The sequence below is a fragment of the Diceros bicornis genome, chromosome 1 (genome assembly GCF_020826845.1).
Source record: "Diceros bicornis minor isolate mBicDic1 chromosome 1, mDicBic1.mat.cur, whole genome shotgun sequence".
Taxonomy (NCBI): domain Eukaryota; kingdom Metazoa; phylum Chordata; class Mammalia; order Perissodactyla; family Rhinocerotidae; genus Diceros; species Diceros bicornis.
Window position 1 is genome coordinate 68,667,895 of NC_080740.1, and position 144,179 is coordinate 68,812,073.

The 144,179-nt window shown below is 43.4% G+C and overlaps 1 protein-coding gene across 2 annotated transcripts; it reads right to left on the minus strand.

Moving 5' to 3' along the window:
• Window positions 1-17,398: 17,398 nt before the first annotated feature.
• On the minus strand, window positions 17,399-91,090 carry GLRA1 (glycine receptor alpha 1). 2 transcript variants are annotated; one of them, XM_058544741.1, is made up of 9 exons: window positions 91,035-91,090; window positions 59,186-59,313; window positions 53,663-53,730; window positions 37,552-37,775; window positions 34,724-34,806; window positions 33,420-33,557; window positions 31,079-31,293; window positions 23,608-23,754; window positions 17,399-17,689 (listed from the first exon to the last, which is right to left on the minus strand). In XM_058544741.1, the coding sequence occupies exons 1-9, from the start codon at window positions 91,088-91,090 to the stop codon at window positions 17,399-17,401; spliced, it is 1,350 nt and encodes a 449-aa protein (XP_058400724.1). The 2 variants fall into 2 exon arrangements, with proteins under 2 accessions (XP_058400724.1, XP_058400675.1); XM_058544692.1 differs by having other exon boundaries at window positions 17,399-17,713.
• Between the last annotated feature and the right edge of the window lie 53,089 nt (window positions 91,091-144,179).

Below are 144,179 nucleotides of genomic sequence, written 5' to 3' on the forward strand. Positions count from 1 at the left end.
CTTTTTTTTTGATTTGCAGACTATATGGTAACACATAATAATGACTTGTTCTTAGATTATTTTCTTATCTGGTTTGGTAATATATTTAGTACAACCTTGAAATCTGGATGTGAATAATATTTTTATTATAGCATAATCCAGGTGAGTTTATAGCAGTTGTGTTTTGTGCTTATGACTGCCATCCTCTGATACTTTTTCTTCATCCCTTTTTTGAAAACTCTTGTAGAGTTTAATCATTTAGTGGAAAACGTGGCACTTTATAGAAAGCAATTTTTTAGTATCTGTATGGAAATAATTTGTAGACCATTGTTTATACTGAGTGGCTTATTACTTTTAAGTAAATGGTTGTGTTTGTCAAATCTACTGATCTAAAGATATCTTTTATATTAAAGTTTTATTTTTGTGCTTCTTAAAAGAATCTCTGCAGGACCTGCATACAAGTGAGAGGATTGTTGACCTTTTAGTTTAACAGTTTTGAACCTTGTGAAAGAATCAAATGGGGTTCTAGCTAACTGCTCAATATACCAAAAAATGGGCAGTGGACGATTAGAGGATGTCTTCCACAAATGTTTTAGAAACCTTAAAGTATGTGTTAGAAACTTAGCAATGTCTTGTGTGGAATGAGGTTGTGGGTTAAAGTTGCTGATCAGGTAATGGCCGTGTGGCACTAGATGATTAAGGATTTCCGGTTTTAAGCTAGTAGTAACTTTGGGGATTTGTGTGTGTTTACTGTGATATTTAGGTTCTGGGGACCATAGATAGGCTTGTGAACTCTTACTAGACTATATCAAAGGAGAAATGGTGGCCTATGTGAGAGAAAACTTTTATTTACATTCTTTTTAGTGCATATGTATCTAGCTCAGGATAATGCTAAAATTAGACTGCTTTGCTCATGCTTGCATGAAACAGCCTTTCATAATGGTCTGAATGAGTAAAAAGTTGATTAGAGGTAGCCTGAATCCCTTAACCAGTGTTGGTTTTGATTATGCTTATGTACTGGCTTAGAATCAAGGTTGTTTGCTTTTTGATTATATGACTGGTTTTGAAAACCTTGAACAGTCTCCCCTCTTCCAGTTTCCACTTGAACTTGGTAGCTTTTTTTAGTTCCCTGTGAGAGGAAAATAGTATTGGAAATCATTTCTACTGTTACTTCCATAAACCACGTGACCTGGCCAATTACAGAAATCCATACATGTTTAGTAGTTGGACATGTGGCCGGTGTCACGGATTCCTAAGGGACTTGCATCCAGCCAATGTGTCTTAGCTTTTTAAAACAATAAATGAAGGGATGTTTACCAAAAATTCACTATTAAATTCAACAAGCATTTATTTTTCAGAAACCCGTTTATGGGAAGCTTGCCTGTATTTTTGGTAGTAATTAGAGGGACAATTATATCTTGTTTAATCTGGATATAAACAGTTTTAATTATTGCTGTAATTAACCACTTTTGTTACTGATACTCTCCCCAAGCTTTGATGTCACTTGTTCAACTTTGGATTTTGTTTAAATACTTAAACACTTTTAAGAAGAGTGTATATATACTAATTTGGCCCTTTTAAACAAAGACTTTATAGCAAGAAGCTCACATGAGGAAGTAGGGGAGAAGAAACCGACTTTAAGGATTCACCTCACTTGATTAGATTATGTAGAACACATGTTAAAAATAAATTCATATAGGTAGATGTTAGATTTTGAAGAAATGAGGAATGAAGGTGGAACTTTGCTGATGGGATAGGAATTATTTGTGATTTATATGCGAAAATCATAATTTTAAGTGAGAAACATCAGAATATTTCCTTAAAGTTTTTCTTCCCATTCTGATTATTACCATAAGAGACAGGAGAGACTCCTAGAATTCTTTGAATCATAGAATGTTAGTGCTGGAAAGGACTAAGGTGATTTGTACAACCCCTTCATTTTTCAAAAAATACATGGCTCAGAGAATTAATTATTAGCACAGAGCCCCAAATTGGCTCATAGAAGTAACATGGAGCGCCTTCAAGTCTGCCCTAGGTTTGCTGTAGCAAGCCAGAGCTGTTAAAGGTCAGGATGTGAGGAGAAAAGGGAAGGAGCCATATTTCATATGCTTATCCAGTTGCTTCTATAGCTCAGTTTTCATACCCTGGTTTTCTCTTTTCCTTAGAACTTGCTCAATGCCCAGTTCTACCAGGGCCTCTAGTCTAAGGACATTAACTTGTGCTCCCCTCAGGGATGGGTTTACTACTAGCTGTCTGAAAGCTATTGGGTATCCTAATGTTTTAATAGCTGAAACTCAGCTGTAATTTTCTCCTAAATCCTTCAGCATTTTGCATTCTGTACATTGTGGTGCTTTTCCCACCTTGTATTGTTATAACTGTAAGCTCCTAAGGGGCAGCAATTTGGTCTTAGGCATGTATCCTGTTCAGTGCCTGACAGTGCCATGTATGTATTAGGGTCCTAATCTTCCTTTCCAGTGATTTCTCCCATTCTTCCTGGAAGTGATGCTCCAGCCATGCTGAACTACTACTTACTTATGGTTCCTCTAATAAGCCAGGCAGTGCCTTCTCTCTTCCTTCAAGATAGACTTGCATCTGCATCCACCCTGCCCAGTCTCTTGCCATCGAAGTCATTTTTGTCAAGACCTGGTTCAAGAGCTATTTTTTTTTCCCCTAAGAGAGACAAGATTTACACCAGGATTGGGGAGCCTCTTTTTGAGGGGTTGATCTGGCCAGAATTTGAAGTGAACAAATTCAGTCTTATCTACTTCCCTTCCACATTGTCCCTCCTGTTTGGATTCTGTACCAACCTTCATTTTTTAAAATATGTGTTCCTAGAGCATGTTATACCTTTCTCCTAGCTCATAACTTGCCCCTTCCACCTTGAATTAGAATGACCTGTATGTTTTACTACCTTATTAGACTTACTAGATTTACTACCTTATAAGCTCTCTGAGGACAAGGACTGGGAGTTAATCCCTGTATTCCCCTAGAAGGTACAGTGACCTATACGAAAGAGTCCTTAAATGATGACCACGGAGTTGAAGAACTTAAAATATGTTTCTGTTTTCATTCTCACAAAGGAGGCATGCCTAGAGATAAGACCTAATTCAATAAATTTTAGGCACTATGGCATTTCATAGTGGAGGGGATCGTTGGGAAATTTTGAGGGGTGGGCAGAGGAGGGAGGAAGTCACTGGTCTTTTTGAGGTACTTCCATCCCTGGTCTGGGTGATTAGCCGTTTCCTTCTCGTTGTGCTCAGTATATCTTGGGCACTTAGTTTCTATGTGGAAGAATTTTATGTGCCAATTTTCATTTCTTTTCACAGACCTACTCCATTGTTCTTTCAGTTCATGTCATCACCCATACCACAAGTCTAAGCCGTCTGCTTCCCCTTTTCCTACTCCCCACATCCAGTCTCCAGCTAAGTCCTGTCAGTTCTACCTCAACAGTCAGTCTTTCACATCTCTTTCCTCCTCACCTTCATAATTTCAGTGGCCTCTCAGCTTCCTTTACCTCTTCTTACTCTCAGCCTACTTTATACACAATATTAGATCCATCTTACTGAAACATAGCTCTGACCATGTATCCCACGTGTGTGTTCTCTCTCCCCTACTAGACTGTAAGCTCCTTAGGGGCAGGATCTGTGTCTGAGTCATCCTTGTATCTCCCATAGCACCTATCAATAAATATTTCTTGAACAAACAACATAAAGCCTTGTCTTAAGTGAAATGATGTTTTCCAGATTATATGTAGGTTTCTTTCTGGAGTAATTGCAAGACTTCAAAAGTTCTCTCATATAAAAAGTTGGTTAAATACTAATAACTAAGTTAACCACAGAGAAAATTTCAGAAAACTTTAATTTTTTTCCATTGGAATAAGCATGGATATGTGTATGCGGATGGTTCAGTAAATATATTTTTATATACATGTATCACAGAAATTTTACATTCCATCTTCAAACTGCAGAAATAGATTTTTTTTTTTTTTTACAAGCCAAAAAATAACTGCCATAACTTTTATGACTTCATGCAGAAAAGAGGGAAGAGTAAGGGGCAAAAGGGAATTAGTTGTTCAAGGTTAGGTTGAGTCCAGTAAGAAGTAAAAATGTTACATTAAGGAAGCGATTGCTTAACACGCTGCTTAAGGTGATAGCCAAACAAATCCTTAACTGCAGCATTAAGGCCATACCAAGTTTATACATATATACAAAGAAATTTCTGTATAAAAGACATACTGTCATGTTTTCTTCTGGGAAAGGATGAGGAGCTTTGTGAGTAATTCTGACCTGATTTTCTAGGCCAATTAATTGTTTAAGATGTCCCCAGGCTACTTCGTAGAAATCTCTACTTTGTTAGCTGTCAGTTACTGCTATGTGGGCTTGTGACTTTTGTAGTCTCTTATGTGGAAGTATGAATCATCTTGAACCTCTTCCATCATGGGTGATCAAGCACTTTGTAGCTTAACTAACTCACACAGCATATTTACATCTCCTCCCAAAAGTACTGAAGTCACAGAATTGTAACTTGCCTTGTCTTAGCTATAACAGACTCCACAGCCAGTGCTAGCATTGTGACCTAAAGAATTACATGATGCTCTTATGTTCTTAGGGGTTAAAATAATTTTTGAATAGTTAACAGTGTAATGAACCAAAGTGTGAGGTTTCAGGTAACATCCCTTGGAGCCGTTGGACCCCCTGTGTGTCATGACACATTTAAGTTGGCACCTATATTTTTGGAAAAAAGAAAATGTAAAATCACTTGCAGAATTATAACATGGAATTTGCTCTTCTGCCTCAACGTCAAGTCAGGCAACTTTTAAGACAGAGGGTAGGTCTTTTGTGCAATTATCTGAGTGAAGTGGGGAAAATGTAAAGGGCAAATCCTTTGCAGTTATGCAGAAGTCATTTGCTTTGGCAAGGTTTTCTTGGGACTTGAGATTGCACACTCTGGTTTTATTGGCAGAAACTGGCCCATCTTAGTGGATGAATCTTGAGTAAAAAAAAATAAAAAATGGAAAGTTACTAAGTCTACAATAAATTATGTGAATAAAAGACCCCTTTCCCCAGTGACTGACTTTGAGCCTTTATTTGATAATGTTATAAATGTTGTAATTCCCGGTGACTGAGCCTTTATTTGATAGTTATAGTTCATTTTGGAAATCTAATACTACTTTTTCATTAATGTCTTAGCTATGAATTGGATATCACTAGTAGGCCTGTTCATCCCCAGTTCCCTATGGGCCAGTTTCCACGTATGGGTCCAGCCTGTTCAGAACAACTATGGCTGCAAGGTAATTCTGTCTCCTCCCATGGATTCCCTGGGCAGGTCAAGTTTGAGAATGAGGTCTCTGGAAATGGTGTGTCCTGGGGGAGAGGACTAAATTGTGATTTGGAAGCACTTTAGTCTATTTGAACACTTAGAAAGTGAGTAATCACTGTCCGTTCGAATCACGCACCAACCACCCTTCAACCAAAATGACGCGTTATTTACATTGCAGTAATTTGCATCAGTTCTAGAGAAAGTGATTTTAGCCAACAGGTCAGTTATCACGCTGATCCAGATAGTGAGACATGGACATCCTTTGGCGGCCTTACCTAGAGGGCTTAAAAGTATTAAGGGAATTGTCTTAGTCACTTTGTGGTTCACTTGGTACATTTCAAGTCTAATAACAGCAATTGAATTGCGTCCAGTTTTTCAAACATTTGGAAGCCGCTGAGGTCCCTGCTATGTTTGTCTTGACAGTAGCACTTGGCTGTTGAGCTTTTTCTTTTTTTTGAGAGCGTTGCACTATTGTTTTGTCTAATATGCACAAGACTCACATTGGGTAGTCATTTTATCTATGTCCAATATACGAAGTAGCAAGATGCACCCCTTTGGGATTTAATTCACTCATCTCATTTTAACTACTGTTAGTGCTGAAAATATTATAATAGATTAAGTTTTGGAAGATTGAACCATTAAAATATGAAAGTATGAATTTTAAGTGCTCTGAAGTACATTGTGGGAACATCCAATTTTTTAGCTTCTTACTATTCAGGCTAAATGGTGTGTTGAACATGGTATATCTTTAAATGAGGTAGAAATATATCTAATGTGGAAAAAACTGAGTTGAGCAAACTACTTATTTGATATGTAAGCACCACTTTTAAAAAGATTTGGGGCAATCTTTCATTTACTAGAGTAGGTGATACTAACCTCTTTCCTCCCAATATTCTTTCTAAAGAATTTACCTAACAAAGGTAAATTGTTCTGAAAGAAACTATTCTTTTTATGTAAAAAGAATTTTTACATAAAAGAAATGTAAAACTATTCTTTTTACATTTCTTCCACTAGCAATGTCTTGATTAAAAATCGGTTGCATTTTGTGTTTATTTTTTCTATTCATGTTTGGCTTTTTTCCCCCTCTATATCCTTTTTTCTTTATGGACATGATTTCATGTTTTGAATAGAGAGGTGCTCTCTAGGTTGGAAGAAGTCATTTCAGATGCAGCTGAGAATAAAAAGGACATTCTAGACTGCTGTTCTTCCAGGTCAGCTCTGTTTAATATTTCAGATCAAGAAAAGGTAATAGTATTTGGACCTTAAGTGCTTCTTTAGAAATAACTGCATTATACTAAGTTGTGGCTTGATATTTAACAAAAGACATACCTCTACAAGTAACTTTTTCAGAATTACTGTAGAAGAGTGAGCTCAGTAGAACCATGACTGCACCGTACCTCTATTACCCCCATTCCAGTGCCTGCCTAGCACAAAGTAAACACTTAATACTTGTGGGGATGAATTGATGCCCTTGGAGATGTGAATTTCTAGTGGGTACTATATCTACTTCTGAGATGAAGGAAAAGGTAAGTTCCCCCAAAATAAGTACAAGAGAATGTGAATTAGGTTGGAAATGTCAGCTAATGGAAAGGAGGTAGAATGAACTGCTCTGCCCTTGAAAGAATACCCTATTGGTCTGTCTTTGAGAACTGCCGTACTCAGTAACTGAGTCCTGACCCTATTCTGCATTAAGGTTTTTAATGAAGCACTCCAGATCTGTTTCCAAACATGCCTACCATTCATTACACTTTAGCCAAATGGATAATCAGTATACCTTGTATGTACCCCTTGATTTTTACCACCATGTTTTTACTCATATTGTTCCCTCTGCTGGAATACTCTTACCTCATCTATCGAAATCTCATCTGTTCTTTCAGGTACTACTGCTCAGATGGCCCGTAAGCCTTGAAACGTTCCATGATTTATTTTCTACCCGCTCCATGGCACCCTCCTTTCTCTGTTACATATTTCCTACATTCCACATTAGTAATTATTTTGGTACTTCTTTTATCCCCTCCTATATTGTGAGAAAAGAGGCCGTGTTTTATTCTGATGCCCTGCTTTCATGGTACACTGCCTTGCCATAATGGGTTTAATAAATAGCAGGTGGCTGGATGACAGGCAGGTGCAGGGAGATTAAACACAAAGCTGACAGAAAAACTGGAAAGAATATATATATATTCTAGTCCTGGCTAGGACACCAATAACTTTTGAGACCCTCTTCCCTGAGCTTCCACTTCTAACTCAAAACTTGAAAGGCTAAGCTGCTTTCTGCAGGCTGAGACACTTTGGAAAAGCATCCAAAGGCGAGTACATACCGGTTACCTGGAGACCCACTGCACCTGACTTGAGGTCAAGTAGGGTCCATGCAGAGTCCCGCTTTCCTCAGCAGCACCCAGGGCTACACAGAAGGAGCTGGCCCTCAGAGCAGTAGCTGAGACATTCCTGATGTCACTTCTGTAGCTCATGATCCTGTTATGCCAAAGGCCAAGCTTCTGGATGCAGCTCAAGAGACATAGGTGAGGCCGCATGGGTCCTGGGAAATGCAGTAAGCAGAGGCCTTGTCCCATAAACTGGTCTGGCTAGTTTGTACCCATCAAGTTACCTAGGGCATTCTTAAGTCAGGAACAAAAGGACTTGGAGATAAGCAGCATCTGCTACTTAAAAGAATTTTTTTATGTCCATACGTTTTCCTGTAATTACATTCTCCCATTTCATTTCCAGAGCCTGGATGGGGGTAAAGCTCCTTTGCCGGGAGCATTGGTCAGGCTGCCACTTTTAATACTTGTTTCAATGGTATCTCGTTTGAAGAGGTGCTCCCTCTTTATTTGGACACTTGCTTGGGGGAAGTGGTTACCTGTGTGGGTGAGACTGCAATTATATAAATTCAAATAGTAAACTGCTGTGGAAAATAACCTTTTATTTAGAGTCTGAGCTCCCATGTCCCATCCTCCAAGAGACCCTGAAGTGTCCCTGAGAGATAGCTTCTTTTTGAATTCTGTCTCTGCCTCCTCTGTTTGCCGCATATTTTCTTGGGTTAGTTATTCACATCCATATCACGTCTCACTTCACTGAATTGTAAGTTCTGTAGTCAGGACAGTGCTTATCTTTGGTTCCTGTGTCTTGCAATGCTTGTATTAGGTTCTTAGTCTTAGTTGAGTGAATGTTTTAAAGGAATTCTAGACTTAGGAAAGACTTCCAGAAAAGGTTTAGTCTTGACCCTGATTCCAGCCAAATCCAAGACATTCCAAGATCTCGCACACAGGACTACAAACAAGGAGTGGGTTCTCGCTACCCTCCAAATGCCGTGTATTCCTGCCCTGCCGCTTACTCATTTTCCTCTCTTTCGCAATTCTGTAGCCAGAAAAGGGCCCATATCAACTCCAAATCCTTCATGCACCAAAAACTGGATTACTGGGCTCTCAACCTTTTAAAGTGGGCTGATTTAAATTTTTTATGATTTTTAAATTTTTTATGACCAAGTTCTGAGAATAGGAAGGCCAGGGATTGTCTTGTTTTGTTCTTGATCAACAAGATGTTTGATTTCCAGTCTAGTACAAGATAGTATTTAACAGATTATAGGAGATTAAATTTTTGTGTATTGGAGTGTACCTAGGCAAAACGGTCTGTATTTTTTATCAGCAGTTATAAGATTAAGTTAAAATCAACTAATAAACTGCTTTTTAATGACCAAGGAAACTACCACATCAATTACTTGATTTTATACCTATTTGGGAAGATAGGGCATTTTACAGGAGGGTGACTAAGGTTACAGGGAGTGAAATGACTTGTTGAAGGTCAAAAACAGGTAAGTGGAAACGGTAAACATATATCATGCCTATTTCCAAAACTTAGCTTCCCATTGTCTGTATAATCATGTCCAAACTTTGGCAAGGCTTTGACTTGGGCTAGTAAAATACTTTCTGAGCCTACGTTTCCTCATCTATAAAATGAGAAATAAGATCAGAGCCATTGTGGGAATTAAATTACATAATTTAAAGAAACTGACAATACAGTATGTGCTCAATAGCAATATTGTGATATTCAGGGTTTATTCACAATTGTTACTAGTATATATGTGAGTGACAACTATTTGCAGAGCTTAATATGCCTTCTATATAGTTGGTACTCAGATGATATCTTTGGGAAAAAGGGATATAGCTGCTTGATGAATTGGGCCTGGAATTTAGGTCTCACAGTGTGTATACAGGCTCTCAGGCAAGTATGGAGTAATTCACCAGGGAGAGGATCCTGGGGGCTGGTCATGAAATGTCATTGAATCGGCTCGCTGCTGTGTAGGGCAGGTAGATTTGGGCTTTTGGGAACTGGCCTCAATTCTGAAAAGCTCTTTGATGACCTCTTCTGGCAAACAGAGGAAGAAGTAATAAGAATTTCAGAGAGAGAGAATAATGAGAATGCTTTACAGTTTACAATAACTCCACCCAGTGGGGGGGTGGAGTTAACATTTATTATGTCATTTTATCTAGACAATGGACTTGTGATGTGGGTATTATCCTCCAATACGTAAAGAAACCGAGGGTCAGAGAGGTAATGGTGTCGCTCAAGGTCTCGTGCCTACGGTAGTTGCTCTCAGCCTTCTAACGTAAAGCTAGTGTCCTTTCCACTGCACCACGGAAAGGAAAACCACGAATGGTTTAGGAAGAAAGTGGAGACGATGAGATGAGTGGGACCACCTTAGAGCCTGGGGGAAGTCCTCTTGTTTTTTTCTGCAACTAAAAGACAACTGGAGAAGTAGCATTTAAAAAAAAATTACCACTGGGAAAACCCTTCAAGCTCAACTAATTGAATACTCCTGTTTTACAGATGGGAAAACTGAGGCTCTGAGGAAACTGGGGAAAATGTGAAAGAGTTTTACAGTGACTATATTAATTACCTAGGTTATACAATTACTGTTTCATTATATTTTATCACATATCTATCCATTCTGGAGGTCTTTTTTAATGTCCCTGATTCGAATCCTTCAGGGGCAAAGAAGGAAGTGGCTTTATGATGATGGGAGGCAAGGGTGGGAAACAGTTTACAATATGGTTTCCATTTTATTATGGGAAATCTAAAATTGTTTTTTTTTTAAAGTCTATATTTTTAACCTTGGGAACAAGAAAAAAGTTACAGTCTGGGATATTCTCATTAATTCCAGGGCCAGATAAAGGGAGAGTGAAGATCATTTGTCATAATGTCACCCTATAAACATTTTGAAGAGATTCCATTGATATAAAGCATAAATACATCCCTGTTGGGAAAGACAGGAGCAGTGTTTTCTGATTATAAGGAGTGTTTGTTGGAGCCACAGGAGTGTGGAAGCAGTTTCAGGAACATCGTTGCCAGGGTGAGATTTTGTTCTTGGATTGGGGGCTGGAGAGAGCTGGCTCAACTCCAGCCACACCTGCTCTAATACTTTTTGTTTTCATGGGGATAGCCTGGCTAATGGTATGAATTTAGATGAACCTCCCCAGTGGACTGGCGCAGTCCCACTTTTTCTGCCTGTAACTGCAGCTAGGGTAACGGACAAACGGGAAATATTTTTAAATCTTGATGAAAGTTTCTTGTTACGATTAACTTGTGTGTGCGTGGAAAACAGGCTGGGAGGGGACTTGGAGTCATTGCAGTATTTCCCGAGGGGCATTTCACAAGTTCTGCTCTGATGCATTTATCTTTAATTCTTCCAGAGGTTCTGGCAGAGAGAATTCAAACAATTGCCCTGGGAAATGGGTTACAGCCTTCACAGGACATACATGCTAAAGCACCAGAGTGGAATGTTGTCCTGATGTGTGATGGGATTCTCAGGTGAGAAGCCAGTCTTAGAGGCGAGTCCATCAGTGACTTTCATGGCAAAAAAATTAAGACCATAATTTCCTTGAGGGCCAAGACTCTCCTCCTTCTTAACCCCTCCCTACATGCCCACTGGAAGGCCTGGGATGGGGTTCCAAGCCTGGCACTGAAGTAGAGAAACAATAAAACTTTTTACAACATGCGGTATACCCTTTCTTCTTTTCTTCAACCCATCAAAGTATCCAGAGTTTGGCTTTGAAAAATCTCCCTCACCTCCCTTTTTTTATAGGAGAATGAGCAGGCCAAGAAAGGTGAAGTAGCTTACCTACGTTTCCATGGTGAGCCTGAGGCAGACCCAGAACAAGGACCCACTTCCTATTGACCTCTGTCCACTTCAGAAGGCAGTGTGTTTAAATAGGATACTGGGTTTCTGAAGTTGCATAAGAAAACAGTTGAATCTGGAGAAAGGCAGGCCCAAAACAAGGCAGTGCAGGGAATTGTGAAGCAAAGTGAGGGTGGGAATGGGAGACCCATTATCCTTGGAATCTGTATGCAGCCAGCAAACATCTTTCATCTTCAGATTAGTTAGCTGGTACTACTCTGTAGCTGGTTAATGGCCTTATGTAGAATATAATTTGCATCACTGGGCTCTCTGAAGGGTATATTTTTGGCTTGCAATTCTCAATGCTCTGATTTCTCGACCCATTGTTCAATGGAAATTTTCCAGAGCAGTGAAATTTAAAAATGCATAGGCAAGAGAAGGAATAGAAATCATAGCCTTACAACAAATAAGACAGGAACTACTACGTCTTTTCTAGTCCCCCCACCCCCTCAGAAATAAATCAGCATCTTCTGGCAGAGTTTGGTTTCACAAAATGAGATGCACAAACTGAAGAAACAGAGGAAATGCTGACAGAGGAGGAGGCAGTGAGAGGAGGCAAGGGAGAGCAAAAGAGGGAGAAGTAATGGTCTGGACGCAAGCTGAAGAAGCCTTGATCCAAAAAATTATTGGGCAATAATTTCTACTTTGGAACTCATTTTGCTGTTCCAAAGAATGATAAAGCACCTTAATTATTGCTTTAAATAATCACATGGCTCCATCAAAACAGCATGAAATAGCACCCACGTATGAGCAAACGTATCTCCTGCCATTGCTGTCTTTACAGTTTGAGAAATCCTTAAGGAAGCAACAGGATAATGATTTGGTAGAGGCATCATCTAGTCTGGGCCCTCAAGATTCTAGATTACTCAGACCTGGGAGAGGTGTCTGCAGGATGCCCTGTCCTTGACATCCTAAGATCCTCAGCCAGGACAGTCCGAAAAGTCATTGCTTTCATTCTCTTAACATTGGGCTGAGGAGGGGAGGGCAGCATTTCAGCATTTTTAAAAGTTCTTTATTTCTACAGGGATTTCAACCTATCCATGGATGTTGTTCCTATCCAGTGGGATTTCAGGATACTGTGAGACCAAATCCTTTCCAACATGTGCATTTCCTTACCCGAATACAACTAGTTAAGAGCAAGCCAGCTCAATCAAAACGAGGCATATTTCTCTTTCCTTTGGTCAGTATAAGCTCCTTTTCCTGGCTTCGGAGAGCTGTGGGAAAATAGGACTGTTCTTAATTCAAATTTCTTGAGTTGGTGTCTGAGAGAAGGGGCTTATTAGTTGAGGGAAAAGAGCTAAACTATGTTTTAAAAACATGCTTCTGCTTGCCTGTTTAGAGAATTTTTGATCTGGCTGGTTCATGAATTAAAGATGCTTTACATCAGAGAGTAGAGGTCCATTCACCCTTTCTCAACAGACCTCACTAGCCCCTCAGAGTGCAAGCTTTCTAGTCGACCTGAGAAACACAGCCCACAGAGAGAACCCGATCTTGCCCGCCTCTTCAGATTTGGCGTGCAGGGCGGGTAGAGTGTGCAGAAGCTGCTCATTGAATAAATATGATAGCTTTGAGAGTGGTATTCATCATCCCTGGGCTGGGCTGCCAGCCAGACTGGGAAATAGCTGCAAATCTCAGATCTCGACCCCAGTCCTAAAGCTGATACAGATTGTACCACCACCAAGGCCCTTGCTTGCCAGCTTCTTCTACTAAGGAGGCAGTTACTGCAGACATGATGATAACTCAACTCCCTTCAATTTCAGTGTACTGTGATTAACTAGGGAATCCAATTTTCACAAAAGCCTGACTGTTATCAGTGTTGGTACCAGCTCGGTTGGGGTACCAACCTACTCTGCAATCTAATATCACGCAGCCTCACAAAACATCATCTCTTTTTTATGGTGCTCATAAAAATGCATACTTTGAAGGAAAGGAACCACCTCCTGTCCTATTTATTTTCTTCCCAGTATGAAAAAAATAGCCTATGAAAAATATTGTTGAGCTTCTTAGAGGGACACGTTTCTTATTTACTGACAGCTTAGAGGAAGAAATAATTTGGATCAAATGACCTTTTGTCTTGCTAGATTTGAACTAAAAATAGAGTTAAATTCAAGGTATTACACACACACACCCATTTTTTTCTTTATAGTCACACCTGTCCTTGGTTACTCCCTATATAGCCTTAGCTAAGAATGGACTCTGGAATATTTGAAAGGACCAGAGGGTGGCAGAGCTGAGCCATTTATTTTGGCTGCTCTTGAAACAAATGAGATACTTTGTAAACTAATAAGTGAGAAGTTATTGGTATTATTATCTGTCTGCTTTATTGATATCTCCTAAATTTGGCTCCTGGGAAGGGCTGCAGTTTTGGAGGCAGGTGAGTTCACCAACTCCTCTGTGCCAGTATCCAGTTCTCCTCCATGCATAAATACTGGTTTGTACACACAAAGGGTTTGAAAACCAGTAAACCTCTCATTACACCTAACTCAGTTTTCCTCCTCTCATAGCACTAGGCATGTGTAGTCCCAAGGCATGATACCCCTGTGCTCAGACTGAAGAGGAAATTAAGAAAGTATTGCCCTGTTTGTTGGAGCTACCTAAAAAAAAATTGGCCTAAATTATTTGCTTTGATTTTCTGTAATGATGAAATCCTTATAATTTGTTGCTAAATCCTTACTACAGTACGCATTAATGATAATATCTTCTCCTTGAGCACGCTCCATTCCTAGTTCATGATAGTATTTTTGAGTGTATAATGATTGAAGTCCTTTCCCCACCACTGTTCACTTTTGATAAAGTGGAGCAAAAGGAAAAACGAGTCTGCAAATTTTTCAAAGACGAAAAGCAAGGAGAACTGTGTGGGTCCATGTATGTGTGCAGATATATGTGCCCGTCCACTGGAGGGTCCAGAAATCAAAGTGACGTTTAACTTTTCATTGTGTGAACCTCCTATATAGAACAGTGAGCTAGGAGGGAGTTTAGAGATCATCTATGCCACTCTCCTTGTTGTGTATTTAGAGAAACTACAGCTTAGTCATTTTGCCCCAGGTCACCCCACATATTAGTGCAGGACTAAAATTCAGATTCTTCTTTTCATTGCTACAATGCATCTGCTCACATTTATTTTCCACCAAGGATACCAAGTTTGGAATAGTCTGAGAGAAGATTTCAGTGACATTCTCCCTCTGTCTCAAAGAGATGATTCTATTGTCTGTTGGATACTGTCAACTAGACCTGGCAGCTCCCAGTGGGCCCACAAGTTGAATATTGTGGCAGAAGTTCAAGGACCCAGCAGAGGTTGGGCACATGGCCCAGTGATTTCTCTGTCTCGGAGAGATTCCAGATACCTCACACGAGGAGCCCAGTTTGAACTCTGCAGATTTTGCTATGGTGTGGAGGCAGAATGTCTTAGAACAATCAGTACTGTCTTGAGTCCCTGATAGAGGCCTTGCGCCTTTGTTGCCTGATTCATGCAGACTTCAGACATTCTAAATTTAGTCCGGTAATGAGTAAAGCAGAGAGAAGGGCTTCTTTAATTTTTTTAAATTAAAAAATGATTTTCCCTTTAAATAAAGTGAATAAAGTGCTAGTAAAAGGGGCTAATAGCCTCTCAGGGACTCATGCACCACTTTAGAACTGAGGGTTTTCCTCCCTTAAATAAAGTGAATACAGTGCTGATGAAAGGTGCTGATAGCAGTTCAAAGACTGGTGGTCTAGTCTTGAACGGGTGGTAATTGTTCAAGTCCCTCTATTAACTTTTCCTCCTTTAGACACATGTTTATGGTGGGGAAAAGGATGGTCTTAGATGAGAGACTCCTACCCACTTGGCTCCCATCCCTCAATGCTTCTTAGAGAAAAAGCTTCCAGGTTCTAACCCCATCATCCAAGTTGAGCATACAGTTCAGCTTTCTGGTCTACACAGGCCAAGAGAAAGGAAGGCAATGACTCATTGACCTTGGAACCTGGATGTAAACAGCTTTGTCATCCAAGCCTCAAAGCCAAATCCTTTTTTGGCTGCATAGTGCGTTTTCTGTAAGTCACTCGGGATCCTTGTCTGGGCCTGCTTTTTTGGGGCTATATAGGCATTAGCTATGGTGCCACGGCGGGTGGGGAGAAATTTCCCTAGGGGAAGGTGCTTTAGGGAGGAGTTAGGCTCCCAGTGTCTCATCTCTGTCCTGCCCTGAGTTGGGGATACTCTAAAGATACAAGTGTAACCCCAAGCTACAGTACAAACTGGTGGTCAGCTGTGTCTCACCATCTACCTACTTCTTTGATCCAAAGCCAAGACACTCAAGTGCAAAGAAAGAAATTAACCCCAGTATTCTGGTCACGGGCCAAAGCAGGAAGAATGCCACAAATGATGGCACCATCACTTCAGGCCCAGTGGTGCTGGCAGAGCAGACAGAGGGGTGGAGACAGCACCCCTCTAATTCCACCATCACGGCCCAGCTTGCAGACCTCCCATCTGTAAACACCCGTGTCCTTCAGCAAGATCCCCCACCCCTCACAATTCATTTCCTAGTCTCTCTCCTTTTTTCTGGAGTGCCCTGGCTATCCTAGGATGGCTCTGGCACATCAGTTAGAAGGAAGGAGAAATATTTGTCTAACTTTCCTACATGTTAAAGCTAAACAAAGCACCAAAAGGAAAACAAAAAAAGACTTATAAAAATATAATAGGGTCATCCCCCCAACCTTCCCACATTATTTGTGGTATATGAAATGTCAAAATATAATGAACAGACTCTCTAAACATTACTGTCTCTCTCCACCCGTATAAATCTAAGCTGCAGCAGCCTCAGTACTGCCTCTTCACCTCTTAAAATTTCACTCTGTACAACTACTATATAATAAATCTATTTCATCCCGTGGACCCCACCTTCCCAAACATACACCCGCTTGCAATTCCAAAGAGACTCTCCAAAAAAATAGACATTTGAAAAAAGTGCATCTGTTTCCACTTAGTCTATCTGCATATTATTTCTTGAGATTATTACTTTTTTTTTTACCCATAAAAAAGATTGCATATTGGCGATATAATGAGAAAACCATGGCAGCCAGTTCTGGGTGGTGCTGGAGGGAGGGTAAGTGGGGTGGATGTTGGAGCACAGAAGCCAGAGGGCTCAGAGAAGGGCAGGTGTGGTCCTTAGCCTTGAGACATGAGGACTGAGGTGGAGTTATCTTGATTCTCAATCCTTGGACCTCTGCATTGTCCCGTCTCTTTAGTCACTCCCTTCTCTTCTCTCCACCTTTCCCCATTTCCACTACCCATGCTCACGCCACACAACCATCTGGAAGCAGAGGCAGAATGGCTTTTTGGCGTGTGTCCACCTGGGCCAGTTTGAAGATAGGCATGGCGTTTGGAGGAGCATGATGTGGGACACACACCAGAGCAAGCTTATTTGTGACTGTTTCCACTCTGGGAAAAATTGTCCATCACTTCTGTGACTTTAAAAATTTAAGCAGTTACTAGGCTGATAGGTTAAGAAACAAATCTTTTGTTCTTGTGGTTTTGCATTAATAGTAAGCATGAATATATATCATATATTACATTGCTTTCCTTCTGCTCTGGGGCAGACTGCACTCTCCTTCCAAATAGGAAAACTGCACAGCCCATGGACTCAAATTTCTGAAAGCTGTTATTTCCCCACTCCCCACCTCCACCCCATAACCCTCCCCTTCCTCCCAGCCCCTCAGTTCCTGTATTAGAAAAGCCCCTCCCGCCCCCCCTCCCACCAGCCCACCCGAGGTTAAATAGATAGTGCCACATTCTAAGATTCATGCATCACTGCATTTTGCTGTTGCACATGTTGCAGAGAAAGAGAGAGTTGTGTATGTGTCCCCTCCCTCTCTGCCCCTTTTCTTCCTTAGGCTCTCAGATTCCTGTGCTATTGCCACTCTGCCCTCTCCCAGCCTCCCCCCATCCCAGACCCGTCACTGATTGTGGACATCCTCCCTGCGGACAATCTTGTAGATGATCCAGTAGAACATGTTGAAGATGAGGAAGGCCATGGGGAAGCCGATGCGGGATAGTTTGTCGATCTTCTTGGCCCTCTGGATGAAGAGTTTTCGCATCTCCTCCGGGGACTTCGATGGTGCAGGAGGGGGGTTGGTGGTGGTGGTGTTATTGGCGCCCTTGACCGAGATGCCATCCTTGGCCTGCAGACAGGCTGGGCCCATCCCATAGGCAGAGAAGTTGAAGCGGCCCTCTCCGGCCTCATCCTCCTGGAATAGATTCAACATGGGGCTCTACTTAAAATAAGACAGGGGCTGGGCACCCTCCCTGCAAGGCACTCCCCTGGGGGCCAGGCCATGCCCATCTGGTTCCGCCTGCCTCCCGGACTGCACCATTCCTGGTTTCCGAAGGCTTTTTGGCTGGCTGGGGAGTTATGCCTTATAGAGGGGCGCCACTTGCATGCTGAAACAGATGCAGACCAGGGGATAGAATGTGGCATACAATTTGGAGACCTGTGTTCAAGTCTCAGCTCTGTCACTTGCTGCCTGTATGACCTTAGGCAAGTCCTTTCCTTTTGTGAGTCTCAGGGTTTCTTAATTTCATTTTTTCCTATAGATGGGGGTATGATTCACCCCATTACCTCAAAAGGTTCTTTTGACCATCAGAGGTTATAGATGAGCAGATGCTCCGAATACTGTTTTGTTAGAAATCCAGGGGACAATTTGGAGAGATCCCCTGCTTTGCCTCTGTTGCCTCCTTGCCCTCTTCTCCCACCCCATTCCCGAATTAATGTCTTCTGTGTGTGGGTTGGGGGGAAGGGACAAATGGCCTGGGAGGCAGCAAGAGCTGTGGGCCTCACCTCCGTTTTGCAACCCAGGGAAGCCACAGCTTCTTCCTACCTCCATGTTCCCATATCCCTGGCAGTTGTGACCTCAAACAAAGCTCTGGATTTTTATCAAGTTATCGTTGAAGGTCCTTCATCGTTTGGCTCCAACTCACCTTTATAGATTTTTCCCTTCCCCCACCACAAGCTTTGCACACGTGCCAGTTTTGTTGCACTTTCTCAATCATCCCTTGTACGTTCCCACCTCCCTGCCTTAGGCTCACTGCCAAAATGCCTGCTGCCCTCATCCTTCTCATTTCTGCCTTTCCCAGCTCATGGTGATCCTGCCCTGAGCTGATTCATGGAGATGCTATTGTCTGCTCTCAGCGTGCCCAGCTTTGTTACTTTCCACGTGAGCTCTGGGTGGCACTGAGAGTCTCAGTTGAGCTGTTGATTCAGTGTGTGGCGCTGGGGAAGTCTGATCAGCTCACATTGCCATCTTAGAGAGTGAGAGCTTTTGGAGCAGGAACTCCATCTTCTGCTTGTTCCTCTGCAGGACAGGGCCAACAGAGAACAAGAAACGCACTATAGGAGCCACAGGTGCCTCTCCAGCCTACTCTTGCCATCCTAGGTTGGGCCACCATTTCTGACGACTTCCAACCTAGTCTCCCTACTGCCTGCTGTCTGCCCTCCCCCCCGCCTCCAGCCTATCTGGGTTGTCATAACACAGATCTTATCGGTCATCTTTCGCTTAGAACTTTTTAATAGGCTGCCACAGACTCCATGATAATTAAAATCCTTACATGGTAAACAAGGCCTTAGATGACCTGGACCCTGTCTGCCTCTCCATTCTCGTCTTGGGCCATTCTCTATCTGGCATTCTATGCTCCAGTCATCCTGAAACGTTTTCACCTATTCCAAAGTGCCACGTTCCTTCTCAACTCTGGGCCTCTGTTCAAGTTGTTCTCTGCCTGGAACACACTCCTAACCCCACCTGTGCTGCCAACTCCTTCCTTTCACTGAACCAAGTCTTACTCAGGAGACTTCCCTGAGCCCAAGGATAGGCTGAGTGTCCCCGCTATGTGCTCCATAAGCTCCCTGCACATCTCTCCCTCTTTTTTTTTAAGCTCTTATCGCATCGTATTCCTTGGTTATGTCTGTGTCTCTCCTTAGAATATAAGTTCCATGAAGGCAGAGGCAAAGTCTGTCATGTTCATTGCACCTTCAACACTGAGCATATGAACATAGTTCCTGGGCATAAGCTCAAAGCTCAGTAAGTATTTGTTGAATAAGTAATTTGGTGCTTCCCCTTGCATAACCAGAGCCTAGTGAAAAAACATTTTCAAGCACCCTACCCTGCAGCAAAGGCAGATTTATATTGATAAGCAACAGAGTCAGACCCAGCCCCCTTCCAGGCACAGGTCCAGTAATTTGGCCAGCTTCCCCCAACTCCTCTCCTTGGCCCTGGCACAGACCCTCCATACTCATAGACAAATATTTACTGAGCGCCTATTCGCCAGGCTCTGTGGCGCATCCTCTTTCCCCCACTTCTGCAATGAGGGTGTTGGACCAGATTCAATCATCTGCCAAAGATTTCTCGAGCATTTATCATACGTCTCAAATCGTCCTGGTAGTAGGAATACAACCCCATTTAAATAAATTCTTTAAAAAAAGGAAGCGGGGACTGGTGAAGAAATACAAGTAAATTTTTAACTTTCTATATAACTTTGGGTGAATTATTCTCTGCCTTCCTCATCTGTTAAACATGGGAGTGGGAGGGACAGAGGTGTGGACTAGAGGTCCCATCTGGTTAGATGATTATCTATTCCACATTGTAGCCAGGAGGAAGGCAATTCCCTAGAAGTGATGGGACAAAGTCTTGCTATTCCTATCCTGCCCAGCAGGTGGCAGGAAATGAATGCCCAGCTGCATCTGGAGTGGCTTGGGGATGGGGCGGAAGCAATCTGGTAGTGTTCTCTGGAACCCAGGGAGATTGGTAGCATGCCTGCCATTGGGCTCACAGAGGTTTCCTAATAATCTGACTAATGAGCCTGGCCAGGGAGTTCGAGGGCCAGATGCTTTCTGCCCAACAAATGAGGTAACGTGGGAGGATGGTGGGAGTTGGGGAGCCTAGTGTAGCTCACAGGCTCTGAGAAACGCGGCCATGTAGCTAGTTCCTCTTCACTCACCATCTGGGGCTTAAAATTCCCTCTGCAAACTTCCTGCTAAAGGGAGATTTCTGCAGCCCAAGCTTGTACAACGCCATGCACAAGCCACATCCAGAGGGACTTACTCCAAAGGAAGCTCTTTACAGTGAGCCCAATTCTGTGTCCTTGTAGTTTCTGACATTTGGGCCAAGTCTAGAGCCCTTAGGAACAAGGTCACACTAATTCAAATGCACAGCAGAGCCAGGCAGGAGAAATGTGAGTGATGAGGTGAGCCAGGGCTGAAAAAGTTCTCCAGTTAGAAGGGACTGTGGTAAACTGGAGAATGCATTCTCTACCTAAAGGCAGCTGTCTGGTGCACCAATACCACGTGGGATGTGAACCCAATGGGACCTGATGCTGCGATTTTTGGAATGAAGCTAGAAGTGTGATTTTTAAATGCTGGCACCTTATTCCAGACTTTTAAGACACTACTGGTGAAATTAAGGACATTTGCAGGTCGAATTTGAGCTTCTGGCTACTAGTTTTTGCCCTCTGCTTTGGGATAAATCTCAGTTCTTATTTAAGATCTAATAAATGTAGGACTATTTTTATCTGCTTCAGGGTGGAAACATTGATGAACAGATAAGCAACTGATGGTGTACGGTCAGTGTTTTGAGAAAAGCCATGGGTCCTCAGGCACCTCCCCTGCCTTTGCCATCAGTGCCTCCATGATCCTGGTGACTGGCTCCTCCTCGCTGTCGTCGTTTTGCACAGGAGGAGCGGATGGGATGCTCTCTAGAGCTCTTCCAGCACTAACATGCTGTGACACAGCGAGGAGGGAACTGAGCAAGAGAATCTGATCAAATCCGGCTAGTTGCTTTATTCACACTTTACCTGGCCAGAAAGCTCTTGTTTTCCTCTAGTGTGTAAAACTGGTAGGGATTTGGTGAGCATGGAGGCAGCCTATAGTCCCATATCTGGGGGCTCCATTCACATTTTAGTCTATGCAAATAGAGCCCCCTGGAGTTGTGCAGTGCACAGTCTAGCGGCCTGGTGCTAGTCAAATATTTTAGACATAGTCTTCCCAAATAAATGTCTTTTTGATGACTGTATTAACCTTCTTTTAGCAGAGGGAAATGCTAAAGCAGCTAGCCCATGGGAAAAAAAGGAAAAGTAAAAAATAAATCCCAGAGATAGTTGTGTTTGGTCAGATCCTTGCTTAGGTTATTTTAAGAGTCAGAGGCTAGGTATCCAACGGACAGTAATGGAAGGACAAAAACTAGGGGCCTTTCAAGAAGTTCTGTCTGGCTTGCTGCACCCAAGATACTTTCCTCTTCCAATGCAGGTTTAGAAGGAGGTTATGTCTTAACTCCCATGGACATCTTCTGTCTTGGAATGTCTGCCTTCTGCCTATGGTAAACTGCTAGAAGTTAATTGAAGCAGATTGCTGATGTTTAAGAAACGTACTGATGAAATCTGTGCCTATGTAATCATTTTAATCCCTGGCACTTGTGTGGCAGGAACAAAACTTAAAGCTACTTTGGCATCTGATTTAATCCTCACCACAGTCCTCTATTATGCCTGCTTAGTCCATTTTATAGATGCAGAAACTGGGCCCAGAAAGAGTCTAGCCTGAAGTAACATACCAAACAGTGCTCAAGAGGCAGAATCCTTTGACACAGCACATTGTAGCTGGGCAGACAGCTAGTTTAAGTAGGTCAACCTAAAGCTTGTAGGGCCTTGGTGTGTGGCAGGTGTGTGGTGTGGCTCGACAGATCATAGTGCATGGGGTCTTAGTTGCCCTAATCTGTCACTGGAAAAACTCCTGGGTAGGCTCTCTGCTTGAAAGGCCACCTCCTTGTTCATTAGCTTGTTTATCCTTTTGTCCATTTGTTCAACAAATGCCTATTGCATGTTCACTATATGTCAGGCTTTGTGTTAGGCACCAGGGCTACACCACTGAGCAAAAATAGACATAGTCTCTGCCCTCATATAGCTTATAATTCAGTGGAAGAGATGACCATAAAACAATCACATCACTGAATGTATAATTATAAATCAAGATAAATATTCAGAAGGAAAGAAATCGAGTTTAATTAGAACATGGCCTTTGCTAGCACACACATCATCTTAGTGCAAATTAGAAAAATGGCACCCCCCCCCCCAGGCATATGAATTGGAATCCCTTCCTCTGGCTGATACAGTCCACACTAGGGAAGACTTAGAGAAGAATGCCTCTTTGGCTAGGGGCCCTTGTAGGATACAACCTGCATAGCCATACTTGACAGCCTTGCATAAGAACTTCAATACAGGACCTAGACCTTGACTAGGGTATCAGGGAAAGATACGTCAGTGATACCTGGAAAACGAATGCTTGGTTAATACCAGGCATAGTGCTCTGGAAGAGCGACCCAGGAGGTGAGAACAAGGTATCTGAAGTCCTCTGTGTATGTTTGAGGAACTGGGAAGAAAGTTAGAGAGCAAAGGAGAAAGTGATGTGAAGATGAGGCTGGAGAGAGAAGTGTAGTCTCTGATCTCCAGGAGAAAGGTCTCCTGGGGAAGTAGTTATGGACCAGGGTGTGGAGCCAGTTTGCTCCCACAGGCTGCACACTCCCTAATGGCATTTGCTGGTTGGAACACAGCTTCTGAATTAACAGAGGGTTGGTGACTTTTCTGAGAGGGACTGCCAAATGTTCCTTTATTCAATCCCTCATAAAGTGGGAGAATCCACTCTGGGGGCGGGGGGTCTTGCTTGATACCCCTTTTTGGAGGTAGGAAGCAAAAGCCTGGAACCTGGACATTCTACTCAAAGATCTCATGTTTTGTGGTATAGTTCCCTTCTGGAACCAAGCCTATTGAAATAATGCAGGCTTGCAGAAAACACCGATAAACCTCTCTCAGTCTGCCATGCTTTGGGTTTATAGCTAGTTATTATCTTGGCCCCGTCAGCATTTGCTCCATCAGTTCTGTCTTCAGGTGTAACCTGATAATTTCTATAGTGTTATTGCGGTTGGAAAACTGACTGCCTATAGACCCAATCAGGGCATTGTTTACAGGAGGGGACATTGGGACTTCTAGGGCTTTGATCCCTATTTTGTGCCAGCCTTACCCACTGAGAAGGATGGTCCAGTCAAACAAGTATCACAAGACAAGGCTCCCTGGAACTCTTGCATTTACCACCAGCTGCCCCTCCTTAGGCAGTGACCCAGAGGCCTACCTTGTGATGTCTTCGCTTCCTCCTGAATCGGAGCAGCTCTTTGTGTTGCCGAGACACAAAGTTGACAGCGGCATACTCCAGCAGGGCTGAGAACACGAAGAGTAGGCACACTGCCATCCAAATGTCAATGGCTTTCACATAGGACACCTGGAGTGGGTAGGGGGTGGGGGAAGAGCACAGAGAGGTGAGGGCAGAGGAGAATGAGGTATTGAGCATGGTGGGATGTTTTCTGCTCCTCAGTAACTTCCCCTGTCACCTACTGCTGCCCCCTCCTCAGCTGGGATATTAGGGTGGAGTGTGCAGAGGAAAGCAGAAGAGAAATGCATCAAGAAGACTGGACAGACTATAGGGGGAAAAGAACACGGTACCTAGAAAAGTACTAACAAGAGGACGATGGTGTATCTCGCGTTACCATTGAGTGGAACAGAATGTGTGTTTAGTCTAAGGGCGATAGGAACAGAATGTTCCACCTAGCATTAAAAGCAAATGGAAGATGTCAGCAAAAATGGCAGAGTAAGATCTTCGAAAACTCTCCTCCATAAAAGCAATGAGAAGACCAGCAAAAATGGTCAGCATCAACTTTTTAAGAATTCTGTTAATTAACGAAAGGCTAACAGCAATAAATTTGAGCACTCATTTAAGAAAAGCAGCTGAATTCAGTAAGAATGGCAAGCTTTGTGGTATTTAAAAAGAACAGCCTTATTGAGATATAATTCACACACTACACAATTCACACATTTAAAGTGTACAATTCAGTGCTTTTTTTTTTTTTTTTTTTGCCGAGGAAGACTGGCCCTGAGCTAACATCCGTGCCCATCTTCCTCTACTTTATATGGGACACTGCCACATCATGGCTTGACATGTGGTGGTGCGTCAGTGCGTGCCCGGGATCTGAAACCAGGAACCCCGGGCTGCTGAAGTGCAGTGCGTGCACTTAACCACTTGCGCCACCAGGCAGGACCAATTCAGTGGTTTTTATACATTCACAGATGTGTGCAACCAACGTCCCAGTCAATTTTAGAGTGTTTTCATCACCTTTAAAAGAAAGTGTACCTTTTAGCCATGATCCCCCTATTTCCCCAATTCCCCCACCCCAGTCCTAAGCAACCAGTAATCTACTTTCTGTCTCTATAGATGTCCCTGTTCTAGGCATTTCATATGATGGAATCATACAGTATGTGGCCTTTTTTGACTGCCTTGTTTCACTTAGGATGTTTTCAAGATTCATCTATATTGTAGCATGTATCACTATTTTATTCTTTTTTATGGCCAAATAATATGATACTGTATGGATGTACCACATTTTGTTGATCCATTCGGCAGTTGATGGACATTTGAGTTGTTTCTATCTTTTGGCTACTATGAATAATGCTGCTATGAACATCTCTGCACAAGTTTTTATGTAGACATATGTTTTCATTTTTCTTGGGGCTTTGTGGTGTTTTAACTTGCCCTATTCCCGTCCTCCCATCCCTGGCTCCATGCTAGCCTTGAAAACCAATAGCCTGCAAGCACAGTGAAAACCAGGATCCTGGCAATCACTGGATAGGGCAGAATAGAGTTGGATCTTCTTTAAAGCCCCATTCCCAGAGAATTGTCATTATTTGACCTGCCTTGTGATTCACTGAAAGACCCCACTCACCAGGCTGGCTTTATTTGACCTGACTAGGAGTTGGCCCAGTATGAACAGTCTTTTCCCTGGGGGCATTTCTTGAGCATCATGTAGCAAATGTTGAACATCATGTCAGCCTGAGGCAAACAATAGGTTGATCAAAAAGCTTAAAAGGAAAAGCTAGGAAATGAGATGCTCATGGGGGGCTTTAGAAAGCTCTGACATATTCCTAGAAATCTATCTGCATGCTTAGGCCTCTATGCATGCCCAGGAAAGACCTGAGAAGGCCCTTAGCTCTCAACTCTAGCTAACCTTGATGCACTGAGCAGGCAGGAAGTGAAGACTAAGGCAAAGTTGTAAACTGCCTGGCTGAGTGTTGAAGATGTGTCCTAATACACACACAGAGCTCCTAGGCAAAGGCTGAGAGATTTATAGGTTCCAGGCAGCTAAGGAAATCTCTGTCCAATTTTTAGCTAACCACCAAGCTAACTGAGCAGAGTCTTCAGTGGTTCCACACAAGGAAGAACAGACATTACAGAATTACTTCAGAAAAGTTGCTAAACAAACAAACAACACAGCAACAACAACAACAAATCCTGAGGAGGGAGGAGAATCTTATTTCCAGAGATGCCACATTATGTTATGTAAAACGTGCATTTTTCAACAAAAATTATAAGATATGCAAAGAAATAAGAGAGTATGGCCCTGCAATGGACTGAATGTTTGTGTCTCCCCCCAATTCATATGTTGAAATCCTAATCCCAATGTGATAATATTTGGAGGTGGGGCTACTGGGAAGTCATTATATCTTGAGAGTAGAACCCTCATGAGTGGGATTAGTGCCTTTATAAGAAGAGGGCAGAGAGCTAGCTAGCTCTCTTTCCACCATGTGTGGATACAATAATAAGATGACAGTTTGCAACTGGAAGAGGGTCCTTGTTGGAACCTGACTCTGCTGCCACCCTGAACTTAGACTTCCAGCCTCCAGCACTGTGAAAAATAAATTTCAGTTGATTATAAGCCACACAGTCTATTGTACTTTGTTAAAGCTGCCTGAATTGACTAAGAAAAAAAAGCAGCCAAAAGAAGTTGACCCTGAGGAAGCCCAGATGTTGAACTTAACAGATAAAGACTCTAAATCAGTTGTTTTAAATATATTCAAAGAACTAAAGGAAACCATGTCTAAACAACTAAAGAAAAGTATGAGAACAAAGTCTTACTAAATAGAGCATGAGATAGAAATTATAAAAAAGAACCAACTAGAAATTCTGGAGTTCAAAAGTAAAATAACTGAACTGAATATCACGAGAGAGGATCAATAGCACATTTGAGCAGACAGAAGAAAGAATCAGTGAACCTGAAGAAGAATCAGTGAACTTGAGATTATTCTGTCTGAGGAACAAAATAAAGAAAAATAAACAGAGACTCAGAGACCTGTGGGGAACCATCAAGTGCACTAACATATGTTTAGTGGGTGTCCCTGAAGGAGAGGAGAGAGAGAAAGAGGCAGAAAGAATATCTGAAGAAATAATGGCCAAAATTTTCCCAAATTTGATGAAAAACACTAATGTACACATCTAAGAGGCTCAATGAATTCCAAGCAAGATAAACTTAAAGGGATCCACACCTAGATACACCATAAACAAACTGGCAGAAGCCAAAGACAAAGAGAGAAAAAGTAGCAGGAGAGAAGCAATTCGTCATGTACAAGGGATCCTCAATAAGATGAACAGCTGATTTCTCATTAAAAACCATAGGCAGTGGGATGAAATTAAAGATGACCCAAATAAATGGGAAGACATCCTGTATTCACGGATTGAAAGACTTAATATTGTTAAGATGGCAGTACTCCCCAAATTCATCTATAGACTCAATGCATTTTTAATCAAAATTCCTTTTTTTGTTGTTGTTACAGAAATTGATGAGCTGATCTTAAAATTCATATTCATGTTCATATGGAAATGCATGGGACCCAGAATTCCCAAATCTTTAAAAAGAACAAAGTTGGAGGACTCACACTTCCCAATTTCAAAACTTACTACAAAGCTATGGTAATCAACAGTGTGGTATTGGCATAAGGATAAACATATAGATCAATGGACTAGAATTGAGAGTCCAGAAATAAACCTATACATCTATGGCCAATTGAGTTTTGACAAGGATGTAAATTCAGTGGAGGGAAAGAATAGTTTTCTCATCAAGTGGTGGTGGGACAACTGGATATCCACAAACAAAAGAATGATATCCCTCCCTCCTACCATGTGCAAAAATAAATCAAAAACATAACTTTAGAGCTAAACTATAAAACTCTTAGAAAAAAACGTAGGAGAAATCTTCATGACCTTGGATCAGGCATTAGTTTCTTAAATATCATACCAAATCACAAGTAACAAAAGAAAAAATAGATAAATTTGACTTCATCAAAATTAAAAACTTTTGTGTATAAAGGACACTATCAATCTGGTGAAGAGACAGCCCATAGAATGGGAGAAAATGTTTGCAAATCATATGTCTGATAAAAGTTTAAAATCCGTAATACACAAAGAACTATTATAACTCAACAATGAAAAGACAAATACCCCAATTAAAAAGTGGGCAAAAGATTTGAATAGACATTTCTCCAGAGAAGACATAGAAATGGCCAATAAGAACAACAAAAGAATGCTCAACATCATTAGTCGCTAGGAAAATGTAAATCAAAACCGCAGTGAGATACCACTTCACACCCACTAAGATATCTGTAATTGAAAAGAAGGTGATAACAAGTGTTGGTGAGGATGTGGAGAAATTGGAACCCTGATGGGATTATAAAATGGTGTAGTCACTTTGGAAAATAGTTTGTCAGTTCCTCAAAAAGTTAAACGTGTAGTACATATGACTCAGCAATTTCACTCCTAGGTATGTGTCTTTGAGAGTGGAAAACATATGTCCACACAAAAACTTGTACACAGATGTTTATAGCAGCATTATTTGTAATAGCCAAAAAGTGGAAATAACCCAAATGTCCATCAACTGATTAATAGATAAACAAAATGTGATATATCCATACAATGGAATATTATTCAGCCACAAAACGGAATGAAGTACTGATACATTCTACAACATGGAAGAACCTTGAAAACATTATGCTAAATGAAAGAAGCTAGTCAAAAGTACACATATTGTATGATTTCATTTATATGAGGTGTCCAGAATAGGAAAATGCATAGAGTAGAAAGTAGATTAGTGGTTTCCAAAGGGTGGTGAGAGTGGGGAACGAGGAGTGATTGTTAATGAGTATGGGGTTTCTTTTTGGGGTGATGAAAAGGTTCTGGAATGAGATAGTGGTGAGAGGGTACAACGTTGTGAATATATTGAATGCCACTGAATTTTATGCTTTAAAAAAAGTGGATGGGGAAGAATGTGAGGTTGAGTGTTAATAGCAAACAGAGCCAAGTCTAATGTTAACAATGAGTGGAGCAGAGTGTTGGGTCTAGTGTAACTTATAAGTGAGGGGAATGTGGCATCAGCTATTAGTAGAGAGTGGAGCAGAATGTTGTCTAATGTAAGAAAAAGGAAGCAGAGCATTCTGTCTGCTGTTACAACTGAAAAGAGCAGAATGTGTTGTCAGGTGTTAATAGTAAACAGAGAAACTGGTTTCAAGCATTTATAGTGAATGTAGCAGAATCAAAGCCTAGTGTTAGTGCAAAGGGCAGATTGCTGCGTTTCGTTGTAAGGATGACTAGAGGAGAGAGTGATGTCTAGTGTTGATGGCAATGAAGTAGGATGACATGTTTCACATTAAAAGTTAATGGAACAATGCCATGAAAAACTAAAAACAGTGGGGAAAATATTCTATATTAAAAGAGCAATCATATGCAATACGAATCTTTTTTGGGTCCTTGATTGGATCCCTCACTATGTTCATTGATGACATTCTTTTTTGGACAATCGGGACAATTTAAATAAGGGTTCTATATTAGATGATATTGTGGAATTATTTCTGATTCAATAATAATTATTGATATATAATATATATCGATATAATTGATATACAATATAATAATTACTATTGAATTAATGTTAATTTTTTAGATGTGATAATATCATTGTGGTCCTTATTTTTTATTTAGAGATGAATTGTCATGATGTCTGTAACCTTCAAATGGTTCAGCAAAAATTGCATCTAACTACCTTCCTACCTACCTATCTATATATATAGAGAGAGACAAGGTAAATATGGCAAAATGGTAACAATTGGAATCCAGGTGAAAGGCTTTAGGGTGTTCATTGTAGATTCTTTCAAGTTTTCTGTATCAAAACAGAATGTTAAGTCCAGCATTAATTGGAAATGGTGCAGAATGTTGCATTTAACATAAGGCTGAAGGGAGCAGAGTATGGTGTCTGGCATTAATAGTAGAGCGGAATGTTGTGTCTAGTGTTGGGTAAATAAAGCAGAATGTGGCTCCAACAACAGTTGTGAATGTAGTAGGCTGCAGTACCTAGCATTACGGGAGAGTCAAGCAGAACGAGGCATCAAGCATTTGTAGTCAAGGGACCAGAATGTTGCACCTCAAGTCTGGGTGAATGGAGGAGTATGTGGTGTCTGGAGTTAATAGTTAATGAAGCAGAACATCATGTCTAGTGTAAAAAGTGAATTAAGCAGAATGAGAGGTCTAGTGTTAACAGTGAAAGGAACAGAATGTTGCGTTTATTTTAAGGGTGACTGGAGGAGAAGTAGTGTCTGGTGTCGGTAATGAATGAAGTGGAATGCTGTGTCTGGTGTTGGAAGAATGGAACAGAATGTTGTCTCTAGCATAGAGAGAATGGAGCAGAGTGTGTACCTGGCATTAATAGTGAATGGAATGAAATGCTGTGTCTGGTGTTAACGGTGAATGGAGTGGAATATGGTTCAAGAGCTAAGAGTGAAGGTACAAGAATGTGGTGTGTAACATCAGAATTGTAAGAATTGGATTGACGAATGTGCAGAAAAGTGTTAACATAGCAGGCATGAGGCTACCATCTTACAAAGGACCTGTTTGCAAGGCTGGCCTTGGGTTGACATCTGGGAACTTGGGTTTTGGGAGTGTTCCCACCTTCCCTAACCAATCAGGGTGCCTCACTGTGTCTAGACCGTGCAGACAGTACGGTTTATGCTGAACACCTGCTCTCCTTCTGGGAGTCTGGAATTTTGGTATCTACCAGGCATGACCTATTGGTTTCATGACCAGCACCCAAAAACAACATTGTGTATTGAGTCTTAAATGAATCTCAAAACAATTTGTTTTTCTCTGTCTCTCTGGGCAGAAACATCACACACTTGTGGCTGCCTTTTTGTTGCTGTGGTGAGTGTGCTCTGTGTGGTCCCTCGTGGGATGAAGAGAGCAAGAAAGCTAGTAAATGGATTCCTCCAGACTCTGTGTCTTTTCCCCTTGTAGTCTAGCTGTGTATCCTTAATACATCACTGTAAGAAATCTTAGCTATGAGTACAACGATACGCTGTGAGTAACATAAAATCTCTGAATGTGGGGGTAGTCTTGGAGACCCCCAACACAAAGTATCTACTATTAATGGTGAGAGGAGCAGAATGTTGTACTTAACACTCCAAGTGAATGGAGGAGGAGGTGGTGTTGAGTGTTGATAGTAAATGAAGAAGAATGTGTGTCTAACATTGCAGCAAAATGTGGTGTCTGGCAACTGTATAGAACATAATGTTAAGTCTGGCAGAAAGGTTTGGTGGATCAGAATGGTGGATCCTGCCAAGTGTAGTAAAGAAATAGTGACTAATTCCTTGTGCTCCTATTATGTGAGGCAGGGTAGGGAGATGAGTGTCTGCCTTATCTGTCCAGGTGTTCTGTGCTCTTGGGCAGTAGGGCTTACCTTGGGCAGGGATGCTCGGGAGCCAGAGCTCTGGGTGGTCATGGTGAGCACGGTGGTGATGCCCAGGGCCACACGGGCTGGAGCAGCATCCATATTGATCCAGAAGGAAATCCATGAGAGGATGACAATGAGCAGGCTGGGAATGTACATCTGGATCAGGTAGTAGCCCATCTGTCGCTCCAGGTGGAAGCGGGCCTCGATGCAGGTGAATTTACCTGCAAGAGATTATAGTGAGAAGGCAAAGTAGCCTAGTGGATAGGAACAAGGCTTAGAGTTCAGAGCAACCTCGGCTGGTGTAAGGCTGGTTCAGCCTTACACTAGCCGTGTCCTTAGGGAAGTGTTTGATCTCTCTGTGTTCAGTTTTCTCATCTATGGTAAACTGGGGATAATGATGATGATGATGATAATAATACCTACTTCATATGGTTGCTGTGATGATAACATGAGATGATGCCTATATAGAACTTAGCACAGTCCTCATACATCATTAATGCTCAGGAATGTCAGTTGCCATCATCCTCATCATCACTATTTTATTGCTAAGAGTGGGCCTAAGTGGACCATTCTTTATCCTTCTGCCAGTTATCTTCCCAAAGTATGAGTTGATCCTGTTACTTCCTCTTGTAAAACCTTTCTTTCCTTCCTTCTCTCCTCACACAGGAAAGTCCCCGTTACCTACAGGGAAGAGTTCACGCTCTTGAGTCTGCCCTTCACCACTGAGCTCTAGCCTGTTCTTCCATCTCATCTCTCTTCTTTCTTCACCCTAATCATGATCCCCTCCGCTCCATCCCTTGCCTGGAGCATGTTTTGTGCTTCTGCACTTTTGAACTTTTGATTCAGCTAATCCCTCTGCCTGGAATGCCCTGTTCCTCCCCACAACCAGCCAAAGAAACCCTCCTCTCCTCCCTGCCAGTTTAAATGTGGAGTCTCCTCCAGGCACAAGGCCTCTTTTTTTCCTGTCTTCCTTCAGTTCTGTTCACACAATCATCAGAGCCTTTAAGGCATCATACAATGAGTGTGTAGGCAAGTCAGTCTCTCTCTCTTTCTCTCTGTCCTCTGCACTAGGCTCTGGGCAGCTTGTCCCCTCCCTATCTGTGTATCCCTTGAACTGGGACAGGGCCAGTCCCCTGGTGGGATCTCAGCTGCAGTCCATGGAAGCACAGTAGCTAGGGGATTTCCTAGAGCTGCCTGGACTGTACGCTCCATGTGGACAGGGCCTTGCCAGTCTTTTCTCCTTGTATCCACGGGGCCTAGTACATAACTCAGCTCTCACGTAATTGTGAATGGTGTAGCGCAAATGAGATAATAGATGAGAAAATGCTGTGTAAACACTAAAGTTCTGTGGTATGGGAGAGTCAGCTGTGATTATTTGATTCATGGGGAGTCGTTGCTCTCCTGGCTGCTAAGGGAGTACCATTATCGCTCTGAGTCTCAGCTTGCCCAGGGATGAAGAGAGTATCTTGGGAGGTTCTAAACCATCTCCGAGGTCACCCAGAGAGGGGCAGTTGTCCTAAACAGACGAGACTTCAGGCTGCCTGCTCTTTCTCTGGGCCTTCTACTTGCACCAGAGCCCACAGTGGTTTCTCTCAATCCCCCTCCTTCACCTCCTCTTCTCTTTGGCCCCTGTCATCAGCCTATTTTGTGCCTCCACTCTACTCAGCTGGGTTCAGACAGAAGCCTCCTAGCTAGCCCTCCAGCTGGCATATTAACTGTCTTCTACAGTGCTTCCAGGAGCTCCTTCCCAGCCTCAGATAGGGCATGCAAAGCCAGTCTTGATCTGGCCCCAGTTCATCCTGTATTCAGTCTTCCAACAAAGGCCACGCTAGGCATGGCAGATAGAGAGCTGAGCCAGTCGTGGTTTCCCTGCTCTCTTGTATCTCATGGTCTAGAGAACCCTTTACAACTTCACTGTTTACTAATCTTCAGTGCTTCCTCTAGCTCCCTCCTGCTGAGGTTTAATGTGCGCATTCTCTGTACTTTTGCTCTGTGAGAAATGCTAGTTCCTCTGTGAGAGACACTCTTCCCTTCTGCCTTAGGAATAGGACCCATTTTGAGATGGGCATACTGCTATCTGAAGTAAAGACTGTATCTCCCAGCTTCCCTTGTAATGAGGTGTGGCCTAAGCTTAAGTTACTTGCCCCAGCATGTACAGGAAGAAAGTGTCAGAGACACTTTTTGGTTTCAAGGACTATTCTCTTAACCACTAGGTAATAAATACACAGCTATGTCCATCAGGGGTACCTCATAAGATCTATTGTGTCAATGATTGAATGAATGTTTGAAATGACCTCTGGCCCTGGTTGGGAGGTGGGATCTGAGGGGGGTTGCCCCTTGAACCTACCTGTGTTGTAATGCTTGGTGCAGTATCTCAAGTCCTTCTCCTCCTTCAAGATAAACTGGGGCAGAGTTAGTCCATCTGCCACCTGCACAGCTCCCTGCTCCTGCCACTCAAAGATGAGGTCATTCATGGTATATCCAACTGGGATGGGATCAGAAGAAGGAGCAGTCACCACCCAGAAGCACTTATTTGAAGCATGTCAGGGTTGGTTAGGGTCAGAGACAGAGAGCCATCAGGCACTCGATGGAACTCATGAGACTGTGTTGCTTCCCCCCCTGCCCCCAAAGGAGGTTGAGACTGGGTTAATTGTTTACGTCTACCCCACAGCCCTTCCACCTCTCCCAGCATCCTACCTTAGCTTGTCCTGTTGCCCCCACCCTTACCCCCGTGGTCAAATTCAGTTGACTTCTGCTCTTTGTGCCTGCACACCATCCTCCCAAGCTCCCTCTTGCTCACAGCAGATTTTCCTCTGGGGAATGACTCTGGTGTGCCGTCACGTGGGACTATCATTTGGGGGCCAAGATGTGAGATGGTGACTTTACTAGGCCAATCAGACTTTCTGCCCTTGGACTTTGACTCTTGAGTGAAGTGACAAAAGGTTCGGAGTTGACTGGTGCTGATTCCCCTCAGACGGGGGGCTCCAAGGGGAGGGTCCATTAGTTCCTGCTGTCTAAATGCTCTCCCCTGGTGCCCGTACTTTAGCTTCTCCTTCAAGTCCATAAGAAACCCCTATGTCCTTCCACTTAATTCCGTTTTTTAAATTAGTCAGATTGGTTTTTGTGTTTGCAATCAAAGAAGTCAGCTACTCCACCAGTTAAATGCTGGTTCCCTGTGATCTCCTCCAAGACCCTCTCTCTTTCCCAATCAGAAGGCACTCTTCCTGCAATTAGGCCACAGCGTTTTGTACTTCTAGCAACACACTTACAACTTGCTGCCCTGGGTTAGAGTTGTTTGGGCAGCCAGTTGTCTATCTCCCCTGCTGGAGTGAGCATCCCAGTGAGTTCAAGGACCATGACTTATTCAAGCTATTTCTCCCCCATTCCTGGAGAGCGTGTTCACAGTGGACATGGAACAGTGCCTCTTAGTAGAATGCTGCTGGCTCCAAAGCTGGGCCTCAGTCAGACAATGTAAGGGAAGTTATATTTCTAGTGGATTTTCAAAGAGCAAAGCCCCTTATTTGGTATTTTGGGCTATTAGCGTAATCTCCTGGGGTCCAGCGGTTGGGAGCAGCTGTGTGGGAATTTCTGCCTGTCCTGTGGGTAAAGGGGAGCCTGATTCTTTCTAGAGGCCTCACTCAAGGGACTCACAGCTTTCCAGTTGCATGATGCACGTCTGGACGTCCATGGGGAAATTCTTCAAGTCCATGGGGCAGGCCAGTGTCAGAGTGATTCTGGGAAGAAAAGGGAGTTGAATGATGCTGGATCCACAGACCAGGGAAGCTGTGCCTCCATTCTAGTTAGTACCAGAAAATCAGTTATCTAGGAGAGGTCAAAGAGGTCAGGGAACTAGTGTTTACTGAGTAAGTATATGTATGTTTCCACATTCCAGATGTGGAAGTGGATGCTCAGAGAGACAACCTAGGGTGTCTAAAATCACACAGTCAGTGGACTTCTGAGTTTCTTTAGAGTCTGTCTGTCTTCTAGGGACCTGTCTTTGGCAAGTTGCCCAAAGGCCTGGAGGCTGGGGGCCACCCCCATTCCCTACTCTTCTGCAGAGCCCTCAGGTAGGGGCAGAGCCTGAATTGTAAGTTGAGCAGCACCAGGCCTCAGGCACCTCCAGGTGCACCTGCAGCAGGTGTTGCTAATATTCTTGGCTGCCTCCTTTCGTACACTGGGCTCATCAAAAGTTATTCCAAAGAGGCCCCCTGCCTTCCGGGTGTTCAAACACAGCTGGCTCACACCTGTGGGCTCATGCTGGGGTCAGTCGGGAAGTGGGGGGTCCCCCAGGCTTCTGGGATAGCTGTTTGTTTTGGGTTGTTCAACTCTTGCAGAGGCTGCAACCTCCGAACCGGAGGGAGTCCCCTTAACAGAATCCCAGGTCTGCAGTTCAGGCTAGAGTACAAGGTTTCAGCTTGAAAGGCTTTGCCAACATCTGAGCGCCTGCTGCAGGGAACGGAGAAGAAAGGCTCTCGGAGCCCAAAGAGCCTTAGACCATCAGGCCAGCTCCCCCATTTGACGGGTGAGAAAACTGGGGTAGAGGATAGGTAGGGACACGTGTAAGGGCACACAGCAAGCTGACGGCTCTGCCAGGATTCAGAACCATGTCTCCTCGCCTTTGGATTCCGAGCTCAAGTGTTGGCTGGCAGGCTTTCTAGCACTGCTCTCCTGAAAAACACCTAGTTGGTGGTGGTCTAGTGGCGCTTGGCTGCTGGCCCCTTGGCTGCACATGGTGAGGCACACAGCCCTATATGAACTTCTGCCCTCCAGCTCACACCCCCAGCTGTGGATGGGGTCCCTTTAAGCCCAAGGTAGAAGCAAGAGGGGGGAAAGGGAAGGGAGAGGGAGGGGAAGACGAGGGAAAAGAAATGGGTGGGAGGAGGGGGAGAGTGAAGGGAAAGTGAATGCCGTTGAATTTCTGAAGATAAAAGCTCCAAAGTGGGGCAGCTGTCACACTGGGTTAATTTCCTGAAGTTGAGTGACCTTGGGAACATCACTTTCTGCTGATTTATCCTTCTGTCATGCTGCACTGGGGCTTAGCTTCCCGGAGATATGAAACCAGCCTGGCAGCAGCAAAATCGAAGCAGGGTGACCCCTCTAGTCAGCCAGGGCCTGGTGGCCATCCTGAGCCAGTCACCCTTCAGTCTGGATGTGCACTGGGCGGGTGAGCTCTGGGGTGAGGAAGGCCACATCAGCCTCTTGTTTCTCCCAGCTTGCGCCTCCTTTCCTTTCTGAGTTTCCTAAATCCCCTCTCCCTTCAGGAGACACTCTGTCTCATCTGAGAATTAGGATCTGTGCAGCCTCTACTACGGGACTGGACATTTAAAGCTCATTCCCCTGAGGAACTGGAGGGGCAGGGGGAGTCATTTAGGACTAGTGCCCCTTTTAAGGTCTTTGAAATAAAAACATATTCATTCATTCATCAAATATTTGAGTGCCTATTGAATGCCACGCACTATTCTTGTGTGCTCTGAGTGGGCATCAGATCCACACTAACAGATCAGACTCTAGGCTCTGCTACTGACTAGCTGTGGAAATTTTGGCAAATGACTTAAACTTTCAGATCCTCACTTGTCTAATCTGCAAAATGGGCATAATCAAAACTACTTCATGGGTTGTTTGGAGGTACGCAGCCTAATAAGTAAATTCTCAGTGCATGGTACATAGGTAAGAATAACATGGCTAGTGATCATTTTCTCCATGCCTTGGAGGAGGAGATTGGGAATTAGGTGGGCAGGGCTGGCAGGAGACCCTGCAAGTTTGCCCCTCACCAGTATTTGCAGGATATCTCCCAGCTGGGGAAGGGGTCCCAGCTTCCTAGACTCAATGCAAGGTAGAGAGGATAGAAAGGGTTTATAGAAGGGATTTATAGACGGTTTGTAGAAGGATGGAGCAGCCCTGGCTTGTACCTGTGAACATCGCTGTCCCCCTGGCAGGCCCATTTATGTTGAAGTTGGTGTGATTTTTCAGGCTTTGTGTTTTTCCCCTGGTATTTTGTTTTTCCCTTGCAGTAAGAACATTTAACATGAGCTCTACCCACTTAACAAATGTTTAAGTGTATAATACAGTGTTTTTAACTATAGGCACCACGTTGTAAGGCAGTTCTCTAGAATGTATTCACCTTGTGTAGCTGAAAGCTCCTGCTATGGATCCCTGTCTTTGACTACTCAATATTCTTTTCCTATCTTGTCTTATTGAAATGCTGGGTGAGCTTAGGGGCCTAATTTAACTCCACTTTCTCTGGGATGCGTCCTCAGTTTCCCTGGTTATAATGAACCACTTGCTCCTAGGACTTGCCATGGTATTTTATTCTTTCTTACTGAGAGTAAGTTACAGAGCTGGCTCTGCCTATTCTGCAAAGATGTTGGGTTGCCAGGGCCCGTTCACCTCTATTTGGCCCCTTCTTAGTGTCTGCTCCCAGAAAGCAATGGGGCAAGGCGTGTTCTGAGGATGGAGGGACTAACCTGTCCGGAACTCACCTGATGCTGTAGAGGACGTTCCCGTTCCGGGAGATCCTCAGCAGTTTGTTGTCTGTGGTGATCTCGTGGAAGTGGGCCCCCTTCTCGTTGGCGAAGAACAGGTCAGGTTTCCAGATGGAATCCAACATGGATGGGTCCAGGTCCAGAGAGTCATCAGGGTATTCATTGTAGGCCAGCCGTGGGTCGTTCCACTGCTGCCGCAGGAAGATGTTGACCCTATAGTCCTACAGCCAGGAGACAAGGGGGTGGAGTCAGGTCAGGCCCTAGGATGCCAACTCTTGGAGGACCCAGGTGCTTTGGGCCAGTGCTCCCTAAAGCCTCTTCTGGATGATGTTATTAGAGTGTAGTTGCATCTTACCTGGGGGTCAGAAGTAAAGTCTGTGCTTCAGGCAAAAACCACGGGAATCAAAATTACCCCTGAAAATCCTCTAAATGCCCCATTAAGTATATTCAACTCTGAACTGAGATTATTTAAATGTTATTCTTTCTTTTGAGAAATTTAAAAAATAAAGTTCAGACTGATGTAATAAACACCTGTTTTCATCCTGTTAACATTTTGTCATGTTTGCTTCATTTTTTTAGATGAAAGAAATAATACATTACAGATAAAGTTGAAGTCCCCCTTTTATCATCCCCCCCTCAGTGCAGTGATTCACATGCACACTAAGGTCTGAGAGTCATTCTTCTAGGTAGATTGAAGGAACAAAAGGAAAGACTAAAAGCTCAGCATTCAAACTATTCTACCTAAAGAGAACAGTTAATTTCTGAGCAGTAGAGGAAGGATGGGTAGAAGAGTTCTAGAGTGTCCCTGCTGTCCTCAGGTCTACACCACTCTGTTTTAATACTAGCCTTCTGTAACCTTCTATAACATGTGTGATTTGTTTGTTTGGGGAGGATTAATAGATGTCATGGAGTCACATCTTACTAGGTTCGAACTCAGTGCTAAGTTAAATGCCTCTCTGATCTGACTGCAGGGTAGTTCTCGACTGAAAAAAAATTCACAGATCAAATCAATTAGGGGAATGTTCCACTAAACCAAACGCAACAGATTTCTTCATTGCAGAACTTCTGAGAGTACTTAATATGCTAATGAATTGTGTGTGTCTCCAAGAGGAGAATAGACTATGCAACATTTCCTTGATTTATTTGGCCATAGAACTCTTTTATTTTGTGCATGGTGCTTGTCTTCCGCAGAACGTAGGTTAGGAATTGCTGTCCTAGTCAAAACTCCCTCCCCCCACCATCTTTTTTTCCAGGTGGAGAAACTGAAGTCCAGCAAGAATTGAGGCTGGCCCAGTGTCACTCTGAAAGGGCAGGGCAGAGCTGCTTCTGGTACTCAAGACACCTGCCTCCTAGCTCAGGGTTTGTTCAGTGAGTCCTAGAGGAACTGAAAGAGTCCATTTAGTTCCCATTCACAGCCTGAGAAGCAATTAGTGGTATAGGTAGGTCTCTATGGCAGGAAGCTGGGTCATGAAGTTAAGGAATATTTCCATTAAGAAAAGTTTTTAATTTTTTTAGAGAGGCAATGTAAACCTGGGGCCCATGAATATTATGACACTGCCAGTAGAATTTGGAATCTATTTGTGTTTTCCCAGGAAGAAAGGCATAGCTCTCCATGTTGGATTCCCAAAAGGGTCTATATTTCCCTAAAAGATTACTAACCTCAGTTCTAGTTCAACTTTAAATGCTCTTCTTCAAGGAATAATCTCCACACTTGAGCACCTGCTGCTGCTCTTTCCCCGAAGGTGCTGGATAAATGAGGTCACGCTATATTTTCTTCTGGGATGCTCTTCTAAATCCTAATCACTCTTGATCTGTCATCAGCAGGGGTGAGCTAAAACAAACAACCCTCCTCCCCACCTCACCCTCACCCCTGCTGGTTTTTCCCGCAGCACATGCCTCCTTTTGTTGCTTACAGAAATATCAATGGCTTCATAAAATGTGTCAAGGTATTTTAGGGGATTGTTCTATAATTTAATTGAAGCCTTTCCCTCTAGCCCCATAGAAAATGACATTTGGTCTCGTAATCTTGTGTCTTATAAGTCCCGTGGTGGAGGGAGAACTTGAAGCCAGACCTGGACTTGATTCTTTGTTTCTCCTGCTGACAGTAACGGACAGCTCCCAATCTGGCTCTATCTGATCAGGAGGTTAGAAACAATCTCTCCTTCTCCCTTGGATTTTACATGAAGTGTGTGTGTGTGTGTGTGTGTGTGTGCGTGTGTGAGCACGATGAGGCACTGGGCAAGTCACATGAGAGTAAACAGGCTATGAATGGTTGGGCAGAAAAACCCTTCAGCCCCAAACCCCAGCTGCACTTTTGATGTTCTTGCCAGTGACATGTCAAGCCTGTTTATGTGGCTGGAAGGAAGAAAAGGAAGTGGCATTTCTTAAAACGGTCTGTTAGGCACCAGGCGTTGTTCTAGATACTGTCACATGCATTTAATCGTCACAAAATCTCTGTAAGCTAGACATTCAGATTCTCATAGTGAGGGAAAGGAGCCCGAGGTTTGGAAGTTTGAGAAACTTCTCCAAGGCCGAGAGCTAGTAAGTGGCAGAGCTGGGATCTGAGTCCACACCAGCCTAACCCTGGCGAGCCCTTGCTCATCACGTCCCATGGGTGTGAATGGCAGCTCTGTGCCAGGATCTTTTTCTCTCATCCTCACTGCCTAGGTGAATTCTGCCTGCTCAGCTTAAGCCTTATCTCCTGCAGGAGGCTTGATGCCTCCAGGCTTCCCTAATCACTTCCTTTTCTGATCTGCTAGCAAAGTGGAATCACCAGAAACATAATTTAGCACTTCCTCACTGTGTGTGTCTTATCTCCTCAACTTGATTGGCAGCAATTTGAGAGGATGAACTTGACCTACTATTTCCCCTACACCCACCTACCCACCCAGTTGATGAACCAGTGAGCTACCCAGGACCCAGGAGGAGGAGGCAAAGCTAGAAAAAGTTGGAGCAGGAAGAGCTTTCTTCATTTTATAGCTGGGGAGACTGAGACTCAGAGAAGAAAGGCATTTTCTAAGGTCACGTAGCAGTTCAGTAAAGACCTGGAATTAAAACCTGGATTTGTTTCTCTGGGAAGGAAGTCGGGCTAGATGGACTCTGAGAACCTTTCCAAATCTAATAGCTAATTGTTATTAGTTTACTTTTTCAACAACATTTAACTGAAGCATCGACTAAGTGCCGGGCACTGTTCTAGGCACTGGAGAATCCGCTGAGAACGAGAAAGACATATTTATGCAGTCACAGAGCCTACAGTGTAATGTTGACACCACATGTGATAAGGGCTCCGATGGGGATTAAGTAAAAGGTCTATAGAGATATAGAAGACAGGCTCCCCGTCTCGACTTGGGGTGGTGGTCAGGGAAGGCTCCAGAAAGACATGATATTTAAGGTGAGACCAAATGCGGTTGAGCTAAAGAGAAGAAGCATTTTGGGCATTTGGAACTGCACATGCCTAGAGACAAAGCAAGAGTGCAGCACTTGGAAAAGAATATCGAGTAAACGAGCCAGGGGAGGAGTGGGAGGAGGCTGGCACGGCCCTGTGAGCCATCCTGAGGAATTCAGACTTCATCCTGAGAGTACCGTGGAGCTTTCCAAGAGTGTTAAGTAGGGAGGATATTATTACATTTGTATTTTAAAAATATTTTATTTTTTCTTATTACAAATGTAAAAGCAGGTTGATTGTAAAAAATATAAATGGACATCATCTAAAAGAAGAAAAACAAAATAAAAACCGCAGGGCCTCATTATGAAATCACCAATGAAAACTGAGAGCAAGAGACCTGGGGAGTGTGTCTCGGTGTCCTCGGGCAGCTCGACTCCTTCTCCCGGCATCTTCCAAGCCCCTCGGCAGCTGCTACCAAACAAGTTGCTGCCATTGATTCTCCTCCCTGGTTGGTAAACAGCAGTGGGAAGTGCAGTTCGGAAGAGATCAATGTAATTGGTGTAACAGGCTGAAAGCTAAATGCTGTTTTGCCTGCTTAGCCCTGTACTCACAATGGTCGGTGTTCAACGTGCTGGAGGTCCATGTTCAGGTTCAGGGGCCAGAGGAGCAACATGTGAATTCCCCACCGTAGAACCTCAGGTTCCACTCCGGAAGTTGGTTTCTAGCTCTCCCACTTTCAAGGGTGGCCCTTCTAGGTCTGAGGTGGGAAGGATTTCCAGAGCTCCAGCTCAGTGGTCTTTAGCATCAATCAGCTCACCCATCCTGCCTCTGAGATTGCCTGATGGTGTGATTTCTGGTAACTGGGCAACTGCCTTGCTCATAAGACCAAGGTAGAGTGTTAACTCGTTGGTTCATTCAACAAACATTTATTGGCATGCTCTTCCTGTGTGCCACCTGCAGTTGGATATGCCCCCCAACCCTACCCCCTCTGTATCTAGTTTCAGATTCTAACCTCTCCCAGTAAACTCCTTAAACGCAGTATTGTGGTGAAATAGGAAGCATGAAGTGTTTTAATAGGTAAGAGCCAATTGCCTGTGTGTGTGCTGATGAGAAGGGAATGTGGAGGAAAAGATGTGTGCCCAGTGCAGTCTGAACTAAGACACATTGCCTAAGAAGTGGACAGAGAGCCAGATGTTTATACCTTCCTAAGTCTCAGCATTCCAGCTCTCAAATACATGTCTCTTCTCTAAACTCAGTTCAACTCTATACACATTAATAGGCCCAGTGGGAAAACAATGAGAGTGGAGGTACAAGGTCTTGTTTTCTACCCTCACCAAGCTCAAATTATCTAGCAAGCAAGAGAAGATAGGGACACAAATACTGGAAGTGATAAAGGTCATAAGAGGTTCTAACAAATTGCTATTGGATATTGCTCTTGGGTCCTCAACACTAATTCCAGCCAGGTTGGGTGAATCTGGAAAAGATTTTGGAGAGAAGGTGGCATTTAAAATGGCCCCTGCCAGTTCATTCCGTCCTCCTGAAGTTAGCATCTCTAGATCTGATAATGTTCTGAGATGTGAACAGTATCTGGTTTCAGCTGCAAAGGAGGCTGGTGATGTGTGTGGAGGAGGGACAGAGATGAGAATAGGTTAGAGCAGGGCAGGACATGAGGACTAGGGGTGCAGCCTTGGTGTATTTAGGATTACGATGTGTAGAGTTGGGAGTCAAAGAAATCTCATTTAGAACGAATAGCACAAGCAAAAGTGTGTAGACAGGGGTGTTCAAACAGTTTAGTTTAGCTTAACTGTTAGTAATAAAAGTCCCCCTTATTAGGGACCTACTATGTACCAGATATTGTGCTAAGAATGCCACACACTACAGCTAATTTTATCTTTAAAACAATCCTGTGACACAGGAATTTTCAGTCTAATTTTATAGATGAAGAAGGCTCAGGGAAGTTACATAATTTGTCCAAATTTGCACAGTTAGTAAACAGTAGGGTTGGAATTCAAGTCTAGTTTTTCTGATCATATCAAGTTCATGCTGTCAACCACTCTCCTGTGAACAGGCTATAAAATGGATTGATTTGAGGCTGTGGATATCCTTGACTGACAAACCAGAGTGTTTGGATTTTATTCTGTAGCCAGTTGGGCACCGTGGAAGACTTAAGCAGGGAAGCAATACCACAATTTGACTTCAGGAAGATCAGTATGGCGGGAACGACCATGAGATATTGGAAGTAAGAGAATCAGGCCCAGGGAGAGCTGTGATGAGGCCGTTGTGACAGTCCAGTTGAGAGGTAAGGAGGATCTAAACTAAGATAGTAGGAACGCAGAGTGGGGGTAGATGAGAGAATCATAGTTCTTTGTCATCATCATCTTCTTCTTTATCATCAAATATTATAGCTAGAAAGAACTTTGGAGACTTCTGTCTCAACTCCTTCATTTTACACATGGCCCAGAGAGGGAAAGGAACTTTCCCAGGGCCATACAGCAATTCTATGACTAATTGGAACTTGCATGCAGAAATCTTGACCTCTATCCCACTTCTTTTCCAATCCACTTGTACACCTTTGAGGGCAGCCCCAGGGCTAGCAGGAGGAGAACCAAGTTGAATCTGCCATCCGGCAGTCTCTGCTCTCCCTGGAGAAGCTTTAATGTAAATTCAGCTCTGACAGGGTTTGGGATTAAGATGCGTGAGAGCTGGACCAGTCTGCTGAAAGCCAGGGGCCAGAGTGGAGGACGCCCAGGCTTGCTTTATGAGTTGCTGCTTCCTCTCCCACCTGCTGCCCTTCCTCTCGAGCACTTTCCCAGACCTCTGAGAAGCACTGTGGAACCAGAGTCATAGGTGTTGCCTCCAAATGTGAGCTAAGTCAGCCCCAGTCTCCTTACAGTCCTGTGAGAGTGTGGACCTGGCTTAGCTGGCACGCGTAGAGTTTACTAAATCCTAGCTGAGTGCCAGGTACTGTGCTATGAGCTTTAATAAACTATCTCTCCAAATTCTCACAGTGACACCATTTTACAGAGAAACTGAGGCCTGGGGGTGTTAAGTGCTTTGTCTAAAGTTAGTGACAGAGCAGAGACTCAAATCCATGACTGATGAGTCCAAAGTCCTAGGCTTTAAGTAGTACACCATACTGGCTCCTTTTATTAGTAAGGTCTTATACTTATCTGCTGCTTTTTACTTTTCAAAGCACCCTCACATTCGTTTTTGTTCTATGAAGTTTGGCACGGAAGAGAAGGTTCTTATCCCCATTGGACAGATGTGGAAACTAAAGCCCTCAAGTCCCAAATTCCCACCACTATTTACTGATAGATCCAGAATTGATAATAACGATGCAAATAATACTAAGAGATTGAGACTATACCACGTGCAAGGAACAATGCTAAGAGCTTTATGTGTGTTATTTTATCTTCACAGTAATCCTGTGATATAGGTTCTATTATCACTCCCATTTTACAGTTAGGTAAATCAAGGCACAGAGGTTAAAGTACTCCTTCTGACATCACACAGCTAGTAAGAGGCAAAGCTGGGATTTGAACCCAAGATGTTAATGCTAGAGCCCAGGAATTTAACCATTAGACTATGCTACCCAGGATCTCCCAGAATTGCACTGAGTGACAGTTTTATGACACCTCAGACACTGCCTCTGGCTGCTGTTGTGTACCTGTAGGTTTATAGAAACTCACAATTAGCAGGAAGTATTAAACAGGGCAAAGGGCAAAAACCTTCTGCCCCAGGTCCAGCAGTCCATTAGCGATCCCACCTCATTCCTGATTTGACCCTTGCATTGCCCCATTGTCTGCTCTACGCTCAAGTCCAGTGCTGGCTGACTCCTCAGATCCTGACCCATTGCATCCTTGGCTCCAGACGCCTGCTCCGTGCCTTGAACCTCTCCTGAGTCGCCACCCTCCCTGGTGCATTCTCCTTTGGATCTCACACAATCAGAGCTACACTTGTTGTAAAGAACTGTAGAAGGTTTGGACCAGTGGAGCTGAGCATCTTTGTTTGTCTTTAGGGCATCACTAAAGCTCAGCATGAGTTTAATAATTACATAAAAATGCTAATAGCAGCTACTTTTATTGGATGTCTAACATTTGCTAGAACTTTATATGCATCGTATCTCTAAACCTTTCATCAACCTAGCACACTTGTGTTATTATACTCATTTTACAGGGGAGGGAACTGGAATTCAGCGAGGTTACACAGAGGTGAAGTGTCTTGCCCAAGGTCCCACAGCTAGTAGGTGCTAGAGCAGGGACATGAATCTAGGACTGTCTGGCTCCTCATGTCACAGTTTTTTGACAATTGCATGCTGCCTCTCTATCCCCCCCCTTTTTTTTAAACCAAGTTCCTAGATGGGTAGGTGAAAGAAATATAGTAGATATGGTACACCGGGGCCCCACTGAGCCCATGTGACAGCTTGGCTCATACATATCCTTATAGTCAGTATCAGGTGGAGAACTTGGGGTTGGGATATTAAACAGTGAGGTGGATTCATAACTGGTTGTCAAAGGGTGCAAAGTGAAGGGTGGATGTTAATCTGGAAAGAGGACAGTGTTGGCAGTACAGGGCACCCACAGCGAAACCCGGCACTAACAAACTTGGAAATAAGGTTGCTCTCTGAGAGTTAAACTAACAGCAGAGATGAATATGCAGTAGAGAAGTTTGGCTAGGCCCAGCATCAATGACAATGATCCATGTATAATCTCAATGATTTAGGACAGGCATGTGCTTGTAATTTAATGAGTGGAACTCTAATTTATTGTATTGTGTCTTGTTTAGAGAACTACTTTATAAACACATGGGAGACATTCGTTCAGCAGTATAAGAAAGGGCAGTGTGAGGAGCAGGAATCTGGCAGTTAGTAATCTAGCATCATCGGGAGGATAGGGTCACACTGTCTGAGAGAACACCAACGTTTTTTTTGTTGCTGGAAAGAGGGTTTCTGTGTGGTGAGGCGAGGATGGTTTCTTAGACCTCTCTCTGGCCTGGATGAAATTTCCATCAAGGCTGTCTAGCTTCTTTTCCTCCAGTTCCAGATATGTCAAAAGCAACTTTGATCAGCTTCCCTGGCATGTGGAGAGTGGCAAGGGAGCGCTTTTGTGGAGGACAAGAGCATTCCTATTATGATGTTGGAAAGCCCCATCATAAATTAAAATAACTTGGCAGTCTTATTTACCCACTTTAGTCTTTTGTGAGTTTGACTGTCCTGAGTCAGCCTTCCTGAATCTGATCTGACGAAGAGCCAACTCTGGGCTGTCATAAATCCATGATTGGGATACCTCCCTTGGTGGTGTATTGGGAGAGAGTCATCCAGCAGATGATACCAAGACTGCCTATCACCCTGTTTTCTGTCTGTAACAGACTCTAATGGCACTTCTGAGGGCTCTCTCCTTGGCCTTCTCTTAGTCTTCAGTTTGCCGAGGCTTTATGGAGTGTTGAGCCATATCTAACTGCATGACATTTAATAGACTTTCTCTTGGATCCCCCAAACCCAAGAGTATAAAAAGTGACCTAGCATTAGCTGTGTAGAAAGACAAAGTGTAATGGAAAAAGCAACAACAAAAAAGGATCTCATCCACAATAGCAACGAACCCCACAAAATATCTAGGAATTAAACCTAACAAGAAATGTGTGACTCATATATATTAAAAAAACCCCACAACTCTAAAACTTTACTGGAAGCCATAAAAGAATGCCTGTAGAAATGGAGAGACATACCATGTTTATAAAATATTGTAAAGATGTGAATTCTTCCCAAATTAATCTGTAAACTCAAATGCGATCACTATCAAAATCTGAGGCGATTTTTATAGGCCTCAACAAGGTGATTCTAAAGTTCATATAGAAGAGAAAATGGGCCGGAAGGGTCAAGAAAGCCTTATAAAAGAAGAACAACAAAGGACTTTCTCCACCAAACATAGAACTGTAATGTTAAGCCATAGTACAGTCATGCGCTGCGTAACGATGTTTCTGTCAATGGTGGACCGCATATACGGCGGTGGTCCCCTAAGATTAGTACAATGCAGCCTAGGTGTGCAGTAGGCGATACCATCTAGGTTTGTGTAAGTGCACGCTATGATGTTTGCACAAAGACGAAATTGCCTAACAACGCATTTCCCAGAATGTATCCCCATCATTGACTCATGACTGTAATTAAAACATTGTGGTATTGGTGCAGAAACAGAGCAATGAAACCATAAACTGAGACTAGAAACAGACCTAGGTATATGTGAGGATTTAGTTTATGAAAGAGATAGCATTTCAAATTGGTGGAGAAATAATGGCTACTTAAGAATGATGCAGGAAAAATTATTGTCTAATCAGAGAAAAATAGAGTTAAACCACCACTAAACACTTAACAGAAAACTAAACTCCAAATGGATTAAGGAGGTACATGTAAAAAAAAGAAACCTATAATATTATTCAAAATGCCCAACAAACATAGGCAAAGATGCTCAAATTCACTAGGAATCTGAAGAGAAAATTAAAAATGACAATGAAGTGTAATTTAAAAAATCCCATTTGGTAAAATAAAAAAGCGTGATACTATCTTGGTTGGTGAGGACAAAGAGAAATGAACACTGTTGTGGGGACAGTAAATTATTGAAGCTTCTCTGGAAGTGAGCTGGGCAAAAATATCTGTCAAAATAATAAAAAAGTCCATGTCCTTTGATAAATTCCACTTCTGGAATATGTCCTAAGGAAATGCACAAAGAGTTATGTAAAGAATGTTCATTATGGCATTGTATGTAATGGTGAAAAGCCACATTAGTCTAATGGTCTATCAGGAGAAGAGTGGCTAAAAACCATGAAATGATGGTATGTCCAGACAATGGAATTCTACAGGCAGGCCATAAAGTCTGGAAACATAGATTAAAATCATTTAGTCATATATTGAATGTAATAATAATAAATGACATTATGTTTCCAAATTTGGTGGTGTGTAGAGAGTGAAGAATGAGGTAGACTTATGTGTAGTGATGTGGAGAGATTCCAAGACATGGTGGGAGTGAAAAAAGCAAATTGTATTCCACTACCCTATTTCTACAAAGATGTGCATATGTACATAAATGTATGTACAGTCAAGGAGAGGAGACCAGTAGGATGTACGTTAAATTGTTCATCTGCATTTCTATTTCTCTCTCTCTGTTTCCTTTTCCCTTGGACTTAGTACATAAGCTTGTTTTCATCTATTCTTCATATACTTAAAAAAAGGTTCCAGAGTTTTGCTGTCCATCAGTGTACTGTGGCTAGGCTGTCACCAATCACCAGGGGTCCTGGCCACAGCGTGCTCGTCTCTGTGCCAGGCTAGCCTGACCCTTGGCAACAGACGCTGGAGCTCATGTCCTAATAATGGAAATACTGGGATTCATGCCCAAAGGATGTCAATACACACATGCAGACACACACACTCACATGCACGCAAGCACACATGTACACACACATATATTCTCTCTCTCACCTTTGTTTACACATAGTTCCACATGAATTCCAGCTATATACATGTCCCCCCATGTGCACACTCACATGTACCTCTGCACACACATGTAGACATACTCATGCTCGTGTGTTATTACATATTTAAATACTCTTTCATGTATTCACATGTACTTGTACATACATTCCCATGCACAGGCATATACACACATAGAAGTATGCTGACTCAAATGCTGGTGCATACTTAAATATGTGCTTGTATATTCACAAATATCCACACACAGTTACATAAATGAAAATAATATGCTGCGTGTACATTCACTCTTAAATTCTTTCACGTATTTTTACATAGATCCATACACACAGATACATGCATGTTCACACTTATACATATTCACATGCACGTTTATAACCACGGAAATACACATACTTATATTCATACCCGTACATGGTCATGCACATTTCTCTTTGAGGTTAAGCGTCTAAATATATTCAGACCAGCATACACAGATACACAGGTCTGTGTGTACATTTGCACAGACACACAATCCCACAATATGCACATGTGTATACACACTACATAGACACATAGATGCTGCAGTGCACACTTATGCATACTCGTAAGCACACATGTGCAGACAAATGGTTCCCTGTAGGTTCTAGCTCCAGATCTTTCTCTTGTAGACTGCCAGAGGGGCTGCTCTGGATCAGGACCCTCTTCCGTCGTCTCCCTCATCCGTGCCTATTCCAACTTCTACTTTCGTCCTGGTGCATAGACTCAAAGAGAGTCCTGGGAAAGGTCGGGTGAAGGAGAGGCAGCCTCAGCCCTCCCCTCGTCGGGAGTGGAGAGAGACCCCATGTTGCGTTGCTGGCTGCCTCCCCCTGCTCTTGGGTCTGTTAGCTCCGGTGAGTAAAGCCAGGCCCTGGGAAGCAGACAGTCAGGCCCAGGGACTCCAGCTGTTTATGGAGCTGCTATGCACCCCTGCTGCTCCTGGAGAACGAACACAGCCTGGAAAGTTTCTGACGCTGAGACCATGTCCATATTACTGTGGACCCACGGTGCACAACCAGCTCTTGGTGTGGTTGGTGAGGCAGAGCCCTGGGCCGGAAGTCTGGGGGCCTGGGCATGTCTGTTCAATGAAGTCCCCTTTCAGCTCTAACTCCCTATGACCAAAGGAAACACGCAGGGACTGGGTAATCCGAAATGTCCAGGAGTTACATGTTTATAGTTGGCTCAGGAGAACATGGGCTTTGGGGTGAGACAGATCTGAGTTCAAATCCCACGCCTGCCACTCATTAGCTGTGTGTCTTTATGTAAGTGACCTAACCTTTGTGGTCCTCAGTTTCCTTATCTGTGCAATGGGGATGTTTCCTACCTCATGGGGTTGTTGTGAGTCTAAATGAGATGATATATGTGGAAGTCCTCTGCACACTGCCTGACACACTATAGCATTTAATACATGATTTTTGCTCTTGTTATTAAATTAACACGAGTCCAGTCTTGCTCTCCAAGCATATTTTGAGTGACAAGGGTAGAGGTTTGAAAGGGAAAGCTGTCCAAAGGGTTTAGTTAGTGGGGTGTAGGGGAGAAAGAAGCTGAAGGGAGGGGAACCCTTGGCTGCTGCAAAGAGTAGTGGACCTGGGTCTCTGTCACACCCATTCCAGGCTGTGTGACATTGCTCAAGTGATGTCACCCTCTAGCCATCAGAGTCCCTCTCTGTAAAATAAAGGACAGACTTAGACAATTTCTTAAGGTTTTTTCTAGCTCTGAGGTTTTAGTTTATTTTCCCCTAAGTCATCAGCAAAGCAAATTAAACACATATAGATAATTAAGAACCCAGTGGAAAAAAAATCACAGTACTATGGAATGTGCAAACTGGAAAATGGCGACTCCTACTTTGGATTCACTTTAATTAATAAGGAGAAAACTACGTCCCCTGTGGGCCATTCCCAAGGAAGCACATCATTGCCAATCCTTCATTCCCTGTCTCAAGATTCTTTATCTCCACCCCAGGGGCTGTCTCCTCGGGGCTCCCCTTGCTGTTTGTCTCCATTATCACTATTTACCATTTCCCTCTGAGGTGTGCTGAGCCTGGCATGGCAGGAGGTTGGATTTCCACTTTTGATAGTGCTTGGGTTGTTGCTTAATTGTGCTTTGTGGATCCGTGGTCCCCTAATTTCCCGAGTACGTGCTCTGCGGTGTTATGACAGTGTGGTGCAGAACAAACGCTTGTCTAAGGGTTATGAGCATTGGATCTTAATCCCTGCTCAGTCACTAACTAGGACTACGTCTGGGATGTCACGTCTTCAGATCTCACTTCTCTCCGCTGTAAAATGGGGAACATAGTGTCTGCCATGTCTGCTTAATAGAGTGGTTGTCAGACCAAGTGTCTGGGGAAGGAATCAAGTGAGAGCATGAGTGTGAAAATGTGTTGTAAATTGTAAGTGGCATTTAATAATAATAGCTGCCATTCACTGTGTGTGTCCTTTGTGTCAGGCACTGTGCCTAGCACTTTCTATGCCTTACTTCTTAATCCTCACAACAGGCCACAAGGTGGACGCTCTTGGTGCCCCCATTCTACAAATGAGGAAGCTGACTTAGACAGGCTCCCGCACCCAAGGTCACAGAGCTGAGCCTCAAATTTTGTCTGGGGGTGGAAGACTGTGTCCTAATTGCTACGCTGTCTCTGTAGAAAGCAAAATGCAGTAGGAGCTAAGTCTGGGATGATACAGGAGACATGGGGAAAGGAGAAACTAAGGCTCAGAGCAGTCTAGGGATTGCTCAGGATCACAAGGCTAATCAGTGAGAGCTTTGGGGCTTCAGTGTCCAGAGTCTCTACCGTCATCATTGTCATCGTCGTCATCATCATCATCATTGTCATCACTGAAAACATTTAGAGCATTTATACAGCATTTACTGGGATAAACACTTTCCTGCACATAATTTCCACCCATAGTAACTTGATGAAGTCAGTATGTTAATCACCACCGGCATTGTACAGATGAGGAAACTGAAGCTTAAAGACATGAAGCAAATCAGCTCCGCACATGGAGTGAGTGAGCACAGGTCTATGTGACTCCAGAGCCTGGGCTTTCAATGACCACACAAAATAAGGGCTGTTCTTTCAGGAATCTGTATCAAGGAAATATATCTCTGTGTGGTCATTATAGGGAAATAAGTTGGAGTGGGGGTAGAGTGCAGTATGTACACCTGTCCTCAAAAAACTAAGTGCTTTATGTAACTGGGTGGTCTCTGTCTTGGTTTGGTAACTATTTACCATTTTGGAAGAAGAGCGGACGTGTGAACACTCACCACACAAAGACTATGAATAACGCAACTGCCAACGCACCTCTGATTTGGGAGGGAGAAGAAGAGAAGCAGAGGGCCTCATTAGGAGCTCTTATAAGACATCCATTCAAAGTGTGGAAAAACATGGCTTCTTGACCTGGATCCCAGTGAAAGCAGCCATGTTTGTTCCTAGTTGACAGGTGGGATCATCTTCATTTGGAGACAAGAGGCTTATTAGTTTTAGGGAGTTTGATCAGTTGTCCTTTGGATGTGGCCAGGGTCTGCTTGACCGTATCAAGACAGGCTTCTTTGCAAAAGGACAGATTTTGGACCATTTGCTCCATAACCCACAGAGCTCAGTGATTTTTGCCAGCCTGGGATGGAAAGGTTAGATCTAATCTCCATAAATGTTTAGAACCAAATAATGGTTTGAATTGACAGACAATATATCTGATTTGGTTTATTTATTTAAAGTTATTGAGTACCTGTTATTAAATCACTATGCTAGCTGCTGAGGTTACCACAGGAAATGTGACAAGATTCTGGCCCGCAAACAACTTGCATTATAGCGAGAAGAGGGACAAATAAGGAGACTGAGTGTAAGTGGTAAGGGCTATTATGGGAATTGTAAAATGTGTCATGAGAACGGGTAGCAGGGACGCATCCTAGTCTTGGGTCAAGCACACACATGAACTCACACTCATGTACACACGTGTTAGAGTGTGAAGTCTTCCTACGGAGGTAATTCTAAGCAGAGACTTAAAGTGAGAATAGGGTTGGCAAGGGAAAGGAGGCTGGAGTGGGTGCTCTGGGCAGAGGCCTCAACAACAACAAGACAAGGCTGTAAACTCAGAGTGCGGAGAACTCTGAGCGAGTCCATTTATTCAGAACAGGGAGGAGAGAGGGAAGAGACGAAGCAGGGCAGCATCATGAAGGGCCTTCTAAGCTTTGCAAGGGAATTTGGGCTAATGCTGAAGGGGAGGGGGTGCCACGGGAGAGATGTTAAAGCAGGAGAGCGGTGTGGTTAGGTCTGTATTTTGGAAAGACCACTGTGTGAGCAAGAATGGATTGGAGGGGGCAAGAGGAGAGTCGAGAATCCTTTGCAGTAACGTGAACAAGCCATGATGGAAGCTTGAACTAGACTAGGGATAGGTGGCTATCCAAAAATGGATGCTTTAGAAGATTTCAGGGCAGTAACATCTATAGGACTTGGTGACTGACTGGGTGCTCCTCACTCTGCTCATAAAGAGATGACTTTAGGCAGCCTTAATTATTTTCTCACAAGCTAGATCACTCCCTTCATATGAGTACTATTGATTTTTGTTCACTTCCTTACAATTGGTTTTTTTGTTTTCAAGGATTGAGAAAAAAGGTTTAAAGTATCATTACATTCATATATATTTACTAATGTAATATTTACTCCTTGCAGAAATTTGAAAAATATAGAAATACTGAAAGAAGAAAATTAAAAATTATCCATAGTTCTACAATCCAGAGATAATTGCTATTAACATTTTGATATTTTTCCTTCTAGTCTTTTTTCTAATGTAATTGATTTATTTTAAACTTTTTTACTAAGAAAATTTAAAAATACACACAAAAGTAGAGAGATTAGAATCAACCTGATATACCCATTTCAGCTTCTATGACCAGTCTTCTGCTATTCTGTAGCTGAATTTTAAACTTACAAGCAGGTCTTTACATTTTCTTTTAATCTAAAACTTCAGCCTGTTGATATAATTTTGTTTGCGTAACCCTGGGTGTTTGGCGTGTGCTAGCCCAGCTAGCTCTTTGGCTATTTTCAGATACATGGCTTCACCCAAAACATTGAATAGGACAGTAAAAATGTCCAAGTCTCATGGTATACCACTGGAGACCTGAAAAAACACCAGATTCCCCATCTCTTTGGGGAAGACCAACACAGAGGGTAAATATTTCGGGAGACAGATATCCCCAGAAGGAAATAGCAGCTTGTGTTTTGACTCACTCACCATAGTTGTCTCAGCAATGGAACCAAAGCTGTTGATGAAAATGTTGCAGCTCACATTCACCGGGGGACCTGCCAATCAAGAGAGATTCCTGCTTAGCTCCATGGCCATGAAGAAACCCACGGGATAGGACCCGTTCCTGGAACACTGACTTCAGGGATAGATCCCCGTTGGTGCAGGAGACCTTTGCTTGCCCTCCACCCCATCCCCGAGCAGCTGGGACTCCTAGCCACTTCGCTGTGCCAGATTCCCTGGTCCCCAAGTGAGCACCAGGTACAGAACACCACAGGCTGAGCCAAGATGTACTTTCATTAACGCAGGATGATTCATCATCCTGCCATATGGTTGAAATCCCTTCCCCAAACCCCATCGGCTGTCTTCTAATTTGTGACTGAAATGTATTTATGGCTACAATATTTGGAGGCCATCTTGGGAATCGCAAGGAACAGCAAGTTCCTTGCCTTGAACTTACAAACCAAGAATGATTGTCTGAAAGGACGTTGATGAGAATTACCAGCTGAGGAATCTAGAGGGAACCTCAAGGGAAGTCCATAAGTCTTTGTTAAACACTTTCCAGGCAATCTTTTTGAAGCCTACTGCAAAGGATAGGAGAGAAGTAGAGGGATATTCGCTCTTCAGAATATCATTGCTTGAGGGATCTCTGTCCAGTTGAAGCCCAATCCTTTCATTTTATACTGTTAATTACAGAAGTTACTATTTACTGGGCATTGTAGGGTTTGCCGAGTTGCTGAGCGTGTTACTAACATTATCTCCTTCCGTCCTCTTTGCGACTCCGTGAGAAGACATGGTTTTTACCCACATTTTACAGATGAGGAAACAGGCTTGGAGAGGTTATTTGACCATGGCCACACAGCTAGTAAATGGTTGAGCTAGAGTTTGAGTTCAGATTTGTCTAATTCCAAAGCTGGTGGTCTTAATGGCTATACTTGTAGGAAAGAGGTTCAGAGAAAGGGAGGGGCATGCCTAAGGTCACACAGTGGCAGAATCCAGGATTTTAAGCACTGGGCTTCCACATGAGCTGACAAGAGGACCAGTGTAAAATAACCAGAGAGGAATATGAGACCATGAGTAAGAGAGAGGTAAGCAGTAAGAGTCCAGGTACGAGAGAGGTTCTGGAGAGGAAAGTATTAGGGAAGACTTCAGGAAGGTGGTGACCTTGAGCTGACTTTGAAGGTGGATTAGACTTGGATAATAGGTCATACTCCTTCCCATGAAGATTGCAATGTGCAATTTGTAAATTTTTTCAGGTCCACTTTCTTGTTGCTCCCCATGAGATCCTGAGGTAGGCAGAGCAGAATGATTGTCTTTGCTTTACAAGTGGAGCACAGGGAGTTTCAGTAACTTACCCGGGCTTATTTAGCCAGCAAGTGCTAGAGCCAGCACTCGAACCCAAGTTTTCTGATTGTGGAAAGAAGGAAGCAGATATACTTGTGTCTCTGTTACCCACTCCTCTCTGTCTCTCTTGAAAAAGTAACCCAAGCATTTCACCCAAATTCAGCCAAGATTTCCTTCCTTTCAGAAATCTTGGTATATAAGAAGGGAGTCAGTCTTGTGGTAAGAATCCAAGTTTTCCCTCTCAGGGAGTGCCAGGATGCCTGGGTTTTGGACACAGCTTCAGTGCTCACTGGCTGTTTTACTCAGGTGTGCCCCTCTCTTTTCTGGGTTTCAATTTCCCCATCAATCTGGGAGAGTAGCTCTTGATCTGGGCTGTCACTCAGAACTCCAGTGGTTTGGAATTCCCTTATGGAAGCTGTCCATTTGAATTACAAGGTTATAGAATTTCAGGGCTGCAAGGTTTTTAAAGGTCACCTAATCAATTGCTTCCCAAACTGATGTGCAGACAGGGCTGTCTGCAGTGGAATCATCTGGGGGAACTAGTTAAACTGCAGATTCCTCGGCCCAACCCTAGACCCAGTGAACCCAAATCTCTGGAGATTAGCCCAGAGTCTATTGTTTAACGAGCCTGATTCTCGTGCACAGCCAGGTTTAGGAACCGCTGCCCTAGACCAGCTACCCATTCAAGGCTGAGAGCTTGAACACCTCCGGTAGTGGGGAACTCATTTTATCTTAAGCAGTACTTTCCATAGTTGGATAGCTCTGTCTGCTAAAAAATTTTCCTTATGCTGAGTGGAAATCTGCCTCCTTGTCATTTCTATCCAAATAATCCATTAGGTTTGTTTTTTTTCCTCATTTAGACTCAGACTCAGGTTTTTCTTTTCATTTAGCCTCATGCCATTAAGATGCCCCAAAGAGTTACTGCCTGTGCCTTGAAATGACATGCACACACACAGAGTTTCCACCCAAGCCCTGCAAGTGTTTGGCGCTGTGACTCCCATATAAATTAGGTCCTGAGTAATGTGTGCGAGAGGGTGCCAGCCAAGAGGACCCCATGGGGAGGTGTGGTTCATTGAAATAAACCTGAAATTAAATTAACCTCAAGAAAATTACAATCCAGCTGCCTTTGGCAGCAGGATAATGTATATATTTCATTAAATATTGAAGTTTAATTTTGCTTTTGTGGATGTGTTTGCACAGGGCTGTGCCCCTGATCCTGGGAGCCATCATCCTACACAAAGTCTTAGAGAAGATACAGAATATCAGAGCTGGAAGGGCCTCATTCTACTGGACCATTTTACAGATGCAGAAACAGAGGCCCAGGTATGTCAAGTGATTTACCGTGGGTCACACGTATCAGGCAAGTAGTGAGAAGACTAGAATCCAATTTGAGTGCTCTTTACTTCTGTATTACGATTTGTATTCCCACTGTGTTCTGCAGATGGAGCCTGCTGTTCCTGGGCGCCTCTGTCTTCAGGAGGGTCAGGAACAGGCAAAATTTCTGGTGCTTGAAGGAAACCGTTGAGTGATTGATTGCTCTGTGGAGTTTTCCAACAATGCAGGCCTCTTCCTATTGTGTTCGGGTCACACGGCCCTTATCTGCATGGCCTCTTCAGGAGCTCTGTGGTTTGTGTGGAGTTTTGGGGAGTCTTGTTTGTGCCTGGTGGAAGCATGAAGGGACCATGGGGCTCAGGGGCAGGAGATCCCCCCATTCCAATTTTTCAGCCCTTACCACAAAGGAGAGAAGAGAAACCTTGCTTCCCAACTCCCGGGGTGGGATTCCAGGAAGATGCTCAGAGCCCAAATTGGAGGAGACTGAAGGAGTTAGAGACAGTGCAGAGCTGGGAGAGGCCTAAGAGATTTTTTAGTCCTATAGATTTTGGGTCCAAGTGTTCATAGTAAGGTTCTCAGGGCAGGAAGGGAAGGGCCCTCATTCAATGGTGTTATAGTCTTGGTGAAGTTTTATTTCTTAAAAATGTCCACTGCTAAGTAAGTAAGTAAATGAATGAATTAGCAAATAAACAAATAAATAATTCACTAGCATTAGACAAAGAATTGAGTCAGAGTAGCTAGATGGGTTAAAATCCCTAGTCTTGACAGCATGACTTGGGAAAGTCACTTAACTGCTCTAAGCCTTAGCGTATTTGTTGGTTCATTCATTCATTCATTTATGAAGGGTTTGTTGAGGGCCTTCTATGTGCCAAGCAGAGTGGTATGCACGAAGGATAACTAACACGTGAACCTGGATACACGGCATTCAACAGAGTCCCTCCTTTCAGGAGAGCAAGGTCACGGCACTCAGGATGGAGTTCCAAGAGGGCCGCCAGGGGGCGTGGCGGGCTGGAATTCCTGAAAACTGCCAGGGGCAAGGGATGCAGCCTGGCGGTCAATAGTCGAATGTGTTTGATTTCGCCAATAGTTTTCCTAAAAGCTGTGATTTAGCTGCCAACTCGGAAGATTTCACATACAACCCCAGACTCAAGTCTTATCTTGGAAGGCCTGCTGCCGGCAGGAGCTGAGAAGTGGCTGCCAGTAGACGAGCCCTGAGACTTCTTTTTTTTTTTTTCTTTTCTTATCCCCCTCCTGCTTCCCTCCTGTGCCATACCTGCCTGGTCCCTCTGGGTGTTTGAGATTGTGACCCTGGTGAAGGGCTTGGGCCCAGTGTGCTGTGACAGCAACCTTGGCCCTGATTTACCTGTCCTGGAGGGAAGCAAGGTTATGCTAACAATGCTGGAAGATATGGCCTCAGGAGTAAGGTGCTGGGGGAGCAAAGGAGCCTCAAGGCAGACAAAGGTGGGAGGGGGGCCTGAACACAAACCTCAGTGCATCTCCCAGGCCATTTTCTATTTGCAGAGCACTCTGAGAAGGGGACTTGGAGAACGGGGGGCAAAGGGAGCCTGTATTAGGAAGCTGTTACCAGCTGTCACTTCCCTTGTTTGGTCTTGGACTTGAGCCAAAAGGAACAGTGAGGAAGGGCATCTGAAACCAAGAATTGATTAGGAGGCTGGCAGTGGGTCCTTGAAATAAGATTTTTATAGGGGTGCCGGGAAGAAGGTCGGAGCGCACAGGTTCCCGAGGAGGTCCTTAAGGCTGTGCCTCCAGAATTCCGCTCAGTGGTTTGAGATGGTTACAACCTCCAAAGGCAGCAATGGACAAAGGGAACTAGTCCTCTCTTGTTATGGATGTTAAGATCTCACAGGACTGTGAGAGCTGAAAGAAACTTCTCAGGTCACTTTGGTGAGAGTTTGTAAATTGGCTACCCACAGGGCGTATCTGGGTCATAAACACGTTTTGTTTGAATTGACATGTTTTAGGAATAAGGAAATTTTGCATAAGTCTTGATTTCTGGCTCTTCTTGGAATACCAGACGATCTGGCAACATGGGCCCACATTCCTGTAGGATAACTGTGGGCTGGGGCTCAGGAGAGGCTGCCCCCTTTAGAGGGGTATTTCTCTATAGTCTCTATTTCTCCATAGTCTCTACCACTCCCTATTGCCTTTCTTCTGGCTCACCTCACTCGTTTAAGTTACCTACCTAACCCCTGTAGGCATTTGAAATTGTGACTGATTTAGACTAGAAAGTTTCAAAATCATTTGTTAATCCCTGGGAACCTTTCAGCAGATGAATTTCAGTTGGAAACCTCTTCTCTAAAACAAACAAAAGTGGAGCTGCTTGAAAGAGAATCAGGGTGGGCTTGCTCGTTATGCCCTCTGCTTGTCCCCTTTGAGCACAGCCCTAGAGCTCCCTGAAGCCTACTTTAAAAAGCACAGACACAGCCCTCTCCACCACCGCAGAGATGAGGAAACTGAGGCCCAGAGAAAGGAAGAGGCTTATCAAAGCTCAGAGAGTAAGTTTGTACCTGAACCAAAACTTGAACCCATTCCTCCGCATTCCACCTTTGCCTATCTGTCCATTATACCAGAGGTAGCAAATAGGCTTTAATTCACATACTGACTCCTGGCGACCCCTGGTACTCTTGGGTTGGATTCTCTGAGGCTTTACTTGGGCTTGGTGGGAGAGAAGACTGACTAACAATGTCTGTATCTAGTAGAGGAAAGAGGCACGGGATTCATACCGTGTATTTACTGTCTGCATACAATACCACGCTGTTTGCTTCTGTAATCTAGGAAAGCAGATCCCTGGGGATCTGGAAGGAAAGTTTTCTCTACCTTTAAAATTAGGCCGGATCCTGGCATCATATCCGGAGGTTCTCCCCATGAGCTTATCCAGGAAATCTGAGGGTGACATAGGCTTGGGAGCGGAGCGGGCAGCTTCAGCCTCCTTAGAAGCTGCAAGGCTAAGAAGGGAGAGAGGAAAGCAGAGGGTTAATGATGGCACTTTCTCATGCTGTGATCAGATCTCAGTCTTAGCCAGCCCCAAGAACCACTAGAGTATTCTTAGGCTGAAAAATTGGTAATACGTGTCCTTAATAAGGTAAGACCCAGGTTAAATTGTTTACCCCACCCAAACATAATCCAATGTGGGATCCTGGCAGGTAGCTGAGTGTCTGATACTGCTGAGAAGCTGCCGATTCTTTTAAGGCTACATCTCTGGGGTTTCCAGCAATTCTGCTTGGCTGCAGGGTCTCCCTGGGAGAGGAGATTGAAGGGTTAACCTCCTGCCAGGTCCAGCCCCATGTTTTAGGTGCCTGCACTTTTATAGGTCCGTGGAACAGCACAGACAGAAAGAATCTTGGAGATCAAATAGTCCAGCCTTTTCCCAAAGTTTCTCTTCAGAATCAGAGTCACTAATTAAAAAAAAAACAAAGTTGCCTGAGTCAAATACATTCGGGAACACAAACTTTGTCAGACATCTTTTCCTCAGGTCTTCTTAGAACTTTTAGCAAGCTTAGATACCTATACTCTCGTGAAACATACATTTTAGAAAATGCTCAGCTGGGAAAATTGAGGCACAGCCAGTGGAAGGGACAGATGTAGGTCCCAGAGTGAGTCAGTGGTAGCCTGCCTCAATGGATCGAGAGTTGGGGGATTTGAAACCAAACTGCCGGGACTGCTTCACACTGTTTCTGTCAGCACTGCCCCCCATCCCATTCTGCAAAGTGGTTTCAGGTCCTCATTCATAATGTAGTGTGAATTACTGATGTCTAAGAACAGTGCCCCTCCCCCTGCCACACTCTCAAAGGTGTGCAGATTTCTAGAAGAGTCAACATTGGAAGCCGGAGGGTTGAAGAACAATTATTTGGGTTGCTTTGGGCAACTGAAATTTCCTAGCCCTGAAATTATACACAGGAGATAGCTGGGAGCTAATGCACCCCTATCATGTGGGGCTGAGGGGCTGGTACGTTGGAGGAAGTGCATGTACAGAGAGATGTGTGTGTTGCATAAGATGGGAGTGTCTGTCACCTAGCCAAGTAGGACATCACGTTCCCCAAGGATTTTTGCTCAACCTCTCTTGTTCTTCATCTTGGCTGTTTTCTGATCTTATAGTTGTAACTGTTGAAGCGATCACCTCTAAAGGATAACTCTCAAATCTATGTCTCCACCCTGGCTTCTCCCTTAAGGCCCCTTCCTCATTTGCAAACACCTGCAGGGCATGTCCATCCACACATCCTGCCTGTGCCTCAAATTCGTCTCCCAAACTGAATGCCGCAGCTTCCTTCTCAAACTTGCTCTTCTGGACCACAGGCTCCCCAGACGGCACCAACATTTCCCCTTTCTCTAGGGCTAGAGCCGTCCTGTCTCCTTGTCCGCTCTCTTCTCACATCCCCTCACTCACCAGGTCCTGGGCCATGCTACCTAGTAATATAGTTACTTGTGTTTGTGTTTTAAGACCAGGAATCATGGTGTTTTTATTTATTGTTTGCTCTTTTAATCTCCTACTGTGTCTACCATGGTGTCTCAAACATAACTGGTGTTCAGTAGTTAATTGCACAGTGAATGAGTGATTGAATGAATAATATGCTACTTTACTTAATCAAATATTCTGGTTAGTAGGGTATTCGTAAGTATTCATATATGGATTAACAATTTTAAAATAATTAGACTATTATATACAGTAATGAAAAACACTGAGAGCAATCTGGTATTCCTTTGAAGATTCAGAAGGTGTTCCAGGATTATTCAGACACTCATGTTTAGTAATCTGAAGATCCCTTATTCATATACTGAGGAGCTAGTTTTGATTGACAGGATGAGGAACAAATGCATTTTACTGTTTTTACATCCATGTGTGACTATGGATGTTTGTGAGTTTGTGTGATGTGGGTAGGTTTCTAGGTGTGATGTGTATGCATGTTGTGTAAACAAGTGGGTGGATGTGTATGGAGGTGTGTGGGGATGAGGGCATGCGTGGGAGTGTTTGTAGATGTACAGTGGATTGTGTTACATAGATCTGTATGTGCAAAAATGTGAATACGTGTGTTCACGTGCAAGTGTGTTGTTAAGTGTGGCATTTAGTGCAGACATGTTTGTGTGTATATGTGGGGTGTATTTATATGTGGGGTATAGGGTGTAAATGTGTAAAATGCATTTGTGGATGTATGTATATGGTGTGTATAATGCACCTGTGTGTGTTTCTGAAGTGTACTGTGAGAAGAAATACAGAATAGCACAAAAAGAGTGAAAAGAACAGATGAGTTGGAATCAGTCTTTTTTTTCTTTCTAAAGATTTATTTTTTTTATTTTTTTATGAGGAAGATTAGCTCTGAGCTAACATCTGTTGCCAATCCTCCTCCTTTTGCTGAGGAAGATTGGCCCTGGGCTAACATCCGTGCCCATCTTCATCTACCTTATACGTGGGATGCTGCCACAGCATGGCTTGATGGACAGTGAGTAGGTCCCCGCCCAGGATCCGAACCTGCGAACCCTGGACCGCCGAAGCGGAGCGTGAACTTAACCGCTATGCCACCGGGAGGGCCCCTGGAATCAAGCTTGTCTTAGTTATTTACTAGCTGTGTGACCTTGGGGAAATTACTTAACTTCTCTGAACTTTAGTTGTCTCATGTGTCAAATTAGTTTTGCACAAGGAGTAACTGAGATAGCACAGGTAAAAAACACCTAGGACAGTTCTTGGAACACAGCACGCACTCAATATATTGTCTCGCTCTTGCCTTGCTGCGTGCGTGTATGCATTTGAAGCAGTTCAGAGCCAGTCTGGTGGGGGGGGTCTGTCTGGTCTCACTGCTGCTTTCAGTTGCACCCTGGACACCACCTGGCTGAGAAGTCCCGCCAGAGGCTTTCCATGGCCCACAGATAGTACCACAGTCCCAGCCGTTTCTCCATTCAGACTCATGGCTGCTCTGCGGTCTGGTGTGAGCAAAGGGGACCACAAGGCATGCAACTGGTGATTTACGACTTTTCTGCTGCTGTAATTCACTTCTAGAACCTCTCCAGGAGTGGCAGTTATGAAGCTTTCATGAGCTCCTGTTCTGGGTCCCGCCTGTCCTCTTGGATAATAAGATTTGGGGACACAGGACTCCCTCCTAGCGGTTATGAGAGCACAGGCCCTCTCTCGGCCTTAGGCCTCCTTCACAAGCCTGAATCCTATTAGGTGGTAGAGTGAGAGAATGAATTTGCCCCAAATTATCCCCTACCATTTGCTATTAGCAAATTTGCCATTGAATACCTAAATCCTCCCCAAAGCTGAGGAGTCCTCTGCTTATCCTAGCTTGCATGTCTGCAGCAAAGCATTTACGGTCTGGTTACGTGGCTTTTGACTCACTAAAAACCTGGCACAGTGAGCTGAACTGGAGCAAATGGAGACTCAGAGAAGTTAAGTAACTGGCCTCAGGTCACACAGCACTTTAATGAGTTTAATGAGAGAAGGGATCAGGACTCAAATTTTCCAGTGTTGCCTCATCTGAATGCTACAATGTATGAAAAAGCCTTTTGTAAATTGTGAAGAATATAAATCATGATAGCTGCTATTATTACTATTTGTTTTTGAAGCTTGTTATATTCTGTTACATCCAAGAAAATCAAAATGTGTCTGACTTCCAGCCATCCTGATACATACACTCTGAATTTACCACATTTAATGATGGAGAAGAAATAGTTCTGAATTACCAAATGATGCTCTGTTTTGTCAAGGGATTCACAGCAGAATTCTTTGAAATTTTGAGATTTTCTAGACTAGACTTTCCCATATATCATTTCCAGTGGTTTCTTGGATATCACTTTCACATTTTTGCCCTGTTTCTGTACCACCTCTATAATCAGTCACTTAAAATTTTTCCTTAAGTTGCCTCACTTCTTTTAAACTTACCCTTTTTTGAGAGAGCTTTATATTTCACTACCCACAAAGGAGAAACTGGCATTACTTGCCATGGTAGAAATAATCATCACAAAGAATACAGTGAAAACAAACAAAAAGAGTTTAAAATTCTAGTTATATCCTGTTGATTGCCAACATTCTGGGCCTGAGGCCTGCCCAAGTTCCAGAGGAAGATCGATAAGTGTTAGAAACGTGTCTGAGACATATAACACTTAACTGAGACTTTCTTCTTGAGATAATGAGAAGAACTGAAAGAGAATTGGTTCAATGATAATTCACTTTATTATTGTGTGTGAACTACCTAAAATCATCCCGTCTTTTACTACCCTAGTCCCAAATCTCCCTAATTCTTTTTCAATTACGAAGCCTCCATTTTAATGTCAAAACAACCATGCCCCTCCACTTGATAACCATTGTACATTTCTGTCTATAATTAGCACATTTTGCACAGAATTAGTTCAAGGGCCCTGTATAGTACATCTGTGCTCTGTGTTTCTGTGCAGAGTAAATATGCATCCAAGGGCCCTTGATGCACATTTGGAACCACTAACTCTGGGGAACTTAAACACTTGCTTATAGACTGTGCGCTACTGGACAGAGAAGCTGGGAATGAATCTGAGAAATGAAACATTCGATTGTTAGGATTTGCCGACCCTACAAAAGTATTTGGAAATGATGCAAATTGTTTCAGGGATTACCACGATGTAATGTAGTGAATCAGACTTGCTTTAGACAGATTTGATTAATAGTAATTTTCAGAAAGACAGTGAGGTCTTCTGGGACCAAGTGTTCTGTCCTTTGCTGAGAAGGCTTATGGTGATAGCTGCACTGGCTGGACTGAGCATTAGACTATCTACCGCCCTTTAGTCAGGGGATTTGTCACAGTAAGAGACTTTGGTACTTAAAGGACTTCAGTTTTGACTCCTAATGACAGAGACTATGGAAAGGTCCAGGAGTGGAGTTCCACAGCGGGGTTGGGGGCAGGGTGACATCGTGAAGTGGGAGCTGTGTGACCTTTGGTGAGTCACTTCCCTTTCTGGCTTTCAGTTTTCCAAGCTATAAAAGCAGGGGATTAGAATAATCTCTAAGAGTCCTTCTGGCCCTAAACCATCATTGTATTTGTCTATAAGTTTCCCTCTTTATTTTTCTTTTTCACACATCTGGTCTTAGGATCCGAATTCATCTGGACTCCTTTGGGGGAATGTGAGTGTATTTGTGTCTTGGTTCTTCCCCGTCTAGTCTCAAGATTTCTCTCTAATGGAACCACTCGTTTTTCAGGGATTTGTTGGAAGAAAGGCCAGATCGATGCTCAGATTCTCATTCTCCAGTTGCAACAGCAATTGGAAATAGGGAATCAATATGGAGCCGTCAGTCTGAATTTCAAATGAGCTGGGGTTGGCAACCATACCTGGGAGAAACAGTTTCAGTTACACTCTGTGTGGCACCACACCCCCAAGAACTCTAGGTTAGCAGAGGGGATCCCCTCAACAGATCCCATCTCCTCCGTTCACCATGGGCAGAGAAGTCAGGGGGTCAGGGGTGGAAAAGGGGAGGAAGGAGAGAGAGGGGTAGAGGAGGGACTAAGAGGCTAAGGAGAACCAAGGGGGTCACGCGTGGGGCTGGAGGAGGAGGTTGGAGGCATGGATTGACATGATGGGGGAGGGGAGAGGAAGAGGACAGCGTGGAAGTGGAGGTGTGTGAGGTATGGCCAGTGCTGTAATGGAGGAACTCAGTGAGCACAGGTGGGCACCCAACTGCACTTGGTGGGAGGGTGAGGGGTTTCCAAGAGGCTTTGTGGAGAAGGTGGCTTTTACAGTCAAACTTGCAGGTTGGAGATGGAGCTGGGCTGGAAGAAAGAGTGGGGGAAGAGTGTTTTGGATAGAAGGAACAGCATATCTAAAGTCTAGAGGTGAGAGAGAACTTGGAGAATGGAACAGAAGTTTAGTGTGTGTGTGAGGGAGGGAAGGGGGAGAGAAGGAAAGCACGAGAGAGATAGAGAGAGAGGGAGAGAGAGAGAAAAGAATAAGAGGTGAGGATGGAACGCTGAGTCTGTGGGGTTGGGATTTGCAAAGATTGGACCTCCTGGTCTATGTCCTCATGGTGCGTCTGAAAGTTAAGGGAAGATTATCCCTCCACAATCTCTTTATGATAAAAATATTGCATCCTGATTTCTCAGCTGTCTGGTTCCACTGAATTGTGGCCTGGTCAAGTGTGGGAAATGGGCCCTCCCAAGACACCTCCAAATGGTGGGTGTTCAACTTGGCTTCCAGGCCACTTGTCCTCTGACTTGGGCCAGAACATCTATCCCCTCTGCCTTGGCAGGGAGGTAATCCAGTGAGCGGGTATTTCTTCTGTGCAGAAAGTACCTGGTCAACTAGTCAGAGGTTGTGAAGGTCTGCTCTGTGTGTCCAGGGGCATTTACTTAATGCACAATTTTGAAGGTCACCACGGAATAGAGGGAAAAACATTAAGGTGGGAGCTGGGGAATACTGGTGTAGTCTTGGCTCTCTCTAACTTTCTGTGTGGTCTTGGGCTAATTCTTTTTACTAGATGGCCCTCAGTGTCTTCACCTGTGAAGTGGCAGTTTTGTATTAGATCAGGCACAGTAAACAGTTTTACCTTGTGTGCCTGCTCCATTCAACTGCTCAGAGAAGGGTTCTGGGCCTGACCCAGCAGGACAGGCTAGCAGGATGGATCACCAGTCTCCACCAAGGGATTAGATTGTGCAGTGGTGGCTCATCTCACGTCTATTGGCCCTCTTGCTCTAAAATCCTTTGAGTTTTCTGATTTATTAAGCACCTGCTATATGCATAGGGCACTCTGGGGGGAGATGCAGGTAAATACATCACTGCTGACAGAAAAACCCCTCCATGTGGGCAGAGTTCGTGTCTGTCTCGTTCAGTGCCTGGCATGTAGTAGCGATCAATAATCATTTGTTGGTGAGTAGCCTTTGCCCTCTCATTGTTTATAGTTCAGCAGATAGAATAGATTAAGTACATAAATAATTATAAGAGGTTGCCACCCAATTTAGGTGGCGTAAATGGACTGCTATGGTGGTTCAGGGTGGGAAGGTAGTGTTTAGGGGGAGGTGGGGACAAGAATCAGAGAATTTTTCTAAGTTTTATTAATTTTAGCCTCTGTGCATTTTTAGAAAGACCCAACATTTGCCGTTGTCCACGTTATATATTTAGGGGAGAAAGCTTTCTTCTGCCTGTGAGCTGGCCTTGGGAAACGGATGGAGAGGTGGTGGGGCAGGGCATGGTGTCCTAGGCTCCTGGGAAGAGGTGGGGCTGAGTGAGGCTGGCACTCTCTGGCCTGATGGACTGAACCGGTTTCCTGTCCCTGGCTCTGACACCCGGGACTTGGGGGTTGTTGTGCAGCACGGGCTGTGCTGGTCATCCTCAGCTTTGCCTGGGTTGCATCCTCAGGTCAGCATCTGGCTTCCCTCTGCCAGCTGTGCAATTCTGATTTTATTTGATTACAGTAAGGGCCTTATGCTGGCCTAGGAGTGCCTGACATTTTATTACTCTCCCTTCACGATCTGCTAAGCACCCCTGGGAGCAGAATGTCGCAGTTGGCATGCCCTGAGCCCCATTCTCCCCAGGGTCTTATGGAACAACACACCCTTCCCCCTTCCTGCTCCACTTCCCACTGCGCCCTCTGCTTCCTATAAGCGCATGTATTTGAATATGATTCTCTTCTGCAGTAAGATAAAATCCTGGATCCTGGGAGTTGGAAGGAACCTTGAGATTCCATCTGATTCTTCCCCTGCCCTGGGAAAGTTGGATTCTCAAGGGATCTCTCTACTCCTTATCATCGCTTCCAGTCTCTTCCTCTGGATAGCCTTCCATCCACTAAATCTCCTGCCTTACTTTATGTAACCCACGTGGCAGGGCCAGCTGGAGGGTGAGGAGAATGAGGCACCTGGCAAAATCTAAGGAGGCCCTCACTCTCAGGGTTGTGCAAGTGCCAGCTCTGCTTTTGCAGGGCCCTGGAAGTGAACACCTCCTGAAATTTTGTGCCCTGGGTGCCTCACTGGCCTCACCCTGGTCCTGGCCCTGCTACAGCATCGTAGATCTTCAAACCCAGTCTATCCAGGTTTAGATTGACTGTAGATAATCAAATGTATTCACCTGGAGGGGGAGGCTCTACTTCTCACAGCCTTTCGTTTTATTTCCAAAAAGCTTTGTTTTAATTTTTCTTACTTGGTGGCAGGAAACAGCATTACATATTTGATCTCATTTTATCCTCCCAACAGCTTAAGAAGGAGAGATATCCGTTTCTATTTTATAAACAAGAAAATTAAGCCTTAAGATGCGTGTGACTTGATTGAACTCGGGCATACCACACTGTCTTTGCTCAAATTAGGTTGGTGTTTTCTTTTTTCTCACCTCTCGTCTCCTTACTCCATGTGTATGTTTCAAGGCTGGAATCACGGCAGCCCTTGCTGTTTTCTGGTTCAAGCTCAACCTTCAGCTCTCTAACCTTCCTTTCCCTAGGAATTGAGGCAATTCCGTTGCCTCATACATACGGCAAAAGCCGTTATGTAGACAAGACTGTTTGCAGGCTTCTTTCCAGGCTCTTAATAAATATGGTTTTCGTGAAGGACAGAGCCTGGCACATGGTCAGGGCTCAATAAATATTTTTTAAATGGGTGATATCCACCTGGCATTCCAGAGGAAGCTGAACTTAGCTGTGCAGGCGCTTGGCTTCAGTGGTGTGATTTGACTGGAGGAAAAAAGCCCCCAGTTCTGGCCCTGATACCTTTAGTCAGTCCCTGGGGAAAATCCCTGATGAACTCGGGGAAAAGCCAAGGCAGGAAAATGGGAGAAGATGTCATCTTCTTTCTTTCAGGAGCATCCACAACTCTCCCATGGAATGACTTGAATCAGTGGCCGAGGGCAAATCTACGTCTGTGTATAAACCCCGTATGTCTCCGCTCTTAGGTCACTAATTATAATGCTACAGCAACCATCTCACTTTGCTCTGACTGTCCCTATGTGTGTCGCTTGGGGAAATTTTCCTATGCCTCTGACTTTCAGTGTTATTCTGCAAGCTAGTTCCACGGTGAAAGAACTCTTGGCTCAAGCCTGTGGGCATCAAGTAGCCCCCGAGATGAGTTACAATGCGAGGAATCCAGGAGGATTCTTCAGAGGCTTGGGTGCTGCACTACAGGCCCATGGGGTTTGCTCTGCCTTCATCGAAGCTCTTAGCAGGCCCTGCCTCATCAGCATGCACCCCACGAGTTGGACAGGAGAGCAAACGGATCTCATTACCTTCAATGCAGCTTTCTTCTTAATCAGCTACATCTCACTGGAAAAGTATGTCTTTGCAGAGAATGGAGCTCAAGGCTTCTGGACAAAAAGTTTTAGAAAAAAGATTGCATCGATCAACAGGGACTGGTCATTTGAGGTTGCAAAGACCTGGGAGTATAAATATGGAGGAGAAATAATAATAGGGGAAAACAGATCAAGACGTGATATTATCTAATGATAGTGATCGCTACCACTATGTGCTGGATGCATTACGTATGTTACTGTATTTAATCTTCTCAACAATCCTGTGACGATGACCTCGTTACCTCCGTTTTACAGATGAGGAAGCTGAACCTTGTGTTTTCAGAAATTGAGCTAAGATCGTGCAGCTTGTTAAGGGGCCAAGCCCACCAGTTGGCGGGTCTCTAAAGCCCCCACTATTAACCACTGCACTCTATTGACTCTTCCAAGGGGTAGTGATTTGGTTCATGATATAAATGTTTGCAGGACTCTTTGGAACTACAAGTGAGAATTCAGGGAGCTCTGGGAATTGGAAAGTTTGGGCCGAGAACAATGTGGCCATCACTTTCACACAAATATCGCTTTCAGTTTACACGGCACTTCCAAATCCGTCATTGCATTTGATCCTCATCCCACCCCCATGATAGCATCTTCATGTACAGGTGATGACACTGAGGCTCAACTGAAAGGTTACGAGACCTGCGCAGGGTCTCGGATGGCAGAGCCATAACGTGACCAGGGTCTCCAGATCTGGTCTGGGGCATCTTGACTACCTAGCCATTCCCAAAAGACAAGAAGGGAATGGGTGAACCCTTCTTGACTATTTATTAAATCGTCTCTTAGAATTTCTCTGGAGTCAACTTGCCTTTCATTTTATTTTTCTCTGTCTCATCTTTAAAATACGACCTGCCTTTACCAACTACAGGTGTTGTTTGAATGGCAAAAGGTCATGGTGCTTTTACAGATGCTGTGGAAAGAAACTCCTTTCCTTCTCAGGTCAGTCAACTTTTTCCATTCACTAGGCACTAAGAAGTAATCATCATCTCATTTGAGGTTGCATTAATTTATTACTTCATTTATTTACTTAGTTATCCAAAATAGTTAGGGAGTGCCTACTATAAGTCAGAGGTTGTACTAGGTTAGTAGATTAAGCAGAGTATAAATAGTATAATAATAACATCTGGCCCTTATTGGTCGATTATAAAGTGCCACACTTTACACTAAGCACTTTATTTGCAATATTTAATCCTGAATATAATCCTATGGGTTGGGTGTCATCACCCCCATTTTACTGATGAGGAAACTGAGGTTCATAGAGGTTAAATAACTTATGCAGGTATACCTGACCCACAGACTTCTCTTTTAACTATATAAGCAATGAATATGCCATATTGCTTTCCAAGAGCTCCCAAACTAAATGAGGGAAACCTATGTGAAGACAAATAAGTGCTTGAATGTCTGGGCCTATTAGAAAAAATATACTACTTTTCCCTCCCAAGACTGTACTAGTTCAAACCTATAGTGAAAAATAAGCCAAGTTGCAATGGACCCCTGTGAAATGCGTCAGCAAGATGGGGTGTTTATGCCAGAGAATACAGAGGTTTTCGTAGGAGTGGAGCATGGATGTGTGTGGTCTTCAAGCATCCAAGAGACTGTGAGTCAAAGGAGGATGTTGAGAAAATAAACAATCCTCATTGGGCACGGAGGAAAGAATGATTTTGAATGGTAGAAAGAGCAACTTGGATTACAATCTGAAGCTGCCTTTAATAAACGGAGTGACTGGTCTTCAGAAGGAGAACACTTAACTGTGAGTTGAGAGGGTTTAGTTGAAGTGGGTATTTGTATGTAAATACGGAGTTTTACAGAAGCTCCAGGGCTCTAATAATGCTCTAAATAGCCCTTGTTGATTCCCCTGAATCCTCTAAGACAGAGAGCTGCAGCTTTGCTCAGTGGGCTAGAACTTCTTTGTCTCACTCAGAAGATTCCAACGTCTTGGGGAAGGAGTGAGTAGAAGAGTCATAGAATTATGGCCCCTGGTCATCTTGTGCATTAAACAAACCCAAACATTTAATGAGCACATGCTATAAATTAGTGACTGTATATTACAGCTCTGCAATATCAGTAGGGATTATCTTTTCTTTTATAGATGAGGAAATTGACTCAGATTAACTAAAAATAACAGCAATGGCTACCAATAATCAAACACTTTCTTGGTGCCATGCACAGAGCTAAGAACTTTCCAGTACGTGCTTTCTAATCTACCCAACAACTCTATGCAATGGGTACCATTTTCTTCTCTATTTTTCAGATGAGGAAACTGAGGCTGGGAGAAGTTAAATGACTTAATCAAGGTGACTTGGTGGCAGAGTTGATACATGTATTTAGTTGAGCTGGAATTTTGGCATAAGTTTTGGAGCAGCTGTTCAAATGTGCTAAAACAGCTCACTCAACTCAAATCTGCATTGTTCCTGCTCCTCTGTGGTTGAGTATCAGCTTCTATGAGGAATATTTACTGAGGAGAATTTAGGAGGAGACATGCCAGTGAAGCCTGTGGGACTTAGCAAGATGAAAGGAAAAGAGATGGATGATGAGGAAGAACAAGGTGCTGTGGCCAGTGCCCCTTCCTGGGTTTAGGAAGGGTACTGAAGGAGGCCTAATGGTAAAACAGTCGCAAGGGTCACTGCTGAGTCTTTCTTTTCCTTCTGGGATTTCTTTCCTTTCTTCCCTGCACCTTCAGGATCCTCCAGCAGAGTCACCTCTGTGTAGCTATCAGAGGACCAAACGGAGGGGGTGGGTGCGAATTCCACTGCCTCCTGCTTCTCTTTGCAAGTCTCAGAGGCAAAGAGAAGCAGCCCAGGGGATGGGTCAAGCTGTGGATGTGGAGTCAGAAATCCTGGGTTTGACTCTGGCTTGTTCTCATTCTTTCTTGTATGATCGTGAGCAAATCCTTACCATATTGAAGCATCCATTTCCTTATCCACAGAGTGTAGATACCTCCTGTCTTAACTTATAAATTACTATTTGAAATTATGTTGAAGAAAACATAAGATACCCCACAAATAAGAACTCATTTCTGGACTGAAACAGGGGCACGCTCCAGGGTTAAGCACATGGACTCTGCCATCAAATGCAGGCTCTGCTATTTACTGGCTGTGTGGCCACGGACAAGTTACTTGTCCTGTCTGTCTTTGTCTCTGCATCTGTGAAACGGGGCAATAGTAGTTGCTGTTCAGAGGGTTCTTATAAAGAATAAACACTTTGCAGTGCTTACTTTGGTGCCTGGCACATTGTAAATGTTTAATATGTCTTTTATTGATTCAGAGAGAATTGGTTGATCTAGGCTCTATGATGGGGGATGAATATATGAACTTCTAGAGGTATCTTTGTGCTTTTCACTTGAATCTTCAAGGACCACCCACTCTCACACCTAGAGGAGGACTACAGCCCTCTCAGATATCCCTCTGCTGTGCTCTGAGTAATTCATCTGTTAAGTAGTAAATTAATAGCATTACTTTGGCATTTCAATCAATAGGATTAAGATGATCTGATGGTAACGGAGTAGTAATTGCTGCTGCTCAGATGGAAACTGTCAAGTGGCTAAAACTGTTCTTCACAAGCTGGCTGACTGCCCTCCCACCAGATTCTTTCAACCCTTAAAAAAAATAACATTTTCCTCTGATGATTAAAGCAATAAATGCACATTGGAAAAATACGACGAAGTTCAAAGAAAAAAATAAAACCCACCTGGCACTCCCATTATCTAGATACCTACTGTTAACATATTCATAAATATTTTCTAGATTTTTTTTCCTCTGTAAATTATGATCTATTTCTTTTCCTGCTTTTTTACTGAAGATTCTAAATGAGATTTTCTTCTGTTATTAAACCTTTAGAAACACAATTTTAAATGCTGCATATGCCAGTCTGTGGCTGTATTAGCATTCATTTAGCTATCCCTCTACCGATGGGCACTTATATTATTTTCAATTTTTAGCTATTATAAAATATGCTGTGAAAAACCCTCTTGGTCACAAACCTCTATTCATGTCCTAGAAGCAAATTTGCTGAGTCAAAGGGTATGAATATTTCTAAGGCAGAAAGGCTGTATCAGTGTAAGGGAGCCTCGCCTCACTCCAGGCCCAGCAGCCTCGCTCCTCACTGAAAATTAATTCTCCATGAGGTGGAGTTGGCTAGGGGCAAGGGCTGAAGGCAATGATGGCAAAGTGCAAGTTAAAAGAAGAGGGATGACTGTTTCTAATTTTTTCCTTCTTCTCCATTAACTCATATTGCCCAAGAAGCCATAGACGTCGGAATGTGCTGGAAGGGAGAAGAGGTGATCTTTGTGACAGGGTAGTTCAGAAGTCCAACACTGCAAAGTGCAATACATTTCTTTTACTTTTATTGAATAAATTTGACATGTAACCATTTCTTTTTCTGTTAAATTGCCCTACCTATGTCTTCTGCCTGTGTCATATTCAATTTTTTATCCCTGTGAGTACTTATATGTAATAAGCATCCCATAAATGCTTGAAATGAGAGGTCAGATAGCGTTGAGTAGACTCAAATCTTATTTTGCCACATAGCTGTGTGATCTTGGGCAAGTCACTTAATCTCTTCAAACTGCTTTCTTTATCAGTAAAATAAGGGTAATAATGGTGCTCCTAGGATTTTGATGTAAAAGAAGAAAATATCTGTCAAGTGCTGATGCAGTGCCAGGCACATAGAAACCACTTAGAATGTTAGCCATTACTACAAATAAAAATTAAAGTTTTTGTTCATAAGATTCAAATATTCTTCACCAAAGTTTTACATCATTCTAGGTTAAACTTAATAATTCTGAAGAACTTCAGAAAAATCTAAAGACTAAAAGAGGCAGGTATGGCAGGAAATATTGAATGTGGTCTGTACTTCAAATCTTGGCTAATTTATTATATTCCATCACAGGTCCTGCATTTTAAGAGGGACATTAACAGATTGGAGCAGGTCCAGAAAGGAACAACTGGGCTGGTAAACAAACTTGAAATTGACCTGTAAGGAATAATTAAAGACTCTGTGGGTGTTTGGCTCAGAGAAGATTTAAGCAGAGAGATCATTTTTTATAAATCTCTGTTCCGCTGTAGTGGGGAAGAGGGACTCAACTTAATAAAATAATGTTCTTGAATAGTTACTCTTTCCCAGCCATTGAGCTAAGACTTTTCCAAATATTACTTATTTTTTCTTCTCCAAAATGCTAGATGAGGTACAAAGTTGTGTCCCTATTGCACAGATGAAGCAATGTAGGCAAAGGTGGCAGAAGTGACTTGGTTGAAAGTTACATGGCTAGTAGGTGGTGGGGTAGGAATAGAACCAGATCTTTCTGACTCCATAGTTTAGGTACCTTCTACAGCACACTGACTTGTTCCAGGTGACCAGGGAAGGTGGACTTTCAAAGAGGGAGGTGGCTGCCTGATACATGTGAAGAAAGAATATTTTGTTCATTAGAGCTACCCAATAATGGAAGAGGCTGCCTAAGGAGATGGGGGGTTTCTTGTCACTTGAAGAATTCACATACAGGCTGAATTCTCAGTAGCATGCTGTAAGGATGACCAGATGAGCAGTGGGCTAGAATTGTGACTTTACTACTTCACTGTGTGACCTTGAAAGTTACTTAAACTCTCTGAGCCTCAGTTTCTTCATCTGTAAACTAGGAATACTTAATTATAATTTTAGGATTGTTGGAAAGAGTAAAAATTTCAGATAAATTGCTTAGCCAAGAATCTGGAATACAGAAGTTGCTGATTATATATTAAGTGAAGAATTATCTATGGTCTCTTTATTTGCACCGGTGGTTCTAATTTATATAGTGACACTGTCTATTCGCTTCTTCATTGGGGTCAATTCTGGATTTGGAGATGTCACCTGCAGAGTGAGTATTCTACCTCACTTCTGCAGAGGCGGCTATCTACCAGGTTCTGTCCCCTCAGGCAAATGACAGGTTGGACTTTGAAACAGGGGCAGTGGAGTAAACAAAAGGAAAGATGTTTAGACTGAAATGTTAAACAACAGAATAGCTATTATTGGGAGAGAGATTAGAACCATTTTAACCCATTGATCAATTATCGGATGGGTTTGAAGAGCCCACTCTATGCCCAGCACTGTGCCATGTGGATTAAGGGTATATTCAGTCAATTGGCAGCACTGTGTTTGTCTTCAAGGACCTCAAGGCCTGGGATGGCTCAGACAATTATGAAAAGATTAGAGAATAGGACAGAGTGTCATTCTGTGTTAAATCCTTTGAGATAGGGATGGGATACTTGGAGGCAGAAGGTTGGAGAAGATGACCTTGGAAGATCTCTTTCTGGCGTGAGATTTCCTCTGGTGATTCCCAGGATTGCTTCCTCACAGGCACAATGCAATAATGTTGCAGTTGTAGCTTCCTTGGGCACATTCTCCAGTCATGTCCCCAGGACAACTCCCAGAGACTGAGAATATGCTAATCATTGTTGTCCATCGTCAGGTCTGGAGGAAGAGGGGCTACCCTTCTTCCCAGACGTGGAGAACAAGGCAGAATCCTCCCTCCTCCCAGGGCTCCTTCAGGCCCCTGTTCTTCACATATCAGCTATGGCTCCCACCAACATCAACCATGGCCCACTAACATCAGCCATGGCTCCCACCAGCAGGAGACATGGAGTTGGCTACCTGAGGATAAAGCTTTTATTGTTGTAATTCTTCATCTGAGAGTCTTTCCTTTTCCTCTTTCAACAAGATGAGCAGACTCCTACTGCTTTGGGAAATGCCTTCCTTTCTTTCTCCTCTTGTTTCCTCCTCCTTTTGTCATTTCTCCTTAGCATTTGCTTCTTCCTACCTTCATTTCTCTCCCCTTCTGGTCCTCTAACTTCTTCCTTTTCCTTTGTTTGTTTCTAAATCCTAGGATGATGGAGTTGAGAGAGATCTTAAAGGTCATGTAGTACAGTCCACTCATCCATTTTACAGATGAGAATACTGTGGTCCAGGAGGGAAAGAGACTCACATAGCGAGTTCTTGGCTAAACCCACAGTGGACCTGAGTTGAGAGCTCTTCCCTCTTTATTTCTCTGCTTTTCTCCTCATCTTTCCGCCTTCTTGTTCCCCCTCTTTTTATTTCTTACCCAGTATTATTTCCTATTCTCTTTTGTCTCTTTATAAATTCCATGGTGATAGATGGAAAGGAAATCAGGACCTTGGATAGCAGAACTGAGGGGAAGTGTGTTATTAAATTCTCCCCACCTCCCTTCCTTATTGGGAAGGACTGAGATGTGGGGTGAGCTCTCAATTTTCTTCCTCAGAGACTCTACTCACTCCACCCTGCCCCACCACATCTTTGGTGAGGTTTGTACAATGTCTTTCTGCACATGAAGACTTTGAACTGAATTGGCAAGGTGGCCTAAAGGTGTCCCAAATTGGTAAGATCACTGACTTAGTTTTCTCATTCACAAAATGGGCATGATAATAGTACCCACTTCATAAGGTTGCAATAAAGATTAAATATTTAATGCATGTAATATGTTCCTGGCATATAGTAGTTTCTAAATACATGTTATCTGATAATATCATTAATTATAAATATCATTATTTAGAGGAATTCCTGTCTGTAAGGCAAAGAGTTGGGAGTCACAGATGTCAGTCTAATATAAGAAGGGAATAGAAAACTATGAATATAGCTTAAATAATACTTGTTGGTGACCTCAGCCCTGCTTTTCTCTGCCTGCTGCATGTGCCAACTTTTTACCCAAATGTGCCATCTTTTATCTAATTATTTGAATTCAAATAAGCAACCTATGTCCGTGACTCACATTGAGAAGCTATTTGGGACTTAAAGGTAAAGTTAGGCCTTACTCAGAAGTGACCCAGTTTCACAAGTCCTTCTGGTATTTTCCATTTACTCCAATGGCAATATCTAAGATAGAATGGTATAGAGTACAGTATTCTCCAAACCCAGATCGCTTGCACATCATATGACAAATTTTGCCCAATTCGTATACTGTTATTTAATTTAGTTTTAATTTGAATTTTTTAGCTTAAAATAAACTATCAATATCTTAATGGAATCGGTAAGTTCTGGTACCAGTAAAATAAAATTCATGATAAGTAAAATAAAAGAAAATTATCCTTTACCATTGAAATTTATCTTGCACACTACCAATGGGAACAATCATTAGATTTTAGGGAAAATTGTCATGGTAATAAGAGACTTAGAGTCCTCAGTCCTTGTCTGGGCTGGGCATTTAATTCACTGTTGACTTTAGACAAATCCTTTTTCCTGTGGCCTCAGTTCATCCCTGAGAATTGAAGGGATTGGGTCAGATAATTCTTTCCATCTCTAACTTTTTTTTATGACCAGGAGGATTTTATGAAATTACACACAGAATTAGGTAGGGCTTCAGTCACCCTGATGAAAATATGTCCCATCCATCACTTGTTCTAAAAACCCAAGTCTAAAATATAACTCTGGCCTTCCATTTTCCAATGACATTTACACCCAGCACAATGACTTCAGTGGGAAAAGCAACTTCCATTTGCTCAGAAAATTCCTCCAAACGCACTAAACAGTCTCAGCCTCTAGGCTTGTTTTTACTTGGAGAAAACCAATCAACCGAGCACTGGTTCAGATCACTCCAAGTATCTTTCTCCTACCTGGTGCAGGTTGTCTTTTATTAAAGTGGGCTTCAAGTTTGAGTGTGTGCCCATGCTCTCGGACGTTCTCTTTTTAAAAAATCTATTTTTTCATCTTTCAAGAGTAGTTTATATTGTTGTAAAACATTCAAGCATTACTGAAATATTTAATGTAGGAAATAAAAGTCCCTCATAGTCTCATTCTCAAGAGATAATAACAACTATAAACAGTTTTGAGTCCGTTTCCCCAGACTTTTTTCTTTTCCATCTGAGAACAATAAAACAATAAAAAAAATAAATAAAAATGAGATCCTACTATACATACTGTTTTGCTGCTTGTTTTTTCCCCCATTTAGTCTTTCGTCCTGGATATTTTTGACTTTTCTGCATAGAATGAGGTCACTTGCATTGGCCCGTATTGGCTGTGAGACTTTGGATGAGTCACTGCTCCTCTCAGGGTTTCAGTTTCCTCATCGGTAAAAAGAAACAGTCCTCTCCTACCTGCCCATCTCCCTATGATATAAGGCTCAGGGGAGATAACGGGCACGTGTGAAAGTGTAGGTGCCCTGGGTGGACTCCAGTGGATCATTCTCTGTCCCATTATCCTGTTCTACTGGGTTTATAGCACTGACCATGACCTGAAATTCTGCAGCTTCCTAAGTTGTTTATTGGTTTGTGCCCCCTTCTAGAAGTTAAGCTATGTGAGAGCAGGGACCATGTCTGTCCTGCTCATCACTGTATTTATTCCCAGAACTTAGAGCAATTGCTGGCTTATAGTAGGAATTCAAGAAATATTTTTTTTTGATAATGAACAAATTATCCACTCTCAGCCAGCTTTCTAATTGATAAAAGGCCCATTGGGAGAGAATGGGGCAGAGCAGGACTGGGCTGAGCCTCAGTAAGAGTGGACAGCTGGATCCAGTGCCCTTGACCTCCACATCACCCAGCTTGCCTGTTCTGCAAACCCTTTCCCTCAGCCTGCATCATTCTGTCTTGGCATTCTTTGCTACCTGGTGAATTAGTCATTCTTTATGGCCCAGTTTAAGTGTCCTGACTCCTATGAAATTGTCTTCAACTTTGTATTGTCTCCCTACTTCCAGGCAGAGTTAGTCAGACTCTTCCTTATGCTCCCACAATGCTTTGCACCTATCCCTTTTTATTAATAGTAATAATGGTTTTCCTACTTTACACAAATCTCTGTGCTGTATGCACTGCTAACACTCTACATGCCTTCTCCCATTTAATCCTCAGGATGATCTGTCAGGGAGAGATAATTATCATTGCCATTTTACAGATGAGGAAAATTGAGGCTTAGGAATCTTAAAGGCAGTCTTGTTCCCAGGTATCCAGTTAGCAAGTGGTATAACGAGGATTCCAGAACATATCTAATGATTCTCGAACTAGAGTTTTTAACTGCCAAGTCTCTTATGAGCCACCTTAATTTAAGAATTATGTGATGACAGCTGGAAAGACCCATAGTCTTTACACAGTCCAATCTTATTTTAGGGATGGAAAAACTGAGACTGAGTTATAGTCAGAGTGGGGCTTGCAGGGGGAGGAAAATCCTGCTCTGCTCCCTAGGCTGTCCAGTTTGGAGGCAGTGTGGGGGATTACATCTTTCTACTGAACTGTGTCACCTTCTTTTCCAGAAAGTGTAGCTTTTCACATTCCAAGGCATATTTAATGAATTCCTCCAAGTCCGTTCTCTGGGCATGATGCAATCTTTTCTTGGCTCCTGTGAAGAGTTTTTCTTTTCTACTAGATGTTTTAGGTCACATCAAGAAAACTATCTCCAATGAAGTCCATGCTTTCTGCTCAATTAAAAACCATTTTAGAAAGCTTGCATTGTTCTATGGAAGGAGCCTCTCTGCAGACCCAGGTGATGGTGGGAAGCAGCCTTATCTGCAGTGGCTCGGACATTTTGAGAATTCCAGAGTTTGGACATGCTCGGCCAGATGGCAAGGATAAGGCTGAGCCACTCACTGCACTAGCTACAGGGCCAGGGCTGAGCTGTCATGTCTAGCTCACTCTCACTGTGACTCACTTTATGGAGCAAAAAGTGGTCATGGTGAGACAGAGCAGTGCTTTGGGGTTGGCTGGTTGGAAGCCTTCCAGTCCTGGGCTTCTGCAGAGCCAATAAGAGAAGGATGAGAGCAGGCACATGGGGACAAAGCAATTCAATTCAACAAGCACTGGATGTCTAATATAGCTAAACCACTGGGATGGTATTATCTAGGAGAGGGAAGTGGAGCAATTTGAACACTCTGGCAAGCATCGGGGGATGTGTCCCTTGTCTTCTTGTTGGCTTCCCACATGCACCAAGAAATTCATTATGTTCCTAGGCTTTGAAGGGCTCACAGTCCGGCAGGAAAGTTAAAGGGCACTCAAATGTATGTAAGGCCACTTTGAGCAAACTGAGTGTAATGCCTACATTTCCAAGGGGATTTAGGAAGGAGAACCCATGCTCAGTTCGGGGTAAGGATGGTGGCAATCCAGGGGAATCCTCATGGAGGAAGTGATGCTAGAGGTGGATCTTGAGGCCTGGATAGTATCTCAGAGGAGTGGAGAGGGGATTACCATTTGTTAAGGGCTTGTGCTCTGCTACAGAGAAGTGTTTGAAATGTGACTATTTATCGGTGAAGTTGTTGTCTCTGTTTCTTAAGATGAGGAACTTGCAGCTCAGAAAGATTGAGCAAACTGCCAAGATCATACAGCAAGGAAGCGACAGGGGCGGAATTCACAATCAAATTAGCTTGAATCCAGAGCTGGTTGGTGTGTCTTTCAGGGCAGAAACAAAGGGAGGGGTTTTTCTAGATTTATGGAGGGATAAGGAACAGTGTGAGAAAAGTATAGAGATGAGAATAATGGGCGTGTTACAGAGACCAGTGAGAAATCCAGTTTGGGCTGGAATTTGGTTGGTGTGAAGTAAAGGAGCGGGAATGGAGGCAGGGGCTATGTTGTGGCAGGCCGAGAAGTGTGTCATACTAAAACCTGGTGTTCTCAGCGAAGGGCAGCAGGAATACAAGAATGAATGAGATGCATGTGTAAGTACACGGACAAGGTATTGCTGAGTGAAAAAACGGAAGTTGCAGAACATGGTGTTCAGTCTAATCCCATTTTTGTAAAACAGAAAGAGCTTGCTATTGTAGCACAGCAGTTAAGGGCTCTCTGAAGCCAGACTGCCTGGATCCCAATCTGGCACTGCCACTTCCAAGCTGGGCGACACTAGGGAAATTATTTAACCTCTCTGTTTTCCTCATGTACAACCACATCTATACAATGGAATGTATGATAGTATATACTTTATAGGGTTGTTCTGAGGATTACATGGGTTAATACATATTCAACTTTCAGAAAGGTGTCAGGCACATAGTAAGCACTCATGCTTTTGTCATTATTATATTAATAAAATCATTTGGAAGGATGACTATCAAACTGTTAAGTGATTTACCCTAGGGAGTAAGATTTCTGTGTATTTTAGTTTTAGACATAGCTCCCTTTGTGGTTCAAATATTTTATAGCAAACTTGTATAATGTTTATAATATAAACAAACAAACCAGCAAGTTTATTTCAAAAGTTGATATTAGGAGACTTTATTTCTATTGTATTTTTCCTCTAGCAACAGGCCTGCTAGGGACACATTCAGAGATGTCTCTGGTGTCACTCAGGGAGCTATTGGAAACAGGTGTCTGAGACAGTTTGGGCTTCCGACAGGCCCTGTATGGAGTGATGCTCATGAGTATAAGGGAGGGCTAGCCCGGTCCTTGCTGCCTCTCCCCAGTCTGCTCCCCTCACCCTCGTCTGGACTAGGTGTGGGTTCCTGGCCTAGAGATGTTCTGTTCTGGGTCTGCTTTGGGACCAGCAAGTGTGGAGCTGGTGGTGAGACCTCCAGTGCTGAAGTTGGGCTGCCTCTCCAACCTCCCATAAGGAAGGTAAAGGGAGACTGGGTATACTCGGGCCTGCGTGTTTGGGGATTAGAGAGTAAGGCTTGAAAAGCTCTTTGGTCTGAGTATTAGGGACTGGCAATTTAAAAGATTCTGTTCCTGGGCCGGAGACTATGCTGTTCTTCTTCCTGACCTCCCAACACAGAAAATTCTCTCCCATAATCCTAGACGGCTCTTTCAGTTGAGTGATTTAGGCCAAAAGGCAGATGGGACAAAGAAGGAAGGGCATGCTGCAGTAACTTGTCTCTACCCTTAGAGCTCTAGCCACATACCTCTGTGATGGGGGTGGAAGTTAAGGCAGGGAAGGACGGAGATTGAAAACTCCTATCTATTTATAGATGTATGTTAACTTTATTATTATCTAGAACCACCTGCAAGAGATGAGCCCTTGATTATCTGGAGAGTCAAATTCATCTCTTTTCTGCCTCCATCTTCCTCATCCAGTTCAGTGTCCTCCCTTCTCCTCCCTGGTTCATTCTTTGAGTAACAATTGCAGTGCAATGGTTAAAAGAATGTTTTCTGCAGTCAGACCTGTTTTTGAATCCTAGCTCTGCCTCTATCAATTTGTCTTACTTTGGGCAAATTACATAACCTCTTTACACTTCAGTTTTGTCACCTGTAAAATGGGAATATAATAGTACTTGCATCTAAGGATTTTTGTGGGATTATGAGATGAGGCATATGATGTTGTTAGCATAGTACCTAGCATTCAATAGATTCTCAAGAGATAGTAATGATTATTTTAGTGAGTTGTTGCAGTCAAGGCTGAGAAGGAGCATCATGAGGGAGGGAAGAAGGGAAAGTTTGAGAAGAAAGGAATGTCTGCCTGCAGTAGCTGTTAACATAAAAGATGCACGTGCTCTGTGCCCCCAGCAATTCCATTTCTTGTTCTTGTTTTCTGCCTGGAAAAATGTCAGATGTGTTCACAAAGATGTAGGTACTCTGTGGTTGTTGCAGCACTGACTGTGGTGGAAAAGTTAGAAAAAAGTATGAATGCTCCTCAGTAGGGGGATGGCTGGAAAACAATGGGATATCCATAACATAAAATGCTCTGCAGTCATTAAAGGATGAGGTGAAGCCGTATGCCTCAACGGTAAAGGTTCCCGAGGCATGTTGATACGTGAACAAAACGAATTGCAGAATTGTATGGGCAATATGATTCCATGAAATGATCAAATAGGATACCCCTTAAAGAAACAAATGCTGGGGGCCGGCCCGGTGGCGCAAGCCCTGAAGTGCGTGCGCTCTGCTTCGGCAGCCCGGGGTTCGCAGGTTCGGATCCAGGCGCGCACCGATGCATTGCTTATCAAGCCATGCTGTGGCAGTGTCCCATATAAAGTAGAGGAAGATGGGCACGGATGTTAGCCCAGGGCCAATCTTCCTCAGCAAAAAAAAGAGGAGGACTGGCATCGGATGTTAGCTCACGGATGATCTTCCTCAAAAAAAGGAAACAAATGCTGGGAGGGACCTGGAGATCATTATCAAAGGGGCTTTTAGGCTTAAGTCTAGTATTAGAATTTTTGAAAAAGAGATGGCATGCATATGATGTACAATTAAAAATTATGAAGAACAGAGAAAGAAATACCTATCTAGCTAAGAACTAGAAGAATATGGCTGTCAAACCAAAGGCCTGATGGGAAATTCCCAGCTCTTCTCTCATAGGCTTCTTTCTATCCCTGCAGCTCACTGGGGGAGGGTGAAAGGTGAAGGCTATTAGCTTGATATCTGCACCAGCTCTCAGGGGCTGCAGCTCAAAGAGGAATAAATATATATGTGTGTGTGTGTATCTATATAGATATATATATATATAAAAGCATATACATTCCTCTCCCTCTCTCTCTCTCTCTCTCTCTCTCTCTCTCTCTCTCTCTCTCTCTCTCTCTCTCTCTCTATATATATATATATATATATATATATGTATATAGCAGTGTGGTGAGCTAGGAGGAAGGAGATCTGTATTTGAACCCTGGCTTTACCCTGAGATTAACAGTGTGGTCTCAGGCAAGTCAGTTTTCTTCTCCAAGCCTCAGTTTTCTCAGCTCTACAATGGAGATAGTAACCACTGTCTTGTATCTATTTTTTAAGGTGATTGGGAAGCGCATATGGGATTGTGGATGTGAAACACTGTAAACTATAAAGTGCTCTTGCAAGAGAGTCTGCCTGGAAGCCAGGGTTGCAGCCACCTTGCTGCATTTCTCTGGAGCTGGGGAGTGTTGCCGAACTGAGCAGACAGCAATAAACACGCAGCTCTCAAAGGCTGACGATCCTAGCACTTACTCTGGTTTATAAGCTACTAACGTGCTTTGTGGAAAGAATGATAGATCAAAAGTGTAGAGAAGAAGGAAGGACATGGTCCTGTGGTCAGGCAGATGGTAGAATGGGGCAGCAGTCTGAACATCCAGGAGTCCTAAGTGAGCCTCTAGTTATGTAGGGTTGATTGTACAACATGCACAGAAAGACTGGTCAGTGAGATCATCCTTGGAGAAAGAAACCACAGATTCCCTCCTTCTGATCACCTTGATCTACCTCCTCCATCAATCCCAACAGACTCATTGCCATGTCCCAGGGCCCCTTGGTGCCAGGATTCAAAGCCTGTTCCTCAGGTGCCCCATCTCTTTATCCAGCGTCACACAGTCGGAGTTGCCAGCTTTGTGAATGAGAGCTTTTGATGCACTAGGACTTCAGGGATCAGGCCACCAGTTTGGGATTGGGGATAGCTTCCTGAGGGAACCCTTCTTGAGGTATGTGTTTATGAGGGAGGACAGCGCAGTGGCAGAGTCCAGGGCACGCAGCTCTAAAGCTGACCTGCTGGTAAGTGTGCAGGATGTGCACAATTTTGTGGGCTTTGGGAGATCTGCCATTCACTCTATAACCTGGAGGAACTCATTTATCCTCTCCTCATCTGCAAAACAAAAGAGTTGTTCTGTGTCAGGGTTCCCCAGTCAGAGTGATGTAGAGCCTTGCTACTCAAACGTTTTGTCCACAGAAGTGTCAGCATCACCTGGGGGCTGCTAGAAATGCAGACTCTCAGGCCCCACCCCAGACCTCCTGAGTCTGAATCAGCATCTTACTGAGATCTTCAGGTGATTCATAAACACACTGAAGTTTGAAAAGCACTGACTTAGAGACTTTTGTTAACACTCCAGGTTTCTGGGTCCCCATTCTGAGAGATTCTGTTTCAGTAGTCTAGCATGATGGTGGGAACCTGTATGTTTGACAAGCCCCTCACAGCTAGATTTGAGAACTGTTGAATCATAGAACTGCTGTAAGTTTCCATTATTCTGTTGATACTTACCTCTGAAGGAAAGTGTGAATCTCTGGGGGTGAATGGGTGGGAGATTGAGGATGGACCTTTCGAGGGAAGGGAGCAGAGTCTGGTTCTCGAGGTGCCTGTGGGTTGCCCAATGTAAGAGGCAAGAGAGAATGCTGCCCATTTCATGGCTGAGATTAATGACTGTCAGCAGCTCCCTGTTAAAATGGTAAACTCATTTAGCAACGGACACTGAAAAACAGCCGAATTCAAAGGCAGAGTGGAAATCTAATTGCACTGAATTAGCCTCGGGAGACTCGGACAATATCAACTTCAGAAAACCACAAAGGGATCCTTTTTAAGGAGTTTTTAAAGGTTTGGGGCCTCAGCACCCCTTATAAGAGCTTGCCTTACAAAGCACAGGCACTGTGTGGATAAGCCCCTCTCATCAGCATCTCAGGGCATTGTTCCCTTCTAATGTGCTTTCTGAATGAATTTGCTGGCTGGCCCTATGGTGCTTTCAGCTATGTGTTAGGCTTAACAGGGAGTTGGTTCAGGAGAGACAGCTGGAGTTCAGGGCTGAGAGGCCTTCAGCCATACAGGCCATCAGTCGAGTGAACACCATCCGTGCCTGTGTACTTGTCTGTGGACCAGTGCATTTTCTAGTGGTCCTTCTGGCTCTGACATTCTCTTATTCTGAGGTCCTTCCCACATCTTAAAACCAGGCTCTTACATAACCAAGGTGATTTCCTATTAATAATCCTTTGTCACATTGTGTGTATGTGTATTGCCCAATTTATTCATTATCTAATCCATTTTAAGGAAAGAAAAGAGTGTGTGTTTATGGCATGACTCAGAGAGCTTACATAGATCAGATGGCAATCTGGGACTCAGGAAAGGAGGAGACAGAAGTATCGTGAAGATTTGTCTCTGACCTGCATTTCATTTACGTTTCTGCAGCAAATTACAAATTGCAATCCACAAGAGCAGCTTGAATTTCTTCTACATCGCTCCTGGGAGGTGGATTTTCAGTCTCTGCTTGCACGCCTCCGCTGACAGGGACCCTCACTACCACTGAGGCAGCCAATTGTACCACATGAAAGATCTGCCAGAAAGTTCTGAATTACATTGAATTTAATGTACATAAGAATTTGTGTGTACATTAAAAAAATTATCTGTTTCCTCCAGTTCTTCTCTTGGAGCTATATAGAATAAATCAAATCTAATGTTTCCCAAATGGGGTCCCTGGGTACCTAGGGGGTTTGTGAAATAGTAATGAGAACTCAGAATCCACTTTAAATGTTTCAAAGACTCTAACAAATTGCATATTTACTTCTGACAAGGCTCTGGACTAACTAAAAAGCATCACATGTCTTTACTTTTGCTTTTTCTTAGGTCAACTCAGTGTGGCTACATTGCTTATCCCATGACGTTCAGTATTTCTGGCAGTTGTGTATGTGTTTGATTCATAAAGATGGGGAAAATAAAGTTAATGATGAATGGAGTTTGGTAAACAAATTTTTTAAAACATAGCCTGTATGGGGGAGGAAAAAACCAAACAGAGTCACTAGTAAAAGTATAGAAACCTTTGGTCTCTTTTTCATGCCACTGTTCATATCTATGAGGATAGGGATCAGGCATCATGTTTTCTCCTCTTATGAGGCATTTCCTGGGGAAACTGACATATTTATGGAATCTATCAATAATTGTATCCAGGTTGGGATAACTCTTCAGCGAGTGAAGTTGCTGAGGGAGGTCCTCAATTCTTTCAGACCTTTGAGCCTGAATATAGTTTAATGTTGCTATTTGTTGTCATAATTGAAATATGCTGCAATAGTTGTAACCAACTCTTTCCTATCATGGAGGAGATTGGGAGAAGATAGCCCTTGACTGGCACAGCTAAAAATGACTTTAGAGCGAGTGGTTTGTGAATTCCCTTCATTTCACAGCTGGGGAAACTGAGGGCCAGAAAGGTTATGGAACCCTCTCAAGGTCATGCCACTAGCTAAATTCTGGATCCCAGGTCTCCTGCCCTTTGGGCCAAGACCACTTTGTCTAAAGCAGCAGAAAACCTACAGAATGGCGTCAAGATGGCCAGGCGGAAGACAGTGCCATCCATCTTAAAAATCATTCTGGCTTCTGCCAGCTGATGAAGGAAATAAAGTTAATGACACCCACATAAATGCAATGCTGTCGCAGGATGTGCACACAGGCTGTCTGGAGGGGAGCTCTGTGGGCCCTCTGAAGAAGGAAAAAGGTTTTTAATGTAGCTTTAAAGGGAGCAGTGTCTCCCCTTTCTGCAAGGACAGGGACTGTGGCATCTGCTACCTGTGTCTCCCCTGCAGAGTGCCTGGTTTTGGACTGGACACATAAACACGTGATAAATAAATGCCTGGTGAAGAAGTGAAGGCTGTGTCAGCACTGAAGCAAATTCATCCCGAGCCTTTGTGGGTACGGGCCCCTGTCTTTCATAAAGACCTTATCCGAGACTGAAGGGAACTTAGAGGTATAGGAATCAGTTACTTGAGTTGATTGATAAGAAATCTGAGTCTCTGCAAGGGAAAGAGACTTGTCGAAGCCATGCTGCAGGATGGGAGCAGAGCTGACTCTAGAAGGGGGCTCTCTTCCTACCTGCTCTTTCCAATGCACCATATAGTTGCAACCTCTTTTATAAGATGGTCTCAAAAATAAATTCCCTAAATATCCTGGTAGATCACTACCAGTTTTGCAAATATGCCGAAGCAACATGCTGATTCATAACTCCATTCACCAGCCCAGGGTCCTTGTCTAAGCTGTCCCTCGGGAACAAAAGACGTGATGTTTTCTTTTCTCTTTCTCAAGGTTCCTAAGCCCCCAAAAGAGGGTAGACTGATATTTTGATTGGTCCTAAAGCAAACTGCCCGAGGGGCTTCTTTCTTTAGGAAAAAGTCCTTGGCCCGTTTCAGAAGCTCCTAGACACTTTCCGCAGTGCCCCAAATGCAGCGGGTAAGATTTGAGGGAGAACACAGCTATGCTACCAGGAGGAAAAGATCCAAGTGGTCCTCTGCCCCTCTTGGTAAGCTTGGAGACCGGGGAACCAGAGGGGCCACCTCAAAGGAAAGCTTTCAACTGAGTGGTTTTTCAGGACTGAGATATAAAACAACCTATTTGCTATGTTCCCTTTGACCCTAGAGTGAATAGAAACATTTCTCCTTCAAGGTTTTGGTGACCTTTCTTAGCGAGTGAGTGCCATATTCAGTACAAAACCCTGTGCAAGGAAGCATCTACTGGGATGGGAGATGGAAGTGGCACATAGAGGAAAGCTGCTCATCTTTTGGGAAAACCACTCATGGTTTAGACTTGGTTTATCTCCTCTGCGTTTATTCCCTTCTCAAGCACAAGCTAGGTCCATTTTTACTTCATTGGGGTGCTTTGTGTGTTTCGTGAGGGGCATTTTCTCAAGGAAACTAGATATTTCTCCTCATTATAATTAGTACGTCAGAGCAGCAGATTAAATATTTGGTCATTCTATACCAGTGGTTCTCAACTGCAGGCAATTTTGCTCACCCCCCAGGATTTTTGGCAGTGTCTGGAGACATTTTTGATTGTTATGACTTGGGGAAGGGGTGCTCCTGGTGCTAAGCATACTGGTAAACATCTTACAATGCACAGGACAGCCCTCATAACAAAGAATTATCCAGCTCAAAAGTCAATAGTGCCAAGATTGAGCAGCGTGGTTATGCACCATGGGTCTATTTGAGTTACTCAGAAGGTGAGTAAATTTGGGGGTCACTCTGGGCCCTTCCCAGCCATAAGCCACTCTAAGGGCTCTGGGAATCAAAGCAGGTTCCCTTTGGCTTGAAAGGAGGTTTCAAAGGAATGTATTTCTATCATAAAAAACCTATCATCTTTGCCTATTATTTTTGACTGGTCTGGATATAAAGCCCCATCCCCAATTGAAAATAAAGAGACAAAATTTAGGTTGTTGAATCCGAGAAAAGTCACTCATGGAATTTTAGAATTTTAGGGTTTTAAAATATCAGAGCAGAAACTTCAGCCAAATCACCTCATTTTACTTATGGGGACACAGCTGATGAGCACTGCAATGCTGTGTCTCCCAGTACCCTATGTTTCTCTCCCCCTCAGCTCTTGCTAAGACCTCGAGTCGTCATTCTCTGTGGTGGCACCATATGAGATTTCTGCCTCATTCACTTCGATTGTTGTTTTGTTTGTTTTGCTCTCATTATTGCCATTTTGCTGGTTACACGCTGATGCAGCAACACTTCTGTTATCGAGAGCCTTTCCTTTTCTAGCCCCCAGATTTACCCAACAAGGTGAACAGCTGGCATCATTTAATCTAAGGAGTACCTTGGCTGCCTGAGATGACTGGATTGGCTCATTCCAATACAGTGCCTGTCCCTTGGGGGACAAGGGGTTATTCACCAGGAACTGCTATACCAGCCTCCATTTACCCCTGCATACGTTCTAACGAGCCCCTAGACTTTAATACTTCTGTATTTTCACCTAAAATTTTTAAAAAATGAGAGAGTTAGAAATGAGAATACCAATTAGACAAAGGCAATACTTTCCCTCCTTATGACCTTTTTTTTTTCATCTGCCTGGAAAATTGCTGAGGATATTTCTGAGTGCAACTCTTATTTTTATTATTTTATGTTATGGGACATTTCTGAGACAACATTTACTCCTCAAATGATGTAGCCGTTCCTATATTTTGAAAGTGCAGTGGTACCAATTCCTTTCTAGCTCTCCATAGTCACGACTCTTCTTCCTTGTAAACACATGGAATTCTATCCCATATCCATTGTAGCTCATGTAAGTCCCGACACACATAAGGGAAGGAGATATAGAGTGATGCTTCCTGATAGGCCACCACCAGTTTACTTGAAGAATTAACCCAGTGGATTCATAACCTTATCAAAATGATTACAATGCAAACCTGTTAGACCATGTCTCCCTTTTGTGAAAGACAATGTCTGGGAGAAGAAAATCAAGCATTACATACGTTTATCAAGAAAAAAGGAGTTGGGAGGGTGATGTGCTTGGTCCTATTAATTTGGTCTTTAATCTTTCTGGTTCAGTTCTCTCTCGGTAAGCCAAACAGAGAATCAATTTGCATACAAATGTTACCAAGTACCCCACCTCCACAGCATTTTACAATTTTGTTATGTATGTAGGGGAGAAAGGATTTGATATTGTTAAGTTAAGAGGATACTTCCTGCCCTTTCCCTCATAAAGTAGCTACATTTCACAAGGCCCTGGATTGTTGGACTTTTAAAATTCTATCTGACTCCCTGACTATTTGCATTCTGAGCTGTGGGCAGGATTGTGGCCTATCAAAGAATTATTTGAACTAGAGATTAGAAGCGTTAGCATTGAGTATCTCAGAGAAGGAAGGGGGTCTTTATCTGAAGAGAAAGACGTGGAGAGGCTTACATATAGACTCTTACAATCTGGGAGAGGTGTCATTCGTTTAATAAACAAACCAATGGATTATTCAAACCAACAATTCATATGCAAAGCTCTCTACAGTGTAAAAAAAATCAAGAATTATTTGCTGGTTTATGGTAGGACAGAATAATATTTGGTGGTTAGTTGTTTTTAAAACAACCTGGAGTCCGTTTTTCAAATGACTATTAATCCAACGCCATGGTAAAACGTAAGACGCAGGCATCTAAAACGAGGAAGATTAATGATCCCTGCAGGTCATAGAAGAAGAATAATTTTTTTCAATTCGTATAAATGAAATTTATCATAAACACCTCTGAAGATGGCATGATTCACCCCCTTACAAAAGGACTATCTATTTTAATGCTTCCTGAGAGGTGATTTTTCACTTTTCACTTGTACTAACATAAAAATGCTAAACCTGTAGACAAAAAATTTTAACCCGGGAGACAACTTAACAGCTATTAAGTCAGGGATAGACATAAGTTAAGAAATAAAACAAACAAGAATTGTCCATCAGTTCAGGATCTATCTGCAGCTAACAAAGTAGAGTTTGGAAAGGTGAGTGGCAGAGAGGAGGGAGTCAAAGTTTCAAAAGGGAAATGTTTCCCAGAATCTCTTCCTAAACAGATCTACTCTGCACCTAGGTTCAGGGCTTTACAAACTGAGGTCATAACACTATTGTTTCCAAGCACTAAGCCTCAGCAACACCCTCACCACCCCCCCTACCCGGCAGAAAAAGAAAACAACAACAAAAAAAGAGAGAAAATGAAATGCTCTGTGTCCAGCGAGTTCGAGTGCAACCTCCCCCGTCACCGCTAGTTGTCACTTGGCTCCCAGACAGGGGAGCTGAGGTTTTCGGCACTGCGGTTAGAGAGAATGCAGTCCTAATTAAACTGAGTAACTCCTAAAGCTTCCCCTTAAAGTCCTCAGCCGAGTAAGAGCCAATATGCAGGGGGGCTGGGGGCCAGTGATGGGTCGGGGGTGTAGCAGGCGGAAGGACAAGCAAATCACAAGAAACAGGCAAACAGCTGCCACAGCAACGACTGTCTCAGACCTCCACGCAATAGCCAGACACCCTGCGGGCAGGGTGGGGGGTGGGGGTGGGATGGAATGACCCGATTGCAGAGGTATACAGCATCCCCCACCCCCCAAATGAGGGGATCACGGACAGAGTCAGCCTCCGTGCTTCATTCCCCCATTTCCGTCAGAGCGGTGTGGTCAGTAGAAAATTGCATACCTGAAGAATACAATGGTCTCCCAAAGATAGAGTCGAAGAGTATTGAAGCTGTACATTTTTCAGGTCCTTGTGCTTTGTAGTCCGCGAGTTATGGGGGCAAAGATGTTTCAAATTGGTACTTACAAAACCAGCGAGCGCTATTGAAAAAATAATCCAGATGCTAAGGGGAGGTGGGGAACAGGGGAGCGGAGGGAGAGCCCCAGGGGAAATTGAAGCGAAGAGGCTGAAGGTACCACGGACAGCGGCAGCAGCGAAGCGTTTCAGCACCACGGAGAGCGTCCAGCCCTGCTTTTCAGGAGCGCGAAGAGTATTGCTGTTTGTTAAACTCCAGCGTGTCTGTTGGCTCCCTGCGGCGCTGGGGAGGCACGTTTGGGGGTGGGTATATTTTCTTTTTTACCCCTGTTTTTCTGTTTAAACGGCCAGCTCCGTACAAGAAAAAAAATCTTCTGTGGAGATCAGAGCGGCAGCCACGGACGGTTAGATTGAGAGAGCATCTTGGGTAGAGAGAGCAGGGCTTTATGCCCCTAGGCTGGCCTGAGGGGCTTAGGGGCCAGGGGAAGCGGTTGACGAGGCTGCCTTCAGTTAAATCCCGGAGAGTGTGCCAGGTTGGCGCATCGCGACCGAGTCCCGGAATCTCGTTCCCCTGCCTGCTTGTCGGTCTGCTGTTGCCTTGCGATCCCTGTTCTCTGGTCCCCTCCGAATAAGTTATGATCTCTGCAGGAAAGGTGTCCCATTGCTTGGGGTTGCAGGCGTGAGAGAGCTCAGGGCAAGTTTCAGGGGCTGCCCGGGTCCATGGCGACCCCGCGGGGCTCAGGATCCCAAGGCTTCAGATGCATCTCGGTTTTCTGAGCTCGCCCATCTTCCTTTGGCCAGGACTCCTTCAGATCTTCAGACTTTCTTACTGCATTAATTTAACAAACTGGCGGCGTGGGGGTTTGGGGGGCGGGGAGGGCGGGCGATGGCCGATGGGAGGGGGTGAAGAGGAAAAAAAAAGGGGGGAAAACTCCTTAGTATCTTCAAACCCTCCCACTCGAGGTGCTTATTGGTCTGCAACTGCAAAAACCAGATCTTTTCCCGGTGTTCGGCCAATCGCGTGTTAGCCTCTGGGTTGAGTTTAACGCTTAGAGCGCTGGACAAGATCCACACCTCCCTTCTTTGCATGGGGGCGGTGGGGTGGGGGAGATTATGGAGTTAATCTCTCGAGGTCTCTCAAAATATTGCCTTGATTTTTAAAGAGTGTAGTTGTATATGAGTACAATAAACCTCCCAGTTCAGACGTGCCTCTGGGCTCAGTTTATCATCTTAAAAGGGAAGAATTGAATCAGATCCCTGAGTTTCTTTAGAGCTCTGAAGTTGTAATATTTGGCCCTGAAAGGAAAGGAGAGGTTTCAAAAAGAAGTCTGGTCGGTAAAGGAAGACCCCTCTCCCCCTTCAAGGCCACTGCAGCAGGAAAATACAGAAGAAATTCCTTGAGCGGTTTCCAGGGTCAAGAGGGCACAGTCCTGGACTCCCTACTGGCACCCTTTGGGATATAAGGAAGATATGCCGTCTTCCAACTGGACAGGAAATAATTTTCTTTACATTTCACAAGCTGGGGAAACAGAGCCTCAGAGAGCTCGTGGCTTGCTCCAAATTAAAGTAGAGCCTAACCGAACATACAAGTATCCAGTACTCACCATTCCCACTCTGTTTTTTCTTCTTCTACTTTTCTGTTTTCCCACTTTATTTGAGTCTCAGAAAGCAGTTATACATTTCACTCTAGAGCCCAGCTGGGGAGGTGGAGTTAATCAGATTTTCTCCAAGCCACCCTACTTTAGTGGATTAATAGCCTCTGTAGGATTTTCGGGCTGATTTGAACTGTCTGAGACTCTGAGATTTCTCCCTCCCAGCCTCCTGAGAAGGGACAACTCCTCTTTCTTACCCAGTAGCTGTAGGAACTCCTTTTGAGTGTTTGAAGTTGGTTCGCCCTGGAATAGTTCATAACAGTTCGGCTCTCTCCAAGTCCAGGCCTTCTCCCGAGCAAAGAAGTCTGGAAAGCTTTGTTCACCAGCTTCTAGCCAGCAGGGATTCTTCCCCCACCCCCACTGTTACAGCACGCTCCCCATTACTCCCTCTTTATTGGTTCCCACACACCAGAACAGTGATGGGCTGCTTAGAATTTCCATGAGGTTCTGAGTAGTGACCAAAAAGGAAATTTTGCTTTGAAGGTAGGTATAAACATGAGTCTGATACAAATTTATACTATCTGTCTATCTACCCATCTACCTATTATTGCTAACCTGCATGACTTCTACGTACCAGGCACTGTTGTGCACTTCATATAATCTCATTTACTTCTTGCAGGCATACCTTGGGGTAAACATTATCTTTGTGAATGTGTTTGTATACGTGTGTGTACATTTGTGAATATGCTTGGGCAAGACCAGCATGCATATTTCTGCATTATAAATTGATTTATTGTTTGTATCCTGCCTAATTCTGAAGTGAATTTGAAGTGCGTGTGTGTATTTGTATGTTTGTGTTTGTAAATGGGTCTCTGTCCACCTAGGCATATACGTATGTATCTATGTGTGTGATTGTGGTGCCCCTAGAGGTACTGAAACAGACTGGGAGCTGGCAACTTTGTCCTTGCTCTTCACCTGGCTGGGAAGCACCTGTGCAGGCAGGTGTGGATGCAGTGTGTAGAAGTTACTTTTTCTTCTCCTTCAAGGGATGCTGTGTGTGTATGTGTGTGTGTGTGTGGGGGGGTGGTGTTGCTGTTTGTGAATGTAAATGGCTCCAAGGCTGTGGCCTGTGCAGGAATGAGAGTAATTATTACTTGGGGACACCTGTTTTCTAGTAGGCTTCTGTTTACTACGAGGCTGATACTTTCATTTAATCAGCACACATGAATTGAGCATGTGCCAAGCATTGAGGATACGACAACATATAAGATAAAGAGTACTTGGAACCTCTGGGACACGCAATCACTTCAGAGGTTCGGTGGCAAAAGTTCTTCATGGTTGTTAGTTTACACTTTTTACACTATCCCTCGTGTATTTCTTATGCCTATAAACAGTATATCCAGATCTTATTTATTTTCACTATTGGAAATAAACAACTGTAGGCTTGGAGTTCAGGGATTTATGTTCTATTTTATTTCTGCCTCAAAAAGGCTGGATGATGTTGGATAAGTGACCAAACCTCCCTCGGCCTAAGGCAAATGAAGATAGTAATGCCCACTCTTCTCACCACAAGGAGCTTTGTAGAAGAAATGGCGATCAGGTCTAATCTTATTGTGACTGCCATGCTTTGAAACAGAAATCTTCATGGAATGGAATGGATTGGCTTTAGCTGATGGCCCATTTTTATTGGTAAGTATTCTGTGTAGTCTAATTCCAGTACTTAACTGGCCTCTTATAGGTCCCAGTAGCCGGATCTGAACCCTCCTAAAGTATGAATAAAGTTTGACACACTGAGACTTCTTTGACTACTAGAGGAGATTAATTTTTTCATTAATTCAACACACATTTATTGAGCATTTGCTGTGTGTCAGGCACTATTCTAGGCACCGGGGATATAGCACATAACAAAACAGGCAAAGATCCCCATTCTAATGGAGTGTATCTTTTAGTGGAGGGAGACAGAAGATCAACAAGTAAATATAGCATGTATTAGGCAATCATAAGGATGAAAAATAAAGCAGAGTAAAGGGCAGAGAGTGACACTTAGGTGCTATTTTATATAGGGTGGTCAGAGCAGGTAATGCCTTCTGAAAAGGAGACATTTGAACAAATGACTTGGGGAAGTGAGGGGATGAGCCATGTGAACTTTGGGGAGGGGAGGGAGAGCTTTGCAGGCAGCGGAAAAAGCCGACACAAAGGCCCTGAGAGGGCAGTATGCTTAGAGTGTGCGAGGAGCAGCAAGGAGGCCAGTGTGCCTGGGAGGAGTGGGTGAGGGGAGAGTGACGGGAGATGAAGTTGGAGAAGTGGTTGGGGGCTAGACCATGCTCTACCTCCAGAGCATAGTGAGGACTTTGGGTTTTACTTTGGTGAGACCCAGAGGAGTAACAAGATGTGACTTAATATTTAACAAGATTAGTCTGGCTATTGTTTTTAGGATAAAATGTGTGGGGAGGGAAGGCCCAAAATGAAAGCAGGGAGACTAGTCAGGAGGTACTGAAAAAAATCCATATGAGGGATTCTTAGAGACTACTCTTGTTCAACCCTTTTATTTACAGAAGAGGAAAATCATATTCAGAGAGGTTAACAGACTTATCCCTTAGACTAGTAGCAGAATTGAGACAAGAATATAGGTACCCCAATTATGGCTAAAGGGTCTTCCCACTATTTTTTGCTCCAACTAAGATGAAAGGCATGCAGAGAGAAGGTCCAGGAAATCCACACGGTAAAGGACTTTACCTGGCTCATTACTGATATATACCTAGCACCTGGCACAGGGCCTGGCACCTAGGAAGTGCTCAGTAAACATCTCTTGCAAGGATGAATGAGTGAATAAATAAAAGAAGAAGAGAAAGATTCAGGCAGAGGGCCTGGAGAGAGGAAAAGAAGAGGAAGGCATAGTATTAACCAGGTGAGATTGTGTTGTCCTGAGCCAGCTAATGTAATTAACACAATGCCAAGCCTCTGTCCATAATGACATTCACAGAGGAGAGTGCTGGATGCTTCAACACTGCTTTGACAGGCTTTGATGCTACTTTGTAAAGAGAGATGGATATTTGGAGCAACTGAACAGCTTGCCTAATTGTGCTAAAGTATTATGATGAATATGGGTCTGAAAATGGGACTACAGAAGAGCCTTTCCTCCAAGGAGCTGGAGGCTTATTGCCAGCCTTTCCGAACCCAACTTAGAGAATGCATTGTACATTCCTTTTTTTATTGCAGAGCAATAGTCTGCTCTTTTGCTTTAAATAACGGACCTCAGAACTTCCTGGGAAATCTCAGTGGCACCAGGAGAATTTTTAGTCACAAGGAGTAGATGCATAGAATGCTGAAAAACCTTTTCTCCCATTTTACAGATTGGTCACCCAAGGGCCAGGAAAGTGGAATGACTGGCTTAAGTATCACCACAAAGCTGAATCTAGAACTCAGAACTCCTGTCTTTCAAGTCATAACTCCCAACCCCTTCACTCAGAGACCTAAAATAAAAGAAGAGGAGGTAGGATCAGTGAGGAAGAAATGCCTCATATCAAGGCTGATCAGACCTTGGCTTTCTGCCCAGAGATCCCCAATTTTCTTTTAGAGGCTAAGTCTGTACTTGTCCTCTGGGGTCTAGCAGCTTGACATCCATGTGAGACTTTTCATTATCGCCTAGTGCTTCATTTCCATCATTCCCTCAAATCATTTCTCCCTTTTTTCCCTTACTTTCTTCGTAGTCTGCCCTTAACTCTTATTTCGTGTTTATTCAGTCAGTTCCTTTTATCGGGTCTCTCACCCTCTACGGCCTCCACAAGGACTTTTGACACCAAGAAGGTTTGGCAGAGGATACAGTTTTCTTTTCTGAGTTTTCACTCAGTGGTTCATTCCTGTGTTAAAGTACATATATTTTGAACACTGGCTTTGTGTCTGACACTGTGCTGAGGTTTCACCTAACAAAAGATTTGTTCATTCAGTTTTTAACAAATATTTATTAAGTCCCTGCTCTGTGCTGGGAACTCTGGCAAATGGTAGCACAAGAAGAGCGTAATCAGTATTGCTTGAAGGGAGAAGGTGATGGAAAGAGATTCTTGTACTGTATATTGAAAAACCATTTAAAATGGAAATACATGTATATAAAGTACAGAAATTTTGTTAAATTATTTACAAAATGGATGCTATCCATCTCATGATATAGAACATTACTGGCACCCTTGAAGCCTGTGTCACGTCCCCTCCCAATCATTATCTGCCAAAGGTATCTACTATTCTAATTTCTATTGCTTCGGTTTTGCTTGTTTTTGACTAAATGAAATCATCTTTGTTCATGAGAGGGACTGATCTATAACTTTCCTTTTTAAAAATGTCTCTTTCAGGTTTTGGTTTAAAGAGTGTGGTGGTTTCATCAACAAGTCACGAATGTTTTCTCTTTTCTGTTCTTTAGAAATGTCTGTATAGGGGCCGGCCCCATGGCTTAGCGGTTAAGTGAACATGCTCTGCTACTGGCAGCCTGGGTTCGGATCCCTGGCGCGCACCGATGCACCGCTTGTCCGGCCATGCTGTGGCAGCACCCCACGTACAGCAACTAGAAGGATGTGCAGCTATGACATACAACTATCTACTGGGGCTTTGGGGAGAAAATGGGAAAAAAAAGGAGGAGGATTGGTAATAGATGTTAGCTCAGAGCTGGTCTTCCTCAGCAAAAAGAGGAGGATGGGCATGGATGTTAGCTCAGGGCTGATCTTCCTCACAAAAAAAAAAAAAAAGAAATGTCTGTAGAAGATTGGTGTTAATTTCTTTTTCAAATGTTTGGAAGTGTTCATTGACAAAGCTATCTGAGCCTGGAGGTTTCTCAGTGGAAGGTTTTTATTTACAGATCTAATTTATTTAATAGACATAAGACTATTAAGATTGCGTATTTCTTCTTGTGTTGGTTTTTGTAAGTTGTATTTTTCTAGGCATTTGTCCATTTTATATAAATTTTCAAGTTTATTTCCCTAAAATTGCTCTAATCTTCTTATCTTATTAGTCTATAGAATCTATAGTGATGTCTTCTTTTTTATTTGTCGTATTGGTAACTTGTGCTTTCTCTCTTTTTTCTTGATTATTCTCTCCAGGGGACTAGCCATTTTATTGGTCACTTCAAATAACCAGCTTTAAAATTTTTTCTATATTGTAAATTTCTTTTTTATTCTCTTTTTTTTTTTTTGCAAGGAAGACCAGCTCCAAGCTAACATCCGATGCCAATCTTCCTTTTTTCTTTTTTTTTTTGAGGAAGATTGGCCCTGGGCTAACATCTGTGCCCATCTTCCTCTACTTTATATGGGACGCCACCACAGCATGGCTTGACAAGTGGTGCGTCAGTGCGCACCAGGTTTCCGAACCTGCGAACCCTGGGCTGCTGAAGCGGAGCATGCACACTTAACCGCTGTGCCACCTGGCCGGCCCACCTGTCTTCTTAAATGGATGCCTCAATAATTAATTGATTTTTAACTTTTCTTTTTTTTTCATGAAATTTTTGTTGTACATTATTGTTTATCAGTCACTATATAAGTGAGTCCCTCCACTCTTTGTGCCCACCCCCCACCCTACTAGCCCCTGGTAACCACCAAACAGTTCTATGTGTCCGTGTGTTGCTTTGTCTTCCACATATGAATGAAATCATGCACTGTTTGTCTTTCTCTTTCTGGCTTATTTCACTTAACATAATACCCTCCACGTCCATCCATCTTGTTGCAAATGGGACGATTTTGTCTTTTTTTTACGGCTGAGTAGTATTCCCTGGTATATATATACCACATCTTCTTTATCCAACCATCAGTCAAGGGACACTTGGTTTGCTTCCATGTCTTGGCTATAGTGAATAGTGCTGCGATGAACATAGGGGTGCATAAGCCTCTTTGGATTGTTGATTTCAGGTTTGTTGGGTAGATACCCAGTAGTGGGATAGCTGGATCATAAGGTATGTCTATTTTTAATTTTTTGAGGAATCTCCATACTGTTTTCCATAGAGGCTGCACCAGTTTGCATTCCCACCAGCAGTGGATTAGGGTTCCCATTTCTCCACAGCCTCTCCAGCATTTGTTGCTTTTTGTCTTGGTGATTATAGCCATTCTAATGGGTGTAAGATGATATCTTAGTGTGGTTTTGATTTGCATTTTCCTGATGATTAGTGATGTTGAACATCTTTTCATGTGCCTATTGGCCATCTGTATATCTTCTTTGGAGAATTGTCTGTTCATTTCCTCTGCCCATTTTTTGATTGGGTTGTTTGTTTTTTTGTTATTCAGTTGTGTGAGTTCTTTATATATTATGGAGATTAATCCCATAATTGTCAGATATATGGTTTGCAAATATTTTTTCCCAGCTGGTGGGTTCCCTATTCATTTTGATCCTGGTTTGATTTGCCTTGTGGAAGCTCTTTAATCTGATGAAGTCCCACTTGTTTATTTTTTCTTTGGTTTCCCCTGTCTGAGTAGACATGGAATTCAGAAACATCCCTTTATGGCTGATGATGAGTAGTGTACTACCTATATTTTCCTCCAGGAGTTTTACAGTTTCAGGTATCACCTTCAGCTCTTTGATCCATTTTGAGTTAATTTTTGTGTATGGCGAAAGAAGATGGTCTACTTTCATTCTTTTGCAAGTGGCTGTCCAGTTTTCCCAGCCCCGTTTATTGAAGAGACTTTCCTTTCTCAGCTGTATGTCCTTAGCTCCTTTGTCAACGATTAGCTGCCCATAGATAGGCAGTTTTATTTTGGGACTTTCAATTCTCTTCCACTGATCTGTGTGTCTGTTTTTGCACCAGTATCATGCTGTTTTAATTACTATTGCTTTGTAGTATGTTTTGAAGTCAGGGATTGTGATGCCTCCAGCCTTTTTCTTCTTTTTCAGTATTGCTTTAGCCATATGGGGTCTTTTGTTGCCCCATATAAATGCTAGTATTCTTTGTTCTATTTCTGAGAAGAATGACCTTGGGATTCTGATTGGGATTGCATTGAATCTGTGGATTGCTTTAGGTAGTATAGACATTTTAACAATGTTTATTCTTCCAATCCAAATGCATGGAATATTTTTCCATTTCTTTGTGTCACCATTGATTTCACTCAGTAATGTCTTATAGTTTTCATTGTATAGGTCTTTCACTTCCTTGGTTAAATTTACTGCTAGATATTTTATTCTTTTTGTTGCAGTTGTAAATGGGATCGTCTTCTTGAGTTCTCTTTCTGTTAGTTCATTGTTTGTATATAGAAATGCAACTGATTTCTGTAAGTTGATTTTGTACCCTGCCACTTGGCTGTAGTTGTTCATTATTTCTAATAGTTTTCCAGTGGATTCTTTAGGGTTTTCTATATATAAGATCATGTCATCTCCAAACAGTGAGAGTTTCACTTCTTCATTGCCTATTTGGATTCCTTTTATTCCTTTTTCTTGCCTAATTGTTCTGGCCAGAATCTCCAGTACTGTGTTGAATAAGAGTGGCAAGAGTGGGCACCCTTGTCTTGTCCCTGTTTTCAGAGGGATGGCTTTCAGCTTTTCCCCATTGAGTATGATGTTGGCTGTGGGTTTGTCATACTTGGCCTTTATTATGTTAAGGTACTTTCCTTCTATACCCATTTTGTTGAGAGTTTTTATCATAAATGGATGTTGGATCTTGTCAAAAGCCTTCTCTGCATCTATTGAGATGATCATATGGTTTTTATTCCTTGTTTTGTTAATGTGGTGTATCACACTGATTGATTTGTGGATGTTGAACCATCCCTGTGTCCCTGGTATAAATCCCACTTGATCATGGTGTATGATCTTTTTAATGTATTGTTGTATTCTGTTTGCCAATATTTTGTTGAGGATTTTTGCATCTATGTTCATCAGGGATATTGGTCTGTAGTTTTCCTTCTTAGTATTGTCCTTGCCTGGCTTTGGTATCAGGGTGATGTTGGCCTCATAGAATGTGTTGGGAAGTGTTCCATCTTCCTCAATTTTTTGGAATACTTTGAGAAGGATGGGTATTAAGTCTTCTTCGAATGTTTGGTAAAATTCTCCAGAGAAGGCATCTGGTCCTGGACTTTTATTTTTTGGGAGGTTTTTGATTACTGTTTCAATCTCTTTACTTGTGATTGGTCTATTCAGGTTCTCTGTTTCTTCTTGATTCAGTTTTGGGAGGTTGTGTGAGTCTAAGAATTTATCCATTTCTTCTAGATTGTCCAATTTGTTGGCATATAGTTTTTCATAGTATTCTCTTATAATCTTTTGTATTTCTGTGGTATCTGTTGTAATTTCTCCTTTTTCATTTCTAATTTTATTTATTTGGTGAGTCTCTTTTTTTTTCTTGGTGAGTCTGGTTAAGGGTTTGTCCATTTTTTTTTATCTTCTCAAAGAACCAGCTCTTTGTGTCATTGATCCTTTCTACTGTTCTTTTAATTTCAATTTCATTTATTTATGCTCTGATTTTTATTATTTCCCACCTTCTGCTGACTTTAGGCTTTGTTTGTTCTTCTTTTTCTAATTCTGTTAGGCATAGTTTGAGGTTGCTTATTTGGGCTTTTTCTTGTTGGTTAAGGTGGGCCTGTATTGCTATGAGTTTCCCTCTCAGGACTGCTTGTGCTACATCCCATATGAGTTTGTATGGTGTAGTTTCATTTTCCTTTGTCTCCAGATATGCTTTGATTTCTCCTTTAATTTCATCAATGATGCATTGGTTGTTTAGTAGCATGTTGTTGAGTCTCTACAGCTTTGTCACTTTCCCAGTTTTTTCCTTGTAGTTGGTTTCTAACTTCGTGGCATTATGGTCTGAAAAGATGCTTGTTATGATTTCAATCTTCTTAAATTTGTATAAGCCTGCCTTGTTTCCTAACATATGGTCTATTCTTGAGTATGTTCCATGTGTGTTTGAGAAGAATGTGTAATCTGCTGTGTTTGGATGGAGTGCTCTGTATATGTCTATTAAGTCCATCTCATCTAGTTTTTCATTTAGGTCCATTATTTCCTTATTTATTTTCTGTCTGGATGATCTGTCCATTGGTGAGAGTGGGGTGTTAAGATCTCCTACTACTATTGTGTTGTTGTTAATATCTCCTTTTTTTTTCTCATTTTTTTTGTGAGGAAGATCAGCCCTGAGCTAACATCCATGCTAATCCTCCTCTTTTTGCTGAGGAAGACTGGCTCTGAGCTAACATCGATTGCCAATCCTCCTCCTTTTTTTTTTCTCCAAAGCCCCAGTAGATAGTTGTATGTCATAGTCACACATCCTTCTAGTTGTTATATGTGGGACACGGCCTCAGCATGGCCGGAGAAGCGGTGTGTGGATGTGCACCCAGGATCCGAACCCGGGCTGCCAGTAGCGGAGCGCGCGCCCTTAACCGCTAAGCCATGGGGCCGGCCCAATATCTCCTTTTAGGTTTGTTAATAGTTGCTTTATGTACCTTGGTGCTCCTGTATTGGGTGCATATATATTTAAAAGTGATATGTCTTCTTGGTGAAGTGTCCCTTTTATCATTATATATTGCCCCTCTTTGTCTCTCATTACCTGTTTTATCTTGAAGTCAACTTTGTCTGATATAAGTATGGCAACACCTGCTTTCTTTTGTTTGCCGTTAGCTTGGAGTATTGTCTGCCGTCCTTTCACTCTGAGCCTGTGTTGGTCTTTAGAGTTGAGACGTGTTTCCTGGAGGGGGCATATTGTTGGGTCTTGTTTTTTAATCTATCCCACCACTCTGTGTCTTTTGATAGGAGAGTTCAGTCCATTTAAATTTAGGGTAATTATTGATATATGGGGGCTTGTTGTTATTTTATCACTCTTTTTCTGGTTCTTTTGCATTTCTTTTGTTTCTCATCCCGTGTGTTTTGGACTACCAATTTAGTTTGGTAGTTTTGTATAGGGGTTCTCTTAGTTTTCTCTTTCTTTATTGTGTGTGATTCTGTTCTGATTATTTGATTAGTGGTTACCATGAGGTTTGTAGAAAAAATCTCATGGATGTGATAGTCCATTTTTTGATGGCCTGTTATTCCCTTAGACTAAGTCGATTCAATCCCTTTCCTCTTCCTCTTCTAAGTTATTGTCGTCACATCTTATTCCTTCTTGTATTGTGAGTTCGTGTTTAACATGATGAGGTTATATTTATGTTTGGTGCTTACCTTCCCTTGATCTTTCATTTTATATTTAAGTGTTTGCTAATCTATTTTGATAGAGGACTGCAATTTTTCTGGTTTTGTCAACCTATTTTCCTCCTTGTTCAAAACTTTTAATCCCCTCTCTCTTTTTTTCCTCAGGGATGAGGGCCTTCTTGAGCACTTCTTGTAGTGAGGGTCTTGTGGCAATCAACTCCCTTAGCTTTTGTTTATCTGGGAGAGTTATTATTTCTCCATCATATCTGAAGGATATTTTTGCTGGATCGAGTATTCTTGGCTGAAAGTTTTTGTCCTTTAGAATTTTGAATTTATCGTTCCACTCTCTCCTAGCCTGTAAAGTTTCTGTCGAGAAATCGGCTGAGAACCTGATACGAAATCCTTTGTATGTTATATTTTTTTGTCTAGCTGCCCTTAATATATTTTCTTTGTTGTTGACTTTTGCCCGCTTTACTACTGTATGCCTTGGAGAGGGTCTTTTCATGTTGATATATTTAGGAGATCTATTTATTTCATTCACTGGTATTTCCAGCTCCTTCCCCAGGTTTGGGAAGTTCTCAGATATTATTTTTTTGAGCAAGTTCTTTGCTCCTTTTTCCCTCTCTTCTCCCTCTGGAATACCTATAATCCTTATGTTGGGTTTCCTAATTGAGTCGGATATTTCTCGGAGAGTTTCTTCATTTCTTTTTAGTCTTAGTTCTCTTTCCTCCTCCATCTGGAGCATTTCTGCATTGCTGTCCTCAATATTGCTAATTCTTTCCTCCATATTGTCAGCTCTGATGCTTAAGGGTTCCAGATTTGTCTTTATCTCCTCTATTGTGTTTTTTCATCTCTAAGGTTTCTGATTGGTTTTTTTTTTACATTTTCAATCTCTTTTGTGAAGAAACTCCTGATTTCATTGAATTGTCTGTCTATGTTTTCTTGTACTGCATTAAACTTTCTTATGATGGCTATTTTGAATTCTCTGTTGTTAAGGTTATACATTTCTGTGCTTTCCGGGTTGACTGCTGGTTGCTTGTCATTTTCCTTTTGGTCTGGAGATTTAATATATTTTTGCATGTTGCCTGTCGGTGTTGGCTTACTTCTCCTCATAGTGAAAATACGTGGTTGCAGTTTCCTCTTGCTGCCTCTGGGTGGGGGTCAAGGGCTGTGTATTCTGGCCCACCTCAATCTGCAGGCACTCTCATCTGCCCCTGGCTGATCTGAGGTGTGGCTGAGTGGAGGCTGCTGGGGGGAAGCATGGGAACAGCTGGTGCTGGAGTGTGGGAACAGCTGAGACTGGAGTGCAGCTAGGCTGAAGCAGCTGGGGCTCGGGTGCAGGTGGGTTGAAGCAGCTGCAGCTGAAGTGCCACTGGGCCAAAGAAGCAGGGGCTGGAGCGCCACTGGGCAGAAGAAGCTGGATCTGGAGTGCGCTGGGCCAAAGAAGGAGGAGCTGGAGTGCTGCTGGGCCAAAGAAGCTGGAACTGGAGTGCGCTGAGCCAAAGAAGGAGGAGCTGGAGCACAACTGGGCCAAAGAAGCTGAAGCTGGAGTGTGCTGAGCTGAAGAAGGAGGAGCTGGAGCACAACTGGGCCAAAGAAGCTGGAGCAGGAGTGCACTGGGCTGAATAAGGAGGAGATGGGGTGCTGCCGAGCCAAAGAAGCTGGAACTGGAGTGTGGTGGGCCAAAGTTGCTGGCACCAAGTCAACTGGAGCCTGAGCACAGGCCAAACTGAAGTCGCTGGAGCCAGGCGGAGGGGTAGCAGTCAAGCCGAAGGAGCTGGGGGCAGGGCACAGTCCAGCTGAAGGAGCTGGGCCCGTGGCACAGGGAAGCTGGGGAAGCTGGGGCCGTGGCTTGGTCCAGCCAGAACAGCTGGGGCTGTGGCATGGTGGAGCCTGAGCTGCTGGTCGGCCCGGGCACCTGGGGGCTGCTGCCTCTGGGGACCGGGCTGAGCTGAAGTGCCTCTGTGGGGTGGGCCGGGTGGGGGAGGGGAGCTTACTTTTCCCTCCCCCATCTCAGAGATTTCTCTCCTCGCTGTCACTCTCTGCTCTCCTGAGGGGCTAGCTTGTTGAAACTACCCTCGCAACAGTTCTGCTGCCTCCGTAGGGGGATCCCCTTGGGCTGTGAGGGGTCTTGGAGAGCGCTGGTTTTCATGCGGTGAGCTGCCCTTCCCCCTCCTCTGAGAGCCGTGTGGTCTCAGTCTCTGGGTCACAGTCCTTGGGGAAGGAAAGGAGCTCCTCTTACCTCCTTCCACTTCCTCTGGGGATTCCAGCTCCTCTGTCCTCGAATGTACAGCTGCCTGGGTGCCTCAGTCGTCCCCTGTGTTGTGTGAGTAGCTTCTGTTGAAATATGAATGTCCTTTTTGTTGTGTCTTAGCAGGGGAGAGTTCAATGTGGGAAGCTCACTTCACCATGATGCTGACGTCACTCTGATTTTTAACTTTTCTTATTTTCTAATATATACATTTAAGGATTTGTATTTTTTCCTGAGCTTTACTTTAAGTGCATTCCACAAGTTCAGTTATATTTTCAATATTATTCAGTTTAAAATATTTTCTAGTATCCACTCTGCTTTAGTCTTTGATCTTTAGAGATATTTGGAAGTGTACTGTTTAATTATGTCATTTCATTCTTTTCTGCCTTGCATCATGCTTTTGAAAAGTTAGCTATAAGTCTTCTTATTTTGTTTTTGGCTGAAGATTTGCCCTGAGATAACATCTATTGCCAATCTTCCCTTTTTTTTTTTGCTTGAGGAAGATTCCCCTTGAGCTGACATCTGTGCCAATCTTCCTCTATTTTGTATGTGGGTTGCTGCCACCGCATGGGCGCCAACGAGTGGTGTAGGTCCGTGCCTGGGAACCAAACCCTGGTCGCCAAAGTGGAGAGAGTGGAACTTAACCACTAGGCAATGGGGCCAGCCCCTATAAATGTTATTTTTGATCCTTTAAAGGTAATACATCTTTTTTTCCTGGTTGTTTTTAATGTTTTATTGACTTTGGTTTTTATCAGTTTTATATGACATGCCTAGATTTTTTTGTTTGTTTGTTTCCCAAGGAATCAAACACAATTTATTTTAGAACTAAATAGGACAGATTGAATAAAAGAAAGTTTTTTATGCTAAACTCTCCTGATAATTTCTCATTGGGCTCCATGTTATCAATTGTATCAGCCCCATCAGTGGCTTTCATAATATTCACAAAGGATGTACAAATCATGTCATTTGGTTGAAGAGTCGAGCTTGAAAATAACAATCTTTCCATTCTTTGTGCTTTAGAACAATTCTCAGAACACATTTATTATGCTCCCAGCCCATAATTGTTCAGTTACATTTTTCTTCTAAAAATAACTTAGACCAAGAGAATCATTTACTTTATACATATTAAAAAACAGAACTCATCCATTTTCTCCGGTGTTCCATGGAGGGAAAATCTGGTCCAACCAAACAGACGTAAGAAAAAGTATATTTCCTATTTTGGCTTCTCTGTTTTAATGTCCATACAAAATCCTTTGTTGTTTTTATCACGATGGTATCAATATCCTTTTCTTCCTCTGAATCTTGATCTGGCATCCAACATTGATCTTTCATATTCAAAAAATGAATATTTCAAAGCTTTGCAGTTTCTTCCTTCAAATAGTGCTGAGGGTGTATTCTCTCCTGGAGCACGTGGTCCACTGCAGCAGACGTGCACCCAGGTCCTCTTTTAGCCCACGCATGCCCTGCCCTCTTGCTTGTCCTCCTAAGACTGGGACTGAGACTCCCACCTGCTGCCTTGACCTGCCCCAGTCTGCAACGGTTGGCTAGGTTTGGTTTTCTTTATGAATACCCTGCTTGGGGTTCATAGAGCTTTTTGAATTTGTGTCTTGATATATTTCATTCAGTAGTCAGTATTTCTCTAATTAAAGCTTCTTCACTCTCTCCTTTCCATCCAGAATCCCTGTTTCACAGGTTAGACCTTTTCATTGTGTTCCATGTGTTCCTTATACTCATTCTGCATTTTCTATTCTTTTTTCCCTCTCTCTCTTTGTCAATCTCGATCTTTTCTACTCTTTTGACTAATCTTCTCTTTTGCTGTGTTTAATCTGGTTTTACACTTATCTATTGATTTAATTTCAACTGTTTTAGTTTTTAGCTCTAGCATTTCTGCTTGCCTTTTTTTCTTTTTTCAAAAATAGATTCCAGTTGTCTGGAGAAGTTCTCCATCTTTTCATCTATTTTCTGGAACACATTAATTATAATTATTTAAAGTTCTTGTTGGATAATTCTAGGATCTGGGTTATCTATTGGTATGTTACTATTGCCTGATCTTTTAAAATTGGATTTTGGTCATTTGTACCTGTTTATTGTCATGCCTAATATTTTTGCAGGGAATACCTTAAATTGTATATGAAAAATTATAATGGCTCTGAATCATGTTTTCTTCTAGAAAGGCAGAGTATGGACAGACCACCTTGATCTAACCATGGATTGAGATGACTTGAAGCTGTGTTTCAGGCTTTGTGAGGGGTGTCCATTTCTGATTTGCCTTACTCCTTGGGCATAGCCCATCAGAGTTTCAACCGAAAGCCAGTATCTTCTCTCTGGTGGGTCCTGAACTCCAATTTTTGTTTCCCTATCTCTGTGGGACTGCCAAATTGTTGCTTAGCTTTTTCAACTCTTAGTGTCTGCTTTTCCAAATATAATCTTTTTATTTTATTTTGTAATGAAGCCTTCCCTGACCATTCTCCCCAAAGTACCCCCATCACTATCATTCATTTTGTTGTATTGCTAGATTTATGGAAAAGTTCCCATATACCCTTTACCCAGTTTTCCCTAATGTTAACATCTTAGATAACACAGTACATTTCTCAAAACTAAGAAATCAATATTGGGACATTATTATTAACTAAACTATGGACTTTATTTAGATTTCTCCAGTCTTTTCCTTATTGCCCTTTCACTGTTCCAGGATCCAGTCCAGGATACCACATTACGTTTAAGCATCATGTCTCTTCAGTCTTCTCTGTATTGTAACCGATTCTCAGTCTTTCCTTATTTTTCATGACCTTATCACTTGTGAATGGTGCTGGTCAGGTATTTTGAAGAATGTCACTCAACTTGTCTCACTTTCTCTCATGATTAGACTGAGGTTATGAGTTTTTGGAAGAATGTCACAGAAGCGAAGTGCCCTTCTTGTCACATGATATCAGCGGGTACATGATGCCGCCGTGACTTATCGGCGGATGGATGTGGGTGTTAACCTTGATCACTTGGGTAAGGTAGTGTCTGGCAGGTTTCTCCACTGTAGAGTTACAAAAATTTTTATAACTATTTTTCCATTCTCATACTGTGTTCTTTGGAATTGAGTCACTAATTCCAGCTCTTACTTAAGGAGACGGAAATTAGCCACACCTTTTGGAGGAGGTTATCAACATTTGCTTGGCTTTTCAGACTCTCATCCCCTACATGTGCATCTGGGAATATGGCAAATGCACTGATGAGAAATTGCATGTGGAATGTTAGGCTCACTTCTCCGTGGTTCCTTTTTCTAGGATCTTGGATCCTCAATTTCTGGTTGTCTATAACTAATTTTTTTTGTCCTGCTGTCCCAGTGAAACTGCTAGGCCATTGCTTTCTCTTTTGCCTTTTTGTTCTGCAATGAGAATCAGAAAATCAGAAAATTACCAATTTAGGACTCACTTCAATATGTTTTCTTTTCCTCCTGCTTTCAAGTCAACGCTGCCTTGGTTGCTCCCCATTGCCTTCAAGCACCTGATTTTATTTTTGATCCAGTTTTTATAGTTGTTTTCAGTAGGAGGGTTTGTCAGATACAAATTACTTCTTCACAGCCAGGAGGCAACAGGGAGCTACTGTAGTGTTCCCACCGCCCCCGCACTACTCTCCTGGCTCCCCTCAATTGGCTCACTTTTGGCCCATCTTTCTGCCTATCTCACCTTATGCTTTCTTCAGGGATCAACTGTTACTTTTCTACTTCTATTCTTCCATCAAGCATTTTTTTCTTTTCTAGCTCTCACTTCTACTTTTACATGCAACCCATAGTCCATTTTTTACAGAGTAGCCAGAGTAATCTTTAACACATTAAATCATTGCATTGAATTCCCTTTGCACTAGAATGAAATACAATTCCTCACTCTGGACTTACATGATCAGCCCTGACCTCCCTCTCGGACCACACCTCATGCCACTCTCCCCTGACCTCACCAAGCTACAGGGTATTGTTCACTCTTGTCTTTGAGGCCAGATCTTCATACAGTTGGTTCTTCTTGTCATTCACAGCTCAGTTAAAACGTTACTCCTCCACAAAGCCTTCCCTGACCATCCTCCTTGAAGTACCTCTCCCCCATCACTATCATTCATTTTGTTCTATTTTTCTTCGTAGCAATTATCTTTATCTAAATTTTTTTTGCTCATTTATGTATTGACTTTTTCATTTTAGAAGATAAGCAGCACAATAATAGGAACTTTCTTCTTCTCCACTCTATGGCCAGTGCCTATAGCAGCTCTTGGCACATAGTGAGCATTAAACGAATGAATGAAATCCTACAAGACTTCTTTACTATGTGACATGCACTGTGCTTCATTCTCCTGATTACACTTTCTCATTAAATTATCACAATAACCGTATGGAGTAGCGGCTACTATTGTCCCCATTGTACAGAAGAATAATGTTTAAGGCACAGAGAGATCAAGTGTCTTGTTCAGTTATAGCAGTTAACTAACTGGTGGTACTGGGATTCAGCCCCAAGCCTGCATTTTTAACCCCTAACATCATTTTTTTTAGACTTATGACCTGTAGTGTACACTTTAGGTTATTTATTATAATTGATTAGGTTTTCTGTTAATTTTACGTGTGGCAACTTCCCCTCAACTAAAGAATAGTTTCTTGGATGACAAAAATATGGCCTTATTGTGGAATTCCTTTTTGCATTTCCACCAGAAGAGTTTTAAGAATAGACATCTGCTGTTTTTGCCCAACCAGCATCCATTGATCATTTCTTCTGGTAACAGCATCTGGATTTTCATTGAGGAACACCCCTCACCTCACCCACTGTCAGTCCAGGTGGTTTGGGTGGGGTTAGTCTGAGATCCAGGGGTGGGAGGGCCTAACACAGGACTGCTTAATCAATATACTCCAGTCCCGGAACAGGGACTTGCTCGGGAATAAACATATGATCCAAATTTATCCAATCACAGTTTAATTAGACAGAGCTTTGAGGATGTAAATAGGAGAGCCTACCACCCCCCCTTCCACCAAAATGAAACAAAAAGGATGAAGCCAATACTGAGGAAATCAGAATCAAGAGTTAGAGAGAATAACGCTGCAATGAACACAGGGGTGCATGTACCTTTGCAAATTGGTGTTTTCAAGTTCTTTGGATAAATACCCAGCAGTGGAATAGCTGGATCATGTGGTAGTCCTATCCTTGATTTTTTGAGGAATCTCCATACTGTTTTCCATAGAGGCAGAAATAGAAGTACAATGATGTACACCTGAAATTTTTACAATGTTATAAACCAATGTTACTGCAATAAACAAAAAATTAAAAAAAAAAAAAAAAAAAAAGAGTGAGAGAGAGCTGAGAGCCAGGTTCCCGGTGATATTGTTTGAGCACTCGCGTCCAGCCAGCCTCAAACCATGATCTCCTCCGGCCTTTTTAGTTAAAGGGCAAATTAATTTATTTTGTGCTTAAGCCAGTTTTAGTTGGATTTCTCTTCCCTTTACACCTGAAAGAGCCCTGATTCACATAGTGCTCCATAAAGGCCGTTTGATGGTTGATTGATTCTGTGGACATGCAACTTGTACCTAACCCTAGAGTGTATCTGTGTAGCCTGATTAGAGGCAAAAGGGTGTCTCATGCGACCTTGTAGGGAATCTCCCCATGCACCCCCCTTTTCTCTCTGCTTTTGGCCCTTGACTCTTCCTGAGGGCGGGCGCTCCTTTCTCAGGTGGTGGTAATAATGAGCCAACTGGAGCGGTTGTCGACGCTTCGATATCAATTAGTGAGGCTCTAACTGCAGGAAAAGCTCTCAGACATGTCCTAAGTGTCCTAATCTCTCGGTAGGCCTTCCCCTCTAAAGGCTTAGGTGGGCAATAATATGTTTGAGCTGTTGATCCTTTCTTTGATCACGCCTTCGAGGATTCCTCTGGAATGAGATGGTGCCGAGCTACTGAGGCGGTTGGGTTGCCGTGGCTCACGCTTAGGCCGTGTTGCTTCGCTCTGGCGTTGCAGTTTTCTTTCTTCTCCTTCTGCTTGTGCTGGAACAGAAGCCCCTGAATGGGGCTCTCACCAAAGCATGTGTCTTCCGATTCCTCCAGCTCTCATCAAACTGTGGAAGGGTCAGAGTAACCTTCAAATAGGAAAACAGGGTCTAACAATTCCTTGCACACCCAGGGTGCTTTTCTCTCATTATCATCTTATTTCAAAACCCTTACACCTGATCCTTATGGCAACTTGGGGATAGTCAGGGCAGGTGTTATTAGTTTCATTTTACAGATGAAGAAAATGAGGTAGAGAGAGAGACAGCTACAGTGTAGCAGATCCATCCCCAGTCCAGTGCTCTCATTATTGTACCGCCCCATGACCCTCTGACGCTCAGTTCTTTGCAACAGCAGATGGTCAATAATACTTCTTATTCTTCAAGACCAGGCTAGAAAAGCATCTCCTGTATGTCACCTTCATATACGACCCAGCTGGAAAAGATCTCTTCTCTGAACCTACACTCCTTCAGGTATTCTTATGGTTTTGTACTTTTCTACTTTGTAGTATAATTGTTTGTGTATATTTTATCTTCTTTCCTAGAATTTAAGCTCCATAGTCCCCTCAGCACATAGATAGCAGAGTGTTTGATCAGTCATAGGTATTAAGGCAGTGTTTATTGAGAGTGTGAACAGGTAAATAAATGCCTTAATATGTATTTTTTCTGCAGGGGTTGGAGGAGGTGGGACTGGTATATCTGAAGGGACTAGAATTGTTTCCAAAGTACTTAGAGGACTGTTAGGTGGAAGAAGGGTTGAATTTGTTCTGTGCCATCGCAGAGGGCATAAATAAGACCAGTGGGTAAACATTTCAGGGAGACATATTTCAGCTCAATATAGGATTTCCTGTAGCGAAGGCTCTTGAAAGGTGAAGTGGCTGTCTTATAAGATAGTTAAAGCCTGTGTCGTTGAGTGTATGAAAGTAGTTATTGGGTGACCACAAGGATAGTGCAGAGGAGATTCAAGCCTCTCAAGCACTGGGCTTCTAGGCTCCCTTCCTACTCACACAGTAGTATTTCAGAGATCTTCAGTATAGTTGGCTATGGAATGCTCTTGGGAGCAAAGCTTATATTCAAGAGGTAAATTGTCAGTCATTTGATAGACACATAGGCAGTGGTTACAATGACTAAGAATGTGGGCTCTGGGATTCAAATTCCGGCTCCCCTACTTATTAATGTGTGACGATGGCAAAGTTACTTAACATCTCTGAACCTTAGTTTCCTGATCTAAGGTGAGGATAACAATACCTACCTCACTGGGATGTTGTGTAGTCATGCACAAAGAGCACTTAGCACTTAGCCTGGCACAGAGAAAGTGTCCACTTATTATTACTGTTGTCATTATCACCACCACTCTGTCTCTTTCACCATGATCCCTAGCCTGTGTTTGTGTCCTGCACTTCCTGAGGCTGTCTCCATCCTTCCTCCTGGTGGCATCTCAGGCTTCAGGCAGAAGAGGTCCAGGTGGGTTCCTCAGAGACCCTAGATCTTGTGCCTCTGAGCAGTCAGTTGACAGCTGACTGGGAGACTGGAGATCTGCGACTTTGAGGCCTCCGGACACTTTCCAAAGCCAACAATGCGAGGTAAAAACACAATATCGTCTTTCCAATCTCTTCCGGGATCCTGGCTGCCAGCGTTCATTAAAGGCAGTTTTCTCTTGAATTTCAGAAACAAGGGGTCCTTTTTTGTTTTAAAAGCTTGGAGTCTAACATTGGATTTCTAAAAGGCTGAAGGCCATTTCTTCAGTTCTCCCACAAATCCCTGACCTGAATTTCCAGTGTCTGGGTTATTAGTGCATCAACAAAACATGTGATCTGGGAATAGAAAATCCATTCTTGTCCTTTTGTCATTTAGAGAATGGCAAGAGGAGATCTCAAGTTCCCAGTCCACCCCTGAGTTGAGAGCAAAGTTGCTCCCAGAGTAATTCTCTGTCCTGCAAGATTTGAGATTTAAGAAAGGTGGAACAAAATTGACTCAAAGACTCTCTTATATAAATTTTTCTTTTATTTAAGCTCCTTGAGAAGAAATTATTACATATGGTAGGTTCTTAGTAAATGTGTTTTATTTACTTAACATCGTCTCCATTTTAAAAGAAGAATGAGGTAGTGTTATGACTTCTGCTTTAAAGCAGAAGATGAAGAAACACAGAGGCACAGTAGCTCAGTCCACCCAGCTAGAAAGGGATAGAGTTGCGACTCTAAGGCAGATCCGTCTGACTCCAAAGCTTGGACCAAAGCTTTATGGTGAATCATGCTGTCTTCTGTTAGGAGGTCTGTAGGAAAGGATTTATTATTTATACAATAAATTTAACAAATTAACAAAACATAGTTGTAGAAATGTCAGTCGTGATAACATACACGTACAATGAGCTAATGTACACATCTTCACACTTAGCACTCAGGCCAGCCCTGAGAGGCTAACGTTCATATCCCTGATCTATAGATAGGAAGAACAGACTCCAGGAGGTTAAGCAGTTTGCCCATGGAAGCAAGGTAGGAAGCAAACCCTGCTTCTTGAGCAATTGGGTGATGCCTTTTCCATCACATCACAGTTGTAGCCCTACAAGCAATAAATTTAAAAAACCATTCTCAAAATATAGCTTCTTTAATTATTTTCAAAGTATTTTAAGGAATCTTCTCGGAGTCTCTCAGTGATCCAGCAAGCTTGGCAGGGCAGGCTTTCGGTACCCTGTTTTAGCAGTGACAGGCCTAAGGCTAGGAGGTTTGCCTAACATCAAACAAGGAGACCAATGAGCTCGATGAGTTAGCGCCAGCTCTTCTTGCTTACATGAAACCCACCTTGGGTTCTCCTCCATTTCATTTTTTGTCTTGCCCCGCCTTCCAATTCCTTGAGTTGTTCAGTTTCTTTTGACCATGCAGAGTCTCCGGTCTGGTGCTTCCTTGGGTCTTCCCTTCCCAGTGATTCATTCAGTCAACACATTGTACTCCAGGTAGTTGCGGAGGAAAGAGTTGACCTGAAAACCAGTTATCCTGCTTTACCCCCCACTTCCCCTCTCCTAATCGCTCTCTCCAACCCCATTTACTGGGACCTATCCTACCCCTCAGGGACCTCAGAGTTCATTAACAAACTGTGTTGTATAGATGTTTATTGTAACCTAAAGTGTTCTCCTTGTGTAACAGAGGTCAGCGAGAGGGTTGGGAAGGTCAATGAGAAGTTCTTAGAGACGAGAGCTTGGTACTGAGATTAAGAGATGGGTCTTTGAAGTCAGATAACATGTTCAAGTGTCTGCTTGGTCCCTTGTTAGCTGTGTGACTTGAGGCAAGTTGATTAACTCTTTTCAGCCTTGTTTCCTAATCTGTTAAATGTGCCTAATTTATAGGGTTATCGTGAAGATCACAGGAGATAATTAATATAAACTGTTTAGTACAAGGCATGTGCACTTCTATTATATTAATGCTGAATAAATGATAGCACCATTAATTGGGTAGATAAGACTTACGTAAATAAAGTAATTAAAATACCAAGCAGGAACTGTATTTTAATGACTGCAGAATCCCCAGAGCCTATTTGAGGGCCTGGCATAAAGTCGAGGTTCTAGGTCTATGGCTGTGGGTACCACCTATTGAATATTTTTCTTGCTCCAGGCATGTGCTAAGAGCTTAGCATGCATTATGTCCTTTAATCCTCCCAACAACTCCTGAAGAAGGTATTCAGGCTCTCTTACAGGTGTTACAGATGATGAAGCTGAGACTTGGAGAGTTTAAGTGACTCACCCACTATCACGTGGGCTGCTCTAAAGACTAGCGGAGTCAGGGTTTGAAGCCAGTTATATCTGACTCCCAAGCTTGGCTCACATTCTTACTCTAAGAGTGATTAATTCATTCAGGCAACATTTTTTGAAAATCTCCACTGGGGGAGATACTGGATCTAGCGCTGGGAACGCAGTGGGGAAGGTGGCATAATCCCTGCCCATAAGGAATTCATTGTCTGGGAAAAGCACTTCTATAACATGGGGAAGGGAGCATGAATGTCATGAAGGGGGCAGTATGGGGCCATGGGACACTCCAGAGGGACTTGCTGTCTCCTGGAGGAGGTGGACTTCAAACTTTGGAGATGGGTAAATGGTAGATCAATGGGAGGAGGGCATTCTAGAGAGTAAGCTTAGCTGGAGCCAGGGGTGGGGCAGAACTCCCTTGGAAGATGGCCTGTGGGTCTCAGCAGAGGGTATGGAGGTGAGCAGCAGGGAATACAGCTGGAGAGAAGAGTGAAGACCAAACTGCAAAAGTGCTGAAGAGCAGTGCAGGGAGGGTGACAGTAAGGCAGGTGAAGTTGAATTAGAAATCAACACAGACTTGGGTATGTGGGAACTCACATACTCAGAAAGTGTTTGCTAGAACATGGGAAAGCCACAATGAATTTGTAGCATTTTTGTTTTTTATGAGACAATGTTCCATGCCAGAGGAGGAAGCTGTCAATTTTAGGTAGGTGGGCAGGGTCAGGAGAGGTAATTTTAGGTAGCGGAAGATTTGGGATCATCTCAGATCAGACACTGGGGCCCAGATGTCTTGTCCCACTTCTCTCCCAGGAAAGTGTGAGCACAGAATGAGACAAGGTGAGCTCTCTGTAAGCCTCAAAACCCTGTGTTCACAGACGGAGTGACTATCACGAAGGAGATGCAAGGATGGGCCTGTTTCTCTGAAGATTCTGCCAGGGACCAGTCCTGCTGCATCCATAGAGCTCTGTGGAGAGGCCCTGCTGGCATTTTCTGCAGCTGTATTGCAGCCATTGCCTTACACTGTTATTCCAGTGACTGATCGTAAGGTTATCGAGTTATCAAACACTCTGGGAGCACTGCAGGTAGGAGGCAGCTCCCGCAAACTGGATTTGCTTCTCTGTGATTACATTGCAGGCTATAAAGGAAGACATTTCCTATACTTGTGTATGGGTTTCCAAATGAAGGTGAGAGTAAGCAACTGAGCATATGATGCTCTATTCTTTCTTTTATTTTGAAAATTACAATCAAGGCTGTTCCGTTCCCATTCCTGTACCAGTTCTGTGTGGTGTAATATAGTTGGTAGCTCTGGAGAACTGGCCTTGAATTCATGTGCTATGTGTGGGGTCAGAGTGGGGCAGTGGAGTCCATCATTGAGAGTGCTTGATTTAGAATCAGAGTTCCTTACTATAGTTACCAAAAGGAGTTCACTCCAATTAATTTTCCTGTCATACCTCCTCCATAACTTTGGCTGGAATTAGAGCAACTCCGTGTGGTCAATGCCAGTCTCTCATGATGATGGGGGAGAATGTATGTCATTGGTTAAGAGAACAGAAGAACAATCATCAAGACTTAAATCATGCAGCTTTGTGGATTGAAATATTTTGAAGCAAGGAATGCACAAGGATAAATGTGAAATGGGTTCCTAGTGGTACAAACTCAAGAGTCACCAGTCCTAATTATTTCCTCTATCCCCGTGGGCCTTCTCTAGAGACCCAGGTCCACATCTCCTTATCTCCCTCACACAGAAGAGCCTAAAAATATAACCTTGAGCATCCACTGACTTGGGGAACTCTTGAGAAAACAAGAGGAGTCATATCTGAAGCCTGTGGCATGGTGTCCCAGGCCATTCACAATTTAGAAGCCACATTTCTTTTTAGCCTCATCTCCATTCACTACTTTATTTGATCAGTCTAGCATACTCTTACTGAATTTTATGTCTAATGGAATCCTAGACATTATTCAAAGTCCTGCTGAAAGGCCACGTCCTCCTTGATGTTTTTTCCTGCACTCGTCCAGATGTTTCTCTCCTGCTTGTAGAAACTGTGGCACTTTGCCTGTGTTATAGCAGCTCCCAGAACGTGGGCTTCACAGGCCTGGTGGCTGGGGAGATGGTTTTACATAAACAAGGACGTGGAATTGAAGTGCATGGTGAGAAAGTTATTCCCTTTTCAGTACTTCTGATTACATCAAGAAGAAGGTCTCATGTTGGTGCTGCTATGCCTTTAACACCTTTTTGCCACTTGCCAGTGTCTTTTTTTCAGATAAAGGCAGAGGGCAGAGCAGGCCTCAGGCCCAGAATCTTCCACAGGTGGTTGTAGGTAGCTAGAATTTTATAGCACTCATTTAATTATATTGCTTTTATTTATGTTCATCTTCTATTTTTGGTGAGTAATAGGGGTTTTCTACTTATTAAAGCACGATAACATTAAAAAAGAAACTTAAATCAAAAAGTGAGTTGGTGGGGGAAAAAAGGATTAAATAACAGAAGTTTCCCACAGATATGGCAAGTATATTGGAAGTTGTACCCCAGTGATTGAAATTTAACTGAAACGAGTTCTCTAGGAGTAGAGTTGGTTATGCCTCCTTTCTCTCAAGTCTGTAAGGTCAGGGCCTATGCCTCATTCATCTCTGAGATATTCTAGAATAGGAGTTGGCAAATACCATCCACAGGCCCAATCTGGCCTGCTGCCTATTTTTTGTATGGCTCACCTAGGAATGGTTCTTACATTTTTAAAAAGTTGAAAAAAATCAAAAGAATAATATTTCATGAACATGAGAATTACATGAAATTCAAATTCAGTGTCAATAAGTAAAATTCTATTGTAAACATAGCCATACCTGTTTGTTTATGTTTCGTCCGTGGATGCTTTCACTCCATAGAGGCAGAGTTGAGTAGTTGTGAAAGAGACTGCACAGCTCACAAGCATAAAATATTTACTATCCGGTCCTTTACAGAAAGAGTTTGCTGACTCCTGTTCTAGAGGGGCATTGGGCTTGGAGTCAGGTGCCCTGGGGTTGACCCACGGCACTCCCACTCGGTCACTGGGTGACCTTGGGCAATCAAGTCCTCTCTCCGAGATTCAGTTTTCCCTTTATAAAATGGAGCTAATAATAGTATCTACCTCACAGGGCTGTTGTGAGGCCTGGATGAGTGTGAATCCACTTCATAAATGTGAAAGCACTATAAAAATATGAGAGATTTTTATTTCCCTTGATAGTTCTAACTTTTGCTTTGTGAAAGACAGTGTGTACTCATAAATACAGGCTCCAGTTCCTCACATTTTCTAATGGAATCTGGAGGTCTTTTTTTTTTTTTTTTTGCGTGGAAGATTAGCCCTGAGCTAACATCCTATGCCAATCCTCCTCTTTTTTTGCTGAGGAAGATTGGCCCTGGGCTAACATCTGTGCCCATCTTCCTCTGCTTTATGTGGGACGCCGCCACAGCATGGCTTGACAAGGGGTGCTTGGGTGTGCACCCAGGGATCTGAACGTGCCGACCCGGGCCTCCGAAGTGGAGCGCGCACTTAACCGCTGCGCCACTGGCCGGCCCCTGGAGGTCTATTTTTAAGCAAAAGATAGATTATTCCTTCCTTTTTTTTATTCTTCTAACATTCATTGTTTTGCTATTTTCTACTGTTTTAGTTTTTTTTTTTCTCACTGGTATTTAAGAAGAACTTCCCCTCCAACCCCCATTTTTTGAGCTTCCTCATCTTGGTCATTGTAGTCAATTCTACCCCAACCCCAAGGTTCTTCCTCCAAAACAAATTGTACTTAAGGAAATACTATCAGATCAGAAACAAGAAAGTATTTCTATTTAGCATTGTCCTAGATCTGCTGTGTGCTGTAAGAACATGCTTAACTTCTCTTTGCCTTCCAGATAGAATTTACTCAGGTCAGGCAAGGATATTTGCATGAAATTTCATGTGTCTGTATGTGCGTGTGTGTGTATAGGAAAGAGTACTTGGATAAAAGATGCTGAAATAAATTATTTGGCATTTATTGAGCATTAACTATGTGCTGGGCACTGTGCTAAAGTGTTTTACACTCATTGTCTTGTTTAATCCTCTCAATAATATTAAGAGGGAGATAAAGTAATTATGCCTACTTAATATGTCTACTAAATAGTCTGGGAAACTGAGACTGAGGGTTGAAGTCACTTGCCCAAGATGTCCTAGCAGGAAAGGGATGGTGCTGGGATTCATTTCCATGTCTGACTACACTAGAGCCAGGAGGCTTGGTAGACATATTGCTACCTGTGCCTGGCAAGCTTCCTTGACCCTGGTTTGTGCTCCCAGTGTTGTGAGGATTCCCCACCCCAGTCCTTGTGTAGTTGCCTGTGTGGTTCTCTGTCTACTGGCCTAGAAACCTGAGGAAGGCGGGGACCTGGCCCTTCCTGTTCATTGCTGTGTCATGGCACCTGGCATAGGACTGGTACAGAGTGGGCGCCTGCAAATGTTTATTAAAGGGATGGATGAAGAAATGAGTATCATGAGCATTTATCTAGCTGAGAGCATTCACCTAGAATCTAAGGAAAAGGAAAATGATATACTTATACTTCTTGCCAGCCACAAGTCTTTTCTTTTGGGAAAAGAAAAGAAAAAAAGGAAGTGGGAGAGCCCAAGTGTTCATTTCAATCGGAAAAACAGGCAACAAGATATACTATTTAATTTGAGACAGGAGGGAAAAAGTTGCACGCCATGTCTTTCTTTCCAAGTAATCCACTGTTTCTCCAATTTTAGTCTTTTGTGTTCTATCTTTATGATTGTTGCCATGTCTGTGAACCAGCTATAATATTATTTACTTAATATTTAAAAAAAAAACCAGCCCCCTTTAAAAATCATACATATATTTATTTTGAAAGAATCTTTATAACACTACAATAAATGGGAAGCCATTACCACTTGCTTTAGAAAGTAGGTGATGTGAAAATTAATATCACAAAAATAGAAAAAGTAATTACATTCTAGTAGGTACTGTTGTCGGCTAAAGGACTTGAGCCAGGGCCTGCCTTTCTGTGGGGAAGGCTGATTAGGATGCGGTAGAACAGTGTTAAAGACACGCTGGCTCCACACTGAGGCTCTCTTCTTCATAATCAGGAGAATTTAAAGAGAGCTGGAGGGGAAATGACTTTCTCACTAAATGACTCAGTGTGATTTAATGTTGTGTCTGCGTCTTACCTAAAATCGTCTCCTGTCCCGTGTAAAGTCGGTGTTACACTGATTGGAAAATGCTGAATCGGTGGAAGTAGGCCTTTTTGCTCCTTGGGTGTGGTATCTTAGACAATTCTACTAAAAGCTCTCTCCCTGCTGAAAAGATACGGGATGGTTTATTTCTTCCTGTCTCTGCTCACAGCTCTGTTCCCAAGGGAGGGAAGAGAACAGAAGGCAAGCTGCCAATGGTCAGGGCCCTTCCATGCAGAGCCACCTATGCTCCAAGTCTTCAGAGGCTCATCCGAGGCCACGCCGGAGGGCCTGGAGGCCGTCGGCAGTCCCAGGCTGGATCGAGGGGTCTGGGACCCTCTGCAAACAAAGCAGATCTACTTTAAGTCATCTCTTCAGCCTAGAACATTTTATTGTAGTGAAATCTCTCTCCTGCCCCAATTCACTCACTGCAAAAACCAACATAATTTATCTTCTGGAGGGAAGGGTGCAGGCTTCAGCTTGGTTCATTTTTTTTTGGCTCAAGTAATAGCTCAGCCTAAGTCACTTGAAGAAGAAGTGGGGAAAAAAAGCTTAGAGAAGGTTACCAAATTGCAAGTTTAGAAATAAAAGTCAACTTGGGCATTGTCTCAAATGTTGGGGTGAAGATTGCTTTAGTATTCTCGAGAGGCAAGAAAGGAGGTTTCCACGTCAGTATTTTGTTTGCCCTATTTCTGTTGGAATCACAGACTTTTAAAATTTTACAAGTCTTAGGATCAGGGGATCTTGGAATTCTGCATGTTCCCTTAGAGGGAGGGTGGGAACTAATATTCATTGAGCACCTATGTGCCTGGCAGGGTGCAGGACATGCCCTCCAGTGTTATCTCAACCCCAAATATAACCCAAAGAGGCAGAGGAAGGTTCAGCCACATCTTACAAATCGGGAACATTTCAGCCAAGGTCAAACAGCCTCTAAATAGCAGAGCCAGGACTGAACTGCATTATCCTGATTCTAAAACCTATGCTGTTTGTACTGCTGCCCTCCAAGAATCATGCGACTAGAACCCAAGATTTGGAGGGGACTTCGAGGCCTCTATTTAGTTTTCTCCCCACATAGGATCTGCCAACGGGTCCCCGTCAGATTCAGCCTCCACTTGACTCCTTGTCCTGTGGAGCCAACTCATTCCATTGACAAAAGACATTCATTGTTAGTGGGCTTTCACTGAAGTAAGAATTGCCTTCCTTCTCAGCTTTCCCCAAAGACCTCCTTGTTCTCCATGAACATCTCATCAAAGACTCTGGGGGAGTGGGGGTTATCATTCCTAGCTTTCCCGGCAAAGGGACCCCAGGAGACTGGGCATTTAAGCATCTCGTTTTGTGTAAAGACAGACCAAGATATGATTGTTTTCCTTTCAAACCCGTAAACCCTATAGGATTTATTCCATTCTTTTCCTGCTGCTAGGATTTTTAAAAAGTATTTCCCTGACCAAGGAAGCTGTTCATTACAGAGTAGATGAGAGGAGTACAAGGTGATTTATTTAGGCCATGCAGGGGCTAAAGGCCTATGTTAGGTTAGGTCAAATGTGCCCACTTGTTGGCACCAGCAAACAGCTTGGCCAAGACACCAAGAAATCACAGGCCTCTCATTAAGGCTCTGTGCAGATGGTGGCACCCAATCTTCTTGCGTGTGGCGTATCTGTCTGCAGAGGCTAGGGACATGCTGGGGCAGAGGCCAGATGGCTGGGATTTCCCAGGCCGCCTGTCCAGTGAGTGATGGTCCCTGTTTGGGGCTATGGGGTGCTGCAGAGGATGTGTCTGGTGAAGAAAGGCTAAAAGGAGGAGTCTGGGTTTAGGTCTTTGTGCTGATTTACTCTGTTGTCTTGGTCAAGACCTTCCTCTTTCTGGGCCTTAGTTTTCTTTTCTCTAAGGAGGGAATGAGAGCACTGGCTCTTCCAGATCATACGGTCCCTGAAAAAGAGAAACACACACACCAAGTCTCCATCTTTCATCAGATACTTAGAATGCGCAGCCCTGGGCAGCACAGCTGCCTCACGCCTTCCACCACGGTGAACAGAATCATCAGCCTTTGCTCTCCTGGGACCTGTCACCTCCTCTTTCCTGGATCCTGAATATTGGCTTCAATTTCATGGCCACAACCTGGTCTCCTCCCTGGTCCCTGGTAATGCTATAACTGTAGTTCTTTGGTACTGGCCACGCCACCTCTGGGAGATGTTCTGGTGTCGGTTGTAACACTTTCTTATAAGCTCAGCTGGGGGGTCTGTCAGACCTGGGGTCCTGGAATGATCGCGTAATGGGTGTGTTGCTTTGGCAAGTCTCCTAACATGACAGGTTTGTTGCCCTTTTATAAGCTTCCTCTCTTTTTACATTTGAGGGTTTTCATAAGCCTAGATATAAGAATGACAAATGAGGAGGCTGTTTGTAAAGCAGCGTGGAAACATGAGGCAGTGCAGTGGGGTGGTTAGGGGTGAGGATATGGCTGGGACTCATTGCCTGTGGCTGTGCCCTGTGTCTTCTGAGCTTGTGAACTGGGACAAGTTACCTAAGCTTACTGATGGAGGAAGAGGGTTTCGTGCTTATCTCACGGGGCTGTTGTAAGGATTACGTTTTACATCCATTAAGCATTGAGGACCAAGACTGACATAGCTCTAGAATTGAATAAAAACTATTATTGCTGTGACTGTATTCATATTTTTATTACTGTTAGTGTGGGCTGCAAACTGTGTAGACAGGGAACTTCAAGTGGGGGCAGAGAGGGATGAATCAGCAAGACTTCCTGGAAGGGGGTGCTTTAAGTGGCCCTTGGAGCCTGGCTGGCGGAAATGCTAGGCAAAGCGAAGGGCGAAGGCAAATGCCCCAAAATGGGAATGTTGGCGAGAGTTAGATGCCCTAGAGGGGAGGCTAACTCTGAAATGCTACGTTGTTGAATGTGTCTCTTCTTCTGAGCCCACCTGTGTGTGTGGGGGGGGTGCCTTTTTGTTTTAGTTGGGCCCAGGTTCTCCCTGATCCTGTTTGGGGGGAAATGTGGAGAAAGAAGAGAGCTAGGGCTTCTCATTCAGGCAGACCTGGGATTGAATCCTGGCTCTGCTCCTCCCTGACAGAGGGACTTTGAGCTAAGTTAGTTAACCCCCTTGAGTCTCAGTTTTCTCATGTGCAGGGATATTGAGAAACGATTTAAATGAAGAGATCTCTTTTTCTCTCCGTTTGTCCCCCTCTCTGTCCTCCCACTCCCCCCCACTTCTTCTCTTCTTCTTCCTCATTCTCACCTCTCCCCATTTACTCTTTGGAAGAAGGGAATCTCTTGGAGTGCTCCAATGCTGCTCCCATGAACACATCTGGTGGCCAGTTCTGGCAGGCTGCCATGGAGAAAACTGTAGATACCACCGAAACAAGGAGGAGGAGAATTCCATCGAATTGGAAAGATCCTAAGTGGCTCTTGAGCGTGGGTCACGAACAGGTAGGCTCATGAGAGTTTTGTTTTGCTGTGTTTTTTGTTGTACCCTTCCAGAGTTTTAGTCAGGTGACAGTATAAGCAGCTTAGCACCATTGCCATCTGCCCACCCATTATACACACACACACACATATATACATACACATGCACGTTTATATGTGTGTAAACTGCCTCCCTCCATCATTTAAATTTGTGCACCCTGATCTAGTTCACTCTTTTCTTCTTAGAGAAGAGGAAGCTGAGGTCAAGAAGGCAGAAGTGACTTGCCCACAGTCACATGTGGCTGGGCTAGACCATCCGGGTCTCAGACCTGAGCTCTTTTCCTTGCAGAGAGAATGGTGTCTACAGCGGTAGGATGGAGTTGAGATGGGGTGAGATACTTTGCAGGAAGCAGGGAGTTCGTCTTATAGGTGGGGTCGATTTTTCTTAGACTGTTTCGACTGTTCAGTCTGCAATGAGTGTTCCTCTTTGGATCACGCTCATAGCATCCTGCGGATTGGATGTTTTTCACCATCCTTTTAGCCTTGATGGAAAAAAAAATGATCACAAGCCCGGATTTTCCCTGAGAATCTGTGGCTTTGGCTCTGCTGCTCCTTTCAGGGCCCCTCCCGTGGCAAGATTTTAAACATGATGAATTTCTGTGGTCAGCGCGGCAGCACGCCGTGCCCAGGGGAGCCAGCCCTCGGCTCCTTGGCCAGCCTGCTGCATGCGTCCCCGTGTAGACACTGTCGCTGCTGCTGCGTTTCCTCTGTCCCAATGGAGGCGTCACAAATCACCGAGAGGGACGTGTCCACTCCCTGGCCTGGCAGAGCGGAGAGAAGAGGTGGGTGTTGCAGAATCAGGAGAAATTGCTTCTGGTCACCTGGGGTTTAAATTATCCCCATGGACTCGTCAGGTTTTGCAGTGTTTCTTGTAGGAATGGACTCAACTGGAGGCTGTGCTATGGACACGCCTGGGGCCCTGGTCACTCTGTCCCATAGACAAAGACGACACTTTGCTATTCATTTAGATATTTCAGCAAGCATTGTTGATCCTGTAATCTCATGCTGCATGAAATGGGAGATGCAGAAAGACAAGTTCTGACCTTCCATATTTACATTCTAGTTGAGGATCATGTACAAAAGTTAAATAATGTTATAAGGCTATGGGAGAGACATCACCAGGTAGCATATTAATGCATAGAGTAAGTGTTTATTGACTGTCTACTATATGCCAAGCATTGGTTTATTATAGTCGAAGTTCACTTGTCAATGAGCTCAAGGGTCTGGAAGGAGAGAAAATCTCAGCAAGGTGCACATTTCATCATCCTAATAGCAACTCATATTTACTCATCGCCTGCGTGGTGTTAAACACATTACATGGAAAACTCATTATCACCCTGTGAAGGAGGGATGAACATCCCACTTTACAGATGGACCCAAGGCACAGAGGGTCTAAGAATCCTTTTTTCCCCCCACAGGTCACTAGCTGGCAAGTGGCAGGGCTAAGATTGAACCTCATGTCTATTTGACTCCAACACCTCAATCCCTAAAGACTTGGCTCTTCTGGTGAGAATTGAACCAGAAATTGAAGATGAGTCAGGGCTGAGGAGGAAAGATTCTCATGGGTTGAGCATCTTCAGAAGTTTGAATTTTCCTAAGTGTTTCAAGCTTCCTCCCTATTCCACAGATAAAAAGAAAACTGATACCAACATAACCTTTCAAATGCCACCTGGGCCTTCCAGGCTGCCCAGTTGTTCAAAGCAAGGACATTAACTTCTCCGTCATTAAACTTATTCCTATAGGGGGACAAGCAAGAAATGATTCCATCTTCCCAAGCCCTTTTCTCCTTGTGCTGTGTGAAGACTCTTAGGCTGCCTGGCTCCCGAGTTACTACCCGCATGACTTTAGGCAAGTTACTTAACTCTATTGAGACTCAATTTCTTTATTAATGGGGAATAATAGTAGCTACCTTTGAAGGTGTTGTGAGGATTAAATAAGATAATATTAAGTGGACAGTTCCTAGAGTAGGAGTTCAAAAAGTTACCTTTCTTGGGGCCAGCTTGGTGGCATAGTGGTTAAGTTTGCATGCTCTGCTTTGGTGGCCCAGGGTTTGCAGGTTCGAATCTTGGGCACAGACTGACACACTGCTTGTCAAGCTGTGCTGTGGTGGCATCCAACATACAATATAGAAGAAGATGGGCACAGATGTTAGCTCAAGGCCAGTCTTCCTCACCAAAAAAAAAAAAATTACCTTTCTTTAATTACTATTCTGTACATTATATTTTGCTATAATTTTGATCATCTTACTGGACTCGAATCTCTCCAAGGTACTTCTCACCTCACAGAACCTAATGTCAGGCCTGGAATACAGGATGAAGCAAAAGTGAATGAGTGTCTAAAGAAATGTTTCCGTGTTTATATCGAGCAATGCTGATCAGGAGCTCAGTTAATCGTTAGCCTCTTGTGTTTTTAACCAGTTATATTTTTATTTGCTTGTCATTTTTCACTCTTACCTGCCCACTCACCAATCATTGACTCATTTCCTACTAGGGACAAGAAATAGTGCCAGGAATTAAAAATATGTTTTGTGATGGAGATGTTTAAAAGTACAAAAAAGAAGTAGAATGATATAATAAACTTATCACCCAGTTTTAGCAATTATTGACATTTTGCTAATCTTGTTTTAACTATCGCTCTACTTTTTTTTTTTTTTTTAAACTGGAGCGTTTTAAAAACACCAGAAAAAGTAAACACCAGAATCATGTCATTTTAGCTGTAAATACTTCATATCTAGCTTTAACTGATAAGGACTTAAAAATTATTGTGCCTAGCAACATTTATAATAACCCCTTAATATCATCTATAACCAGTCATATTTGTTTCCCAGACTGTCTCAAAAATTGCCTCTTAATAGTTGATTTGTGGAAATCAGGATTTAAACAAGGTTTGCACATTGCGTTTGGTAATTATGCCTCTTAAGTCTCCTTTATTTTTTTTATTTTATTTTTTTGTGAGGAAGATCAACCCTGAGCTAACATCGATTGCCAATCCTCCTCCTTTTTCTCCCCAAAGCCCCAGTAGCTAGTTGTATGTCATAGTTGCACATCCTTCTAGTTGCTGTATGTGGGACGCGGCCTCAGCACGGCCGGAGAAGCGGTTCGTAGGTGAGCGCCGGGGGTCCGAACCCAGGCCACCAGTAGCAAAGTGTGCACACTTAACCGCTAAGCCACAGGGCCGGCCCAGCAACATTTCTAATAACCCCTTAATATCATCTATAACCAGTCTTATTTGTTTCCCAGACTGTCTCAAAAATTGCCTCTTAATAGTTGATTTATGGAAATCAGGATTTAAACAAGGTTTGCACATGGCATTTGGTAATTATGCCTCTTAAGTCTCCTTTATTTTCTAATAGTGTGGCTTCTCCCCACTTTTTAAAACCATTGACCTATTAAAGAAATTTGGTCATTTGTAGGTTGTCCCACACTATGGATTGAGTTGATTACTTCTTCCTGGTGTTGTTGAAGTTCTTTTATTGCTAGTATTTCCTGTAAAGTGGTATTAAGTCTAGAATGATTATATTCAGCCTCAATTTTTCAGGCTAGATGACCTTGTAGGTATGGTGAGTGTGTGCTTCCTTTTCTACCACATCCTGGGCGTGTAAAGTCAGGCTGTCCTAATTTCCATGGTGTCAACTTGGTCCCACCAGGACAAAGCTCTCCATCAACTTTTCACCTAATGGGTTTAGGATCCACTGGTTACTTTGTGTAGATTCATCTTTTCATCAGTGGTCGCAAAATGATGACTTTCTAATTCTTTCATTCCTTCCAGGCCCTCTTTTGTATCCTTTTCCTATCCTAATCTTCTTTATAGCATCCAGCAACCTTCAAATGTGGACATGTTATGAGGGTTCCCAAATTTAGTTCATAGGTTGGAGTTGGGCTGGCTACATAAAAATCAGTGGGGATCTTATATAAAAATACAGATCCCAGGGTTCCACTCCCATGGTTTCTGACTCAAGAGGTATGGGGGAGCTTTTTAATCCATCACCACCTAACATTGGGAAGGATGAAGTTTGCCACCATGTATGCATGTCCTTGTCTGATGGGACACCACATGGCGGACAGCAAGAGTGAGAGAAGCTGAAATGAATTGAGAATGTTCCATGGATGTTGTGGGCCCCCCATGCTGCCCCTCAGTTGGAATTTATGGCTGCATTTTCCTTTGCTGATCCTGGTCTCCCTCATTGCATAAACCTCAGAAACTTCAAATTGCATTATTATATGATTCCTTTGTGTCTCTCCCCAGTCTAGATCTAATTACTCTGAGCTGTTGGGACTTGAGCATGATGACAGAGGATTTTCTAGGATTATGCTTAACATGTGACATTCAATTACCACTCCCCAGGAGGGCAGGGGTTAGCCAGGCAGGGAGCTGGTAGGGACAGATAGGATTTCAAGATAAGAACAGCAAGGGGCTCAGTTCTGGAGGGACTCTAGAGCAGTGCTGTCCAAACTTTGGTGCAAGCTTGTTAAAAAGCAAATCCTGGGATCCCACACCTGACGATAGGTTTTAGTAGGTCTGGTGTGGAACCCAGGGCTTAGCATTTTGTTGTTGTTGTGGTTGTTGTTGAGGAAGAATAGCTCTGAGCTAACATCTATTGCCAATCTTCCTCCATTTTGTATGTGGGATGCCCCCACAGCATGGCTTGATGAGTGGTGTAGGTCTGCGCCCAGGATCCCAACCTGTGAACCCAGGCCACCGAAGCAGAGCATGCCAGACTTAACCACTACACCACGGAGCCAGCCCTGCAGGGCTTAGCAGTTTTTACAAGATCCCAGGTGATTTTGATGTATGAGGCTCGTGGACCTTGGAGAGTCACTGTAATGGGCCCTCAAAAACCTTTGGAGGGGCCGGCCAGGTGGCTTAGTGGTTAAGTGCACATGCTCTGCTGCTGGCGGCACGGGTTCAGATCCCGGGCGCGCACCGATGCACTGCTTCTCTGGCCATCCTGAGGCCGTGTCCCACATACAGCAACTAGAAGGATGTGCAACTATGACATACAACTATCTACTGGGGCTTTGAGGAAGGAAAAAAAAAGAAGGAGGATTGGCAATAGATGTTAGCTCAGAGCCGGTCTTCCTCAGCAAAAAGAGGAGGATTAGCACGGATGTTAGCTCAGGGCTGATCTCCCTCAAAAAAAAAAAAAAAAAAAAAAAAAAAAACCTTTGGAGGCTGGAGACTCAAAGGCATCTGGAAAAGCAGAGAGGTGCGGAGCGTTTACTGCCTGGAGATTGGGAGACTGAGTTCTAACTAGCTCTGTCAGTGACCCCTGAGGGATCCTGGGCAGGCCCTTCTCCAACCCGGGCCTTACTTGCCTGTGTATAAAATAAGGGAGTCGGTTGGATCTGTGATTTAATTTTTTCTAAGACAGTAGACTATTTTTTCACTCTCAATATTTACATGGATTAAGTGGGGGCTGCTGGTGGGAACAGGGATGTGGAGTTAGCTCACTCAGCATGACTACTTGCTTCTCTCATCAGACTTCTGGGCTCCTGCCTTCTGACATCCTTACACAGCCCTAGGCCTTTGTAGAACCTGTTTGAAAACCACTGGGCTGGGTGATGGCTGAAATTTCTTTTCACTCTAACATTCAGTGATTTTGGGTGTGATCCTTCTATACATGAACACAAACGCAAATCCCAGGCAGCGATCTTCTTATGAACTTAATGAGACAGTGAGAATGCTGTACGGCGACTTATCCCCCAGTAGAATTCTAAGCTAAATGCACGTCTGCTGGTGACAGATGGGTGGGGTGAGGCAGGGCTTTCTGAGCTCCTACTTTGAACAACGCATGGTGTTGGGCATCATAGAGTAAGGTGGACATAGCTCCTTTTTTCAAGGAACTTTGGGGAGGTTCTGACATATGAAAAATGAACTAATTAGCAATATGTGGGAGTATGGAGTGCAAAATTGGTGCTATAAAGAGAAAGAAGAGAGCTTTGAGGAATATACTTGATAGCTTGAAGAATGAATGGGTTTGTTTAGCATTGGTCATAAAAAGTAATACACATACACATATAGTTGTTTATTATAAAACATATATGTTAGGTCTATTATAGAAATCCAATCCACATTAGTTTAAGAAGGGATCTATTGGACCACATGATTAGGAGTTTCAGGTATGTCTTCAGCTTTAGACATGACTGAATCCAAAAGCTCAAATGATGTCATTAGAGCTCTTTCTCCATTTCCTGACTCTACCTCCTGCTCTGTCTTGCCTTCAGTCTGAGGCGGGATTTCTCTAAATAGCAGAAGTGTCATAATAAGTCTCCCAACAATTCTTGGCTTATGATCCTTTCAGCTAGAAATTTCAGAGGAAGGGCAAGGCCCTCTCTCTTATGATGTTCAGATATTAAGTCTTAGGGGCTCAGACTGGGCCATGAACTCTCTCTGAACCGTCCCCTATGTGCAGGGGAACAGAGAACTCTGCTTGGCTAACTGGGTCATGTGACAGTCTTGGGGTGGGCTGGGGATGGGGTGCAGACAAGAGCAGTACGATTGCCCTGCCACAACGGTTTGGGCAGGATGGGTAGTTCCCCAAAGGGAAAGTAACACGTGAGTGTGCAAAACCAACAGCTGTCCACCAAAAATACGGAAATAAGAAAGAACAAAATCACTGGTAATCTAACACTGAAGAGGTTTGTGCACAGACACGTACGTGCATGTGCAGAAAGATGTTTATGCTACTTTAAGTGAAAAAGCACACTAGAAAACAGTTCATACAATAACATCCCATTTTTAATTTTTTAAAAGTATGTGTATTCTATTTGCATGTGCACACATGTATATGCTTTGAAAGTATAAAAATGAAATGTGGTATGTTTTCGTACAGGGTTTTTCCACTTGACAATCATGAACATTGTTCCTTGCCGTTAAGTATCACCCTACACTGTTCTTCTTGGGACTGTATTTTGTTACACAATTGTAGAATGATTCGGCTGACACCTGAGTTCCTTTAGGAGCTCTGGACAGCACTGGTAGAGCTGGCTGGGATCTGCTGCCCCAGCTGTTCCTGCTAACTTGGGTTTCAGGTCAGAGGACGTCTATCTAGTGTCTCCTTTTTGGATCCTTTCTAATGGGACCAAGTCGCTCAGGTCCCAAGCAAGCTTGAGGAGTTGAGTGAGACTTTTAACCAGGAGTGTATCGACTCCTTCTGAAATAGGAACGTCAGGGCCCAGGCATTTATATATAGCCTTTGTCTCAGCAGCCTGGTGCAGAGCCGGCGTTTTTGGGGTCAAGGCAGAAAAGACCAGGGACAAGCAAAAGCTGCAGGAATTGGTTAGTGGAAAGTAGGTTGTTCCGAAGCTGAGGTTTGGGCCTGACAGTGACTTAGTGTGACTCCAGAGAAGTGGTGTACACGCCGAGGGATCAGTTGTCTTGTCTGTCTTGCAGAACTGCTGCAGGTGAAACAGCTGCAGGTGAAACAGCTGCAGGTGACATGGGTGAGGGGAGAGACACACGGAGGAGGCTGAGATGCTGCCACTTGCTTTGGGCTCTGGGGAGCCCTGACTGGACTGGTGGGAGCCTTGGTGGCAGTGCCTCAGTGACAGTGGGAGACCCATCAGGTCACTAGCCTGTGTCAGGCGGGTGGAGGGCACAGTTTTGGTGAGACCCTCAACTGGTGGCCCCTGCAAAAGGCCACCCACTTCATTTCTGGGAGGTGATCGACCTGTTAGCTGACTGACCCACCTCAGACACAAGGCGAGGAGCTTGGAAAGAAGAGAAGCCGAGGTGCTGCTCCTCTCTCTCAGAGTGGGGCCTTTCAAACTGAAAAAAATACACAAAAAATGATAGGTGAGCTGTGGGTCCCTTTCTTCAAAGAAAATGGTACCTGGATGAGAGAGCATGTGGGTTGCCGGTATAGGCCCTGTCGACTTGACTCTGGCCCTACTTGTTGCTGGCTCTACGGCTTTGAACAAGTTGCTTAATCTTTCTAACCCTAAGTTTCCTCATGTCTAAAATGGGAATAAAAATAACAGCTACCTTACAGACTCATTGGGAGTATTAAATGAGATAATGCACATAAAAATGCTTAGCATCGTGCCTGACAAATAATGAGTGCTCAATAAACATTAGCTGATGCTATTAACAGATAGTAGAAATAAATGTGGGCTAGCCTCAATTGAAGCAGAGGTAAGAGATGCCACTTTCTAGAATATCGTATTTTATATCATACACATATAGTTACATGGTGCGAAAGAATGGGCATCCCAGCATATTGTGGTAAAAGGTGCACTTGACTGGGACTCATCAGTCCTGCATTCTAGTCTGCATTCTGCCCTAAATTCACTTTGAGACTTTGAGTTACTTCACTTCTCGCGGCCTCAGTTTCCCCATTTGTAAAATGGGCTCTTACATGGCTGATCTTTAGACTGTTCCCTGGTGTGCTGAGTTCTCAGAGAGGTCCTGGTGGTTGCTGGGGGAGAGGATAGGGGGTCTCCAAGCCCCAACTCTATGACAACCAGAGCAGTAGGTCAGATGGTGTCAGTTTGATATGTTGGGGTTCTACATAAGATTCCTTTTGAGAACAGGGTTCCACTATTATAACCTGTTCTGCTGGTTGCCTTCTGAGGGTTCTTGCAGCTCTGGCACTGTATGGCCAAAGGGGATTAGAAACCCAGGGGGCAAGTCTGTGTTCTTATTACAGCATTATTATAGGTTCCTATAATCTCCTCATTTTAAAGATGAGCAAAGTGAGACTCAAAGGGCTCAAGCAACAGGTCCACAGACCATCAGTGATGCCAAGGCTCAGTGTGTGTACTGGGTCCCTGCCTTCCATGCTCGTTTCACTCCATCTCGCTTCCTTTTGTAATCCTGGACACTGCATTTTATAAAGTGGGGCCGCCACCGGCTGGGGGAATTCAGTGTTCCCGATAAGCCACTCATCTTAAAATATCACCATCTCACGGTGCTCACATCACAGACACATTTGTTATGAAAGAAGGGCAGGTAGACATCCAGCCTTCATTTGACCTTTAAATTACCTCCCTCTTATCAGCTGTGGCTGATCAGCTGCTCTTTTTGAGAGCAGGTGGGTCGACATGAGATGGATCGGTGTTCTCTGCGGGGGATGTGACTTGGCCCTCTCCAACCCTCTGACTGGCAGAGGTCCTCTGAGCTCTGAGAGCCTCAGCCAGAAATAAGAGCATGGATTAATACGGCAGGATGAGGGGCCCTCTGTGCCTGGATCCCAGACACGGAGAGAATAGCTGATGAGGACTCAAGAAGACCAGTCTTTAGGACCTTGGACAAGTCTCATGGTCTCTCCCTTCCCAGGATCTTAGGATGTTTTTGACAATCAAATGGGAAGTTAGATAAGTAGACAGAGACTCAGCAGCCCAGGATGGGCTGGACGTTTTGACTCAGAAGCTGTTGTGCTTTGGTGGAAAAAGTGTGAGCTTTGGGTCCAGCAGACCTGGATTCGAATCTCAGAACTGGTGCTTATAGGAGAGAAAGCATTAAGGTAGTTGTGAAACCTTGGGCAGGTCACTAAACTCCTCTGTGCCTCAGTTTATTTATCTGGAAAAAGAAAATAATCAAACTTGCATTGATTATCATTATCAATCAACTTGCCTGTTGCCTATCTTATAGTAAGTGCTCAAAATAGTAGTTTTTGTTATTGATAGGAAAATCTTTATAAAATAAAGACCTAATGGCTTATGAGCAGTGGTGATTATTTTATTGGTTAACAGAATGTCTATTCCTATCGGACCAGCTGCTAACAATTAGTCACCTCACACAGAAAAAGGGATTTTGAATGGGGCAGGACACATGAGTTTCCTTGGTGGTTTTGTCTGGTGAGATCTGTTTGCATTCTGCTATGAGACGACTGTGGTTGAACAGTGGAGCTGAGTCACACACTGGCTCAAGAAGGCCACTTTGAAACAGACTTGGAGAGGTCTTAGCTGTTTGGGAGCAAGGCCATCATGAGCCAATATGTGACCTGGCTGCCAATACAGATAATGGGTTCTTGGAGTGTATTAACAGAAGTAGCAAGCCTAGAATGAGGGAGGAGATGGTCCTTCCTCATTCTCTTCTGGCTGGGATACACTTAGAAACCGGGTTCAGTTCTCTAAGAGTCTCATTGTCAAACTTGTGTGTGTCCTGAAGAAGGTGATTGAGATAAGAAGGGTCTGGAGACCTTGCCAAATGGGGAACAAGAAAAAAAGATGGGACATTTTTATCCTAGAGAAGGGAAGTATCCAGACGATCAGTGACTTGAAATCATCTCTGAAGGCCTGCCGTGGGGAAGAGGGAGATGTTTGGTTCTGTGGGACCCCAGGGTCACACAGGTTGGGGGTGGGGGAGGAAGAGTCAGTGTCTGTTGGACAAAGTAACAAGGAGGCATATTCAGCTCCACTTAAGAAGCTGCCTTGCAGCAAAGAGACAGCTACCATGGAATTGGGCCACCTTATGGGGTAGTGTGTACCCTGGCAACAGAGATATTCAAACAGAGCCCAGCCAAAGGGAAGCAGTATGGTATGGAGGTTGTGAGGATAAGATTTGGCATCAGATCTGGGTTCAAATCCTGGCTCTGCCTTTTCTAGCTGTGTGGGCAAGGAAGTAAACCTGGCAATGAAACAGAGATAGTGCTCACATTCCTGGATCATGAGGATTAAATGAGATAATATACGTAAAGTCCTTAAATATACGTAAAGTCCTTAAATATACGTAAAGTCCTTAACAGCCGCCGTTACTATTATTTTGGTCACTTATGGAGGATGTTGTGCTCATCAGGATTTCCTTCCCATCCCACGTTTCTGGGATTTTACGAATAAACAAGCCACTGCTTTTTCTCCTTCGTTGTTCTCCTTTGTTCTCCACTTTGAATAAATTGCTGTTTCATTGCATTTTGTTAATAATATAATTCTAGAGAAAGCTGGCCTGACTTGATTGTTTTTCAGCGTTTCTTCCTCATTAATTTAGATCTTCTTCCCAGCTGATGAACATTTAGGCTTAGCAGAGTTCATTACTTCTCCCCTCCCCTACTCATTCCAGCAATGCAATTTAAACAACATTAATCCGGTATTTAGTGAGAAAATGGAGTTTTATAATGGGAAACACTCAGTTTGAGAGTTAATCTTTTTTCTTCTTAAACAGCATTTTTTTAAATCCTAATTTAATGATGAGTTACCATCACTTGTCTTGGAGGAAGATTCAAGAGGGGATAATAGATGAGGGTTATGGAATTTGAGAGCCAGATGGATTCTCCTCCAGCCCCCTTGTCTTAGACACGAGGAACCTGGGCCGCAGGGAGGCTGAGTTATGGGTTCCAGGCCCCCAGAGAGGAAATGGCGGAGCTGCTGGGTGTGAATCTCTTCTCAGGGTACTGAGCTGCGTTTCATTTACCGTGGTGGCAGCAGGCTTGAATCGTGTTCCTCCACTGTCTAGCCTGCACTTGGCAAGTTTTTTAACTTCACCGAAGCTCAGTTTTTTGATCTATAAACTGCCCATGTGGTAATAGTTTCTTCCTTGCAAGTATTAGGGGTAATGATGTAAGTAAAGCCGTTACAAAATTGCTGGTGTCTAGTCTGTATAGAGAGAGTATTTGTTGAAGGAAGGGATAATAAGTTCAGGTTGTTACTGTGAATAGTTATTGTTTACCCCAGTGCTTCCCATGTGCCAGGGCTTTGTTGAATCCTCCAACCCTATGAGGTAGGTGCTATAATATGTCTTTACTGTTAGGCGAATTCTGGAACTTTTGTTAGTTCCCTATTCCTGTCTTGTTTGTTGCTACCCGAACTTCATCCATTTCCTACAGAAATTAACAGTGAAACCCTTAAGATGAGAAGTTCTTGGGGGTCTGTTTCAGAACAGCAGAGAGGCTGGGGTCATGCCTCACATTCCACAGTCAGGGGTGGGGATACCTCACGATACAGGGTGGGGCTTGGCAGCTGTGAGAAGCGAAGGAAAGCAGAGTGAGTCACTGTGGGTCCACGAGGGGGAATTTGACTAATCAGACCTTACACCAGTGGATCTCAACTGGGGACAGTTTTGCCCCCAGGGGACATTTGGCAGTGTCTGAAGACATTTTTGGTTGTCACAGCTGGCAAAGGCAGGGAGATGTGAGTGTGCTACCGGCATCTAGCGAGTAGAGACAGGGATGCTGCTAACTTTTTTTCCTGAAGTGCACAGGACAGCTCCCCACAACAAACAAATGTCAGTGGTGCTGAGGTCGAGATACCCTGCCTGGTACCCATCCTATGATTGATCTTCATAACAAATTGTGATGTTAAAGGAAGGGAGCTAACATTTAATAAGGGTAATGGAACCTCTTTTGTGCCAGGCATTGGATTAGGCTCAAGTTGGGAAAACAGATTTTAATCCAACTTGACCAATTGGTGGTGGCTTCTTGGATCACTTATTGATGAGGATTCTGAGGCTCAGCAGGAAGGAAGGCTGCAGTCAGTTGGCTCCCAGCTCTGCCACTTTTTAGCTGTGCACCATTGGGCAATTACTTAACATTTCTGTGCCTTAGTTTTCATATGTATAAAATGCTAATGGTAATAGTATCTACTTCATTGGGTTGCCAGAGGATTAAATTAATTAATATACCTAATGTACAACAGTGCCTGGCTCACTGTTAGTTACGGTCATCCTCATGATCTTCACTGTTAGAGACATAACAATCTTGCCATGTGTTTACCATCCTTGTTCTACTCAAATTATATACAATATCTTATTTCAGTAGGCAAGACATGTATATTTGGTCCCATTTTTAGGATGAGGAAATTGTGTTTCAAGTTGGTTAGGGAGTTCAGAGCCATGATTCCGATTGTTGCAGTGTAGAGGAGAGCCTTACAGCGCGTGTTAGCCTAATTCATGAAGTGTTTTGTCAACTGGCGCTGTCCCTCGCCCGACTCGGAAATGTGTGTACAGATCCTCAGGGGCTGATCTTTACTGCATGTGGGTGTTGCTCAGGTTTGTCAGAGCTGTGTTCTTGTTGTTAGGCAATGAAGGGCACTTTGGCACTTACCGATCTGCCCTGCCCTGGGGCTTCCAGAAAAAGAGAGAATTGGAACCATTGAGACCAGAGGTTCACATACAGGCAGCCCACATATGGCATTATTTTGTTTATCTCTCATAATTTTTCAAGTTTCAATTTGTGGTCAATATTTAAAGATCAAAAAATAGCAAATAAAAATTTAAAGTTCTAGTGTCCTTGAAAATGAGAATATCTGGTTATACTAGGCCCTCATTACTATATGGCAGAAATTGGCTGGGATAGTCACTCTCCTCTCTTCAGATGCCAGACTGGCTAATTTTCCCCACTCCCCACTCCCCGCCTCCACACTGAGACTGAGTGGCAGCTGCTACCCCTTCAGTCACACTTGGCCTCTGCTTCACGTGTTTCCGTTGCCTGCCTGCCCGCAGGCACTGGAGTTTACAGTTGTTCGCACAGAGGTGATTATAGTTACCCCTTCCGTTCAAAGCACTTTCACATGCATGCACTTTTGCTACCTGTGAGGAAGTCAGGGCAGGGATTATTATGCCCATCTTCCAGATGGGGATCTCAAGGCCCAAAGTTGAACAACTTGTCCAGGATCACATGGCAGCTTTAGTGTTGAGGTGGGAGTAGTTTCATGGATGCTCAAGCTTTGGATTTGGTTTGTAATCGACTCTGAGAACATGAAAACATTTTATTTTTTTTCTATTCATCTGGTCCCACACCTATAAAAAGAGAAGGCTGGTTTAGATCAGTAGTTTCTAACGTTCATGGATTTCTAAAATCTCCAAAAAGTTGGGGTACCCAAACACAGGGTTGTCAACTTTGTTGTTAACTTTGATTTTTTGGTAAGAATATTAAAAAGAAAACCCAAAACCAAGTACCATCTACTACCACCACCATTTTATAACAGAAGGGATGTATAATGACTATAAAAGAAGGAAGAATGTAGTCTCTGAATAAAGGATGGTCTTCCTCAGGAAAGGTGTTTACGCATTCATACAAGTATCATTACACATTTCCTTATGTTTTCAGGTCACCACGGCAGGCGCAGGACTTGTTTTCTGGGGAATCACTGGGTTGGGAGATCTTTAAGTTTACCTCCTGCTTACTTATTCTAGATCTTCCTTTTTCCCAGTGCTATAATGAGAGCCAGTTCACCAATCCAGCCCGCAAATATACATGAGAATGCCAGACAGTGTCCTGGGTAGGTCATTTGGGCACATACCCTCTAGTTCTGCTCCTGTTTCCAGAGCCTCTGGCCTCAAGGAGAGGAAAGAAATCACCTGGTCCTTATGAAAAAATTGTTTAAGAGTTAGGAGTTAATTCCTGGTTGCAAGAGGAGCTTCCACCAAGTAGAACTGTGCTACTGGCTCTCCATGGGGGTGACACAAAGGAAGCTGGACACACAGTGAGACCGGCTCAAGACAAAGTTGACATGAGGGAAGCCATATAGTAGAAAAGAAAAACTCTGTTGTAACTTTGAATGACCTCTGACAAACTAACCCAGCTGGATATGCACCCTCCAGGAGATCTGACTGCTCTGTAGTTTTTACAACCCCTGCTTGTGCATGTACCTCCCAGCTGCAATAAGATGATAACTGCTTTTTTGAGTTCCTTAGGAATGTGATGACCCCCGAACAGAGAGTCTATGCTGGTAGCCATCATCAATGAAAACTGAAAGATCTGGTGTAGCGACTCCCAGTCTGTAACGCCAGAAGGTCAACATTCCTAACCCCCTCCCCTATAACCCACCAGCCTATATAGCTGCTGTAAGATTTCATGCCCCTTTAAGATGGTTCTTTTGGACATGAGTTGGCCATCTTCCCTCTTGCTAGCAAGCTGTAATAAAAAAAAGTCCTTTTTCTCCTACCACCTTGCCTCTTGACTATTGGCACGTCTTGCGGCGAGCAGAAGGTCCCACGTTGGGCGGTAACAACGGGGCCTGCCTGACCTCAGAAAGCACCAACTCTGAGAAAACAGTCTTGGGGAATTAGAAAAAAATAAGCTATAGATGAGAGGTTGGGAGACAAGGGGTTGAGTTCCAGTGTTGCTACCAATATACTGTGCAACCTTGGACAATCCACCTCCCCACTCTGAGCCTGAGTTTCCTTCTCTATAAAGCAGATGGATTGGATTGGGTGATTTAAATTCCCCCCTAGTTCTGACATGCTATGATTCAATCCAATTCAATTCACAAAATCAAAATATAAATGGGGAAGGCCCTTACAGGTCATCAAGTATATGTGCCCTTCTGTCTATTCAATTAAATGCAAATGAAAACTATTTAGCCTCTGCTTCAAGGAACCCAGATGGCCCTTCCGGCCCTCAGAGCAGTGCTTTGTTCTGAGAGAGGCAGGGCAGTGGAGTAGTGCAATTACACGGTATGGCTTTGGTGGGTTAGGAGAGGGTCTCATTGTTTCGTCTGAGCCCGACTTCCCTCCGTCACTGGGCTGCAAGGCCCTTACTAGGGGGACGAATCTCCCTTTTCTATTGTATTTGTTAAGACTCCAGTTCATCTTTCTTTTTATTTTCAGCTAGGAGCAAATTATGACACCCTCTGAGGGTTTACTTCCCGGCTGAAATTTTTTTCTTTGGAACTTCTGGGAATGAGGGGTGGAAGGGGCAAGTGGGACTCACGGGTCCTTAGAGTATGAGGGTTGGAGGGACACGCAGAAACGATCCAATTTGGATCCCATCCGAGGCGTGAGTCTCTGCAGGTCCCTTCCTGTCAAATGCTTATCCAGCCTCTGCCTGACTACCTCAGGGAAGCACTCTATATTTTGGCATAACACTGAGCGATGGTCTTTTCATTGAGCTGAAATCTTTCTGTGATTTTTTTACCAATTGCTTCTGGCTCTGTCCTCTGCAGCCACTCAGAAGAAATCTATTTCCTTCTCAATTTTCAGGTCAGCTTAGCATTCTTTCTCTCAGCTAAGCATTCCCGTCATCCTCAGCCATTTCTCTTAACATGGAATCCCTAGACTTCTCGTCACTCCTTTGGTCCCACCCTGACTTACTCATTCAATTATTCATTTAACAAATATTAATTAAGTGCCTACCATGTGCCAGGCATTGTGCCGGGTGCTGGTGATGGAGTGGTGAATAACACCTGGTCCTGGCTTCTGGGTTTGAACTCCAGCTCCGCCATTTACCATTTGCTGACATCGGGCAAATTATTTGACCTTTCTGGTCCACAGTTTCCCCATCTGTTGAATGGGGGGAAGTGATAATAACTACTTCATTAGGGTTGTTATTACGAGTTAATAAATGAGAAGTGCCTAGAATCAAGCCTGCCACATTGTAAACACTGAGAAAATATTAGTATTGTTACTACTACTACAGCGGAGCAGAAGAAGATGGTCAGGTGCATAGACTGAGGAATCACAGAATCATGGAAAGCTTCACTAAGGAAGTAGCATTTAAGCTGAGGCTTGCAGGGTGAGAAGGAGCTGGCCAGGTGAAGAGGGAGAGGAGAGCAACCTAAACAGAGGAAACGGCCTGTGCACAGGTCCTGAGGAGGGGAAGGTGCTTGGCATGTGGTAGGAGCTGAAAGCAAGCCAACATGGATGGAGCGTAGTTAGTGAGGGAGAGAGCAGCGGGAGATGATGGGCTAGAGTGGTGACTGGGGCTGTGTAGTGCAGGACTTCACAGGTCATTTGAAGGACTTGGGTCTTCTGAGAGCAATGGCCAACCACTATAGGGCTTTAAGTGGTGGCAAAGCATGACAAAGATTTGTCTTTTAGGATCACTCTGGCTGCTCCATGGATTCTGAATCGGTGGATTTCTTTGGAATCATCTCTTTTAATTTGTACCCTCTACTCTTCTTTGCACAACCAAGGATCACATTTGCTCTGAGGCAGTTTTACAAAACCAGTGGCTCACATCCAGGCTCTCATTCCATAAGGCATTACTTTCACTTACTGGTCTTCAAATTCCATAAAGAATTATATGATAAAAGCTTAAAGTATTATCCCATACAGAAGCCTGAAAATCCTTTAGGCTGGAAATCTTTAGATTACAAGAGCACAAACTCCAATAATGTAGGTTCAGGCATTGTAACAGGTGGTGGGGGGGATAGCTTTGGGCAGGCGGATGTTCAACTAGTCCTGAAATCCGAGGCAGTCTTAACCCTCTGCTCTCCAGGCGCGGACACCTACGACTCTGTGCCATTTTGGGTGGAGAGACAATCCTTTTATGAGGCACCATGCCCTCACTCCTTCCCAAAAAGCTGCTCTGAGTATCTCTCCCTCTCTCATCAGTGGCACTAAAATAACAGGGCAAGAGTTGGGTGGATTGTAAGTGACCTGCTGACATCCAAGTGACAGATCAAATAATTTATTTTCTTCTAAATCCGGATTATGCTGCTGTAACTCCCGGGAACTATTTTTAGTGCCCATCAGTCTTGTTCTAGTTGTGAGCGTTTGTTGAAGTGTGCACACATGCACACATACACACTTCTTAAAGAAACACACTCACACATACTCATGGAAGCAGGGATGAGCATGTGTACACGAACAACCTTGATAACAACAGCACGTCCAGGCCCCCAGCTCACAGCGTCTCAACTTTACCTACAGACTCACACGTGCACAGAAAACACACCCCACAGGCTTCTCTTTAGATCTGGAGAGGTCAACAGCCGTCCCTTGCTTTCTCTTGGGTCCTGGTTAGCTGCCTAATAAGTGGTTAGGATCTTGCTGCTCAAAGTGATGTAGGTGGACCAGCAGTGTTGGCACCTGGGGGCTGTTAGAAATGCAGAATCTCGGTCCCCACCCTAGGCCTCCTGGTCAGAATCTGCCTTTTCACAGGATCCCCAGGAGATTTGTAAGTTTGAGAAGCCGTGGGCTAAGATATTTGCCTTCCTTGGCAGACACAGCAGTGGCTCTAACCAGAGTAGTTCTTTTATGTTTTATGTTAATGGCTTCCACAGAGGATTTTACTAGAAGAAAGGGCTGCCCTGCTGGGGCAAGTGTGGAGACCCCTGCACCATACTGTGCTGGCTCTCAGGCCTGGGGGATCTGGTCTCCACTCAGAGCTGCTTTCATGGCCCCATTTTTCCATCTGGGACCTTCTCATATACTTTACCCATTTCCTGGAACTTTCTCTCCCACCTCCCCTCCCTTTGCCTGGCTACATCCCGTACAACTTTCAGGTCTCTCAGCTTTAACTTACTCTTCTTGAAAGCTCCCAGTTCACAGTGAATGTGTCTTTCCTAACACTGACCACACTTGGGATTATGTGATTAATATCTACCTTCTCCAAGAGATCATAAACTCCATCAGGTGAGGAATCACGTTTGTCTTGTTACCTGTATAGGCACAGGTCAATATGCATTGAAAGAATGAATGACACAGGTAGTTTACTCAAAGTGGAGCATGAGTAAAGGTCATTCATTCATTCACACAGAAAACATTCCTGGAGCATGTAGTATGTGCCAGGCAGGGTATTGAGTCTTGAGGACACACATAGCCAGGCCTGGGTCGTGACTTCAGTTGCTCATAGTGTAGCAGGTGGAAATGGACATGTAACCCCTAGGGAGAGGTGGGATCCCCGATGGTTACCATGAGATGCAAAGGAAGAGGGGTGATTGTGCAAAGGAAGAGGGGTGATTGTGCCTCATCCTTGAGATAACTTGTGAGTATCTCAGCCAGGGCTTCGGGCTTCTCTGTTTCTCTCTCTGTGAGGAATTGTCCATTCCAAGGAGCCTTCTCAGAAGGAAGCTTTGACTTAGAGAACACTCTGAATCTTGATTCTGAATTTTTCTTGATTTCCATGGGTACATTTCTCAGGTACAGAGAGTGATTTTTAAAGAATAAATCTTTATGCTTTAACTGCTGTTTTAAATGATGCTTTTCTGTTTCATTTTGTTGGGGGTGGTTCCCTACCCTTCATATCTTCCCAGAGGTCAGATGAAGAATAAACCTGAATATAAAGACAAAGCAAGGGCCTGCATAAGAAAGATAGATAAGGTGATTTCTTCTTTCTTTCCTGCTTTCCCTCTTTCCATCCCTCTTTCCTTCCCCGTCCTTTCTTAGGTTCTCAGGATTCAGTATCATCCATCTCCATGCATGGCTTATCATCTAGTGGAGCAAACAGATAAACAAGGAATTGAAGAATGACATACACTCTGATAGGAAGGGCTAGTTGCTCTAGGAGCATATAGCAGAAGCATCTGTCCCAGTCTAGAGTCAGGAAAGGCTCCTGGAGGAGGTGACATTTCAGTTGAGAGCTGAAGGATGAATAAGTGTTAGGGAAAGTGTCAAAGGTTGAGTCAGTGGGGGGTGGGGGAGTAGTCAGAGTGGTGGGGGGTGTTCCAGGTAGGACACAGCATGTGCAAAGGCCCAGAAGCAAGAGGCAGCTCAGCATGTTGGGGCAAGCCGAGAGAAAAGTGGTAGTGGCTGAGACATGGGGAGCTTAGAGAGAAGGGGCTTGGGGGTGGAGGAGAGAGGCAGTGTCCTCATTGTGCAGGACTCATGAGCCACTTTAAGTTGTTTGGGCTTGATCGTGGGCAAATGGGGAGCTAATAAAGGGTTTTAAGCTGCGGAATGGCATGATCAGACTTGAGTAAGGTAGCTAGTGTGGAGAATGTGTTCATGGGTTAGTCTGAAGGTAGGGCAACTAGTTAAGGGGCTGTTGTAGTCACTCAGGTAAAAGATAATGGAGTTCTGGACTGAGCCAAGTAGAATGTGTGCTCCTGGAGAATTAACAGTGCTGGAGGCCACCTTGACCCTGACCACTCAGGGAGCCCTTATCGCTTGCCGTGCCTGTGCAGAGTGCTTCATAATTTGACTTCATTCAACCCTTGTACAATCCTGCCATGCATTTTTACCTCTACCTATCAAGGGGACAAAGATCTACGCCTTCTGTTTCCCTGGAGGGTCTGGCCACTACCAAAATAAGATGCAGTTTAGGAAAGAGCACTGAAAAATGTAAGCTGCTCTCGTAGGGATGATTATAACTTGGAAGTGAATTAACAATTTACTCTGACTCCAGGCCACCCTGGAGGAGGTCCTAACATGGGCAAATTGGGAGTGGGTGATGTGGGGGGATTTCAGAGATCTCAGAGGACCCTCTGCCCCAAACTGCTTTCCCTGACAACCTGCAGATATCTAAAATTCTATGAGTCCTTAGCTAACACACAAGGCTACATGAAACTCTCTTATTAAGTTAAGGGGTGATGAATGCATTCATGTTGCAGAAAGACACTGTTCGTGAACGCCATTGGTACTGATTTATTTCCCTAGCCTAATTTCTTTGTCCATAAATATGAATTGTCATGCATTTTCTTCCATCCATCTACAGTCCTCATAAAACCCACAAGAGGTAGGTGGAGAGGTCTGGGATTATTATTCCCATTTAACAGATGAGGAAAAGGAGGAAGGCACTGGAAAGGGAGTGGCTTGTCTGAGGTAAACAGCAGAGCTAAGACTAGAGCCTGGGGCCTTCCTCCTGCAAGGGCTTCCTCTCTGGTGCTAGGCGCAGGTCCAAGTCCAGTCAGCTGTCCAACCTGAGCCTGGAGGTGGGAGGAGCAGAGGGCAGGGGAAGAAGAGGGGAAGGAGGGCATGGGTGTCCACCTGGTGGGAGCCCACCTGCCTGAAACTTTCTGGCTTTCTGTTAGCTGCAATCTCTTTGGGGTGATAGACTCTCCCTCTCCCAACCTAGGGACTTTCCTGGGGGCTCATTCATTGTATTTGCTTTCCACTCTGCCAACGCGATGGGAAAGTCAAGAAGCATTTGCTATGGGCTTTTTACTTTACTTATTTATTTTTTCAGATGAGTGAGGAAGGGAGATGGATCAAGGGGGAAATGTCAGGCCAGAAGA

Bases quoted from the DNA above. Each gene is read 5' to 3' on its own strand.
- GLRA1 (XM_058544692.1), bottom strand. From the start codon at position 91,090: ATGTACAGCTTCAATACTCTTCGACTCTATCTTTGGGAGACCATTGTA. The intron at 33,558-34,723 runs GTGAGTCCCTTG...ATCCCATCCCAG, and splicing joins CATCATGCAACTGGAAAGCT to TTGGATATACCATGAATGAC. The intron at 17,714-23,607 runs GTAGGCCTCTGG...TATTTTAAGTAG, and splicing joins GGAAGCGAAGACATCACAAG to AGCCCCATGTTGAATCTATT.